This window comes from Aedes albopictus, chromosome 3 (genome assembly GCF_035046485.1).
Source record: "Aedes albopictus strain Foshan chromosome 3, AalbF5, whole genome shotgun sequence".
Lineage (NCBI taxonomy): Eukaryota > Metazoa > Arthropoda > Insecta > Diptera > Culicidae > Aedes > Aedes albopictus.
Window position 1 is genome coordinate 333,011,413 of NC_085138.1, and position 144,179 is coordinate 333,155,591.

Consider the following 144,179-nt stretch of genomic DNA (forward strand, 5'->3'; position numbering starts at 1 on the left):
CTGCCGTAAGTTTATATTCATTTTTTTTTTTAAATTGGCAACTTTGGGTTAAGTTTACATACAAATTTTTTTGAAAAAGTTTCTTTTAAACCATGTTCAAAGTTTCTTTGACTTATTATCTTTTGAATGAAACCTAAGGTTTTGAAATCGGACGCAAATTGGCGGAGATATGGGCCTAAAAAAATGACATGCTTTTGATGGGGTGACCCCAAACTTTTGAACGGGAGTGTACATTTATTTGCTCAAAATCACTTTTAAGACAAGACATAATCAACAATGTACGCTGCAATACTCGGTTTGTGGTTGCCGTTTTCCAACGTCGGTCACGCCCAACGCTCACCGGATCAGTAGCAAACACCAACTTTGCAGGGTTGCTACCCGGCATTCTTGCAACATGTCCTGCCCACCGTATCCTTACTACTTTGGCCACCTTCTGAATGCTGGGTTCGCCGTTTAATGCAGCGGTTCATCCTTCTCCGCCATACACCGTTCTCCTGCACACCGCCGAAGATCGTCCTTGGCACACGTCGCTCGAAAACTCCGAGTGCTTGTGGGTCCTACTCGAGCGTAGTCCATGTCTCGTGTCCGTACAGGAACCCCGGTCTTAATTGCGTTTTGTACATGGTGCATTTGGTGCGTGGGTGAATCTTTTTAAACCGAAGCTTCTTCTGGAGTCCGTAGAAGGCCCGACTTCCGCTTATGATGAGCTTTAGAATTGTACGACTCGCATTGTTGTCAGCCGTCAGTAAGAGTCCAAAGTAGACGAATTCCTCCTCCACCTCGTAGGTATCCCCGTCTATCGTAACATTAATGCTCAGACGAATCCGGTCGTGTTCGGTTCCGCTTACCATCATGTACTTTGTTTTTGAGGCATTCACCACCAGTCCGAGCTTTGTTGCTTCGTGTTTCATGCGGGTGTACAGTTCTTTCACCGTTCCAAATGTTCTGGCGAAAATGTCCATTGTCCATGTCGTCCGCAAAGGCACACACATTGACCGGATTTTGTGAAAATCGTTCCCCAGCTGTTGAGCCCGGCTCGTTGCATCACACCTTCCAGAGCAATATTGAAGAGTATGCATGAGAGTCCGTCACCTTGTTGCAGTCCCAGGCGAGATTCGAATAAACTGGATAGTTTACCCGAAACTCTTATGCAGTTTTGCACACCGTGCATCGTTGCTTTGATCAGTCTAGTCAGCTTCCCAGGAAAGCCGTTTTCGTCCATGATTCTCCATAGCTCTGTGCGGTCGATACTATCGTATGCCGCTTTGAAGTCGATGAACAGGTGATGGGACCTGGTATTCAGGGAATTTCTGGAGGGTTTGCCGTACTGTGAAGATTTGCTCCATTGTCGAGCGGCTGTCAACGAAGCCGGTTTGATAACTTCCTACAAACTCATTCATTTTAGTTGAAAGAAGTCGGAAGATGATCTTGGATAGCACTTTGTAGGCAGCATTCAAAAGAGTGATCGCACTGAAGTTCTCACATTCCAAATGATCGCCTTTCTTGTGAATGGAGCAGATTACCCCTTCCTTCCACTCCTCCGGTAGCTGTTTGGTTTCCCAGATCCTGACTATCAGCCGGTGCAGACAGGTGGCCAACTTTTCTGGGCCCATCTTGATGAGTTCAGCTGCGATACCATCCTTACCAGCTACTTTGTTGGTTTTGAGCTGATGGATGGCATCCTTAACTTCCCTCAGCGTGGAAATTTGTTCATTTCCGTCCTCCGCTGCACTGGCATCGTCGTTTCCTCCATTGTCGTGGGCTCCCGTGCCTACGTTCTCCACGCCATTCAGGTGTGATCAAAGTCCTGCTTCCACCTTTCAATCACCTCACTTCCGTCCGTCAAGAGGCCTCCGTCCTTATCCCTGCATATTTCGGCTCGCAGCACGAAGCCGTTGCGGGATGCGTTGAGCTTCTGATAGAACTTCCGTGTTTCTTGGGAACGGCACAGCAGTTCAATTTCTTCACACTCCGCTTCTTTCAGGCGGCGCTTTTTCTCCCGAAAGAGGCGGGTCTGCTGTTTCCGCTTCTGTTTGTAACGTTCCACTTTCTGTCGGGTCCCTTGCTGCAGCATTACCGCCCTCGCTGCGTTCTTCTCCTCCAAAACCGTTCTGCACTCTTCGTCGAACCATTCGTTACGTCGATTCCGTTCCACGTACCCGATGGTGCTCTCGGCTGCGTCGTTGATGGCTGCTTTCACTGTACTCCAGCAGTCCTCTAGAGGAGCCTCATCCAGCTCGCTCTCGTCTGGCAACGCGGCCTCGAGATTCTGCGCGTATGCTGAGGCGACATCTGGTTACTTCAGTTGCTCAAGGTTGTACCGTGGCGGTCGCCGGTACCGTACATTGTTGATGACGGAGAGTTTTGGGCGCAGTTTGACCATCACCAGATAGTGGTCGGAGGTGATATTGGCGCCACGATAGGTCCTGACGTCGATAATATCGGAGAAGTGCCGTCCGTCAATCAGAACGTGGTCGATTTGAGATTCCGTCTGCTGTGGTGATCTCCAGGTGTAACGATAAGGGAGGCTGTGTTGTAAAAAGGTGCTACGAATGGCCATATTTTTTGAGGCGGCGAAACCAATGAGTCGTAGGCCGTTTTCGTTCGTCTGCTGGTGGGCGCTGAATTTACCAATCGTCGGTCTGAATTCCTCCTCCTGGCCTACCTGAGCGTTCAAATCTCCTATGATGATCTTGACGTCGTGGCTTGGGCAGCGATCGTACTCGCGTTCCAGCTGCGCGTAAAATGCGTCCTTGTCATCATCAGTACTTCCGGAGTGTGGGCTGTGCACGTTTATTATGCTTAAGTTGAAGAATCGGCCCTTGATCCTCAACTTTCACATTCTTTCATCCATCGGCCACCAACTGATCACGCGCCTCTGCATATCACCCATCACTATGAAAGCTGTTCCCAGCTCGCGTGTGTTGCCGCAGCTCTGGTAGATGGTATGATTACCTTTAAACGTTCGCACCATGGATCCTGTCCAACACACCTCCTGCAGCGCTACGATGCCGAACCCGCGGTCCTTCAGTAGATCGGCGAGTATGTGGGTGCTCCCAATGAAGTTGAGAGATCTGCAGTTCCACGTACCGAGTTTCCAATCGCAAGTCCTTTTCGTTCGCTGGGGTCGTTGCCATTGGTCTCGGTTCGTATTATTCTGTTGCTGATTTTCCGTTACAATGGTTTTTTACGGCTGGCTCGTAGGGCCTGACACCAACCCCCTACTTTCCGGAGGACCATAGTGCACAGTTGAGCTTAGAGTCCTTCCCTGGCACTCGGACGTAGATCAGCCGCCCCTAACATGGGGATCAGACGCTATTGTGAGCCGCTCCTCCTGGAGAACAGACGCTCAGGTTTCCCACCGGGGTTGGTTACCCGATCTTCCCTAAGGTTGCTCATAGTTTCCGGCCGGTACCGCGAGGAGGTAGGGATAGGAGTTGCTGGGCAGTGGCTAGTGGATCACAATGGGATCTGAATTGCGCAGCATACCAAGCCTTTACCGTGCCGAGTAACCTATGTGCTTTCATAAAACCTGAAAATATTTAAAGTCAAAGATCATATCCCAAACCCAAAACAATTTGAGTCACGTTTCAACAAATGATACTGCTAGCCTTTCCTCTGAGACTGACGAAAGTGATGACTGCCCTCGACGTGGAGACTATGAATAATGGGATCCGTCATATGGACCTCTCACCTCCCGTCGTCATCATCATCATCATCATCGGTCACACACGGCTAGGTCAGTAGTCCGTACCGCCAGTGGTGTAGGCGTCTCAACGAAATCACCCGAGAATGGAATGAAGTCTGTCCCTGCTGGTCGAGCCCTTCCCCACGTGCGTGTGCTGTATTCGGTTCGAAAGCTTTCGTGATGGTCTGCCTCCCACACAAACGTGCGGCTCGAGTGAAAATTGTCGGTCGGCCCCAATCACGCCCGGTGGGGATAAAGAAGACCACTTTCATCCACCCCCAAAGTTGCCCGGTCATTGTTGCTCTCAAGAGGAAGGTTGTATCCATTTGTATCCAACCTGCTGCTGCTGGCAAAATATTTTCCTACGCAGCCGTGATTCAAGTGTGGGAGAAGAAGGATGGAACCTTTTCGTGCGTTGAAAAGCGGCATATAAAAAGGTGGAATAAAATGCCATAAATCTGTCAACCGACGTTTCACGAAACGAAACGGCATTAATCATGTAGACAGAGAAAGTAGTGTCAGGTCTTTAATCCTGTGACTAGTGTATGTATTCTTAAGAAAAAAAAATAAATTTTTAAAACCTCTGTAAGAATTCTGTATTAGATTGGGAAATTTTGAGCTTACAAAATCGATTTCAACAGCAATAATGTTTAGACCTGTAAATTCTACTACAGAAAGCCCAAATTTATTTAAAGCTACTGCATGCATGATGCATAAAAATCTGAACCGAAACATCCTGTAACGTCGCACGCTCCGGAGGCGCTTCATGATCCTGTAACAAGACAAGTACCTGCCGGGAAACGTGCCGCTACTGCGACAGCCGTTACGATGTTGAACACATCCTGTCAATTATCATATTTCCGTGGAAACACACGCCTCAAAGTCTCTCTCCCTAGAGTGGCCTGGCCACAGACCACGACTCGTGCACACCTTTCCGATGAATGGATGGATGGTTGGATGGATTCTAAATACTTGTGTAGGATGTTGCACACAGCCACATTCACCAGTCAAAGGAACGTGACAAAGAGTGCATAATTATAACTAACGCCATTCTCCGTTGTTCTCCTTTTCTACTCGACACCTTGATGTATCCCGGTACCGCACTAGGAACGCTCTAGCTTCGGTGTCCAACGACGGTCGTCGAAGCGAAAGCTTACCTGACAACTTCACTCTGACGTCCTCCCATCCGATGCATACTAATGGAGGAACAAGTGGCGCAAGCTGTTCCCGAAGAACAACTTCCGCTCCGGTGAAGATGAGAACTACGTACGTACACATGGCAGCGACGACCGAAGAAGACGGTGTGACATATATTCTATTTCATGGTTCTGCCATCCACAGTTTCAGAACAGAGAAATCAAATCATGTCAGCAACACTTGGTTCACCACTCAGAATCCGGAAGAAGTCTTTTGCGTCGATTATAAGACTTATAAGCATTAAAACCAACTGAGAAGTAATTCGAAATGATAGTGAAACATAAAGCATAAAGCATAAAGCATAAAGCATAAAGCATAAAGCATAAAACATAAAGCATAAAGCATAAAGCATAAAGCATAAAGCATAAAGCATAAAGCATAAAGCATAAAGCATAAAGCATAAAGCATAAAGCATAAAGCATAAAGCATAAAGCATAAAGCATAAAGCATAAAGCATAAAGCATAAAGCATAAAGCATAAAGCATAAAGCATAAAGCATAAAGCATAAAGCATAAAGCATAAAGCATAAAGCATAAAGCATAAAGCATAAAGCATAAAGCATAAAGCATAAAGCATAAAGCATAAAGCATAAAGCATAAAGCATAAAGCATAAAGCATAAAGCATAAAGCATAAAGCATAAAGCATAAAGCATAAAGCATAAAGCATAAAGCATAAAGCATACAGCATAAAGCATAAAGCATAAAGCATAAAGCATAAGGCATAAAGCATAAAGCATAAAGCATAAAGCATAAAGCATAAAGCATAAAGCATAAAGCATAAAGCATAAAGCATAAAGCATAAAGCATAAAGCATAAAGCATAAAGCATAAAGCATAAAGCATAAAGCATAAAGCATAAAGCATAAAGCATAAAGCATAAAGCATAAAGCATAAAGCATAAAGCATAAAGCATAAAGCATAAAGCATAAAGCATAAAGCATAAAGCATAAAGCATAAAGCATAAAGCATAAAGCATAAAGCATAAAGCATAAAGCATAAAGCATAAAGCATAAAGCATAAAGCATAAAGCATAAAGTATAAAGCATAAAGCATAAAGCATAAAGCATAAAGCATAAAGCATAAAGCATAAAGCATAAAGCATAAAGCATAAAGCATAAAGCATAAAGCATAAAGCATAAAGCATAAAGCATAAAGCATAAAGCATAAAGCATAAAGCATAAAGCATAAAGCATAAAGCATAAAGCATAAAGCATAAAGCATAAAGCATAAAGCATAAAGCATAAAGCATAAAGCATAAAGCATAAAGCATAAAGCATAAAGCATAAAGCATAAAGCATAAAGCATAAAGCATAAAGCATAAAACATAAAGCATAAAGCATAAAGCATAAAGCATAAAGCATAAAGCATAAAGCATAAAGCATAAAGCATAAAGCATAAAGCATAAAGCATAAAGCATAAAGCATAAAGCATAAAGCATAAAGCATAAAGCATAAAGCATAAAGCATAAAGCATAAAGCATAAAGCATAAAGCATAAAGCATAAAGCATAAAGCATAAAGCATAAAGCATAAAGCATAAAGCATAAAGCATAAGGCATAAAGCATAAAGCATAAAGCATAAGGCATAAAGCATAAAGCATAAATTGTAAAGCAAAAAGCATGAAATATGATGACAAAAAGTAATGAGGATTAGTTTTTTGCTGGAGAAAATCTAAAACTGATGTGTATGAAATCAGTTTCTTGTTCTGGGTTCTGAGTATTCTACGGGCAGATTGAATAAGCTGTCCGTAGCATACCCTCTCCAAATATTGATAAACTAGAATTGAAGAAACCGTTTTGTGCTGGAACAGCACAAAAAAAAACAAACGTATTTGTATTTATCATATATTCAACCCAAGAAAGCGGAACAATCTAGACCTGAAAATAATAATGAGATAGAAAAAATATACCCAACAAAACCGGCTATGTGGAAATATTAAAACCAACAGCAGAAATTCACAAACAATCATCCACAAGAAATAATAGCAAAAAAACACAACAGTGCTTCATGTGAGCACACATACCCAAAGCCATTCACGGTTCGTCTCAAAAGAAAAATCCGAGAGCAACGACGACGTGGTGCACAGAACCATGGAGAAAGGGTCTACAAAACGCGAAATCCGGAAGGCTCTCTTTTAGCGTATAGGTACCAGTACCTACCCAAAAAAGAACTGCTTGCTCTCGCTGCATGTTTGCATGCAGATATGTTTGTTTTATGAATAAATGATATCAAATTTCACGACAAGAAAAGCTGCTTTCATTTGCCGGGACTTAATTGAGTTGCTGGCTGGATGGCTGGTTGTGCCGCCGTACCATATTGAAGGCCATTGTTGTATTTCTTTCGGTTTCGATGGAGCGAAGAATCGACGGCGCGCTGCGGAAGGGCATTATAGTTTTTGTTTTGTTCGTCTTGGGATGATTATTTTTTACTCAACTTCCGCGCGCCGCCACCTGAAACCGGAGAAGCTACCAGAAAAGGGAGGACTGTTATCTTGGCGGAAGGCACTTCTTACTATCACCTGAAGGTTGATTTTCAATTCAATGCTTGCAGTATTTGCCGTACCGTGTTTTGTAGGGAGGAAAGCATCCAAATGTTTATTTATGCGCCTTTTCTTTGTGGTTTGGTGTCCACGATAGAACAGAGCCTGATATTTAGCAGTTCAGTGTTCCATAAGCGGGTCCACAGTTATTAGCTGAGGGCTTTCTTCGCCAATTGTCTGCGCCGCTACAAGTAATCAACGACCAAAGTAAACCATTCCTTATCATCTCGATATCTGCATAAACTTAAACAGACGCAGCAGACATAAGCCAAGATCGATTTGGAATCAGTTTTTGAGCGGTGGGTTCCAACCTTTAGGATAACCAATATGATTTTGACCCCATTTATTTTGGACCCCCCCCCCCCTGGGTCGTATTATCACAATTTTCATAGATTTGTTTAAGAGATGACGAAAGTTCTAGAATCATTCGCAATCTCGTCATCCGTGCGAGTGTCGCTCGCATCATGTTTACGAAAAGAGAATGTGGTGCTGAGGAAACTTGCAGATGTAAACATACCCAGTCAACCAGTGATCGTATAAGTTGTTGTATAATTAACATCGAAATGGAGGCATGCACGCATATGACCTCCACTTTATCATCTTATGCAACATCTTATACGATTACTGGTTGTCTGGGTCTAGCGGGTCTAGGCTCTAGCGCATTAGTTTTAATTTATCATTAAATTGCAGTTACTCCCTTACCTAAGAGACTTCAAATATTCAAATAAACATTTCAGAAAAGTGCTACTTCTTAGATGCCGGAAAACTGGAGGAGGCAAAACGCCTTTTTAGGTAAGACAAAACACCCGTTGGCATTTCTTGCTTTGACTTGCAGTGAACTATCAAGGGGCTCCATCGAACTCTTCCCAGCTGAAAATGAAGGAGTAGGAGGCACGTGGTAGTTTGATGAGTTGATTCCATATAACCAGCGCGCAATATCTTAATTTCTGGGAGCTGCAAATTAGGAAATCTTTCCAAATGTGGATAATCGTCGTTTTACACGCTTTTCAGCCATTATCGGGTTTACCTGCTTAATAATAATGAAATCGCCCGAAGACGTTTTTTGAGATACGTTATGGAATATGGTTGTGTTTTTTTTTTACTTGATAAAATTATGTTTATTTGTTATTGATCGCCTAAAAACTAGTTACATTGAAATTAGTTATAGTTCAACTCGCAAATAAAAATCTAATTCACTTACATCTACAGCATTATCACAATTCATGACAAAGGAGACATAATTTATGAACATTTTCAGAATGTTTACTTTGTGTGCATTTCTTATTCCGTCTAAGACTGGATGAATTAAATCATCGTAAGTGAGAGTTCTGCGGCTTTCGGTTATCGTAGACAATACACGCTGCAAATGCGACCATGCGGCAACCACACGCCGGCACTCACTCAATTTGTGTTTGAGTGTTTCCGTTGCTGTGTTGCAGTACACACACTGCTCACTATACACTCGTCGTATGGTGTGCCACAATTGCCTGTGCTCAAGCTTCCCATTGATGAGAAGGTACCAGCTGCTGCGCTGGGCTGACGTCATTCTTCTGCTCCCAATGTTTGTCCAGACTCTCTTCCAGTTCAAAGTTGGGTGATGTAGCTCAACCTTCGATCGATCGGTCTGATCGATATAGAATTTGTGGATCTGATCGGAGGACGGATGTTGTTGGATTTGTGGAGGCAAACGGTGGTGTGTTTGCAGGATTAATTTTAAACAAGAGAGATCTGCTGGAGGAGGGGAAGGATTTGCTTGGTGAAGGAAGGATTGGTAGTAGGGAATGGAGCCGATCTCCTGGAGGTGCCGATTAATTAGCAGCGCTTTTCCTTTGAAGACTAGGAGCTGGAGCTTCAAACCTCCCTGGTCCGTGGGCCTCGCCAGTTGCTGCATTGGGACCCGTGCTGGTTGTCGTCGCCACAAAAATGATCCCATAGTTGCGGTTATTTTCGCAGTGTGCACATTGTACTGGGGGAGTATCGATGACAGATACCAGACCTTTGAGGTAATAAACGTATTTAAGAGTATCACCTTTTGATGGAGTGTCAGGGTGCGCAAAGAATGCAACCAAAGCTGTTGCGATACTTTTCCCACTAAAGCATCCCAGTTAATAGAGATCATGCGCTGAATGGAGTTAGCAAACCTCACACCCAAAATCTTAATTTCGATCTCCGTTTTTAACCAGTCCACATAAATCGGATTTCCATTGATAAAACCGACATCTATGGACGTAGTTTTTCGTAGGTTCAAAACTGCTCCGGAGACTCGGCCGAAGCGAACGAACAAGTCACGCATCGCATGAATTTTCTGTGCCGATGTGGTGATAACGCTGATGTCATCAGCGTATGCCACGACCAAGTCACCACCAAATTCCCGCTTCATGGCCGCCAAAAGAGGGTGTAGATACAGCACAAACAGATGCATCGAGATCGGGTCGCCTTGCCGGACCGAACGCTGTATGGGGAACGCTGTCGTGAGATGCCCGTTAATCAACAGACGAGAGGAAGAGAGAGTCGAGATCCGAGAAAGCAGCTCCACTAGTTGAGGATTGAACCCGAGGGACCGCATGTTGTTGTATAGAAACGAGTGCCTTACCCGATCGAAAGCATGGTCAAAATCGTAGCTCACAAGCAGGATATATGTAAGACGGGTATACAGATAGCATGGTCGTGTGCGTGGCCGACGGCTGGTGAATTTTGCCGTTTTTCGGTGAATTTTCTGAGCTTCTTATTCTTTTTCTGTTCTTTCGGTTCACGATTGGAATTTGTTATGGAAACTTTTTGCACCATAAAACAGAAAATTTCTTCAAATGTGCAAATAAATTAGGAAATTGAAAGGCAATTACTAGCAAGCCCCCCCTGGGGGAAATTGCACACGAACGTTCACGTATGCGTGACAATTTTTTCGTTAGCAACGAAAAAAATTTACCCGAAGATACCCGAAGTTGAGCCGAAATTTCTTATGGCAAACCCGACCCGACCCGACCCGGTGAGTTTTCTGAAAGTGTCGAAACATCACAGAAAAGTAGCAAACACCATCGATATTTGCTACCAGATCGCATCATAGGGATGCTTGCTAGTAATTGCCTTTCAATTTCCTAATTTATTTGCACATTTGAAGAAATTTTCAGTTTTATGGTGCAAAAAGTTTCCATAACAAATTCCAATCGTGAACCGAAAGAACAGAAAAAGAATAAGAAGCTCAGAAAATTCACCGAAAAACTAGGAGTGTGTAATGTCTGAGACATAACCGCAATGTTGACGTAGGACAAAGACTGGAACGAGATTCCGACTTTTATATTTCCATAATACAATGTTTGTTGTTAGGATAATACAAATGGTGGACTGATGTGTTGAGTAAAGTTGTTGTGTGATCGCTTTCGCTGAACACATTTATAACCCAACAAATATTTTTGCTGTATAAGAGTAAAACAAATCACTCTTAAGCTAACTTTAGCTCAAGATGCTGTTATTCAGCTGGTTCGGTTACCTGGAAAGATGTTGACTAGTTCAAGAGAAATGGTCAAATTACTGTTCTACGAGAGAATTTTCATCGAGCGGATAAAATTATTAGATAATTGAACGGCATTAGATAGATCTTTTCAACTAAAGTTTAACGTGAAACTCTTTCGACAATAATGTTGTTTTCATCCAGGAAGAACATATTAGTGACCGACTTCACTATTGCTGAACTACCAAGCTTTCAGTCTATCGCTTTTGATTATCCGAATCATAACTCTTGAGGAATCATTTTCGCTGATCCTGGAAAAGACCGTTTATAAAACGGAAGATATTGGCAAGACAATTGCATTACCCATACTGAATGCGGCCGTTTGCTGTCGTGGATGAGATTCCTGGTGCTGCCACCACGATAGCCGAGAGTCATCGCTGAGTTTGTTTGCTGCTGCCTAGCTGGGAGGTGACATCTCCCTTCTCCTTGACTGATCCAAGGAAAATGACGAAAGATAACAGAGGAAACAGCTGTTATGCCCCTAGATTAGCAGATGAAGCTCCTCCCATTCGGCGGGCTTTCCAGTTTATTCCGTTTGCATGACGCGCCCACATTGTGTCAGACGCTTCAAACGACTAATCAACCGTTCTTTGAGACAATTTCTAATCGAACGGATAAACTAATTGAAGTATTGAATAGTTAAGATCATTTTAATTCGATAAATATTAGAATGAAACAATATTTCAGGCACAATTGTCCGAATAAGATAATGCGTTGCTAAATTTCGTGTAGAAAGATTGGTGATCGACTTTGCTGTTGCTGAGCCACCAAGCATTCAACCATTCACTTTTCGAATGCACTACACTTTTACCGATCGATGGAATATATCCGAAAATTATCCGATTTATAACTCTTAAGGAATAATTTTCTCTGGTCCTGAAAAGGTCCGTTCAAATAATGGTTGATTTTAGAAAGACAATTGAATATTATCCGCACTGAATGCGGGAAGCCTTCGAAAACTGCCGCCGCTTGCTGCCCTGAATGAGATTCCTGGTTCTATCAGATAGATAGCCGAGAGTCGTCGCTGGGTTGGTGCGCAGCTGCGGAGGTAACTTCCATTGCCGGCCTCACCGCAGCCGTGATCAGTGGATGAGATTTCTGGTGCTTGTTGACAGTTGAAAATTAAATTTTGTTGAAATTTTCAACACGTTACCAACATTATGTAATGGCTATTGTAGATTAATTTCAGTAAAAAGTGGCGTATTCTTCTTCTTGGCGTTGCGTTGCCACTGGGACAAAGTCTGCTTCTCAGCTTAGTCTTCTATGAGCACTTCCATAGTTATTAACTGAGAGCTTCCTCTGCTAATGACCATTTTGCATGTGTATATCGTGTGGCTGGCACGAACTATTGTCAGATCCTTTGTATACGAAACACCGGCGTGGCGTATTCCAAATGTTTAATGCTGCCTTGCTGTGTGTTAATGACGTACCGCGCTTGAGGAACGCCACAATTTTATTCTCCCATAAGAACCAGGTAAAAGGAGAAAAATCAGCGGCGCATCGTTCCCTCAAGCAATAGGCCGCGTGGGCATTTGGGCAAAAATATCAATATTCTATGCCCAAGAAAGCCAAGGAAATTTCATTTACGAAAAATTCCTGGGCTGGCCGGGAGTCGAACCCGTCACCCTCAGCATGGCCATGCTGGATATCCGCGCCTTAACAGCTTTAGCTATATAGGCCCCAAACAGCGGTGTATATTTACTATAAAATTTGAACTTTATCGATAAACTATAAAAAATTAGAATTAGTTGAATTTTTAGAAATAATTGAATAATACTCCAAATAACTCATTCGGAAGCTTTGGGGCCCTTAAAAGGACCGTTTTGGTATAATTCATTGCCACCCATGCCGCCACCACCGATTGATCCGAAAAGAATCGAGGCTTCATTGGACAGAGGGCGGTGCCACCCGCTTGCTCATCCGTTGAAGCGGATCTTTTTTGGGATCTTGCTGCCGCTCGGCGCTGTCCGTCCGCTGCTGTGTGTGCCGATGAAATGATCGAACTGAGTGTGTGCACCTCTTATATAAGTTTCGTCGTGTCGCCTCACAGAACTATGCTTGATTGGGATTGGTTGGGTAAGACTGACCTCGAGCTTTTACTAATTTTCAGCTCCAGCCTCAGTCAAGGCACATCGTTCAATTGGCCCCAGCTAGGAAGCATAAATTTGTGGTGTTGTAGGTTTAAAGCTTTTACCATAGTTGATGACGTCAAACCCGACATCAACCTATCATTCACCTATTTTGATTTTGGCCACCAAACCCAACATAGACCCGATAGTTGATCGATGTTGGTCCAACAGTGGCCCAACATTCGATAAAAATTGACCCGACTTTAACCCGACATTCGACATTTTTTCAGTCTGGCGGAATCCAGAAAGAAATCAGAGGGAACAGCTTTTATACCCCTAGATTAGCAGATGCAGCTCCTCCCATTCGGCTGGCTTTCCAGAATATTTCATTTGCATGGCCCGCCCCGCATGCTTCAGACGCTTCAAACGATTAATCAACCCAGAAATGAGAAATTTGTTCACTAAGCGTTAAAGTAAACAAAATATTGGAAGATTTAGATCATTTTAATTCGAAAATTGTTAAGAGTTAAACAATGTTTTACGGGAAATAGTTTTGATAGGGTAATGCGTTGCTGAATTCTGGGTGGAATCATTAGTGGCAGCAATTCAACCATTCATTTTTCGGGTGAACCACACTTTTCTCGATTGATGGAGTAAAATTATCTGATTTACAACTCTTGAAGAATAATTTTTTGGTGATCCTGATAAGGACCGTTGGATAAAGCAACGATTTCAGGAAGAAAATTGCATGAAACCGCCTTGCCACGCAATGCGTATTGGTTTTCTCCGTGCTTATCCTGCAGGATGCCACCGAAAATTGGTAGGCCGCCTTCTGCCGTGGATAAGATTCATGACGCTATCAGCACGATAGCCGAGAGTCGCCGCTGGGTACTGCTCAGGTGTGGTGGTGACATCCACCCTGCTTGACTGATCCAACGAAAATGACGAAAGAAATCAGAGGGAGCAGCTTTTATGCCCCTAGATTAGCAGATGAAGCTCCTCCCATTCGGCTGGCTTTTCAGTATATTTCATTTGCACGACCCGCCCCGCATGCAGCAGACGCTTGAAACAGTTAATCAACCGAGAAATGAGAAAATTTCCATTTAACGAATAAAGTAACCAAAATATTGTAATGTTAAGATCATTTTAATTCGAATAACGTTATAATTTATCGATGTTTCACGAAAAATGGTTCGGATAGGGTTGATAAATTCCGGATGGAACCATTAGTGGCCGGCATCATCATTCTTGCGGAGCCACCAAGCATTTAATCTTTCACTTTTCGGTTGCACCACACTTTTACCGATCAATGATGGAATGAAATAATTATCTGATTCACAACTCTTAATGAATAATTTTCTATGGTCCTGAAAAGAACCGTTTGAATATTGGACGATTTTAGACAAAAAATGACATTAATTTATCATGCCACGTAATGCGTGTTGGATTTGTCCGTGCTGAATGCTGCACGCCGTCGAAAATTGGCCCGCCGCTTGTTGCCCTGGATGTTCCTGATGCTATCATCATTGCGCCGCCGCCAATCAATCGGTGAAGGGCCGAGCCCCGAGGACAGCGACGCAACTCGCAAATTCGTCTGTCGCGGATCTTTCTGTGGATTTTGCTGCCTCTGCCACCACTGCCGAGCAATCGATGAAACGTATTCTTTCCTTCGTCTGCCGCTTTGGACGGTTAAAAGGCGAATGTGCAACAGCACCCTTGCCGACAACCACCGACGCCGAGCCAACACGGCCGTCAAAGAATAATGAGCGAAAACGGAAACGAAGAAAGTGGGCCGCTCTCGTTCGATGCGTTCACCTCGAGACGACAAAGACGAATGAGGGAAGATGCGAAGAAGCAGTAGCTTTTATATTCGACGGGAGCATCCAAAATGTGCTCGATCGTGATTGGCTGGAATAAACATGGGTTCACTTTTCCCAATTTTTCAATAGTTTGTTATTGAAAAACAGCAAATATTATTATTGGACATAATTGGTGTAAAGATTTGCAATCGATTGGTGCCAAAATTTTGAAAATTCAACAAGAAATGGCTGAGCTATTAACGCTCAAAATCTCCACTTTAAACGTAACGCGGCCGATTTCTGAAAATTTAGAATGACACCCGGTATAGAAAAGAGAGACGTAGTCCTACGTCAAAACGGTAAAATTCACCAGCCGTCGGCCACGCACACGACCATGCTATCTGTATACCCGTCTTACATATATCCTGGTCGTAGGCCCGTCGCAGCTGGTTGTGGAGGGCTTGTTTCGCGTGATGAAATTCATCAAAAGTTTGTTTTGATTGCCAGCGGAAAAAACTGGCGATTTCAGGCTTACCATGTTCCAGCCACCAGTCCATCCAGCTGCGGTAATTTCGCCTTTGCCGGGTCCAAACTGCCATCGTGTCTGAAGATCTTCTAGCGCTTCTTCGGTGAGGAGGTGCGGGCGCAGTGACCAGAATCCGCGGCCTGGTGCCGGTCCTAGATCGGGAAGACACAATCGTGACGTCACGGCCATGTGATCAGTGAATGAGCAAGCGTGCGTGTGTATGTTTCGCAGCTGCTGACACAGACCACCGGAGACGTAGATACGATCCAACCGAGAAGATGAGTTGGCGGTGATGAACGTGTGGCCTGGGTCTCTTGAGCGGAGTGTCAACCACACATCATGCAGCTGCAGCTGCTGAACGTCACATCGCATTGTCTCACCACGCTGTTGAAATCCCCAGCGAGGACTACGTTCTCGGTGGGATGACGAAGATAGAACGCCAGCGTATTATTGAAAAATCTCTTCCTTTGGGCGCGTAAGGCCGAGCCAGATGGAGCGTAGACACAACAGAGTGTAGTGTTTTGTACACGCACAGCTACGAGACGGCCATCCAAACTTTTCTCCACATGTGAAAACTGGATGTGTTCTTTCAATGCGATAGCCGTTCCTCTTCTAGAGTGGTCAACGTTGGCGATGACGTTGAAACCCGGCAGCGAAAGCTGCTCGTTTTCCACTTCTTGAATGAACAGAATATCCAAGTCCAAAGTTCGGATAAATGTTCGGAACGCATCGATTTTAGTCGTGTTCGTGATGGTGTTCACGTTTACCGTAGAGATATTGTAGCTGGTGAAGAGAACGGCTTAGGGGAGATGGTCGAGTGTGTTGTCGTCGTCACAGCGCATTTTTTTGGCTTGCTTGTGCGATCGTTTGCTAGAAGTGGACGAATCGGTTCCGTTGCCATCCGTTTTCTTCTGCATTCCCGATTTGCAGTGAGCCACTCTGGTCCTGAGACGAGACTCGCGAAGACGGTCTTCTTTTTCTACACTTTGTTATTGTTTTTCTTCTTCCTATCTGTGTTGACAGTATGTTTTGGGCTGGTGGTTCAAACACGTACGTGACCGCATCACCTCACATGCAGTGTGACTGAATCCCATTCACGCACAAAATCATGTTGAGGTGAAATTTTGCATCGCCAACAATCGCCAAGCAAATTGATCATTGGAATATTTTGTTTTCAATTTATGTTTCACAGTACAGGAGAAAAAAATGCTGCTCGGAGTGAATTTTGGCTTCAGAATTTATCTCGGATAGCAATACTTTCCTCGTTTTAGGTAACGTAATCAAACGGGCTACAACTGACAGCTCAGTTGGGCTGCACTTGACGTTGCTTTTTTTCCTCTTCGCGAGTCTCGTCTCAGCTCTGGTCCAGTCGTCACCTTCATGTTCGTCTTGCTTTTCGTGTGTTGATGCCGAGGGGTCGTTGACTCTTTCCGGCGGGGGCATTGATCCGCTCGTCGATGATACGACAGCGGTTTGTAGCGGTTGTGGTGACTGTCCACTCGATTTCGATGCAATGGTCTTCGGTGGGAACATTTGTTTGCCTGCGAGCGCTTTGGTACGAGTTGCTTGTGGGTTTTTTGTAACATCAGCGTACGAAGCGTTGTTTGCCGCTAGCTTTTGTACAAGCAGCTTTGCCGTTGTGTACAAACTCGCTTACCGACACGTCTGATGCTGGTCATAGTAAGCCAGATGGGTCGTTTCGGAATCGATCGTGACGTACGAGGCAATGTTTTTTTTTTGACGACCATTCGTACGACACGGACACCGGACGGCAGTCCGGCGAACAGATGCTTCTCGTCCCACACCTCCTCGCGGATTGAGAGCACCTCTCCGTACGAACCGAGGAATTTTATTTTTTTTTTTTTTTTTATCTGTATTAACGAGATTTTTAGCCCTGGGCTAGTTCATCTCGGGACCCACGCTTTACTTCCCTTCCGAAGGAAGAACTCGCATTTTGCGAGTATGTCGGGAGTGGGATTCGATCCCAGGTCCTCGGCGTGATAGTCAAGTGTTCCAACCATCACACCAGAGGAATTTTATGATTTTGTCGTTCGTCACGTCCTCCGAGAGGTTGAAGAGTTTCACCTCCACCACCCCGTCTTCCATCTTCAAGTGAAGCTTGTACGTCTTCCCGTCCACTGTCATTTCGTGTTTGTCATCGTTTTCGGCGACGATTTTCTGCGCTACCTCTAGGCAGATGGTCTTGACGAACGCAACGCCGAGGTTGCGGCTGTACTGGATCCGCAGCACTTCTCCGCGTTTCAGGCCCAGTGTTGCACCAACGAACTGGTGAACCTCCTCGGATGATGGCTTCTTCGGCACATTCGCATAGTCAATGCGAAATGTGTTTTCGCGCCGTTTTACCGCGGACATCACACACGGCCGCAAAAAAAAAAACGGATACGAAAAATACGCGATATTTCACTGTCGAAACACGCTTCCACGAGAGAGAAAAAAAAACTACTAAACGCCGGCGATTGGCTTCCGCAGACGATAACGAACGCGTCTAATCGGCTCGGAAGTTGAGCGCTAACTCACAGTTGTAATACTTAAGATTGGGCATTCGAAAGAATGAAACAGTGCGTGGAGTTGATGAGAGCATATTGGTTGAGTTTTATTGGGATTATTGAGCGTACTCCAAGAACATTCTTGGGCATAAGTCGACGGATCTACTTTCAAAACTTGTGTGTACTCAAAATTCATGCTTGTGCAGCCCTATGCAACTTTATACCATCAAGTGGTGAGTTTATTTGAGAAGCTCCAAGAACGCTTTAGAGTATAGGTCATCGGATCTACAAGCGTAACAAGCCTGGAACGTCTTGAGCTGCTTCTGAAACGACTATAAAACGTATTCACGTTCTTCAAAGTTCTTGAAGCAAAAACTCGTATTTGCGGTATGATAAGCTCAAGCTAAAATATAATTTTCTTACTGCATGGTACTTTCAGCGATTGTTGTTAACTCACAATTTAGCAACTGATAGCCTCCAAAACCCTCGAAAACAACCCTGTAACGCACCTGAAACACCCTAATATGCCTTGAAAAGCCATTGAACCTCTGCCACCCTTCCTGAAACTGCATCGAAAACCTTCTGAAGCACCGCCCATTCCGCTTCAAAATCTTCTAGCCTCTCCCTCTTCTTAACCTTCTTTGTAATCCATTTAATAATCTATTTGTTTAGGTTATCAATAAAAAAATCTATTCAGCCAGTCCCGTCTCATTACCTAACTTTCGTCTGTTGTCATCACGCTTTTCGTAGAATAATCAAAGCACGCCCACAAGCAATCTACTCTACAATCTAGAGCAAGAGCATCCACCAAATATTTTAGAAGGATTCCGTCGCTAAATATTCCTAAAAAAAAAAAAAAATCTGATATTCTTAGTCTTGTTATCAGAATTCCGATGAAACTTCCAAGTTTTAAATTTACGATTTCTCGTGAAGGTTATTTTCAGATTCTTTGAGTGATCCAACGAGTAGCTCCTTCTGTTCTGCCATGCGATTAATTATATTATACTGTGGTACCTGCCATGCGATATATTGAACATCGTAGCATTATAGAACAACGTTCCTGAAGACTATTTTACCCTTCCAGGACGCGCGCCATCAAGCAGCTGCACCGCACTCGCGCTGTATACGACGAAGGGTTAAGCATAATTGCAAATTATGCCACATTTGGCACATTATTGAATCTTCCGGGCAACACCAGGTGGCCTGGAAATTTTTCCAGGTGTTTCTTTTACTATTCTAACTGGTAGCAGTAGGTCGGCTCCAAAGGAATACCTTCATTGATATATTCTAGGATTTCTCATGAAGTGTCTTTTCAGATTGCTTGATGCACTCTGTGATCCCAAAAGTAGCTCCTTCTTCTGGAGCCATCTCTGAAATCTCAAAAAGAAACTCTGCAGCAAGGATGCCAGATATTTTTTTAAAAAATTGCTACGATATTTTTGGAAAATCTGCATTGCATACATACAAAATCTGTACCCCATACAAAATAAATAAATAAATCAACAAAACCGCTCGTTCAAAAATCTCCATTGCATACAAATCGCGATCCGTACGATTTTTCGGTAATCCGTAGATATTCAGAAACAATAAAAATCTGGGGGAATTTCATTAGGGATTTTTATTTAAAAAAAACTTCATTAGGAATGCCAGCAAAAAGTTTCGGAGAACCCCAGGAAGAAATCTTCAAGAAATCTCAAAAGAAACTTGAAGAATCTGAGAAGATTTTTCAATGATTGCAGAATCAGACTTATGGTAAAATTTCGAAAATCCAAAATAAAGATTGACATTGACAACGAGAACAAAAATCGTTTTGCCACAGATAAAATAAGTTAAAAATTTCTCTTTTTTCTATCGATTCACTGTCACGAAAACTTGCAAACGTTTAGTAAAACGTTGAATTTCTGGTGGAATTAGTTCTTTGGGGAAGAGATGAAATTGTGAAAATAGGAGCGTTAATGGTATGCGCTCGGAGTCAGTTTGACTTTCTATTCCACCGTTAGCTGTTCTGTGACTTATTTGGTTCAATCACCGGTCTAGCGAACACGGAGTCGTGGGTTAGAATCCCACCAGAACGCGATTTTTTTTACACAATTTTATCTCTAAATTTGCCAATTAATCTACATTCTGTGTCTTCCAATTTTCAAGTTTTTCTTGAAGAATCCAAAGGAAGATCACACAAAGGGCCAACTGAGGAAATTTTAGAAGAAAAATCCGAAGGAATCCCACAAGGAATTCATAAAAAATCTCAGCGTATTATCTAGGAGAAATTCCAGAACAAAATCCAGTAGAAATTGCAAAAGAAATTTTTTTAAGGAATTTCGAAAAAAAAACTGAGGGAATTCCGAAGGATGGCTGAAAAATACCAGAAGTCCTCCAGTAGTCTTGAAAAGTTTGACTACTGGAGGATTCGCAGAAGGAGTTCCTTCAGCAAACCCAAAATATCCAGATGAATCTCAGAAGCAATACACGTAAAAAAAATCCGTTCCGATATATGTGCACTTCCAATCACGGCAACGGGAACAAACGGGAGCTATGCACAGCACGTTAACAACAATAAGAAATGTACACCGTGAACTAGATTTCACGTTTTCTAGAACGCCCATATTGATAGCTGGAACTAGTTCCAGTTCACGGTGTATATTTGTTTGTTCTCATATTTGTGTTTGTTTGTTCACGTTTATCAGAACGGTTTTCTGAGCGTGTAATTTAAAAAATCCAAGAGCAAAATCTGGAAGAATTCTAAAATTGGCTATTGGAGGAATCCCAGATCGATCTCCAAGAGTAATCCATGAACGAACTTCTTGGGCGATGCCAGATGGAACTTGCTGAAGAAACAGAGATAGATCTTTTGCTGGAATTCCGAACACGTTCTCGAAACAAATCGTTAAAATGAAACACCATTCCATTTTCATGATATACTAGCTGTCCCGGCAAACGTCGTTCTGCCTGCCTACTGTGTTTTTTGACATGCAGCTCTGTGAAAAAATGCCCCGCAAAATGGAATTTCAAACTTTCTCGTTTTCGATGCGTTCCCGGTCGATTTTCCCAAATATTTTTTCGTACGAACACGTCGGAGCCCTGCACGAATGAAAGACTGAAAGAATGGTGTAGATCTGTTGAAACGTTCCCGAGCCTATTCGTGACATACAAACACCATTCCATTTTTATTTATATATAGATGAAAAATGATCCTGGATATTCCAGACAATTCAAGAGGTCCTTGAAGCAAGAAACCATAAGATATTTTCGTGTTTTTAAAGCTTTAGATACGTTTGTCCTTGGAGAATGCATGAAAACTTTGGTGTGAACTACGGAGACATGTATTTTCACAATTGATTGTTTATACTAAACGTTATAAGTTCTAGTTTTAAGTGCTTGTTAATCAAAAACGTCCTTAATTCCAACATTTTGAGTATATGGAGCATTGGTGTTTTCGGCAAAGTTTTTTGTAACAAAATAATCTACAACTCTTCTTAAGAAACTTAGTCTTGAATTTGAATTTTTACCAACATATTTTCGATCATATTATATCGATCTAATTTTATGGTGGATAAATCATTCAACTCATTATGGCCAAATATACGCGTTATCATATATAGCTATTAAGAAACTTCACCAAAGACACAATATCTAAAATTAATAGTGTTAAAGTTATTCAATATTGATCGCAATGTTATCATTTGGCAATTTGGCTTGTTGCAAGCTGGGATTTAAAACGATTGAAATCAAGCTTCTTTCTCTGGAAAGGTGAAAGGTGGCGAAGACTCAGATAGATAACCAATGTGGCCAATACTGCTAAAACTATCCGTCAAACACTTCGTTTTACAAATTTATTTTGCTTGACGTGTCACAAAGCTGTATGAATATTGATCAAAAATCGCCCGCTTTCCTGGTAGAACCAGGTTGCCGCATTGTTCCAGATAGCCACATGTGACACAAAATTATTAAAATTGTTTCGAAAACTCATAAAGTTTGATACTCTGGACTAATTTTGGAACTATGTGATAAATATTTTTGTTTGTCCTTTATATAAATACGTGGACCATTTCCGGTTATTGTGATTGAACAGTGTTGAAAATCGATTGAAAACAATAGTGATATGTTGTTTTCAGTTATTTTGTGACAGCTTAAACCTATCAAAGAACACAACTATTTAATTCTGTAGAAAATTATCCAATTTCGGTAAAATGTTATCATTTTCTGTTAAAATATAGCAAAGTTTATTTTGTTTTTTTTAAACTAATTTGATTTTTTCTGGTAAAAATATTCATCGGTTGAGATTTTGGTGAAATTTACCAAAGTCTTGAAGAAGTTAAGGATAAGAGTGAACATTCCTTGCCGAATAAATAATCTTTTTTTTGCTTTCCTTTATGATATTTCATTGTGACAGTTGCGAAGATTTCCTGCACCATGGTCAACTCAAAGATCATTATGGGAGTTTTTCGGCTTAAAGTCACGGAAAAAGCATTGATACTTCTATATCATTGTCAACGTTTCGATCCTTGGGTTGGGATCTTCCTCAGGGCTCGATCTTAATCAATTTGTGATAATCGTATTTTGCACACGATCGTTTGTCGGGTTTTTGTACTAAAAGATACTGCACTTTTCTCGTTCAGGCTGATCGTAGTGTGCCGCGCTTGTTGACGGAAGCAACAAATTTCGCTCCCGTCATTTTTTTTCTTTCGGTCGATTTTCTTATTTTTCAAAATTGATTTGATTAAGGTTTTGATGAAGGAAGCCAAATTGACTATCCTTCAGCGCAATAAATTCAACTATCAGCTGCGAACCGGTGAACCGCTTCCACCCCCAAAGGACCCCAAGCTTGAACAGGAATAGAGCAACTTTCTCGCGGTGACAATTGCTCGGAAGAATATCAAGAAGCGTTCGTCTTCAACGGTGCGTTCGACTTGGAGAAAGACTTACCGAAGGACGGAAAGGTACCGGTGGAAAAATCGGAGCTGAAACTGTAGGTGCGGATGGCGGGATGTAAGATATTTCCAGATAGTGGACGGAAACGGATGTTACGCCGTACGAGTGATACCAAGGTAAATTACACGGAAACGGATCGGGAAGCGGAATGTAAGTATTTTACGCCAATTTCAATGCCAATTTTTTTTCATTGTGATGTGTTATTCTATCTATTCTATCGAGTGAGTATTGGGTTGAATTTTCAGGGTGTTCTCTTCGTCATGGGATGTTTTCTAAAACCAGTTGGTCTCAAAATTGGCCTTGTAACGTTCCCCACAAATTGTCGTTTTATTTTCCTTCCAAAGTTTTTGAAATCGACAATCACACTTCTTTCCAAATTTGAATTTTTGAGTAGTTTATTGCATAAAACTGTACAGTCAATATGGTCGTCTGATACGAAAGTTGCAAATCTTAGTTGTGAATCAATAGTTTTATTATTATTTATAGTTTATTGAATGCTTATCAGTGGTTCCACTGTTGGAACGGGTTGTCATTATTTGGGATTGTCTGGTGAGGTCGCAGTCATGTTCTTGGAACTGTTGCATCATATTCATATAATTTCATTTGTTTTGAGTTCGAACTTGAGTGATAACTGCTAAGGTTAAAGGGGTATATGAATCCAGAGTAATGCAATCTAACAAATAAGAATTTATTCAATTTTTGAAACTTTATTACTAATACTTACAATTGAAGCGGTAATATTGGGTCAATTATTTTGACAGGACGTGTGGTGGTTTGGGTGGTTACGATATTGTTGGTGTGGAGATGCTGTGCGCGAGTTTTGTTTGGTCGAATCGGATGCGTCTTTTTTTTGTGATGTGACCACGTGACCACTATTGACCAATATGGATCCGATTATGAACATTGGGCCACGGGACGTTGTAGATTTCATTCCTCAAGCGGAACCACGACGGCGGTAATTTGGTGAGAACGTTTCATGCTAAATTTTCCATGCTTACATCTATTTACACAACATCTAATCCAGTCGCATACTTGATCATACTGAATTGCAGACCATTCCCGTACCAAAATCCTATCTCTTTCTATTTACGAGGGCGTCGGTGAGTCGCTGGCATCTCGATAAATAGATAGCATCCCTTCCCTATTATCCCCTCCCATCCGCATAACGTGTTTCTTCTCGTTTCAGAGAGCGAGCAATGGCGCTTAAGGGCGGACGGGACGGTCGAGGAAATATCCGCCATTGCTCTGTTGCTACTAAGATGGTAATCTCAGATTCTACTTCATATAATGAAACAAAAATCTATCATTGTGTATGCTCACTTGCAGTGCATATGCTGATTGTTTTTCAGCTTCATCTGTGCGATAGAAATCGAGATTACCATCTTCAAAATCGCGAGGCAAATTGTTAGAAAGAGAGGGAAGATAGGAAAAATAACACAGCGTCCCGATTCACCTTAAGCCTAGGCTTGTTAGCCAGGACACATGGTCCAAATGCCTGTGCCCCATCCCTGAAGTAAAACTGCCCATGGAGTGACACAATCTCTTAGCTACGTCACTCCCAACGTTGGTGTTTAATACTTAAACACTCACACTCACACCAACACATTTACAAGATCTACTCAAATACACTTACACAATCTGAATCTTGCAGCATCACTCGCTTATAGTGATTCCCCAATCATCCCATTCCAAATATCCAACTCCTTGACACTTATGGGGGCGTCGGTGAGTCGCTGACCTCACCTTAAGTAGGTGTCATATCATCACATCCTTTCCTATCCTCGTAACGGAGAAGATGGGCGTGGCCGGCAATGGAAGTTCTCATGTCTTTTTTACTTCAACCTCTGATTGGATAGCTGTTCCTTCCCAAATAGCATTCCATAAGCAATTAGAATAAGAGTATTAAAGATAAAACATGACAACTTTCAGTATGCAATCTACGAATTACTCCGTTACCACGCAACGCAACGCAACGCAACGCAAGATACTGCACTTTTCTCGTTCATCACCAGCACCCTAGTAGGATGTTGGGTGGGCGGTACGGAAGGGAGACATTCGAGACAACAAATCAGTGGAATAGGTACAACACTGCAGCTGTTATCAATCGCGGATTGGGGTTTACTTTACTTTACAATGAACATTCTCTGTTCGAAAAGAATCATGACATGAATGTCATTCGACTTAAACAACCCTTAGCATAGACCGTATTGTGGTTCCCGTTTAACAACAGCAGGAAACAATGAATTCCCACATTAAATTTTAATATGTGTACCAATAAAATAAAGATCAGGAAAAAAACTAAATTTAAAAACTAAACTTTGCCGACGGAGATTTGCCCAACCATCTGCGTTGAACAAATGTCTCACATCAACCTAACAGCCAGCACTTCCTAGAAATTAACCTTGACCGCCACCGTACCGTTCTGCTCATTTCATATTTCGATTTGAAACCCGTCACAAATGGAAAACCCCTGCAACTGCAGCCGCGTTCTTCCCACACCATACGGTCCATGTCACACATTTACTAAAGTTGTTCAATCTTTAGTCAGTGAAGCAAGAAGAAAGAAAAAAACTAGGAGTGGGTAATGTCTGAGACATAACCGCAATGTTGACGTAGGACAAAGGCTGGAACGAGATTCCGACTTTTATATTTCCATAATACAATGTTTGTTGTTATGATAATACAAATGGTGGACTGATGTGTTGAGTAAAGTTGTTGTGTGATCGCTTTCGCTGAACGCATTCACAACCCAACATACATTTTTGCTGTATAAGAGTAAAACAAATCACTCTTAAGCTAACTTTAGCTCAAGAAGCTGTTATTCAGCTGGTTCGGTTACTTGGAAAGATGTTGACTAGTTCAAGAGATATTTCGTTTTGAAGAGAAATGGTTAAATTACTGTTCTACGAGAGAATTTCCATCGAGCGGATAAAATTATTAGATAATAGAACGGCGTTAGATAGATCTTTTCAACGAAAGTTTCACGTGAAACTCTTTTGACAATACGTTGTTTTCATCCAGGAAGAACATATTAGTGGCCGACTTCACTATTACTGAACTACCAAGCTTTCAGTCTGTCACTATTAATTATCCGAATCATAACTCTTGAGGAACCATTTTCGCTGATCCTGGAAAAGACCATTTATAAAACGGAAGATTTTGGCAAGACATTGCATGAATTCATCTCGCTATGCGATTTTACCCATACTGAATGCGGCCGTTTGCTGTCGTGGGTGAGATTCCTGGTGCTGCCACCACGGTAGCCGAGAGTCATCGCTGAGTTGGTGTGCTGCTGCCTAGCTGGGAGGTGGCATCTCCACTGTCCTTGACTGATCCATGGAAAATGACGAATGATAACTAAGGAAACAGCTTTTATGCCCCTAGATTAGCAGATGAAGCTCCTCCTATTCGGCGGGTTTCCCAGTTTGTTCCGTTTGCATGACCCGCCCACATTGTGTCAGACGCTTCAAACGACTGCAACCGTTCTTTGAGACAATTTCTAATCGAACGGATAAACTAATTGAAGTATTGAATAGTTAAGATCATTTTAGTTCGATAAATATTAGAAAGAAACAATGTCTCAGGTACAATTGTACGAATAAGATAACGCGTTGCCAAATTTCGGGTAGAAAGATTAGTGACCGATTTTGCTGTTACTGAGCCACCAAGCATTCAACCATTCACTTTTCGAATGCACTACACTTTTACCGATCGTTGAAATATATCCGAAAATTATCCGATTCATAACTCTTAAGGAATAATTATCTCTGGTCCTGAAAAGGTCCGTTCAAATAACGGTTGATTTTAGAAAGACAATTGAAAATTATCCGCACTGAATGCGGGAAGCCATCGCAAACTGCCTCCGCCTGCTGCCGTGAATGAGATTCCTGGTTCTATCAGATAGATAGTCGAGAGTCGTCGCTGGGTTGGTGCGCAGCTACCCAGCTGCGGAGGTAGCTTCCATTGCCGGGCCCACCGCAGCCGTGATCAGTGGATGAGATTTCTGGTGCTATCACTCGTCGCAGTTGACGTGCTGCTGCGCAGCCGTGGACGTCATATCCACCTCCACCCTCCCTGACTGATCCAATGAAAATGACGAAAGAAAACAGAGAACACTGAGTTTATATCCCTAGATTAGCAGATGAAGCTCCTCCCATTCGGCTGGCTTTCCAGTTTATTTCGATTGCATGACCCGCCCCGCATGCTTCGGACGCTTCAAACGATTTTCAACCAAGAAATGAGAGAAATTTTCATTTAACAAATAAAGTAACCAAAATATAAAAAGATTTCGATCATTTTAATTCGAAAAATGCAAGAATTAAACAAGGGATCGTCCTTAAATTACGGCACACAAAAATTAGTCATTTTCAACCCCTCCTCATCCCTATGTCACACTTTTTGTATGGGACCTCTGAAATTTTTGTATGGGTTGTCACACTTTGCTGACCCTCCCCCCCCCCTTTAAACGTGACGTAATTTCTGGACGCTCCCCAATGTTTCACGAAAAATTGGTTCTGATAGGACAATGCGTTGCTAAATTCTGGGTGGAACGATTAGTGGCCGGAATTCAATTTTTCATTTTTCGATTGAACCACACTTTTCTCGATTAATGAAATGAAATTATCTGATTTACAACTCTTGAGGAATTATTTTCGGTGGCCCTGAAAAGGACCGTTTGATTAATTGACGATTTTAGGAACGAAAGTGCATGAAAACATCATGTCACGCATTGCGTGTTGGTTTTCTCCTTGCTAAATACAGGATGCCACCGAAAACTGGTACGCCGCTTTCTGCCATGGATGAGATTCCTGGTGCTATCCGCACGATAGCCGAGAGCTGCGGCTGGGTTGATGTGCCACTGCTCAGCTGTGAATGTGACATCTACCCTGCCTGACTGATCCAACGATAATGACGAAAGAAATCGAAGGGAACAGGTTTTATGCCCCTAGATTTGCAGATGAAGCTCCTCCCATTCGGCTGGCTTTTCAATTAATTTCGTTTGCATGACCCGCCCCTCATGCTCCAGACGCATCAAACGATTAATCAACCGAGAAATGAGAAAAGTTTCATTTAACGAATAAAGTAACCAAAATATTGGAAGATTTAGATTATTTTAATTCGAAAAATGGTTAAATTAAACAATGTTTCACGAAAAATGGTCTGGATATGATAAAACGTTGCTAAATTCCTGGTGGAATCATTAGTGGCCGGCATCATTATTGTTGCGAGGCCACCAAGCATACAATTTTTCACTTTTCGGTTGCACCACACTTCTACCGAGCGATGGAATGAAATAATTATCTGATTCACAACTCTTGAGGAATAATTTTCTATGGTCCTGAAAAGAACCGTTTGAATATTGGACGATTTTAGACAGAAAATTGACATGAATTTATCATGCCACGCAATGCGTGTTAGATTTCCCCGTGCTGAATGCTGAACGCCGTCGAAAATTGGCCCGCCGCTTGCTGCCGTGGATGAGATTAGTGATCGCCTTCACTGTTGCTGAACCACCACCAAGAATTCAATCTTTCACTATTTGTTTTGATCACACTTTTTCGGTCGATGGAGGAAATTTATCGAATTAACTCACTAGAAAGCATTTTCGATGGTCCTGCAAAGAACCGTTTGAACTATGGACGGTTTTAGGAAGAAACTGAAATCAATTCATCATGCCACGCAATGCGTGTTGGATTTCTCCGTGCTGTTCGCTGGAAGCCGTCGAAAATTGGCCCGCCGCTTGCTGCCGTGGGTGCGATTCCGGATTTTGCTGCTGCCTCTGCCACCACCGTCGATCAATCCGATGTTGAAACACTTCCTTGGTCTGCCGCGTTAGACGGTTAGAAGGTGAATGTGCAACAGCACCCTTGCCAACAACCACCGACACCGAACCGACACGGCCGTCAAAGAATAATGAGCGAAAACACAAACGAAGAAAGTGGGCAGCTCTCGTTCGATGCGTTCACCTCGAGACGACAAAGGCAAATGAGGGAAGATGCGAAGAAGCAGTAGCTTTTATATTCGACGGGAGCATCCAAAATGTGCTCGATCGTGATTGGCTGGAATAAACATGGGTTCACTTTTCCCAATTTTTCAATAGTTTGTTATTGAAAAACAGCAAATATTATTATTGGACATAATTGGTGTAAAGATTTCCAATCGATTGGAGCCAAAATTTTGAAAATTCAACGAGAAATGGCTGAGTTATTAACGCTCAAAATCTCCACTTCAAACGTAACGCGGCCGATTTCTGAAAATTTAGAATGACACCCGGTATAGAAAAGAGAGACGTAGTCCTACGTCAAAAAAAATCTTGCGTGACATCCCACAATCTGCCACCACAAGAATCGAAAATGTGAAAAAATATCACTTGTTCTGGCGACGAAGAAGAGGCGGGTACGCGCGTAACCCAAGCCATGGCCATAAAGAATTCCTCCCAACACCAAACCGAACAAATGTGTCGAGTGAAAGCCGAAACTCCGAGGCGTCACTTTTCACTGCCACTGGCCTGGTGTGCCGCATCATCAGGAAAACTGCCGCCACTAAAGTTATCTCATCTGCCTATTGGTTAGTGGCGGGTGCGTGCGTTTTGGCGTAGAGTGGCTCAAAATATCTACCAAATTTGGAATTTGGAACTTACACTGACTAGATGGAAGTTTAAGTGCCTATAATGACTTTAAAACACTAACTGTGTAAGAATTGGGATGCAATGTTAACTCAAAAGAGGAGAACCATCAGAAAGCACTTGGAAGGCAAGTTTACTTTTTTGCCATCTACACGTAAAATATTTCAATGATTATATTCATTACAATCGCCTTTTACAATCTATTATACCGACCCTTATAACAATCATGAGATTCCCTAATCTAATGTATTATGATACCACAATATTGTCATAAGCAAAACTTATACTTTTCATGTGTTTTGGTTAATGGTCAAAAAGTATTAGGATTAGCTTATACTTTGCATAAGATTGCAGTTTTGAAAATATTTCCCGCCAAGAGATAGCATCGTAAACAAGACGAGTGAATGGAAAACGTAAACTTTTTTCCCAGAAACATCCTAACTTTATCAGGTAATTTGCTTTTTTAATAATTCTCAACTAGAGAAGAATGATCAATAATTTCGAGAAGTTCCAGATCCCCATCGAAATCGGGCTCCCGGTTCGAGTAAGGTTCGAGAAGTCGCTGCCGTTTACGTTTTTCAGTCCAGACACAGCAGATGCCGCAGAAGCAGCTCAAGAAAACCGCTGCAGCCGATCCGGTTCCTGATAAAAATCTAGCAATCTTTAAGGATCGTTAGATGGTGCGATTTGGAGAAGGAAGTGGACAGCATCGAAAGACCCATGAAAACCGATCGCCAAGAGTAAAACCTGAAGTGGAATGCGTTCGAGGAAAAGAATCCGCAAGCACCAAGAGGCGGGTAAGATATTTCGAGATATTTGCTAGGATGAACTGTTAACAATGAATTTCTCATTTTTAGTTGCGACTTCTAAACGATCTCATGTTGGCGCACAAAACCGGAACTCGTCTCAAATGAAATCCCGAGCGGAGCGACATCGACTCGATCAAGGATAACGTCGCTGGTAGTTCGGCTGGGTCAACAATAAGTCGTTGGAATACCTAAAGCCTGCCGTAACCAAATACATTCGCTGAATCTCGATCCGAAGAGTTATCTCGATGTTATTCAATTCAGTGGTTTGAGTGATGAATAAATTATTTCCAAACATATATGTGTTTGTTCTTGATTATGCTAACTGAAGGAAGAAAAAGAAGGAGGACATTCAAAATCTATAGTAATAGGTTTTATTAGTTGCATCACATTCATAATATTAAAACTCTAATAGCAATCATTAGCGGTACTGATTGTCTGTATAAGGTTTACCTTATACTTTTTATTTCTGGTATCTTATATAATTCATTACATTCATTCATATGGTTCATTAGGTAAACGAAATGGCAAAAATTTATAACATTTTCTTATACATTCTATAATGATTTTTCTTTTCGTGTAGGCAACTATTTGTAAATTTGCCAGGATAATTGATTGGATTGTGTGCTACCAGTCTGTATAAGTTATTTGGATGTGATGCAAATATTTAATATTAAATAAAAAGCAGAAATTATTTGTATCACCTAGCTAAAGATGAAATGCGAGCAGTTTCCAATCTTCCCGTATACAAAATATGCGGAAATTTTTAGAGGACCTTCTTGGTCGCTAAAATACGAATTTTAGATCACGAGATTTGACATTTACGTGCTACGTTTTATACGAAAGCTTGGGCCACTCTAGTGCAGCAGCATCCATCTGAGTGAAAAAGTTTCAAATTACTTCTCTGTACCATAGCGCACAGCAATGCGGATGAAGTTAAAGAGTGAGTGCGTGCGAACGCCCATAACGGCAATCAAATGAAGAAGGATGCATCCTGCAATTCCAATAAGAGGGATGAAAAAAATGTTTCTTCGTTGAAATACTGTTTCCATGCTGTCACATTAAGAAGATGATACTCGACTGACTAGTGCGTTTTAACTACGATGTAATTATCTATGTTAACAAGGGTGTGTCAGAGAGCAGATTAATAAATCACTTATATTCGTTGAATGAACTGTTAATCCTTCGGGAACAGCGGTAATATTTTGTGACTTAGATCAGTTCAACGGTATCAGATGATAGCACATTTTCGATTGTCATCTCACTGTGCCTTTTTTTTTATAGAACACATGTTTCAATGTCTAACTGCTAAGTCCACACTTCCCCTATCCAATCAACTTTACGACAAGGCATTAGCCATTACAAAAATATTTCTGGGCGTGCAGTAATGGTTGCACATTACAGCATATCCGAGAACATACTTTTCCCGTCACATTTATGATTTTATTCGTTCATTTTTTCGCCCTTCCGATGTCACTCAAACACAAGTCCTGACTCGCTCATCAACGCCGTTGTAATCGTCGTCGTCGACGTCGCCGTTGTCGCTATCCCTCAGCGTCGTCATCATCATTTGTCACCCGAAGGATTACATGCCAACTGAAGATTTCCCACTTTCCCTCTGGAGTCAGAATGTTAAACGCCTCTTTAGGGCGGAATCCTCACATCGTTGCTGCTGCTGCTCATTTATGGCTTTGCTGTCGCTACATTATGGAAGGGATTATCCCAAAGGCTGTATTAGATCATGGCGCCTATGTAGCTGCGATTCCGAAGCGGCATACATTTAAGAATTATTGTCGAGATCGGGACTTCTATCGAGTAGACGCTTCCCACTTTACGTTCACCGTTATTACTTAGTTTGAGCTATGTCCTCCAAATACCTTGTCCTTAAAATCAATCAGCTATTTTTGATTGGAAGCTTAACTTTTTAAGGCCTTACAAAGCACAAAAAAATCAGCTGTACTCGTTGTAAGTAGGCAAAAGACAAATTGTGGTGGTTCATCTCAAAACAAATATATGGCAACACTGGCTGTCGTAGCAATTTCTTCCGATACAGTCGAACCTCCATGAGTCGATGTTCCTTGACTCGATATCGACTCATGGAGGTAAATTTTTCCATACTGAAAAATAATTTCTGGGTTACTATGATGGTCCCCCCAAAAAGCATCCCAAAGGATTTTTGTTCCACTACTCGATATTTCCTTGAGTCGATGGATGGTCCCTTCAATATCGACTCATGGAGGTTTTACTGTACCTTGGTTTTCCGTGCCCGAATTATTTATGTCACATAGATCTTGTACCGACTTTTCGAACCTTCTAAGCAGAATACCCTCTTCGAATGAGTGTAATCAGTAATTGTACCATTTAATTCCGTCCTCTTTTGCTAATTCTTTGACAGATACGCGTATTTCGACTCCCACTTGTAATCTTCCTCAGTGTAAGTTATCCAGTAAGAGTGGATAACTGACACTGACATACGCGCCAACTTGTGACGTAGTTGGGGGGGCGAGGCCTCTCAAAATCAACCAAATTCGTGATATTTCGACGCAGTTCATCTTGTTTAGGCATATTTACGTGAAAACTAGTGCATTGAGCTAAAAAAAGTTGAATTTTGTCCAATTTTGGAGAGCTTCGCCCCCCCAACTACGTCACAAGTTGGCGCCTATGGACACTGAGGAAGATTACAAGTGGTAATCGAAATCCGCGTATCTGTCAAAGGATTAGCAAAAGAGGGCGGAATTAAATGGTACAATTACTGATTACACTCATTCGAAGTCACATAGATGTTTGTCGCATTTCTGCTTCAGCCTTCCAACATCTCACGTACGTTGGGTACGGTCGAATTCTTGTACCGTCTTTTCTACACGTGATGATTCTGTTAGATGCCGTCAACTAGTTTACCGCTGTGTATTGTTCGCAACACTTAACGTTCGAAAACTCCAAAAGGCTCTCCGATCAACTTCCCTCTCAACGTCCACGATCCACGAGCATGTGCTTTGCCTATGTGATCTAGGGTTGCTTACTTTGCACTCAATGGCGCCGCATGATTCGAGTCAAACCATGGCATGCTTGTAAATTTCATGACCAATACCATGCCTTCCAAGGGCCCATATAGCCGAGGCGGTAAACGCACGGGTATTCAGCATGACCATGCTGAGGGTGACGGGTTCGATTCCCGGTCGGTCCAGGATCTTTTCGTAAAGGAAATTTCCTTGACTTCCTTGGGCATAGAGTATTTTCGTGCCTGCCACACGATATACGCATGCAAAATGGTCATTGGCAGAGGAAGCTCTCAGTTAATAACTGTGGAAGTGCTCATAGAAACTAAGCTGAGAAGCAGGCTTTGTCCCAATGAGGACGTTACGCCAAGAAGAGAGAGAGAGAGAGAGACCATGCCTTCCAACATCCTTATGGCGTGACCCACCCATCGTTGCCTCCCAATTTTCGCGGTGTGGACGATGGTTGGTTCTCTCAGCAGCTGATGCAGCTCGTGGTTCTTTCGCCTTTCCCATGTCCCGTCTTCCATTTGCACTCCGCCGTAGATGATACGCCTTCCTTTCGAAAACTTCAAGGGCGCGTTGGTCATCTGCATGTAGAGTCCATATTTCGTGCCCATAGAGGACTACCGGTCTAAACAGCGCTTTGTAGATAGCAGATCACTTCGTGTGCCGATGAACTTTGTTCGATCGTAGAGTTCTGCGAAGTCCAAAGTAAACTCGATTGTTCCGTTGGACAACTTAACAAAATCTGGTGTTTACAAAGTAACATGTAATCACTGTGACAAAATATACATAGGACAAACAAAACGCACACTCAACACACGATTCAAAGAACACATAACGGAAGTATCAAAAGCACACAAAGACACAGACAAGGGAATCATTCATCATTTTAAATCTAAAGTTGCTGAACATATTTTCAATGAAGGACATTTTTTGAATACTTCAAATATTAAACTCTTACGACACATTACAAACCCATGGAAACTTGATGTTGCAGAAAGTTTAGAAATTTACAAACAAAACAATAAAAAACTACTTAACAAGGATCAGGGCACTAACACACACAAAACATTACACAATACACAAAACACAAATTGACTACCTACCAAATCGGCAGGAAAAAATAACAAACACCAATTGACTACCTACCAAATCGGTAGGAATTTTCCTAGCTTTAGATATCTTATTGACACCCTGTTTTCTAACAGGTAGATACACCCCCTTTTTTACAAATCTGTACCTACAATTTTGTACCTACACTTTTACCCACACACGTACCTACACATACACTCCTAGTATAAATACCACAACGAATGCGAGGTTTTCTTCAGTCGAGCACTTGACACTGAAGAAGTCTGTAAGTCACAGACGAAATAGGCCTATCTGTCCGAAGATAAGCACAGTAGTAGAATTAAAAGGAATTTGCTCGTCCTTTCTAGTTTTTCTTTAAAAGAGTTATTCATTTTTTATTTTCTTTTGCAAAAGTGAAGTATTAGTGAAGTGTTTTTAAATTAAACTAGAGTCTGAAGTAACAAGTTCTACTAAAAGCTCGATTTCCTGCCATAATGCGCCTCTGAATTTCTCTGCTGGTGTCGTTGTCGACGGTCAACAGCTAGCCCAAATACACTAATTCTTCACCATCGATAGAGATTCGGGGTGGTTGGCGCGTTAATTCCTGCCGTCATAATGACTAATCCGTATCGCCTGGCTTCATTTTTAGTCGGATATGCGTTACCGCCATCGTCTAAAATTTGCGAGCTATAATATCAAAATCATCGGCGAAATCAAGCAGCTGAACGGATTTTGTGAAAGTCACGCCAATCGTATTAATCTCCGCTCTCCCTATTACACCCTCTAAAGCAATGTTGAACAGCAAATACGGAAGACCAATAGGGTTTCAAACTAATTGGGCACCCGCGCCAACTCCCGGCACCTCACAGCAAAACAATTCAAAATTCACTTGCCGCATATTTTCAAAACGCACTTCCGTAGGTTATGATTTCACGCAACATTTCCGCAACGGGATCTACAGTCAGTGAGCTACACGTTCACTATGAAGCCGCAAAAGTGCTCAAAACAATTATTACACGCAGAGTAGTGCACTTCGTCAGCACAAAGATGGGTGCCGAAATGATTTAAAATCGATTAATAAGTGATGTGTGGGCACGCTGTATTTGCGGCATTTCTGCCACACTGGCGGATGGCGAATGCCTGGTCTGTTGTAGCGCGTTCACTCATGCATTCAGCCTGATATTGCTTCACGAACTCTCTTGCAATCGTTGAGAGACAGTAGCATAAGATTTGAGAGAGTACCTTGTAGGCAGTGCTTAGTACATAATGTGATAGCGCGATAGTTCCCGCAATCTAACTTGGCACCATTTTTCTAGATGGGACGCACGATATTTTCTTTCTATTCCTCCGGTAATACTTCCTCTTCCCAAATCTTGGTAATGACCCAGTGTGTTCTCTCTCAGCAGTGTTTCTCCACCGTATTCTAGAAGCTCGTTTGATCATTAAGTGCTCTTGGAAACGCCTTAAGTCTCAGTATGCACCAACACAGAATAAATCTTGAAATGTACACCTGGCGTAAATATTAGAACGGTCTTGAAACGTACACCTTGCGTAAATATTAGAACGATTATGCACCCGTTTCATTGATTTAACTTTACGGGGAAGCACTTCTTGTAAGCAACATTGTTAGCAAGCTCCATGCCGCTGCCAACCTGTAATTTTACAATCCGATGGTGAACTGTGTTGTTGTGGGGGTGATTTTGTTACAGTGAACTCGATGTAACTATTTTTAGCTGTGTAAGAATCTTGTAAGGAATACCTCATTTTTCATTTTTATCGATTCTATAGGCGACCTGAATTCTTAAACGAAAAAATCGTTTCCTAACTTTTTAACTTCACAGCTCAGTATCAATCTAGCATGCCAGTTATGCAACCAGCAAACTGTGCCACACCTTCACAGTAATCTATCATCTTTCGTTTATTCAAAACGGCATCTACACACCATCATGATCCTTCTACCACACAGCCTACCCAAACAGTCTGACATCTCAGCATGAACTTGCGCAGACGCAATGGATTAAACGGTCTGCCGAGGGCAAGCGATGGCAATCATCACTTTTTTCCCACCCAAGAAAATATCAGAAAATTTTGTTGGTCCAGGATGCTTTTAACCCGTTTGACCCTAGGTAAAAAAAAGTTCAAAAAATCATTAACAGCCCATTTCTCAACAGATTCAACCAACACAAACTCGCATAACACTATAGTTTTACGGAAATTTACGGGATCAATATTTTCTTGGACTTCTGGACGGAGTGAGGCCGGTGGGTCACTGGGTCAAGTTGGGCAAAAAAAGGCCAAGTACGATTTGCACCTCTATAACTTTCTACATAACGAACTTTTTCAATGGGAGTTTGCACATTCCGTTGCCTAACGATAGTTGATGTTGCTACAGATTCGAATTTGAAATTTTCCGAAAGTTTTTTTTTTGAGCTCTTGAGATATTCAACATTTCTGAACTATCCAAATCTTCATTTACGTTTGTTGTTTTTAAATGAAATTAAACACGAGATAGTATTCCATTATTGACCCCATAGGTCATCGGAGACATCTTGAGAACATGTTGTCCATTCCCAATTTCCCACGAAATAGTTTTGAGAGACCTATTCATTGACACATTGTGGAATATAAGTTTATGAAGTGCTCAGAGATTCCACACAGGTAAAACATCTGATTACATTCAATCTACAGCTTCGATGTAGTATTGGTTTCTGAAGCTAACCATTGTTTTCCGCGTGCAAAAAAAAACTCTCATTGTTGTCCATCTATGGTTCTCTAAAGTCAAGGCATGACTTCGCTTAGGTCATCAAATTTTCCTAGGAATAGTTGTGCGAGATCTTTTTATTGGCACATGACAGAAAGAATATAAGTTTATGTAGTGCACAGAGGTTCGTTACAGGTAAAACATGTGATTACAATTTTTCTACAGCTCAATGAACTCAAGGCCTGACTTCAGCCAGGCCATCCCGGGTACTCAGGCAGAGATGGAATCCTCCTCAGAACAAAACAAGAGAACAAAAAATCTGCACCACGCTCCCGCATCCAATGCTAGAGCGGCTTCTCTCGGTTTCTTTCACCTTCCTGCTTGCAACTTGTGACACCGAAACATGTGCGGATTTGTTTGCATAAAAAAGTGCGTTTACTCAAAATTGAGGCACTTTGTGCACCGGGAGTTAAAATAAATTTGCTTATGTTAAAAAATCAATAATTAACAAGCGTACAAGTATTTATGTATGCAATTGGGTCATGCGATGCGAACGGAACGATCATACCGCGTAAAACGCCGATGTAATTGTCGATCAACTTTGCGGGAGCCTCAAAAAATGATGCACAAAAATGTTTCTCTTTGACCTGATTTTTTGTGGTTCGATGTTTCTCTTTGTTTTCGCATGCTTCCTCCTTGCGCTACGCTCCCGCACAAACGATAGCGGTGGGAGCGGACAAAGATAAAGAGAACAAAAACATGCATTTGAGGCACATTGCGGGAGCAAATAACAAGCCTGTACTCAGGAATCTAGTCGAGGTTTTTACTTACTCCTATTCGATGTAGTGATGGTTTCTGGAGCTAACCGTGGTTTTCCGCATGCAAATAGGTCTAGGGTGCCTGTACCAGTTATCGCACTACCTAAGGAAAACTACTTCTACAAAAATAAGAAGAAGACCGACGAATGTCGTCGATATGTCAAATGATAGATTTGTTTTCATACTTTACAGGAAAAATATAACATCTGAGCCAAACCCACTTTTACTATTTATTACGGCGTGTGCCAATGATAGGAACCCTGTACCAGTTATGGACATACTTTTTAATTTCGGTTCCACTTCGCACTATTTACATGCATTCCTTATGGGATTTGCCATAACTGGTACACTATGGCGAAATAGGGTGCAAGGAAGCCGAAATTTTAAGGAAAATGATTTATTTCTATCATAATTTCAGCAAAATGTGAACTTTTAATGAGTGCAATCATCTTTTATGAACGTGATCTATTGTTCACATATTTTTTCTTGATGATTTGCATCGTTAAAGATTGAAAATCAACTATGGCGAATTTGAGGTACTATAGCCATAACTGGTACACTGAGCCTAATTGTAGTCCATCTACGGTTCTCTGTAGTCAAGGCATGACTTTAATTAGATCGTCCAAAATTTCTACTGTTTGTTGATATAATAAAAATTATACAGATGTTCAAGTATTGGTGCAAATAAAAGTGATAAAAATAATTGAAAATAATCCTTGGTGATTATTTCGAGTGTACATGTTTTGTAAGGACGGATTCGGACAATCCATCGAGATATTCGGGAAATATTAATAGTACTACAAGGGCAAAACATGTTCTAAGATGTCTCCGATGACCTGTGGGGTTAGTAAGGGAATAATATCTCGTGTTTAATTTCATTTGAAAACAACAAACGCAAATGAAGACTTCGATGGCTCAGAAATGTTGAATATCTCAAGAACTTAAAAGAAACCTATCGGAAAATCTCAAATTCAAACCTGTAGCAACATCAACTATCGTTTTGCAACGGAAAGCAAACTCCCATTGAAAAACTTCGTTAAGAAGAAAGTTACGAGGGTGCAAATCGTACTTGGCCTTTTTTTGCCCGACTTGACCCAGTGACCCGCCGGCCTTACTCCGTCCAGAAGTCCAATAAAATGTTGATCCCGTAAATTTCCAAAACTTTGGTGTTGTGCGAGTTTGTGTTCAAAATCAAAAAGTGTCCGTGGTGTCGTATTCAAACATAGCCACTTTAAAACGGACACACATTATTTACTATTTCCCGACCGACTTGAAAATCGAACACGATGTCGACCGTTCATCACAACAGTAGTCACAAAACTGAAGCATGATTTCCAACTCAATGACATGTAGTCGTTCCATTTTCTATTGTGTTCCTCGAAAAGTCACAGCCCTAGCTGTCATGTGTACACTGTAATTCAAATTTACTCAAAGTCTGCACAACCCAACTCTATTCACTACACGTGGTAGTGTCGAAGTCAAGATTAACAATTTTTGAATTTATTTTTTTATTTTGACATTGCCTAATGTTGTAGACATTGACACACAAACAAAAGTTATAATAACTATTAATTCTGGAATTTGGTACGGATCGATAGTTTTTCGGAAATCGAAAAAAAAACGGAGGTTGCGTTCGGGCAAATTCAAAACTTTCTTATATGGCGCTACTCGTAGCTCCTGGATGCCATTGGTAATAATGTATGTTTTTTTTTCTATGGTCGAAGGATCATAAAGGCCACCGTAATTTTCCTTTTCGGTATGCCATGCCGTTAAGTCGCTGATTTCGCGTTTCTTTGCCATTTTTCTCATTGAGCGCATATAATTCACCCAAATCTTATTTTTGGTGGCAGCGACAGCTTTCTTAATTCATGTTAACCTTGGACGACCAGTGGGCACCTTCGGGAATAGTTGCCCTTGCTTTTTTTCGGTCTAAGACTGTTTTACGGTTCTCCTGAACACTCCTGAAATGTCTTATTTAACATTTGCGCGTGGACAAGTCCCGACTACCGCTGCTACCCCTTCATGGTGCAAATTTTAAACTTAAGAAATCGGATTTTTTTACCCGCAACCTACTGTGATATGAGTTAGAGCTTACGTGCATGCAATAAAAACCAAGACATTGTGTGTACAGGTGATATGGGTACCTTATTTGTACGATAGTGCAAACATTATCACGCATACGGTACTAGCAGAGTTGCTTTCTGTCACTATCAAAGGTGGGCAAATCGCCGATATTGATAGGCTAACTGCGATCCAAGTCAGTGTGCACTCAGTAAAGTCACTGATAAACCATCTTTAAAATTCGTTTTAAAACAAAATAAACACCAGCAATGATGATACATTAATATGTGGCATAAAATAACAAGTATTACATGTTGGTCTTTACAAATTTTGAGATTTGGTAAAAATCGCCAAAATGTCAGTTCAATTGCAATGATAGTGATCTGGAATGAGGGTCAGTATCAAGTCGTTGCCTGTCATTGTCGTCTTGATATTGACCGGCCTGCGGTGATAGTGACGGTAGTGCAACTGACATGACTGATATTATGCAGCTCTGAATACAAGCTGTTCAAACAGTAGAACAGAATACAATTATATTTTTTTTCAGGTAGTCGACACTCTGAAAGCAATGCCTCATTATCTGAATTATATGCAACTCTCAATCATAGTCAAATTTCTCGTTGAGAGTAACGACAATCATTAAAAAAATGCTATACGCGAGTAAAAAGTATTTGTAAACAAAAAATAGTTTCCAGTAATTTGATGTCGCAATAACCCTTCTCCCAGTGCATCGACAAATAAAGCCATTCAATGGGAATCAACATGGCCTTATTTTGATGCATTATCGTATTACCTAGTAGATTATGTATTTATGCGATGCATTTTCATTTCGGTTTCGGTTTCATCACCACTTACCCTTTTATCGAGGCACCCAGCCGAGCAATGCCAATCAGTGTTCATCACGCTTTTTCCAACAAAAAAAAGTTACAAAAATCAATCGTCCGCCTGCCCTGCCGTACATTTATCCTGTCCCTTTCACTTTTCCATTTCAACCGTTTACTGTGAACAGCAGTGGGTTAAGAGGGGTTGTAAAATCCCGGCATCCCAGCATTCAAAAGCCTCACCGGGGAAGGATAAGCGGGTGCCTAGCGGAGAATTCTATTACCACTGCTGCAAAACATACATATTCTCTTCTCGCATGCTACCGCGCACAACAGCATCACTGCCGTGTGCAGCATAGTTGTCCCATGTTGCAAGGGATTCCCACAGAACATGGGACAACTATGTTGCACACAACAGCATCACGGAACGGAACGATTTTCGGGGGTTGGATTTGTTGGTCACATGCTGCGCGAGAGAGTGCTTCTCCGGCAGCAGCATCTCACTATTTGTGGAGGGTTCATCTGCTGCGCTCGCTGATACGGATTTAGCTGATGCCAACCCTCTCGTCCTTCGCTTTTGGCGGTGGATCCTCGCTCGGCGTGATGATATTCTAAACACTTAGGCTAGGATATCCCGTTGCGCGAAATACGGGTGAGGAGAGTGGTCGGAGTCGCCGTCCGTCGCCATCAACCAGAAAACCATAAATGCAATGAATATTTGGTGAAAAATGTGTACCCATGGATGGCTTCATCGCACTTATGTTGATGTTGATTTTGTTTGGTCATAGGGTACAGTGGTGTCTTGTTTTTGGCAATTGTTTAGAAAATTAAATGTTTTGTAACCCCGTGAGGAGTTATGCTCGTGAAATCCTGCCAGAACTTCTGGCAGGATTGTTAGGAGGATTTTCCAAGAATTCTCACTTGCGTTTCATTCGATTCCCATTAAATAATTCGCTAAATAGGCTTCCATGGAATCTTTATCGAATCTCACCAGATAATCATGGCTTGCGCATTTAATTTTTCATTAAAGTTAATATTTAACATTTTTTTTAAGACACTTACATCGTCTTCGACCTTGCGGCCTCTACAGACTGAACAATACAAACATTTGACAACGGACAACACATATTACACCCACTGGCCCAGTGGAGAATTTTCCGTTTAACGGGAATCGAACCCACACTCCGAGGCTAACGAGATACCATAACGACTGGTGCCGCTAGACGCTCGGCCACGAAGCCCACAATAAATTGATCCTTCACTGTACGGCACCCCTAGCACCCCCAGCAGTATATCGGCATTTCGGGGACCGAAGCGAGTGTATTTGAAAGGCAACTCAAAATTATTGCACGCTGTGTGGCATCGAGAAGCCCGCAAAATTGCAGAGATTGAAATTTTACGATTTTTTCGGCTAACCGACCCCCGTGCTGCTGCTTCTGCCACTAGGCACTATGTGGACCACTACTGGTTGCAATAAACTGCTACTGCTGGTGGTAGCGCCGTCGATGACTTCGTTGGGTGCGCTACTGCTGGTAAGAGCAGGAATTTATGGTTTATTGAAATTGAAAATAGAATTAAGGACAAACTTCTTGAAATCCCGCTTTAACAGTGCATCAGAACTTTGAACGCACAAATATCAAGAAGCAAGTTTCAAACAACAGTGAATTTCATTATTCTGTTCTTGCTCACTTGTAATAAGCTTAAAATGAGAAGATCAGGTGCGCTGGTTTTGTTTACGAAGAGATTTGTGCGCTCGAAATCGTGAGTAGGTACCGAACTCGGCCATTGTGGCGGCCATTTTGGGATTCCAACAAGTCTGTCCTTAAGGCTTAGGTGGATGATTGTAAGTGTAGATGGTACTAGATGGTAGGCAAAGGGTTGACGAGATTTAGCGAGTGAGTATGAAGGGGTAATGAATCATCGATTAACTGTGGCATTTGTTAGTGATGATGATTGATATTTATTAGAGTGGGTCATCGTTTATATGGAAAATAGAAAAAAATCAATGGTATCCCATCAGATCAAAGCTTTTTTGATTCCATTTCAGGACCCAAAGAAGTGTACAAAATTTGGGCACGATCGGTTATGTGTACGTTTTGCGCATCGTGTTTGAAGTTTGTATGGGGTTTTACATGGGAAAACACACTTTTTTGCATTTCTCTCATAACAAGCTCAAATTTTTCTAAACCCGTGTATCCGATAAAGTGAAAACATAGCCTAGGGTGTCCTGAAAAACTTTGTCGAAGACCGCGAAGTGATCTGATGCTTATGAAGAAAGTTATAGCGTTGGCATTGCATGGCGAAACAGCATGATTTTGTTGCTATTGTTATTCCTTTACGTGTTAAAACATAAACACATGCATGCGGTTCGTTGGTTATAACTATTTTCACAAGCATCGAATCGCTTTGCGGTCTTCAACAAAGTTTTTCGGGACATCCTAGGCTATCATTTCTTCAGAAATTTCGCACAGATACTCAGGACCCGAAACGGAACCAAAAAAGCTTTGATCTGAGAAAACGGTTCCGATGACCCACACTAATATTCATATTTTCTGTTCGATTTGCTTAGAAGTAGTGGGTACTAGAATACGGTTTCGATAAGGCTTAGGCCGAGGTGGCCTCTGCTGTACAATGTACAGTGTACATAGTAGCCGCCTCCATTCTACTCGGTCCATGGCTGTTTGTCTCCAGTTCCGCACTCTGGGTAGGGTCTGCAGATCGTCTTCCACTTGGTCGACCCACCTAGATCGCTGCGCTCCACGCCTTCTTGTACCGGTCGGATGACTCTCGAGAACCATTTTTGTCGGGTTGCTATCCGACATCCTGATGACGTGACCCGCCCACCGTAGCCTCCAGATTTTCGCGGTAAGGACGATGGTTGGTTCTCTCAGCAGCTGATGCAGCTCGTGGTTCATTCGCCTTCTCCAAGTCCCGTCTTCCATATGCACTTCGCCGTAGATGGTACGCAACACCTTCCGTTCGAAAACTCCAAGAGCGCGTTGGTCCTCTGCACGTAGGGTCCATGTTTCGTGCCCATAGAGGACTGCCGGTTTAATCAACGTTTTGTAGATAGTTAACTTCGTGTTACGGCGAACTTTATTCGATCGTAGAGTTCTGCGGAGTCCAAAGTAGGCACGATTTCCTGCCACAATGCGCCTCTGAATTTCTCTGCTGGTGTCGTTGTCGTCGGTCACCAGTGAGCCCAAGTACACGAATTCTTCAACCGCCTCGATTTTATCACCGTCGATATGAATTCGGGGTGGCGGGCGCGGTGATTCCTCCCTGGAGCCCTTTGCCATCATGTACTTTGTCTTCGACACATTATTGACTAATCCGATTCGCCTGGCTTCACTCTTTTGTCGGATGTACGTTTCCGCCATCGTCTCAAATTTACGAGCAATAATATCAATATCATCAGCGAAACCAAGCAGCTGAAGGACTTCGTGAAAATCGTTCCACTTGTATTTATCCCCGCTCTCGTAATTACACCCTCCAAAGCAATGTTGAACAGCAACAACGAGAGAACATCACCTTGCCGTAACCCTCTACGAGATTCGAAGGGACTCGAGAGTGTCCCTGATACTCGAACTACGCACATCACTCGATTCATCGTCGCCTTGATCAACAGTGTCAGTTTATCCGGGAATCCGTATTCGTGCATAATCTGCCATAGCTGTTCGCGATCGATTTTATCATACGCCGATTTGAAATCGATGAACAAGTGATGTGCGGGCACGTTGTATTCGCGGCATTTCTGCAACACCTGGCGGATAGCGAACATCTGGTCCGTTGTAGCGCAGTCACCCATAAATCCTGCCCCATGAACTCTCTCGCAATCGGTGATAGACGGCGGCATAACATTTGAGTGAATATCTTGCAGGCAGCGCTCAGTAGTGTGATCGCTCGGTAGTTCCCGCAATCCAACTTGTCGCTCTTTTTGTAGATGGGACACACGATACCTTCCATCCATTTCTCCGGTAATACTTCCTCCTCCCAAATCTTGGCAATGACCCAGTGTAGTGCTCTCACCAGTGCTTCTCCACCGTATATTAGAAGCTCGCTTGGTAGTTGATCTGCTCCAGCGGCTTTGTTGTTTTTCAACCGGCCAACCTTCTCCTCGATCTCTTGGAGGTCAGAGGCCGTAAGCCTTTCGTCCTGTGCACATACTCCTAGATCTGTTACCACGCCACCTTCGGTACTTGCAACGTCGCCATTGAGGTGCTCATCGTAATGCTGCCGCCACCTCTCGACCACCTCACGCTTGCTCGTGAGAATATTCCCGTGATTATCCCGGCATATGTCGGCTTGTGGCACAAAGCCTCTGCGCGAGCGGTTCAGCTTCTCGTAGAACTTCCGTGTGTCCTTAACGCGGTACAGTTCTTCCATCGCTTCACGATCTCGTTCTTCCTGCTGGCGCTTTTTCATCCGGAAGACTGAGTTCTGCCTGTTCCGCGCCTGTCTGTAATGTGCCTCATTCGCTCTCGTACGGTGTTGCAGCATTCTCGCCCATGCAGCATTCTTCTCGTGTTTCAACTGTTCACATTCGCCGTCGTACCAGTCGTTTCTGTGATTCGGAGTCGCGAAGCCTAGTGCTGTAGCCGAGGTACTGCCTATGGCGGATCGGATGTCCCTCCAGCCATCTTCAAGTGTAGTTGCGCCAAGCTGCTCTTCCGTTGGTAGGGTCACTGCTAACTGCTGCGCGTGGTCTTGAGCCACTTCTACGTTACGCAGCTGCTCGATGTTGAGCCGCGGCATTCGACTTCGGCGCGTGGTGATAACTGTCGAAAATTTTGAGCGCATTCATACAGCGACTAAGTAGTGATCTGAATCTATATTCGCACTGCGGTATGTGCGGACATTGATTATATCCGAGACGAATTTACCGTCGATTAGAACGTGGTCGATTTGGTTTTCTGTTTGATGGTCGGGTGATCTCCAGGTGGCTTTGTGGATATCTTTGCGGGGGAAGAAGGTGCTTCGGACTACCATACCACGGGAGGCTGCAAAGTTTACGCATTTATCATTCGATACGGCGTGCAGGCTGTTTCGCCCGATTAGCGGTCTGTACATTTCCTTCCTTCCTACCTGCGCGTTCATGTCGCCGACAACGATTTTCACGTCACGCGGCGAGCAACCATCGTATGTTTGCTCAAACTACGCGTAGAACGCTTCTTTCTCGTCATCGGGTCTCCCTTCGTGTGGGCAGTGGACGTTGATGATGCTGTAGTTGAAGAAACGGCCCTTAACTCTCAACATGCACATCCTTGCGTTGATCGGCTGCCATCCGATCACACATTGTCGCATCTTGCTCCACACTATAAATCCTGTTCCCAGTTCATTAGTGGTGCCAACTGGGCTTGGAATTAGGATTGTTTGTTACCAAAACTGTACACTACGTCAGCGAGCTGCTGCAACGTGATACAAAAGGAAGGTTAATAAATATATTAATATTCAGACAATGAACCCTGCAAAATAAACTTATGGAAAAAATCGAATTGTTTTTTCCACCATCTTGGTTTTTAACATTTTTTTTGAAATTCACGAAAAAAATCATCATCATTGATTATTTTTTTTTATCAAGTATACCTTAGAGTTAGAGCTATTCCATCAATGCGCAAAGAATAAACTTCGCATTGGCCATGCCCTACACACATCAACTGACTTCTAGTTTAGAATTTAAATTCAATTACATAAATGTTCTATTAAAAGCTGTTCATATTCAAAATTCGCTTGAACCCTATAGACAGGTTTCGAACATATCTCATCAGAAGCTGTCAACTTAACATCACCATCGACCGTCACTGTTTAGGATCAACCCGAACAAAAAACCCTTCTTCCCTGTTGCACCACCGGGAACGACACCACCACGCCCGAACGCAAGAATATTATAATCCTGGCCACTCATTTGTATTAATTACGGTCTGGTAAAAATTGTAATTAAAGATTACAATCGCGGCTTCATGCGCCCCGTTACGGTGCTGTAGACATTCAACAGCCACGAACAAAAAAAAGCTGGGTGGTGGCGGTGGTAGCCATAGGAGAATTGAATATTTTTTGCCGCGGTTAGGTGCAGCAACGAAAAAGGACGATGCAAGACTGGCGAGGCGGCGATGACTGAAATGGTAGGGTGAATGTTGCGAAGCCTGTCTCTGTGGTTGGATTGGAGCGACAGCAACATCAAGGAACTGCTGCACGAGCGCACGCTTAAACCAACCGACCGGTAGTAATTCGCTTAGGATTTCACCAAGCGTGACGCCCACTTGAGTTCGGTAGGCAGACGATATTTATGAAAATTTGTCCCTCCGAACTCCGAAGCAACAATTTTCACATTTTGTTCGGCTTGAACATCCTTGGCTTGGAACGGCGCAGCCAGGGCGGAGGATTACGGACGAACGTCAAGCTGCCTATGATTACCAAAAATACCAGGAAAATTCCGCTGCAGTTAATAAGAGGAGAAGATGGATTAGCGGCAACAACGGAACTAAGCTAAGACCCGTTGCTGCTCGAGGTACCAGCGAAGTGCCCTTCAATTGGAATATTGCGTGCAATATTATGCTGAAAAGGAGGAATATTTTTGTTCAACGTTTGTATGTTGTCCCGAGGAACGAATGATTACTGAAATTATGTAGAGTTTATTTTTCTGTTTGGGTTGAGCTATATTTCAATGTGGTGTGTTTTTTTTCAACCCTTCAGCGAGCGCGCTGTTGTAAAAAGTACAACACTACAAAAAAAAGCTCGCTCGTCCTATGCAGCGTGAGCGCGGTGCAGTTTCGGTTGCTTGATGGCGCGCGTCCTGAAAGGTTAAGGCGAAACTGGATGCATTTCGTCATTTTTTAGTTCTTGAATGTTTATGAACCTTCGTCGTGCATTAGGGTCATTATGACCCAAAGCGCGATTTCAAGCATTAATATCTCATTTGTTAATTAACTTATCATAATGAAACTTCTTGACTTTAATAATTTTGCAGAAACGAAGAATTACAAAAAAAAAAAATGTTTTCTCAAGGTGAAACCAAAATGGCTCAACAAAAAAAGTTACGAATCATGCATTGGGGTCATTATGACCCAGAAATTCAAACTCTTATAGGATGATTATTTGTTCACCAATTCAAATGACCACTGTTTTATTTGATAAATTATTTCATCAAGAATTTGTTGAGTTGATATGTTGAAAAAGTGGTTTCGAGAACATTGGCCACCGGGAATCTGCTACACAGGGCACCATGTCGGACATGTGGGATTAGCCTGGGACACGGTTTATATGGGAAAACATAAAAAAAATGAAAAAAAAACTCTAGCTCCTGTATACTTTTTGAGTTACATTTTAGTCCCATATTCTTCTTCTTCTTCTTGGCGTAACGTCCTCATTGGGACAAAGCCTGCTTCTCAGCTGTTCTATGTTCTATGAGCACTTCCACAGTTATTAACTGAGAGCTTCCTCTGCCAATGACCATTTTGCATGCGTATATCGTGTGGCAGGCACGAAGATACTCTATGCCCAAGGAAGTCAAGGAAATTTCCTTTTCGAAAAGATCCTGGACCGACCGGGAATCGAACCCGTCACCCTCAGCATGGTCATGCTGAATACCCGTGCGTTTACCGCCTCGGCTATATGGGCCCTTTTAGTACCATAACAAATGTGCAAAATTTCAGATCGATCGGTAAACTATATTTTAGCGCCCGCCATTTTTAGTTTTTCGTACGATTTACTATGGGGAAAATTTACTTCTTTAAAAAAAATCGATTAAGGTCACCCCTTGATCCCTAAAAATATATCGATGAATGATTTCTTTAGAAAACTTCACGAGGAATCGGACCTCCGAAGACCGCAAATCGATGCGACGTTCGTGGAAAAAGTTATTAAGCCTTACCCGATCGATAAAATGACGAGATTTTATTATTTATTGTTATTCCTTACATGTTGAACAGCGTTGGCAAGCCGTTCGGTTTTCAGTCAATAACTTTTTCCACATGCCTTAGATCGCTTTCCAGTCTTCGGAAGGTTGGTTCCTCGTTAAATTTCCAACAGAAATTATCCATCGATTTATTTTTAGGGGTAACCTGTGGTGATTTTTTTTTTATTTTCGCCATAGCAAATCGCATGAAAAGCTTAAAACGGTTGGAGCTAAAATATAGTTTCTCCAATTGAACTGAAATTTTGCACAGTTGACATGGGGCCAAAATGGAACTCAAAAAGTGTACAGGAGTAAAATGTCTTCTTGTGTTCCACGCTAATGTGGGATAGCACTACATTTTTACAGTAGTTGTGGAATATCTCGCGTTCTGGACCACTTAGAAGGATACTGTCTCCGGCAAAGTTGCTCAGAAGACTAAGAACTTGCACATAGAAAACAATTTAGTTCGCAAATCACTCACTGCGAGGCGCTAGTGTTCTTAGAAGCTTCCAGTTCAGTCTGAACGTTGTATATCTTGTGTTCTGGACTACTTCATTCTTAGCGATCCAGATCGTGAGATCGTGCTATGCTGTCAGTTCGAACGATTGCCAACCATTCGAATACAAACACTACAAATCATGCATGTAAAATACACGAGCGAATAAAGAGTGAAGTTGTCTTGATTTGGAAGTTGAGCTGAAAACAACTGTGTTGTATAGTGAAACGGAAGAAATACCCTGACTCAACATTTTAAAGTGGTACGAGGATAAAATAGCTGAAGTTTAGCTGAAAGTTAGTGTAGAGTGTGATCTCAAGTGGTGAACATTGCTGGCAAAGCGGTCGGAAAGAGTGCCGGCGTTGGACGAGGCGTTTTGTGCGAGCTAGGTAAGACAAAAGAAAGTGTGCTTTCGGAAAGTTTTTGGTCACCATTGTGAATTTCGTTGGAGCAAGTCATCGGCAAGGTTTTGCGTGGCTTTACAAAAGCTCGCCATTGTGTAGTTGAACGCCATAGTGTAAAAGAAATCTTTTATGCGGAAATTGTATTGAAGTGTGGTGTTCTTTTTTTTCGATATGCCGGTCGTAAGTGACGCCAATATTCGTCATCTTGAGTGTGCGTTTGCGCTATTGTACCAGCGACGCGTGGTGTGAATTTCAATCGAAGTGATCAGAGGTGTCCATTTGTGCTAAAAAAAATCGGTTGAGGATCAGCAGCGGTTATTGTATTTCGGCGTGGTTTGGTGTAGCTATTCAGCAGCGGTTTTTGTCATTCCGGAACAACCTTCTGTCTGAAATCTGGTCCGGGCGCACTACTGGAGAACACGGTTAAGAGGGATTCCCAGATTACGACCAATTTTGTGACTACGGAAGGAAAGATCGCGATTTCATTAAATGTGATCTCGGCTCACAGGGGGCAGATCAAAGTAGTTAAGAATTCTGAACCGCGGCACAATGTGGCGCTTCAGGAAGTTGCAGCAAGGGCCCGAATATCATCTAAAAGGCGATTTGAAAGTTCGGATGAAGATGAGCCGTTCCAGAGCACCTCATCTCGACAGGTTCTGCTTCCTCCTACTCCTCCGCCAGCTAGAAGAGAAGTTCATCCTACTGTATTGCAATCCTACGATGAAACGCAAGCCACACACAACGATAAGCGAACACCGCGGATAATATCTCCCCAGAGTAGTGAAAAATTCGAAGTACGGCGATCAAAAAGGTTCAAGAAGAAGAAAATAGATTCAGATTTTGTTTATACTATGTAAGTATTATTGGAACAAATGTTCTATCTGAAATTAAGATAAAAGTGTTCGAATTTAATACTTTTTATTTAGTTATTGACGTTTTAAACTTAAGGAAAGAGGAATTGAAAGATTTGAAATCTGAATAGTTTATTTCAAGCGTGTGCTATGCTGTCAGTTCGAACGATTGCCAACTATTCGAATACAAACACTAAAAATCATGCATGTATGATACACGAGCGAATATAGAGTGAAGTTGTCTTGATTTGGAAGTTTTGTATATTGAAACGGAAGAAATACCCTGACTCAACATTTTAAACTAGCAACCCTGTGGACGACGGAAAAACACACTTCTGGCAGCCTTATTTGATGTTTTGTTTTGATTCTGCGTTCCGTTTCATCCCGTTCCATTAGCAGAATGACGTTTGAACCATTTTTAAGGGCCTGTCCATAAACTACGTAGACTATGATGGGGGGGGGGGGGGGGGGGGGGGTTCAGGCCAAAGTCTACGCTCCATACAAATTTCCAAATTTTTATATGACATAAAATCCGTGATCACGTCTTCCCTCGGATAGGAAGTAAAGCCGTAGGTCCCGGCCCATGTGTTGATGGGTTCGATATGTAGGGTCCTCAGGTGTGGTGGCTGTCTCCCTGGGGCGTCGGAATTTAAGGCTTAGCTCCTAGACCCAGCCGACGTAAAACACAACTGGCGCCGAACGGTGCTAGTTGGCCAGAAAGAGAAGAAGAAGAAGAATGTGAACGATGTGCAGATTAGAGGGGGTCAAATTAGAAAATAGTCAGATTAGATGCCGAAGACAGTATCCTTTTAAGTGGTCCAGAACAGGGATGGGAACACTCATTTGGAAAGAGTTACACTCACTTGCTATTTTCTCATCTCAGAAGCATGCTATCAAAAAACAGTGTATGGAGCACTTTTACCTTGTGGTTTTATCTCAAACTTCCCCGAATAAAGTAAGGGTCGAACACGCATACCAAAGTCGTGACAGAGCGTTGAAGGTAACTCTCCACGAGATGAGTGTAATTTGCATTCATCTCGTGGAGACTCATCTTCATAGCCCTCTCACAACTTTGGTATGCGTGTACGACGCTTGATGTGTTCGGCAAAGTTTTAGCTAACACCACAAGCTAAAAGTTCTCCATACACTGTTTTTTAATAGCATGCTTCTGAACTGAGAAAATACCAAGTGAGTGTAACTTTTTCCAAGTGAGTATTCCCATCCCTGGTCCAGAACGCGAGATATTCGACGTTTAGACTGATGCGCAAGCTCATAAGAACACTAGCATCACGCAGTGTGTGTTTCTTGAACTAAATTGTTTCCTATGTTATAGCTTTTTGTATTCTTAGAAAGTGTGCCAAAGACAGTATCCTTCTAAGTGGTCCAGAACGCGAGATATACGACGATTATTCTGAACTGGAGGCTCCCCACGCAGTTTTCTATGTGCAAGCTCTTAGTCTTCTGAGCAACTTTGCCGAATACTGTATCCTTCTAAGTGGTCCAGAACACGAGATATACGACGTTTCGAATGAACTGGAAGCTTCTAAGAACACTATCAGGTATCAGAAGGCCAGCTCCAGAGGCACGTTATCCTCCATTTGGGATATTTGTGCCATTGCCATATATATAAGCCCATCATTTTCCTGAGGGAGAATGGGACAAGGGATGGGTATTAGGAAAGGGAAAGGTGATGAAATAGAACGGGGTGCCCTAGAAGAGGGAAAGAACGCATAAGCGCAACTAGAGATCATAGCCCATACCACAACGGGTTTAATCAGTGCTCTGAAAAGAACACTGTAAAACGTGTAGTGTAAGTGTAATGAGAGCCTATAGCTCATTGGAGGTAGCTTGTGACGTAATGCGACTTTCAATATGACATTATAAAAGGCACGTCATCGAAAGCATCCTCAATATTCAAGAAATCTCCCAAGCAAAAACTGCGTTTGAGCGTGAGCTTTATTGAAAACGTATAGGCAGAGCCGTAGCGTGGTCCCACAGCGCCCTTGGCAAGCATCCAGATTGGCGCCCCACGACAATTAGACGTTATTATTTTGCTTATTTTTTTATTCAAAGTTATAATTACGTTTTCAAAGTTCTCAAAGAGTATAAGTACGAACACATTTTGCATTTCAAGAATCATACTAAGACCAGCACAATAGTTAAAAATGACATTTCAGACTCTTAACATGAATGATGCATACATTTGTTGAGGAAATCCTAGTTTTCTCGGATTTTTTTTAAATAATTTTGTTTTCAAAAACACTGAATTGAATTTCAGGAGCTTTCAAAAATCCTCAATCGTTTTTACTAATTTTTGGCTATAGCTTCAATTGATTTTACCAGAATTTTCTAATAACTTCATCAAAAGTTTCTTCTGAAGTTCAATCAAAATATTGCTTAGAAGATCTGTAAGAAAATCATCAGGAATCATTAGACAAACCATGGAAATAAAGGAACATCAGGAGAAATTCCTGAAGGAATCTCTATATGAGTTTTTGTTAAAATCTCTGGAAGAATTTTTGCTGGATTCATTGAATGAAATTATGAAAGAGATTGTGGAAGAAGTCCTGCATTTATTCGGAGGAATAAATGATTTAAATGTTCAAGAAATTAAGGTAAGCATTCTAAGTGGAATTCATCGAGTATTTTTTGCAGGATTTCATGGAGCAATTCGTGAAGAAATTTTGGATGAAGTAAATGTCAGATTTTCCAACGGAAAACCTGTAGAAATTTATGAATATGTTCCAAATTTATAATTTTATGGAGGAATTTATGAAGACATTTATGAAAAATTTTCTTGTGAAATTCTAGCAGAAATTTATGGATCAATCGCTAGTGAGCATGGTACAGCTTCAAAGAAGATTTTCTTTTAAAAATCCCTAGAAAAAATTCTGAAAGAATTCATTTTCAGAGGGACTTCTGAAGGAATCCCTGGAGTGATTTCTAATGGAATATCTGCAGGATTTTTTCATAGGAATCCATGGAGGAATTACTAAACATCTACTGAAAGGTTACTTAGTAATCCTTATAGACATTTTTTGCAGGAATCCATTGAAGGAAATTATTGAATATCCATGTAAAAATGTCGAGAGGGATCCTTTGACTCATTTCTGAATAAATTTCTAGATAACTTCCTGAAAACCTCCCTGAAGGCATTTCTAAAGGGATTCTTCGGGAATTTTTAGTAAGAATCTCCAGAAAATTTTTTTATTTGTTTTTTGTTTTAGTAATCTTTGGAGGAGATTTTGAGAGAATTTCAGGAGAAATTCTTTGAAAATTTTCCAAAGAAATCCCTTGAGGAATTTCTGAAATATTTTTTTGAAAGATTTTCTTAAAGAAACCCAGGAAAATCCGAAGAAAAACCTAGTGAAAATTATGAAGAAATTCCCGAAATATTTCATTTGTTTTGAGGGCATGAACATAAATAAAATCATTGGTTGTTTTGTTGGGTGAATACGACTTGAATGATTTTTGTTAGTTTTACAGGAGTTTAAGCCCAAAGAAACATTTATTGGTAATAACAATAAGACGATCAGAAAAACCATCGTCTAAATATTTTTTATTCAAGATACTTGTTGTAAACACTCTAAATTATGTCAATAAATAAGTTTTCAGAAATTTTCAGAGAAAAACTTTCACTAGAATTTCGAAAACTTATTGATTTTGCTTTGCTCGTTTAAAAAAGTAAACTAAACAACTAAAATAGCTTCTCAAAATAAAAAAAAAAAACAAGCTAAATTCCCAGGTAACATCATGATAAATAATCTAGAGTCCGAATTTTTGAGAATAACGTAATGTAAAAAACTGATCGAAATTAAGAAATTTTGAAGTCTTGGTAACATACAAGAAAACAATAGCATCATACTGTTCCTTCTAGCCTTAGACCTTTTCGGCGCCCCTTAGAGGCTGGCGCCCTTGGCGGGGGCCAACCTGGCCAACCCCACGCTACGGCTCTGCGTATAGGGGAACGGAGCCGAAAATTATTCCTGGATGGGATTTGATCATTACTAGAAGTGAATGGTATCAATATATGTTTGCATTAAACATTCTTCTAGAAGCTAGACCCCCAAACCCACGGAAAATCTTTTGATTTTCCAATGAAAATTGGCAACTTCCGGTTTTCCGTGCTTGCAATTAAGGCGAAACTGGAAGCATTTCCTCATTTTTTTGGTTTTTTATTTTCTATCTAATAAATAAAGCAATATTTTCAAAATCGGTTTTCGTACACATGTACAGTATGGATCAAGGTATCTTCTGATTTTTTTTGAGGTGGAAAATGGGGAAAAACATTTTCCATCACAAAAAAATCAGAAGATACCTTCATTCATACTCTTCATGTGTACGAAAACCGATTTTGAAAATATTGCATCGTTATTTAATAAAAAGTCAAAAACCAAAAAGTGAGGAAATGCTTCCAGTTTTGCCTTAAGAACAAACGTCTTGAAATCCCGCTTCAAAAGTGATGATGATGATGATGATGATGATGATGATGATTGTGTACCCACCATCAGCGCAAGGATTACCTATGGCTGCAGAATCATACCGGAAGAGAATGATCTACCTGATGGTTTGTTGTAGCAGGGTAAGCTAAATTCACTGGAGACCTTCGGAATACAACACGATGGTTGTTATCTCGTGACAAAGTCTGGCCACCCCACGAATATTTGTCCAGAAACCAGTTCATTTAGCTTCCTTAGGCTACCCCTCCCAATATCCCAAGTATCATGTAATTTGAATATATTTAATTATATAGTTGACCAATTACCTGATTTTACCTGAAACAATAAATATTATGATTATGATAAATAGAATGTTACATTACAATTACAACTTTATTTACCTGAACAGCGCTGAAACAAATCGTAATTTTATTAAAGTTAAAGTTAAAATCAAGCAAATAACACGGAAACAAATGGTATAATAGTAAAAAAAAAAAACAAAATAAAAAAATAAAACAAAACACAGAAAAATAAACCAAATTTTGATCTCATTATTTTCCTGCATTTAAACCAAGCTGGAAAAATACGAAATCAAAATTGGTTATGGTAGATCTTACACCGTAACGCACCATTATAAGGTGATCTACCCACGCTACGGGTATCTTGAAATCCCGCTTCAAAAGTGCATCAGAACTTCAAACGCACAAATCTCAAGAAGCGACCTTTAAACAACAGTGAATTTGATTATTCTGTTCTTGCTCACTTGTAATAAGCTTAAAATAAGAAGATCAGGTGTGCTGTTTTTGTTTACGAAGAGATTTGTGTGCTCGAAATCGTAAGTAGGTGCCAAAGTCGATCATTGTGGGATTCTAACAAGTCTGTCCTTAAGGTTTTCGGGTGATTTTATTACCAGCCATGTGTTTGCAAGGAGATTGAGGCACACATTGAGGCGCATGGTTGTTGATGTCTACGCTATCCATATTGAGGGTCATTAAAATATGACGACCATCGATTAACGGGAAGGAAGGTGACACTCCAAATATTGAGCATACGAAAAAAGCGGGACATAGGGGGAAAGAGAGTTGAAAATGCCCCAAAGCTGATGGACGCAATTTTTGAATGTTTTCATGAGGTGCATCATACCCCATGGCAAATGGCCTTTTTGCACCACTTCTGTTTTACGAACCAGTTTTAAAAATCGCTGTAAATCAATTAAAATGCAATAATTTAATGAATGTTTTTGCTGAAGTATCGAGCAAATTTTGTCTAGTTGCTGTTACCACGTTGAAAGCCTGACAAATGAAACTACCGTAAACTGGGGTGTAGTTGATCAGTGGGGTGAACCTGATCACTCAATTACCCGCGGATATCGACTTTCAAGGAAGCAAAAATTCTATTTTAACCATTCGTAATCTAATGACGTAACATTAGAATGGAATGATAACTTCCTTGAAAGTCGATATCCGTGAGTAATTGAGTGATCAGGTTCACCCCACTGATCAACTATACCCCAGTTTACGGTATTTGTCATTGAAAATTATGAAAGTTTGAAAAATGGCATCTTACCCCACTTTCCCCTACAACTTTGCGTAAAAGAACCACTGTGGACATTCCAAATTGGGAGGCACGTGAGTATACATGAATAGGCATGTTAGCCAGACGAACATCACAGGTGCGATAATCGACAATGCGTTTCAAGCATTTGAGAAATAATGAGGTAACCAGATAAATCTGGAACTCATTCCTTCTTCATACAACGCACACACCCTTTCGGGATAAAACTATGGAGTAATTTCACGCCATTTGATGTAAGCAGAGCTTTTTAGTGCCCACTTAATCGGTTCTATAGCTACAATCCTCGGGGCAAAATCTAGAGATTCGTAGCTATACAAAAGACTGGTTTATCCGAAGATATTTTGAACTTGATTAGATCAGAGGAAAAGGATGCAAATGCTTAGTGGGATTGAAAGGAACAGTACTTAACCCAATTTACTTTTTACTTACATATATTCCATTAACACGCTCAGGTTCATCATCTAGCATGTTTTATCTCAGTTGGGACGTTACGCCAAGAATAAAAAGATATATCTTATCAACTTTTCTTAATAGTTAGCTATATACATCACTGACGTGGTGATTGTCCCTCTAAGCATGTTACACTTTACTCACCTACAGATTGCATTGTTAAAACTCGACTCAGTAATGTTCAAAAATGTCTTTATTCCGATCTTCTGGGACGTAGACGTCCCCTTCCTGTGTCATATTCGTGAGTTGTTACAGTTCCGAGCACCCTAAAACGCTCGACCCCTAACCCTACTCAAAGCAGCTACACTCTAACCATTGCACCCGTAACGCATAAATCACACCGTCCCGAAACAAGACTGATGGAGTGGAGCTCTTAAAAACATGTTTCAAAAATAGATTAAGAGTTCTAGTATCAAACTCATAAATTCTCCGTTTCCTAGACAATTCTTCACATCAACTACCGGCGGGCTCCCACAGGCGGCCGACTCAAAGCATTTGCGGCGGCGGAACCATCCCGGTTGGTGGAGGGGTCCTCCTGTTGTCGCTTTTGTGGAAATGTGTTTTTTCTTTCGTTCTCAGGGGAAAACTTGATATGAATTACACTCTTGCTTTCATCTAACAACGTCTCAAGCGACGCCGACGACGACGTCGACACATTTGTTGCTGCCCTGTCTCGAGAGCGCCAATAACCGAAAGCGACGACCTCTCATCCCATTGCCGAACGCAGCGTTGCCGTCGGGCCTTACCAACCCGTGTTCTGGAAGGAAAAAGCCGGAAAACTTACGGCGGAGATGAAAAAAGGTTCTCCGGGTGCAAAAGCAATCCTCAAATGGATTTTCAATTTGCCCTATTCGGTGGGAAGTTGTGATCAATCTTAAATCTCCCACTACACGTCGTGTCGCGTCGTAGCGCCAAAGCAGCTTCAGCTATCCTGTGTGCCCGACAAGTGGAGGATGCATTGAGTTACACGAAACGCGAGACAGTCGGAAAATTGATGAATTTCGTCTTCAAAAACACTCCGAACAACAACGCTCAAATGAAAAGGAAATCGATTTTTATGCGTCTCTTGAGACTTCAGACGATGGTGGCCCGAGTAAATGGTGGATACTATGATGATCCAGCGTCATTGGGCCGAATGGCCATTAGGCAATCAAATTGTTACACTGGAGCTTCCATTTGGGTAAAATTAATTTAGGTAAAATCTATTTAGTTACCTCCATCAAGGTTACGTTACCTACTAGAAGTTTGCTTGTGTCGGAGTAATTATGAAGCTTACGGGAAAGAAGCAGCAAGCGGTGAGTGGTGAGAGAGATGAGGAGGGAGGGGGATTGCTATTGGAGCTTCCTTCAAGCCTTCATGAGCATGAATACTTAATTCGAGTGTTTGAATGAAATTCATGCTTGCACAGCCTCATTACACTCTATCAAAATTGGAACATTGTTACATTGGCGGTGATATACATACGTGCATTTCGGGACACTAATAACGTTATATGAATTGAAGCGTTATCTTGTGCGATTTACGGTGTGCACTAATGCGATGTAAGCATCTTATGTGACCTAATAAAAGACAGTAATTGTTACCTCAGTGTTGAACTAATGTCTTTTAAATTAAAGAATCACACTTTACACATAATATTAAATACTGTTTATGAAACAGGCTGCCTGACTATCATGACATTCTAGCTTACATTCATGTCTGTTGAAATGAGCCTGGTTTGTCTGCGCTGGAAAGCTATCTGAAGATAAAAACGACGTGCCGTGATTTTCCAAACGGTTTTCACTGCCCCTGCTATCGCCCAAAGTTAATTATCAGGGCATGAAAAAACAAAAAACCAACCAGTGTTACAAAAACCGAAGCCGTAAAATTCGAATTGCACAGAATACAGTCGATTCCCCCATCAACATTATGCTAACTTATTAACGTGTTAATGATGCTTGCGAGTGAGTTTGTATGTACACTTTTACGAGTTTGTTTGTACATTTACGTGACTTTGTTTCTACACTAACGCAAATTATACTGACATTTTTTTTATTCTTAATCACTTAACCTAGTTTACAGCTCTATTGTCCACTAGGGCACTACGTGAGCGACTTCAATTGACAGCTGCACCTACAGTATTGTACAGCGCCTAGATATATTCTATTTTACTTTATTGAACTGGCTGCCTTTCTGCTGCTTTCACTTTTCTACTACATGGTAGAATGATGAGCACAAGGATGATGGATGGCCGTTGTTCCTTTCCAGTCCGATTGGGGGTCCATTATGAGTAGCAGTTCGCCGATTTCCAGGTATCCCGGGTCCGTTTGAGCCATGGGGCTCAGAAGAGGGTCAGTGTCAGCCGCTCTCGGTGAAGAGCAACTGATGAAAAATTGCAAGTGCCGGGGCTGGGAATCAAACCCATGACCATCCGCATATGAAGCGAACGTGTGACCAACTACGCCACGGGCCCCGACTATACTGACATTATAAGATAAGTATCAAGCGAAGGTATGTGTATAACTATCGCGGTATGTGATTAAGCGAATTTATTGACACTGTGAGTTCGCGTGCAAATACGGATAAGTTATGTTTATCGCAATTAAACATTAGAATGTCGTTTCTTGTGATGTGGCCATGCCTTGAATAAGCTGATTTACTTTACGAGATACAACGTTACAAGTTCAAAAAATAATTAAAATAGTACTTTATAAGATGCATCTTTATGACTCCTGGTTATCTGGGCACTTCATCAAAACGCGGTATTTTTTCAACCTGCGAGAATTTACATCTGATTTCAAAAGTCTAGGTCTTATTCAGAATATATTGCTTATTTCATTGAAAATTTTCTTTGCCCTGCTGAGTTATATGACGTTTTCTCCAAGCGAAAGCTTACGCGATACAGCAAATCGCTATATTTCAAACTAACACATCAAAAAATCTGTCAACAATAACAAATGCACATGCATTTTCAGCGAAGTGCTCTATTTGCATGACAACAATCCACTCCCACAGCTAACGGATGACCGCCGTCAAATATCAGGATTGCCAACTGTCCGGCGACTGCTGTCAAATCTCTTTGTTGCCGAATCTGGCGCGGAAATCCAAAGGTGGGAATAAAATTTTGGGGTTTGCGTGCAATAATAAATTAAAAAAAAAAATACCAAGAAATGATCCAAGAATAATTAAAATTGAATGCAAGATCATGCATTTATCTTAAAATCACTTTCCTATGTTTTACGAAAGTGGACTCGAAACTATTGGTCAATGACTTCAAGAAATTATTTACTAAGTTTGTCAGGTCCGGATCAAGGGTTTTAGGGGCCCGGAGCCCGAGCGGATGCGGAGGCCCCTTGGTGATGGGCATAAAAAATGTCTTTGTTTTCAAACAGTATTTGAGCAATTATAACCAAAAAAGGTTTTTGTGGGGGCCCCTAAAATGTGCGGGCCTGGCTCCCCGTACATCCGGCCCTGAAGTTTGTACATACAAACATTCTTAGAAAAGTTTCGCCTGAGTCCAGATTTGAAAATACCAGGCAAAAATTCCCAAAGCATAGTAGTCTGCTAGTTTTAGCCTTAATGACTGTATTGGAACATGATTTAGCGCTCAATTTATTTTTAATGGCATTTTCATTTTTTGTCGATTCCTTCGAACAAAAACCGAACAAAATTGTTGTTTTTCATACAATTTGACTATACGTATATCATCATGGCGCTATTGTTTTGGCAGCTCTTGGCAGTTGCATTTTTCCATAACTGATTCTGCATACATAAACGATCATTTGAACGGAATATCCCCGCGGGGAGTAGCTGGGAGCGATTTGTAACACACTTTGAAGTCGAAGTGTAAGAATTTCTCGTACTCATGACATGTAATGTCAATTTTGAAGCCAAAAGTGTTATTTTGACCGTCCTCCACTTGGTCGACCCACCTAGCTCGCTGCGCTCCATGTCTTCTTGTAACGGTCGGATGACTCTCGAGAACCATTTTAGTCGGGTTGCTATCCGACATCCTGATGACGTGACCCGCCTACCGTAGCCTCCCGATTTTCGCGGTATGGACGATGATTGGTTCTCTCAGCAGCTGATGCAGCTCGTGGTTCATTCGCCTTCTCCAAGTCCCGTCTTCCATCTGCACTCCGCCATAGATGGTACGCCACACATTCCGTTCGAAAACTGCAAGGGCACGTTGGTCCTCTGCACGTAGAGTCCATGTTTCATGCCCATAGAGAACGACCTGATTAGATCGGTTTAGATAGTTAACTTCGTGTTACGGCGAACTTTATTCGATCGTAGAGTTCTGCGGAGTCCAAAGTAAGCACGATTTCCTGCCATAATGCTGTAGTATTCTTGAAATGTTTCATAATTCCTCCATGATCTTTGCTCCAGTTTTTTCCTCAACTCCACCGTCACCATGGTTACCGAAAATGTTGCCTTCAGAAGATTGAAAAATTCCAGCAAACTCATTGAAAATCGATTTTGATAGGACCTTAGCCATTTCTGGGCATTTCCTTGTAATTGCTTGAAAAATATCAACTTTATGACTTCTTCTTCAACGTTGAAAATTCTTCGCAAGTGTTCAACACTGTTAATAAAATCTTCCACGTTTTCTCCTTCATTTCCCGCAAAGTTTGGAACGAATACGCAGAGTTCTTCCAGATTCATGTGCAAACTTGATTTCCGGTTAGCAGCGAGACTGTTGCTATTCGTTGTTGAAATTAATTCTCCAATTGTGTTCCCGAAACGAGCATCCGTCGAACTACTTGACTGCAAACTCAGCAAACCGGATTGGTTTTCTCCATTTAGAGAAGGAAGACTTCTTCCGATATCCTCCAGCATGTTGAGATCCGACCGTTGAAGACTGTCCACGAATAGTTTGACGATAGTTCAGGAAAATTTCGACGACTTTTCAACAACAATGTTTTGACGACTTTTCAGGAACGTTTTGACTACTGTCCAGGAACGATTTTTTTGGCTGTATCCCACTTCTGATATATAGTGCGGAAGTAACAACACGTATCATCAGGTTGATGGTTTATTACAGAATGATCGTGATGATTCCTACGTCAGTCTACTCTCAGATGTCAATGACTACTATGTTAAGTATGTTGATGTGATGTGGGAGGTTTAGTGATATACTCTACTTAATTACTACAAATGCGCCACTAAATTTCTCTGCTGGTGTCGTTGTCGGCCGTCACCAGTGAGCCTAAATACATGAATTCTTCAACCGCCTCGATTTTATCACCGTCGATATAAATTCGGGTGGCGGGTGCGGTGATTCCTCCCTGGAGCACTTGGCCATCATGTACTTCGACATATTAATAACTAGTCCGATTCGCCTGGCTTAACTCTTTAGTCGGATGTACGTTTCCGCCATCGTCTCAAATTTACCAAGGAGCTGAACGGAAGTCGTGAAAATCATCCCACTCGTGTTTATCCCTGTTCTCCTTATTACACCTTCTAACATAATGTTGAACAGCAAGCACGAAAGACCATTGCCGTACCCCCCTGCGAGATTCGAAGGAACTCGAGAGTGTCCCTGATACTCGAACTACTCACATCACTCGATCCATCCTCGCCTATCAATCGTATCAGTTTATCCGGGAATCTGTGTTCGTGCATAATCTGCCATAGCTGTTCTTAGATGTGTGGTAATGAGATGAATTTTTATAGTGAGAAGGTAAATTCTTCGTTTCCGCAATGGAATTATGGAAAAGGAGTGGGTATTATGATTCCTTGCCTAATTTAAACAGCATTGTTAGAGCAAAACTTTGGAAAATATTAGGAGGATTCACTTAACAGCGTAAACTGATTAAACCTAGGATTAAACTGATTAAACGTCGCGACCACCAAGGCAATCTTTGATTATTTCAATCGCAAAATCATGAAACATTTCAAATAAGCAGAAAATCATGGCTTACGCAGCATTTTAATCTGTTTAGTGAATACCCCTATTGTTGTTCAAGTTGCAAAAAATTGAGAAATGGAGAAAACGATGACACAGTCACCCACAGTTTTGCTCAAACAGTAATAAATCAGGCAATGAATCATGATAGCCACGCTTTTTGTGTCATTCCATTGTAGAAATGAAGAATTTACCTTCTCGCTATACACAAATTCAGCGCTTTACTACAATCTAGTACTATGTTTTTAGCAGAACGAAATCTCTCAAGCAATATAATATGTTAGGATACCGTTCTGGTAATTCCAGAGCTGTATGGAGATTAATTCTTTTTAAATTCTTATAGAGATTCCAGCAAAAATATGTTTAATGATTACTTAGAAACTCTTCAATAGATTTCTCCAGTAATTCCTCCATGGATTATTTTAGAAAATTTAGCAGAGATTTCTTTAGAAGTCCCTCCAGGGATTGCTGCAGAAATGCCTCTAAGAATTCCTTCAAAAATTCTTCCAGATATTTTTTTGATGAATCGTTTATAGATTTCTTAAGAAATTTGACCAACGTTTCCTTCGGAAAGTCTTATATAGATCCCTTTAGTAGAAGAAACTTCTCATATCGCTTAGAACATCTTCTATTGAATCCTTAAGATTTTTTCCAAGTTCACAAGAGATTGATCTCTAAATTTCTGCTAAAATTCCCTGGAAAACCTGTTATGAATTTTCTCATAAATCGTAAATTTGGAATTTCTTCCGAAATTTCTCTAGGTATTCCGCTGAAAACATAAACTCATTCACCTTCTATAAAAAATTTCACACTTGTTCGCTACCTAGCGAATTCTATCATATCTATCATTTCATTATCCACTTTGATCTCTACTCCCTTATACTATGAGTAGAAAGAGACCGATATAGCCACAAAATCATCAAGTTATTAATAGAATACGGTCGATAAATCAGCATATGATATGAAAAGTTTGGCTCAAAAAGAAAAGTGTTCTATCCTATAAGATCGAAAAAGCTAATAGGAAGAACACGCCGCGATATAGGCATACCCCTATGAACGGAGTGCGAATTCCGAAAAAGCTACCGATCGATAGAATTTGTGATGAAAACAGAACAATACATTAGGCAGTCGGGTGCCTGAAACTTTTGCCAGTCTTGGTAAGGTGGTATGAAAACTACCAACCAAGCCGATCTGTTTAAAAGCACAGGTCGCACGGCAGAAGTTTCACGCATTCGATGTATTCGTTCAATACATGGCCTACTTGCCTAATTTCACCTTCTATAAAAAATTTCACACTTGTTCGCTACCTAGCGAATTCTATCATATCTATCATTTCATTATCCACTTTGATCTCTACTCCCTTATACTATGAGTAGAAAGAGACCGATATAGCCACAAAATCATCAAGTTATTAATAGAATACGGTCGATAAATCAGCATATGATAATTTTCCAAATATTCTTCCAGAAATTCTTCCAGTGGTTCTCCACAAATTCTTACAAGCATTCTATCAGGCATTTGTTTACGAACTACACCAGGAATTTGTACAAGAGTAACTCCAAGAATTTAATTGGAAATTATTGCTGAAATGTCTCCCGAATCTTCATATGTACCAGAGATTTCTGAATAATTTCGTTCAGTAGTTCCAACAGGAACTCTTCCAGGGGTTCCAACATAAACTCATGAAGAAATTGCTGCATGAACTCTACCTGGTATTTATCCAGGATTACAGATCTCCGTAAATGTTTGATCAAACTGCAGAAGAGACTTTGGGAAAGGAATTGAAAAATTTTGGTGAAACCAATTGAACTAATCACCAAAAATTGGTCAAATGGAACGTTTGAGGATTCCTGAAAACCCCTGAAGCTCAAATATTTTTGAAAACATAATTGGCTAAAATATTAAGGACACATATGAAAGTGGTCATTCTCTATAAATATTTCCCAGTGAAAAAACAGGGGCGTTAGCAGTAATAAATAACAAAATATCCATAAACAAATAAAAAAAATGCATAAACAAATCAAATGTTTCCATAAATAATTGATTTTTGAGCAATTAAAAACGTCAAAAATGCAATAAATAAAACAACTGTTGCAATAAAAAAAGCCATTTTCCCACCAAAAAACTTCGAATTTTCCATAAATAAATCCAATTTTTCCATAATAAATTAGAAAATTCACAATAAAAAATATCTAAAAATCAATAAGTAATTCAAAAAGTGCAATAAACGAAAAAATAAATTATCAATAAACGTCAAAAAACGAGCAATAAATGTAAATGCATTTTGAGCCAAAAAATTACATTGACCATGCGGCGAAGCCGCATAGAGGATTGAGGAACAGAGGCGGCTGAAGACCGCCGAAGTTTCCGATATCCGATGCACCGCAACTGCATCGTTTCGGTTTTAGGCAAACCACAGATCCAAAAATTTGCCCGGTATAATGCAAACATACAGGGGATAGACAAAATGATCGGGATAGGCGAAATTTTCACTTTTCAAAAAATGTACAACTAGCTGTAACTTTTCGAAAAGTGCATCAAATATTCTCTAATGTTCACTGTAAGTTCATCAACTAGTTGTGTATCAGTGGTCCAAATTTGGAAAAGATCGGGCCATTCTTCATAAAGTTATGAAGATTCTTGAAAAAGGTAAAATTATCCGATAGCCAACTTTGAGTTGTTATATCTCCGGATTCAATTAATCGAATGTAATGAAATTTTGACCATTTATGACTTATATAATTAGCTATGAAAAACCGTTGACTTAACTTAAAATTTTTAACACCGAAGAAAATTATAACGATTAGATTATTTTTCTAATAAAACACCAAATTATCCAAAACATCAACATCGTTTCAAAATTCAAAATGTAAATTATAGTTCATATAATTTACGTCCGATTGACTTATATTTAAATATGTTCGAAGCAAAGTAACAACATAGCTGCCAATAAATTGAAAAAGTAATGGAATGCATATTAAAAATAGACCAACTTACTAAAAAATCGTAAAAAACATAAAATCGCTATAACTTTTTCTCTTGTTAAAAAATTTATGTTAGGTCAGATGTTTTCTAGAGTTCATTATAAAGGTTATGAATGGTCAAAATTTCATTGCAATCGGTTCATTGAGTCCGGAGATATAACAGCTCAAAGTTGGTTATCGAATAATTTTACTTTTTTCAAGAATATTTATAACTTCGTAAAGAATGGCCCGATCTTTTCCAAATTTGGGCCACTAATGTACAACCTGTTGATGAACTTACAGTTAAAATTTGAAAATATTTGATGCACTTTTCGAAAAGTTACAGCTAGTTGAACATTTTTTGAAAAGTGAAAATTTTGCCTGTCCCGATCATTTTGTCTATACCCTGTAGATGTTATCCCTTTTTCAGGTCCGACGAGCGACAGCGAGTTTGGACAGCAAGCGATTGCTCGGTAAATTGCAATCCTTATTACGCAGGCTTTTCAGTCGTTTCAGTCATATAAGTGCGATTCAGCATTTCACTGTCTCATACTTTCCTGCATTTGTTTTTCATGGGTAATTTCGTTATTTTTATTGCATTTTTTGAATTTTTTTATTGCTTTTTCGATATTTTTTTTTATTGTGAATTTTCTAATTTATTATGGAAAAATCGGATTTATTTATGGAAAATTCGAAATTATTTGGTGGGAAATATGAATTTTTTTGCAACAGTTGATTTATTCATTGCATTTTTGACGTTTTTAATTGGTCAAAAATCAATTATTTATGGAAACTTTTGATTTATTTATGCATTTTTTTTATTTGTTTATGGAATCTTTGTTATTTATTGCTGCTTACACCCCTGTTTCTTCACTGGGACTTTTCGAATTATTAATGGGAAATTTTGTATTTATTATGTAACGTTTAATTGTCTTAAATTTTTGAATTATCTTCCAACCCATTAGTCTGCACAGTGGGCCTGGCCATTTTAATATTTGTGTCACGTCTCTGACATGCTGCAAATATTAATGCTGACAAGAAAATATCGAAAGAAATTTCGATATTTCCAGGATGCTTTTCAATACTGGCTGTGCAAGCACTAGAATAGAATAGAATATTATGTAACGTTTAATTGTCTGCCAAACATAATTCAGTTTAACAAAAAATCTAGAAATAATAAAATACTGTAAGATTATTGTAAAAAAAATATGCATCATTCATGTTAAGAATCTGAAATGTCATTTCTAATTATTATGCTGGCCTATACGAGATTCTTGAAATTCAAAATGTGTTCGTACTTATTCATTCTCATACAAGATAAATAAATTTTAGATTTTTTTGGGCAACTCCCATTAAAATTCCTAAAAAAACACGAATGAAAAACACTATAATAAAATAAGTAAATCGGGGATGGGATTTTATTCTTCAAAACACCATAATCCAATTAAAAAAAAACAAAAAAAAAGATAATCACAAACTTTTGCAAATTAACAATGTCCAATTGTCGTGGGCGCCAATTTGGATGCTTACCAAGGGCGCCATGGGACCACGCTACGGCTCTGGGTGCAATTAGACTGTTTGCTATGATGACAAATATTTAACCAAACAAGCCCAACGAATGACCAACCACGATGGCAACGTTGGATAAATGTCGAACTACAATGCAAACATATTTGCCCATCTAATGAACTCTTAAGGTATACAGATTATTTGGTTTGTAATATATAACGTATCAAAATTTCTTTATGTATGCGTGTTACCCCGAAATTTAATACCTAAGTAATATTTATATGCTACCTATAGGTACACATTTCAATACCCCTGTGTGTCATATTTAAACTCAAAGAAGTGATCAAAGCACTATCAGTTGTTTCCTGAACGTCTAGGAATAGTTCATACAATCAATCCCAAAATGGATAGCTCGTCGGACCTTCAATCGAGTTACTCGACCCATAGCAGTTCTATGTCATCAACGGATTCGCATGAAGACTTGAACTGGAGTATACCACAGGGAAGCTTTGCAGCCGAATTGCAAAGTCAGCCGACTTCATTCATTGTTAGCGTGCTGGACGAGATGTGTTTTAATCCGGATCTTGAACTAGTTCAGCGACAATTGTTGTCCAATCCATTCAATGTTTGTAAAATTCTCCGATACATACCCGGTGCCAGGATGAAGCTTACAATCTATTTCCAGTGGCTGGACAAGTTAACCAAAAACTTTGTTTGGACGGTGGTAGACAACATACGCGATTACACCTGCCAGCGCAGACGCTTGCCGAACGGACACCTTCTTGGTTTCCGCTCTTTACTGAATCTGGGAACACTTTTAATGGAATCAGGATGGTATGCTGAGGCAGTCATACTACTCAACATCGCGAAAGGTCAAGCCAAAGGACGCCCGTTGAAGATACTGCAGGCATTGAAGGTTAAGGTTCTAGCCTTAGCGCTGTCCAATCGCGATGAAGCGGCCTCTCTCGCCATAACGGAAATCTACACTCTTATAGGATCGACAAAATCTATCCCAAAAGGTTTAACTGCAGAAATACATTATACTCTAGCAGTGAGTTATTTCGAAACATGTGAGTTCAACGCAAGCTACCAACAAGGATTAATGGCACTACGATTGTTGGTAGATGGATTTTGCTCTCACGAGATGATCATCAGAACGTTCCGTCAACTAGGCAAAAGCTGCTTGGCAATGCGAAAACCGTACCATGCAAAGCTACTGATCACCCAAGCACTTAGTTGGGCATGGAACACCTTTGGATCAACGAGCAACATGCACGCAGAGACGCTAGAAGACTACGCATTTTATCTCCTGATGCTTAACGCTTACGAGAACGCAGTGCAAGTAACCACTGAAGCGAAGAACATATACTACAACCTGTACGGCCGTTTGGGATTACAACCGGAGGTGGCACAAGGGAATCTGCCTTTTAGGTTGTTCCTGGAAAGTCACGCATTCAACAAACTGGAGCCAATCGATGGATATATTGATTTCTTAGGTGACTCTGTCCGGAAGTTGGAAATAACCGAATCGGATGATCGACAGCTGGTGGCCTTTGAAAGAATACGACCAATGATGGCAGTACGAGACATCTGTCGAGGTATGAGTAATGATCTACCGTTTGATGTTATCATTGAGACAGTGCAACCGCAATGCTCAGTGAATGATGTTAAAAATTTGTTTTTCAATGATTTAATGTAAATAAATGTTAAACTGTTAAGTTGCACAATGTTCTAAAAGCATGTTTTTTCATTCATTTGACGTAAGCTAATAGCTTGAACTAACATTTAGTAAAATATTTTCGTAAATATAGGCATGGTAAAGCTGTTTAACACGAAATACAGCCCCCATTGAGGTAATTAGTCTCTTTCTAGCGCTACGAGCAATCGAGAAACTTTGGCCGTAGGCTGACAGGGAAGAAAGGTTTGTTTCTGCAAGCATGAACGTCTGTTTTCCAGGAGGAGCAGCAGATAGGGAATTGAGATAGATCAATGGAAACGGCCCCAGCGTACTAACTAGATTTGCGATTAGATGTTCGGTACGTGGAAGAGGAATTGCCAATCTCCCAACGCAACATCATTGTATAAACTTGGAACAGCTTTCATCGTGATGGGAGATATCCAGAGGTGCATGATCGGTTGGCGACTGATCAACGAAAGACTGTACAGGTTGAGGATCAAGGTCCGATTTTTCAATTTGAGCATAACCAGCGTGCAAAGCCATCACTTAGGCTTGAAAAAGGCCCATACACTGCCTATCATCGCATATTAGTCCCATATTTGCTGGGTTTCCTATTCATATGGGACAGTTATGCGATCATAGGTAGTATAGCCGATGCAGTAAGCGCACATGTGTTCGGCAAGTCCATGTTGAGGGTGACGTGATTTATTTCCACGTGTTGCAGGAAATGTTGGTAATGAATATTTCCGTGACTCCCTTCAGCAAAGAGTATCTTCGTGCCTGCCATACGATATATACATGCAAAAAAGTCATGTTGGCAGAGAACCCAGTCATCGTATAAGATGTTGAAAAGATGTTCAAGTGGAGGCGATATACGTACATTTAACATGCGCCTAAATGGAGGCATGTACGCATATGGCCTCCACTTTATCATCTTATGCAACACCTTGTTCGATTATGATGGGCTAGATTGTCTAGTGACTACCGCTTCTGATTCGTATGTAAAAGGTCATGGGTTCAATCCATAGTCCGTCCCTTTCCTCCTACTTTGTTTCTTTCTTTCAACATTCTCTTTTTCTTCTCTCCTTTACAACTCATGTATATTCATGAACTATTCGTTTCCCTTCTTTCCAACTTCCGCAGCACAGTATATAACGTCTACAAGTTATGCAACCAAAGCGAACTGTACCGCTTAACCCTCTAATACCCAATCCCGCCTTTAGACGGGGTAGAGTTTGAGCGTTTTTGTAATTTTTGTTTTGTGGGAAATCAATTTTTTTATATTTTTGGCTGATATTTAGGACTGTTCTGTATATCTCAAAATGGTTTTTGGTGTATTTTAAAGCGTATTTACATTTTTTAAAAATCATTGAAAAATTGATATTTTAGTCACCTTTTAGAAGTCATTGTTTATTTTGTATTGAATCGCTACAATTAACATATTTTAAATTTTTCCCAGATCATTCTATCCTTGTTTAGTAGTTTAAGGGAATCGAATACACTCTAAAATTATTTTCCTTAAATTTACACGGAAAATAAAATTTTCTCTGAAAATAAATTATAATAATAATATTTCAACAATAATCATAAAATCTCAAAATGTTTTCATCTCAAAAAATCCGTTCCCCAAATTGGCTTCCAGGAAAAATATAAAAGTGTGGGGATGTTCGAAAATAAAAATTAGAAAAATCAAAAACGGAAACTCACGAAATCGAGAATTAAAAAGAATCATCTTCCAAAACATGTTTAAATCGATTTTAGATGACGAAAAATGATATTTAGATCAAAGTCAAAAATTTGGGTATTAGAGGGTTAAGTATTAAGTATTAAGTATTCACCACACAATCTATCACCTTTCAAACATTATAAATAACTCCTATCCATGGATCGCATCACCGGCCCAACGGGGACGCCCAGATCTCCCATCCTTCCCGCCTAACAAATACCCCAGTCCGTGCAGGTTGTGAGGACGCAGAAGTGCTCTCGGTCTTTGGTAGCAAAAACCAGTACACTCAGACATTCCTTGCTCTTTGCAGCTTACTATAAGGGCTTGGCCGCCCAGACAACCAGGAATCGCATAAGGATGCACGTTGTACATCGTATAAAGTACTATTTTAAGTCACTATCGCATATATGTACGGCTGAGGGACAATTTTCATCCCATATGATGTTATTTTTTGAACTTACTGCGATGTAGCTGATAAAATCATATAAGAGTGCAAATTAACTTTTATAATGTATGACTACATCGTAGTAGACGATATTCCGATGTTTTGTTGCGACGAACTTTGCTTATTCGCAAAAGCGTTCGAGTGAACTCGCAAAGTGTCAATTTAATTCACATAATTGCGTACTGCGATGATTATACGACTTCGCTTAGTGCTTTTCTAATTATGTCAGTTTAACTCGCATTGGTGTACAAACTAAATCGCATAAAAGTGAAAATAAACTCGTTCAAATGTATATACAAACTCGCATAAGCTAGAATCATTAACGTTGTCATATTGCGATGTGATATGTCATAACAATGAAAGAGGTGCTGTTGAAGTGCCAAAAAGCTAAAATAAAGTGAAAAGTCATCATTATGGATACGAAACAAGTTACAAAGTCATCATTTTTGTTTTGTTGACCTTATAATTAACAATGGGTGGTGCTAGCAAGAGAGGAGTAGTGGTAACTGTGCGGGAAATCATGCTACATCATTTTGATTTCCAAAGAGCCTGCCGAACACGTACAGCGCACGGAAACCAAGTACATTCCAACAAGCACTGAGGTGAGTTAGAATGTCATGACATTTAACCAGTGTGTTTCATAAGTAGTGTTTGGTGCTAAGTGTGAAGTGCGGCTCGATAATCCAAAGGTTATTAGTTCGATACTTAGGTGACAAGATTTTTTTATTTCGAATATTTTAAGTCGCATAAGGTGCTATATTACGTCGTAATAGTGCATACCGTACATCGCATAAGATATCGCTTCAAGTCATATAGCGTCATTATTTTCCCTTCAATGCACGTATAGCGCCTCCACTTTTGTACGCATAAGACACTTTTACTGCATCTTATACGATGTAACTTTACCGTATAAAAGTACGTATAACATGAACATAAACTTCATTATGCGTGCCAATTGGTTGTCTGGGCGGTGCCGTTATTGTTAAAAAAAAAACATGAGCTGATACAATTGCACTATGAGAATAAGTGGAATGTCCCAGTCCTTGATTCAGTAGGATCTCAGTGCAATTGGTAACCAGTTCAGATCAATCACGGAGGAGCAACCATTGACATGTATAGTCAGAATTGATCGTTGGTCGTTATGCAACATCTTGTACGATTACTGATTATCTGGGAAATGTCTCAATTAACCCTAGTAGAATGTTGGGGTAAATATGATCCAGACAGGCTCGCTGAATGTATTCTACACGGAGAAACAAAAGTACCCAAAAGTGAGTTCAATCCACCCAACTTCGAGGTTGCGTGCGGGAAGCCAATTTTGAGTTGATGGAGTTGATGTTGAGGTAGGTAGTTTGCATTTAGGCGTATTCGGCCAAGCACAACAAGCAAACTATAGTATTACGGCGAAATCGATGAAATTACAGGAGAAAATCGGTGAAATCTAAGACATCACCGAAGAACCGGTGAAATCAGACATTTACAGGAGATCTGTGAATATTTTACCGAACAGATCGGTGATGGGACTATTTTACCGTACTACTGTAAAATGCATTTGACAGCTACGCCGGCAGCTTTGAGCATCAGTTCTATTAGATTAGCGCATCATCTTCAAGCAAGACTCTTATGTAGAGTGGTAGCAAGTGTCTTCCTGAACAGATGGTCGTGTGTTCACTCACATGAACGACTTTTTTTTACGAAAATAGAGGTTTTTTTTTGTGCTCGCATAAAATCGCCGTAAATTTGTGAAAAACTACCGTACGGTCGGTAATATTTACGGATCATTTGTAAAATTGACAGTTCATTCGTAAACAAACATGCTGAGCGTTCTGCGATTTTTACGGCAAATTTGTGAAAAGTACCGAACGTTCCGGTAATTTTGACAAAAGCATTTTTCTGAGATTCACAGTACGTTCGGTGATTTGGAAAATCACCGAACTTTTTACCGTACGTTCAGCTGTTGAGATTACGGTAAAATATTACCGTAATCCGTCATTTTTTCTAAGTGTGTAGCCTTACATCTTAGGAGAGTTAATAACTGTTTGTCCCATTGAGGATGTTACGCCAATAACAAGAAGAAGACATTTTAACTCAACTTAAGCTTAGCTTAGCATTCAATAGTCAAATTATGAATTTTTAATTAACGTTTACTCTAAGTGATGAAGCACACAGAGTACAATAAACGTCTACAATTATACAGTAAAATTATCTCAATACATCATGTTATCGTACAATGAACATTATTTGAATTTTCTCAATAACATAATATCGAAGAATAAGCTCTACCATCATCACCGGCTGGTTGTCTGTCTCTAAACGTTAGCCTTTGAACAAAGCACAAATCCGAAAATTAAACAAAAGACCTACTAATAAGGCACTGATTCAAACTTCTTCCACCACGCACGAATCTTTGAATCGCCGCTTACATATTTCCAAAAGGTGGGTTTCAAAACTGACGCAAAACGCGGAACAATTAGAAGAAAATGAGAATTTCCAACTTCTCCGTTCCCTTCAAATAAAACAATTGTTTCGGATAAAAATTAGGGTAGGTAATCAAAATTTGAACCAAATTGCGGCTTTCTGAAGCAGTGCAAATTTTAAGTGATTTTTTCTCCCACATGGAAATAATTTACTACGGCATAATTTTATGTACATGAATGCCACGGGTATAAGCTTTCTATTCAATGGTATAAAGTTTGTATTTGCACCGAATTTCATTGAAATATGCTATTTTTCATCAACAATGATTTTAATCTTAATTTGAACCATCGTAATCAAAATTTGAACCAATTTTAATCTTAATTTGAACTACTGGCGGCAGCAGCTTGAGCAACTCACAAAACAGCCAATTCCATGCTAAACAATTTAAAATCACATGAATCTGCTAATTCTCATATCTATTTATCATAAGGCAGTGGAATCTCAACTCAGAATGTTCGAAATTCTTCAGGAATTTGAAAACTAAATTTGGAATTTTTCATCCTCCAAGAGTAAACAAAGCAACCACTAGCGCAGTCTGCAGGTCAACACTAGAAGCTCGCCCCTGTTTACTAGTTCAAATTTAGATTACAAATGGTTCAACTTAAGATAACATTCTTCAAGTAAGAATCACTTAAATTTGATAATTTTAAGATAAACAATGCGGAATATTATTCGATTAGTCGATTCTACGATAAATAAGCTTTCGTTTGACGTATTCACTTATTGCGTGTGATGCCATGCTGGAGCTGTATGGGTGCACCGAAAATGTGCTTTCTCTGGGGGGAAATAGGTGAAAATCACAGTGATTTTCCAATTGCTTATTTTCAATGACAAAAACGCGTTTTTCAATGCTTTTAAAATTTATGTTTTCAGATTATGTTATAGAAAGCTGTTTAACATCTTTTTCGGGACAATATTTACCCAAAAAGTACGTCATTCCAATGAATTTAAAAATAGTTCAAAGATTACATTTTGACTAGTTCAAATTTTAATTTCTTACCCTAGGTTGGAATGAATAACCCCCACGAAACGCTGAACAATTTTTCGGAATAACCAATTTTAGGATGCCTCTAGCCCAGGCACTTCGATTGGTGCTAAAAACAACGGGTGCACCAATCGTGGTCAGCGTCTCGGAGTTTGCTGGTTTTAGGCAGGAGATCTTGAACTCCATAAGGTGAATCAAGGTTTCTTTCCAAATTGCCAGGAAAATAGACGGCCATGTATTGCCGGAAACCCTGAACGATCGGAATCTTCTGCCTGATGAGATAAAAAATGAACTTAACTTATTTCCTAGATTCATTTCAGTCCAAGTAATAAAAAATTAAAAGCCCGCTAATTCACAGCAGGGTATCGCTCAAGACTGTTGAGAATGCTTTGATAACCATGTGCACAACAGAAACATATGCTCGATGCAGAAATTGAGATTTTAAATATGAAAAGAAATCCACGTACTCTGGTGAGACTCGAACTCACGATTCCTAATTCGCTAGAGTCCGACGGCACACAATAACAATAACAACAAGTGTTTGGGAGACAGTACCCGAAGCTCACGACATTAAACAATAATTTACTCTCCCGCTTTGACATAGGTACCTACATGTGCACAACAGTATATGTGTTAGATGTTCATCTAAAGAGATTTAGATTGTGAAAAGAAGCAAAACCATGTGCGGCTGTGGAATTGAGTTGAGATCTACTCCTACTGGCGACAGAGATTTTTTTCTGTTCGGATGAGCCACTGTGACCAGTATTTAGATCTTTTGTGGCAATACCCGTATCCTGAGTATTTAGTGCATGTTGCACTACTCCATTGTCATTGAGAGGCAACTCGGAACTCTAGCCCTTCCATGTCTTGCTTATAGTTTATTCCCAGGGCAACATAGAAAACCCGGGTCCTGAGGCTAGTTGCAAAACGTTGTTAAATTAGAGAATATGCTCGGTAATAAGATTTCGCGGGAGTCCTTGTATCACCAGTACTTATCAGTCCTTAGTAGATTATTACGCAATTATATACGCAAAGCGCAGAGAAAATTGGGAGAGGATAGGACAAGATCGAGCGATACGTCGAGAAGGAGTTCTGATGGACTGGATGCATCGAACACAAGTGAGAGTCGTGATTCGACTGCATCCACTGCTCCAGGACTAACAGCGGATATACAACGACAGCAACTACGAGACGAACTAGCGCTCCACATGGCCACAGCAGTCACGCAGTTCCGTGGGACAGACTCCATGTCCCGACATCGAATACTAAAGCTGTGGAATTCCTATCGGTGCAGTAAGCATCCTAAACCAGGCTTTTTTGCCACAGTACTTGGAGGCCGTACAGAACTTCGAGGATCTGCAGTTTACTTTGTATTCAGCGGCGGTGGCTGTTGTCAAGATGCTGGGATTACGGACGCGCCCGCAAGGAGACGATGAAGGTCGAACAGGGCCCAGCACACAAAAACCCCCGTGGATGCAACGTTTGGAGAACCGCGGATCACTACATTGTTGACCAAGATTGGTCGATTAACACAGTACAAGCAGAGGGAAATCGATCAACGAGGCTAGTTCATTATGTTGCTGAAATTGCGAAGCCCACAGAACTCCAAGATCTCCCAGAAGTCAACTTTACGGAGATCCTCGACACCCACGTACAGTGGTTGAGTGCGATTGCGGCGTTATGGAGAATGTTCGAATCGAAGCGGAAAGTACAAAACCGGATGTTCAACAATAACGAAAGGGAGTTCTACAACTGCATCCGAAAAAACAAGCCTGATTACACTAGTTTACAGCATTTTTGAACTCGGTAAGCTGATGATCATTTTTGGTGTAGATTCATGCCCTGAGTTCGAAAACGTGAAGGAAAAAAATTACAGTAGAGCGGATTTTTTTTCGACTTTCCATACAAGGTTGATGATTTGAAATCGATTTTTGTTCTATTTTCAAGCAAAGTCACTCAATTCCCACATCTCATTCTCCGTAATCAATGCCCCAATTGAGCTGAATTTTTTACTGTAACTCGCCCACATATGATATGTCAAATAAACGTTGAGAAAGAATTTTTAGATTGTTTTTTCTTATTGGAAAAAATACATTTGTTCAAATATTTTTGGAAATTTTGCTAAAATTTAAGGAGATCGTCCCAAAAACTCGTCAATATCTTGAATTTCATCAATCTGATGCAAAACCTGCATTCAGATGATCGAATGGTATTGTATTCAGCTTTAAATTTATGGAAAAAGATTTGAAATTGAATGAATAAAACGCAAGATATTTGAATTTTAGTAAATACCATATTTTTAAAAATTGTGAAACTCGATATTGAGCTAAAACTCAAAAACTGCTCTACTTAAAATTTTTTGAAGCGCGGTTTCGAAATCAGCGCTAAATTGTGCTTCAAAAATTTTGGTCGTTGACAGAAGTTTACGACTTTCATTTTATTTTGTAAACTAGTGTTATGGACAAGACCTTCCGGAGATTGGCGACGTCACGCAGTTCTGTCCAGTGTCCAGACTCCAGAGCGACAGTGTAATGCAGTTTGAGGCATGACCGCGGTCGTAGTTACCGCCCAGGATATACGTGAGGCTACCCGGTATACCAGAAATTGGACTGCACCAGGACCCGATTTCGTGCACAATTTTTGGTATAAAAAACTCACGACGATTCACGGGCGGATGGCGGCATGCTTCAACATGGTGCTAGAAGACCCCACGCAGCTACCAGAGTTTATTACCACTTATCTTCTGCCGAAGGATCAAAACACAACCGATCCAGCAAATTACAGACTAATAACGTGCCTTCGAGTCTGTACATATTATTGTCGTCGGTAATAGCAATGAGGATACAAGCTCACTGCGATGCCAACAACGTGATGATCGAGGAACAAAAAGAGTGTCGCAAGAACACGCAAGGTTGCAAAGATCAGGTGATCATAGATGCAGTCATTGGATCAACCCACCGAAAAGCAGAGGAACCTGAGCATGGCGTACATCGACTTCAAATTCTTTGGCTTCCTGCAACTTAGAGGTATTCGCCAAACAGCGATCAAGAAGGAATTGCAGGACAAGTTCTTGCATCGTGTCAACTGTGTTTTGAGGAGCTTTCTGTCAGCCGGCAACAAGGTGAAGGCGACCAGCACGCTTACGGTGCCCCTGTTGACCTACAGCTTTGGGGGTGGTAAAATGGTTCCAGACTGACCTCGAGGCGTTAGAACGAGCAGTACGAGTGGTGTTCACCAAGCAAGGCATGCGTCATCCATAGTCGTCTGTCGAGAGTGTCACCTTGCCATGCGCAGTAGGAGGAAGAGGCGTCACCAATATCCAGGCACTATGTGTCTCCCAGATCCAGCGGTTGCGGGCATATTTCGTAGAAAGCCACAGCCGTCATGAAATGTACCGCACTGTTTGTGAAGCTGACTACGTTTTCATCTTGGATGACCGCTGAAACTCGCATTGTTACGATCCGCTCGATACTGTCGTGATTGGACTACCATGGAATACAAATGCCCACTTTGAAATTTTGTTACAATCTCATTCTGTATAGTGCGTGTATATTTAATGCTACTGAACAACCAACCGGTTGGTACAAGAAGGCGTGGAGCGCAGATCGCACGATGGGTGGACCAATTGGAGCGTAATTTGGCGAGCGTAGGGCGTGATTGACGTTGGAGAGCTGCAGCTGCAAATCGAGTTCTATGGCGGCAAATTATTGATTCACTGTTATCATGAATTTAATGTTGAACTAAATAAATGAAATGAAAATCATGGAGCCTCAGTGCATAACTGTAATGGCTGTGGTTTGTTTATGGAATTACTCAGGAATTGTGGCATTCAAGATCTACAGTAAGGTGGCCCACACTTATATGAAAAACAAAAAATTCGAAAAATGTCAAGTCTTACCTCCTAAATCAGTTGTTTTGGACTCCCAGAAGCTACGTTCAAAATTTGAGCAAAATCAATTAAGCCTAAGGGGGCGCTCAAAACGCTTGAAGTTTGTATGGGAAAACTTGGTCAAATATATGCAGAAATTTTGAGTTGTCGAATTTTTCCGCTAGGTGGCGCTGTAAGCGTTCAATAATCAAACCCATTGGTATTATTGTAGGTGACTATATGCCAAACAACTTTGTCGAAGACCGCAAAGTGATCCAACGTCTGTGAAAAAAGTTAAACCCTAGGTAAAGTGAGGATAAACTTTATTGTTGTTTTTCCAATACATGTAAAGGAATAATATCAATAATGAAATCTCAATACTTTGCCTCACTTTGTCTAGGGTATAACTTTTTTCACAGCCGTCGGATCACTTCGCGGTCTTCGACAAAGTTCTCTGGCATATAGTCACCTACAATAATACCAAAGGGTTCGATTATTGAACGCTTACAGCGCCACCTAGCGGCAAAATTCGAAAACTTAAGATTTCTGCATACATTTGGCCAAGTTTTCCCATACAAACTTCAAGCGTTTTGAGCGCCCCCTTAGGCTCAACCGATTTTGCTCAAATTTTGAACGTAGCTTCTGGGAGTCCAAAACAACTGATTCAGGAGGTAAGACTTGGCATTTTTCGAAATTTTTGTTTTTCATATCAGTGTGGGCCACCCTAATCTAAAGGTTATACTCCTGTTCCTCTTTAGTCTATTGGTGTAATTCTTTCTCGATTGTCTCTGTAGTTAGAACCTCACATTAATACGAGTTTTTCTTTGTGTTTTGGATGTCCTCTGTATGGAAATGAACTCAAATGTATTTTGAAGTATGGGTCGCAATCAACTGCTTGTAAAATACATTCTACGCTACTTTCAGAGCCTCTGATAAATCTTTATACCGAGATTGTCTAGAAAATCATATCTCAATTGGTAGTAGGATTCCTTGTTTTATGAAGAAACCGAACGACTAAGCTTTCTTGAAACATCGATAATAATTTTAATCTGTACCCTGAAAGGGAGAGATTGTTAGTGTTTCAAAACTTGCGGCTATTCAGAAAGTTCAGTTAAAGAGAACAAGCAGATTGTTAAGCAAAAAAAAAAATACACCTTCGGCACTTTCTGATTATCTCCAATCCGAGCGAAATGTGTGAAGAAAAGGTGGTACCAGCTTTGCACGCAAGCAACTCAAATTTAAGTCCTTCCCCGAAGACACACCGATTACATGTTCAAATACTTCCTTCGTCTCAGTCCATCTGTGTACATACCGCCATTTCCAAAAGAAAACACAATCGATCGCTTTGGGGATCGAATCCGAAAATAATTATGACAAACGATGGTTGCGTGAGGAATTTCTGCCTATCGCTTCCGGTTGCGACAAGTCGGTATTCCATTGCAATGGCATTTGCACAGTCCGACTTAATTCCCGTGTAAACATCAACCACAATGCCAAGGGGCAAGTTCTACCACGAAAAATCCGATATCTCACGGTGTGTAAGCTGCCAGCCAGCGGAGATGACAAATTGTCCCGGGTGCGTTTGAATAGAATTCCAAAACGGACGACCAGAGATCCGATACCCGTCCGTCCGCCCGCTCGCCACCGGTCGGTCTAACCTTCTTACAGAATTAAGACAATTTAGTGCCATTTAATCGTTATTGAACACCATTTCCGTTCCCCGTGGGCCAATGCATCGCAGACGGAGCAACATTGTTAGGGGTGACACCGAAGGAATAATAGAGGAGCGATATAAAACGATTACCTCGGGGAAGATGTGTGAAATGATAGTCTCTGAAGCGCAGCAGAGCAACTGAAGGAACCGGGAGAAAAAAAGTTGAGTTATGAATGGAACAGACAGACAAGCAGTAGTGAGAAGAATCGGATGTGGACATAATGCACCTTTTCATTCGGTCACAGGATTCAGGTTCATAAATTTGATTCTTCCGACTATTGCACCTTTTCGGGTGGTTGGGATTCGAGTTGTTCGGTAGGGATGTCACTTTTTCTTCACAAGTCACGGACATACTTCTCGAAGAAGTTTCGGAAATAGTAAATACTTCCCAATAAAAAAAACTTTATCGACGTACCGGTCTTTCAGGACTTTCTTCAAGAGTTCAATCACAAAATGAATTTTGAAGATGAGTATATATTAGCCTTCCAACTAAACGGCTCACGGTACACTTGTTCAGAGTATTTGGTATGTAAAAGGTAAGAATTAATACGAAAACAGATCATCTCTCTAGCACAAGTCCAGGTACCCGTCAATTGCAGCGTCGTCGAAACCGCTTCGTGTTCTGCTTCCAGCATCCGAGCAAGCAGCATCCCCAGAGTTTTGTCGCGCTCTTCCTCCTATTGTCGAAATCCGGTAGAAACCCATAAATCAAACCGACGACACACAGGAACAATGTGGAATAAAAATTTTCCTCTCGTGTTCTGTCGATGTTCCGATATTCGACCAGATATCCACGGTTTCTACCCTTCAAAAGTTAGCGGTTTAGTATGTTTTCAGTGAGTGCCGACTAGCGAAAGTTTCCTCTATTTTTCATCCTTTTTTCTGAATGCATCTTTCAATTTGAATCGTATTTATTATTGTATGTATTTTGCTAGGCAGTTAAAAGTTGAAATCAATCGGTATAGAGGGATGAAATTGGAAAGTCTGTTTAGAGAAACCCTAATTGGGCGCGAATGAATAAAAATAAATCAGATTTGGTTGAAAAGCTTGCTTCTATAATAGAAAATAAATTTCCAGAGGCTACGCGTCAATGAGTTTTTAGAAACAAAATGCAGTAGACTATTTCCGTTAGACCTTGTTATGCACTGCATGAAAGTTATTGTGCGAAAGCGATAACAGATATGACCGGTTGCATTTGTTCGTTTCAGACTCTTCTGCGCGATTAATTCCTCACATATTATAGATGACACAGACATGTTATGATGTACTAGAGACCAAGCCCGTGCACAAGGGGGGGGGGGGGTGGACTGCTAAACCCCCCATTACCGACGCTTCATACACTAGGCGCCCCTCCGCCTTTTGCCGAAATTGGCAAAAACCTCACCCTTGGCGCCACTTCTGTGCAGGGGTCTGGTATAGACTCATATAGCCTATGCGTCAATCACACGCATGTAAGCTTCGAGCTTTTCCTTTAGGGGCGGACTGACTAGCCTTTATGGTGCTTTTGGGGTGAGATTTACTAACCTCGCCCGAACCGGAGGCTTCCTCAGATTTCTCTTAGGTCGGCCTTCCAGTAAGCCGAACCTTGCCCGAACAGGAGGCCTCCTCAGATTGCTCTTGGGTCGTCCTTCCAGTCGGATTGGCGGTATCGGCAGTCGGTTGATCTATAATCTTCCTTAGTTGGATTTCAACAAATCGGTAGTTGAGGGTGTATTTGGACTTCTTCAACTTTTCTATCGACGCACCCTCTACTGTGAAGATCCATTTCATTCATTTATTTAGTTAACATCAAATTCATGATAGTACTGAATCAACAATTTGCCGCCATAATACTCGATTTGCAGCTGCAGCTCTCCAACGTCGGTCACGCCCAACACTCGCCAGATCACGCTCCACCTGGTCCGCCCATCGTGCCCTCTGCGCTCCACGCCTTCTTGTACCAACCGGATGGTTAGCAAACACCAGCTTTGCAGGGTTGTTGTCCGGCATTCTTGCAACATGCCCTGCCCATCGTATCCTTCCGGCTTTGGCCACCTTCTGGATGCTGGGTTCGCCGTAAAGTGCAGCGAGCTCGTGGTTCATTCTTCTCCGCCACACACCGTTCTCCTGTACACCGCCGAAGATCGTCCTTAGCACCCGTCGCTCGAAAACTCCGAGTGCTTGCAGGTCCTCCTCGAGCATGGTCCATGTCTCGTGTCCGTAGAGAACCACCGGTCTTATTAACGTCTTGTACATGCAGGCCCGGATTAAGGATTGTGGGGGCCCGGGGCCCGAGCGGATGTGGAGGCCCCTCGGAGAGATGACCATAAATGTCTTTCTTTATTTTTGAACAGTACTTGAGCAATATGAAAAATAATACTAATGCTAGCAACCAAAAAAGGTTTTTGTGGGGCCCCTAAAATGTGGGGGCCCGGGGCCCGGGCCCCCCCGGCCCCCCCTTAGATCCGGCCCTGTGTACATGGTACATTTGGTGCGGGGGTGAATCTTTTTTGACCGCAGTTTCTTCTGGAGCCCATAGTAGGCACGACTTCCACTGATGATGCGCCTTCGTATTTCACGGCTCACGTTATTGTCAGCCGTTAGCAAGGAACCGAGGTAGACGAATTCTTCTACCACCTCGAAAGTATCCCCGTCTATCGTAACATTGCTGCCAAGGCTTGTCCTGTCTCGCTCAGTCCCACCTACCAGCATGTACTTTGTCTTAGCCGCATTCACCACCAGTCCGACCTTTGCTGCTTCACGTTTCAGGCGGGTGTACTGTTCTGCCACCGTTCCAAATGTTCTGGCAATAATATCCATGTCATCCGCAAAACAGACAAATTGGCTGGATTTCGTGAAGATCGTACCCCGGCTGTTGAGCCTGGCTCGTCGCATAACACCTTCCAGGGCGATGTTGAATAGTAGGCAGGAAAGTCCATCACCTTGTCGTAGTCCCCGTCGGGATTCAAAAGAACTGGATAGCTCACCCGAAATCCTTACGCTGTTCTGCACACCGTCCATCGTTGCTCTTATCAGTCTAGTCAGCTTCCCGGGAAAGCTGTTCTCGTCCATAATTTTCCATAGCTCTGTGCGGTCGATACTGTCGTATGCCGCTTTGAAGTCGATGAACAGGTGATGCGTTGGGACCTGGTATTCACGGCATTTCTGGAGGATTTGCCGTACGGTGAAGATCTGGTCCGTTGTCGACCGGCCGTCGATGAAACCGGGTTGGTAACTTCCCACGAACTCATTTACTTTAGGTGAAAGACGACGGAAGATGATCTGGGATAGCACTTTATAGGCGGCATTCAAAACGGTGATCGCTCGAAAGTTCTCACACATTAACTTGTCGCCTTTCTTGTGGATGGGACAGCTTATCCCTTCCTTCCACTCCTCCGGTAGCTGTTCGGTTTCCCAGATCTTGACTACTAACTGGTGCAGACAGGTGGCCAACTTTTCCGGGCCCATCTTGATGAGTTCTGCTGCGATACCGTCCTTACCAGCCGCTTTGTTGTTTTTGAGCTGGTGGATGGCATCCTTAACTTCCCTCAGCGTGGGAGTTGGTTCGTTCCCGTCCTCTGCTGCACCAACATAGTCATTTCCTCCGCTGCCTTGGTCCTCCGTGCCTACATTCTCTTCGCCGTTCAGGTGCTCGTCGAAGTGCTGCTTCCACCTTTCGATCACCTCACGTTTGTCCGTCAGGAGGCTCCCTTCCCTATCCCTGCATATTTCGGCTTGCGGCACGTAGCCTTTGCAGGATGCGTTGAGCTTCTGGTAGAACTTGCGTGTTTCCTGTGAACGGCACAGCAGTTCCATTTCCTCGCACTCCGCTTCTTCCAGGCGGCGCTTTTGCTCCCGGAAGAGACGGGTCTGCTGCTTCCGCTTCTGTCTGTATCGCTCCACATTCTGTCGGGTTCCATGCTGCAGCATTACCGCCCGCGCTGCATCCTTCTCCTCCAGAACCGTTCTGCACTCCTCGTCGAACCAATCGTTTCGTCGACTCCGTTCTACGTACCCGATAGTGCTCTCGGCTGCGTTGTTGATGGCTGCTTTCACTGTACTCCAGCAGTCCTCTAGAGGGGTTCGCATTCTTCTCTTGTTGATTTTCCGGTGCTAGTCTTCTTTACGGCTGGCTCGCAGGGCCTGACACCAACCCACTAACCCAGGGAGCTGGGCTTACCTTCCCGGAAGCTACGGGTTCCGCATTGGCATTTCCTCCAACTACAGTGCAAAATAGCTAGGCTCGAGCGCCAGTCTTCGCCGGGGGTGGTGTTTTTAATGGGCGCCCAGGAGATAATATTTTACCTGAGCTTCCACCCCCAACCCAGCCAACCACATATTGTAAATAATTGTGTGGAAAAAATCGTATATTTTCATATATTGAATCAGAATTGTATAATAATATGTATATATATTGACAATGATTGCGTAAAATTGCATTTCATGCCAAATTAAATTTTATTTGCGATTTTATTTCATATAGTCGTCTCCGATCATAAAAGGTGCGAAATACTATCGGTAGGATCGCACAGAATCGGATAGAATCGTGAAAAAAACATACATTCTTAGTGTCAAGCTGCTAGTTCGCTAGCATCGTATATATGATTTCTTCGAATCGTGGAAATCGAGCTTGCTACCTAAAGGTATGATGAAAATCGGTGAAATCGTATACAACTATAACAATGTTGTATATTGATCGTTTACGTCACACTTGCGTCGTATACGTAGTGAATGAAATCGTTGAAATCGTATATTCATTTTTACAGTTGCATATGATTGTTACTGCACTTTTAATAGTCGAACCTTAATCTCGGAAATCGTAAATGGTTTTGTTTACATATTTGTATGATGGAGAAGAAGGAAAAATGGTACTCATCACAAATTTGTATTTTTGCTGTTGTTGACACATTCCAACCATGGTAGCAATAATTTCAACCAAATATATAGGTCTTCATACTAGCAGATGGCTTACAATAAGTGATATATAGATTCCAACAACGATGTGAATTCCAGGCCTCTTGCACGGCACCACTTTTGGTGCCGCTCAATGCACAACAACAACGCTCCCAACACAAGTCTCGCACCGTACCATGCTTATTTGTATTCGTTTCATGCCATTCACTTTGAACTCTCTATTTTCAACTTGGCAATATAGCCAATAGTGATAACGCACAGTTCTCAATCAAAGGACCTAAGTTCGATTCCCACTGATCACCAATTGTTTTTTTTATTTGAAAATCTTGAGTCGTATATTGGTACTCTCAATCGTAATAAGATCATACATAGTCGTATATTTAGACGGATAAAATCGGCGAAATCGTAGGAATTTTTCGAGAAATCGTAAATTATGTTGGATGGAATCGCAGTAATCGTATACATGTTTGGATATGGCCTCCACTTCAGTGTGTATATGCCTGTTTCGTGCATTGAATATGATTTCTTTGGTGCTATATATGTGTGACTATTTCAGTTGCAATTTCGATATAGCAACCAAATTGCTGGCTGGGAAGGCCTTATTCCGGTCTTTTCCCTTCTCCCGGAGAGTCCTAAGCTGCTTCCCCTGCGAGCGTGTGAGTGTGGGGAATTTCTTACTCGGAGCCCCCTTGGCTTCCGTAGAACCCTTGTTATCTTCGGATCCTTTGCTACTTGCTAAAGATTCTAGGGGGTTGATACCATCATCTTCGTTATCTTCCATGTCCAGCAGGTTGGAGTCGGTCGATGAGGGGGGTTGTAGATCTGGATCAGCTTTGTCGAAACATGTGCTGCTCCGGGAGGTAGGCGTTGAGGGGCTGAGTAGCTGGTCTTCGGTAAGGCCAAACTGACTCAGAGTATTCTCCACTTCGCTCTCACAAGACTGAGAGAAGCAGTCGTCACCTTGAAGGTTGTTTGTAGAATTTGTACTCATTTTTGGTCCCACGAGTAGCTAGGGAAATAAATGTCCGCTGCACCAGTGCCCCGCCGTAGTGCAGTAAGGGCTGCTTACTGGGATGTTCGCCCTGGTGCACCCCAGGCTCCGTTCGCGGTTGAGCATGTTTAGAACCCCCTCAACCATTCAGCCCTCGGCACGGGTCGCATGACACCTTGGCATTGGGATATATTCATTTTTGCTTTACACGATGGCCATGAATAACAGCCATCGCAACCTTCCTCTTTTACCAGGGCTTAGGACCTGTAGCTCAAGTTCTCAATAGTTTCACGATCTTTTGGACATGCAACTACGGAGAACCATCATTTCTAGCGGAGTTTTACACATTCGATGCATTTATTTTGGCCTTCATTCACCTTCTATAAACTTTCACACTTGTTCGCAACCTAGTGAATACAATTTATCTATTGTTTCATTATCTACCTCGATCTCTACTCCATTTCACTCTGTGTAGAAAATGACCGATAAAGCCATAATATAATTAATTCAAAATTAGAAATATTACCCACTCCACTGCCGGAGGGTATATAATTTGCTCGCAGGTTGGTGCGATGGTTAACTACCTCCGGCGAATAGGTACGAGTGGTATGAAAATTATTCAACCGCCCAATACTAATCATGCCGTGTCTGGGCAAGCCACCTCTAGATGGCGATAGAGAGCAAACGGCAAACAGAAGCAAAAACGATGCCAGCGCCGCGACTGGTCTATTCACCAACTACCAAATATGCCTCCACCATTCGTCCATTTGAAATTTCTGGTATCTTTTTTCACCGCACAATTATCCTTGGCGTGAGAAGAACCTCCACAAATCATGCATTTAGCTTCCATGTGGCAATGTTTTGTTCCATGCCCCCAGCCCTGGCACTTGCGGCCAGTGCTGGGAAAACTCACTTGCTACAATCTCAGATTGGGAGCATGCTATCAAAAACGGTGTTTGAAGCGCATTTGCATTGTTGTGTTACCTAAAAGTTTGCGGAATAAAGCAATCATCGCACACGCACACCGAAATCGTTGCAGAGCTGTGAGCACGAGGTGAGTAAAAGTTATACTCCTTCTATTCATCTCGTGCTCACGGCTTTCTTACGACTTTGGTACACGCATGCGTCTCTTGCTTTATTCGACAAACTTTTAGGTAACACTTCGATGCAATTATCCTTTATTCATCGTTTTTTCATAGCATGCTTCTGAACTGAGATAGAAGCAAGTAAGTATAACTCTTGTAGGTGAGTATTCTCAACACTGCTTACGGCACTTAGTAGGGTTCCGGAAATTCCCCCAGGCTTCTTCTAGTTTTTCGGCTACGCAGTCTTTATAAAACTAACGACGTTTAATGTTATCCCAAAGTTTCGACGCTAGTTGGGCGCCTTTCTCAGGGGGTAAATACAAGGGTAAATACTTGTGTCGTTTTTGTCTAACTCCAACTGTCGGGTATGATGATTTTTGGTACATGGCTTTACAATCTTCTAACTCCAACTCCAACTGTCGGGTATGATGATTTTTGGTACATGGCTTTACAATCTTTCGTATCGGTGCGGTAGTTCGGCAGCAGCAAAGCTTCGCGCGCTTGCTTTGTTAGATTTTTGCGATATTTTCTTCTCTGCGGGGCTCTGACGACGACGACGGGATGCCAAGCAGTCAGTAGTGTGCGGTAGTTCGGCAGCAGCAAAGCTTCGCGCGCTTGCTTTGTTAGATTTTTGCGATATTTTCTTCTTTGCGGGGCTCCGACGACGACGACGGGATGCCAAGCAGTCAGTAGTGTGCGGTAGTTCGGCAGCAGCAAAGCTTCGCGCGCTTGCTTTGTTAGATTTTTGGGGGCCATCCATTAAGTACGTCACGGTCCTAGGGGGGAGGGGGGGTTTGTGAAAGTGTGACAAGCAATGTATTAAGTATAGGAAAAACCCGTACGAAGGGGGGAGGGGGGGTCGAAAATTCCCGATTTTAGCGTGACGTACTTAATGGATGCTCCCTTGCGATATTTTCTTCTTTGCGGGGCTCCGACGACGGGACGAAGTGTGCGGTGGACGCGTCGTGGCTCGAGTCGGTTCCGAATTTTTCGCTCTCCGTCGGCGCTACTTCCCAATACACTTTTAGTGGATAATAAATATTTTTTTTGTATTAACACAAAAGAGTGGAAAATGATAGTTAGGGCTCGCCGGTCGAGAAAAAAATCCGGGCGCCGACAAGTGAGTCGCGTTCAGTGTATTTCTGTGTGGAATAGACTAAAGGTCTCTGCTCCATAGTGGAGTGGAGACGCGCGATATAATTTTCCTTTTGGCTAGTTTTTGCGTCGAAAAGTGGTCGGTTGTTAACGGCGGTTTGTGTATATTGATCCATTGTCAAATCATATCACCAACCATAGGTGACTCCCGGACTGACAATGTACCTTACCCTACTAACAAAAATTCCTTCCTGAGACAAACGTGGAGATGCAGCGATTCGCGGTCTTTTTAACAACGTTTGTCTTACTAACATTCCCTCCCATCCTCGATGACCGTAAGGACGTGGCCGGCGCCGTTATTGACCTTATTAAAGTTGAGAGCTCTCGAACTGTGTACATTGAGAATAGTAAGCTAGTCCCAAGCCCTATTCATTGGTTCCTTGTGCAATTTCGATTGCTCTGGTCAATCACGGAGTAGCAACTACGAATTGTGCGGTCATCTATGCTCATGCTCATGCTCATGCTCATGCTCATGCTCATGCTCATGGCTTTACAATCTTTCGTATCGTCAAGCGTTACGATCCATATAAAAATTCCGGGGTTTAGAGGCATTTCAGGACGTTTCAAAGCCTCTTTGGTGAGCCTCAGAGGCGTTACTTAAGCGTTACGAGGAGTTTTTTGGGGTTTCGTAGCCTCTCAGGTGCGTTACATGGGGCCCGAGGGAATTTAAGGGGGATTTTGGAGGCATTTCAGGAAGTTTCAAAAGATTTTAGAGACCCCATCACAATTTCTTTTGAAATGTCCCTGAAACACACTTTGATTTACAGATTGCCTTGAAACCCCCTGATACGACCCTGACTTAAATGCCTTGAAACGCCCCTGAAACCTCCGTAATCCCATTGAAACACCCTTGAAACCATCATAATCAATTTCAAATGCCTCTGAAACCACTTTGGACGCCTTTAATAAGGTCCATAAACCCTCTGAAACGAACCTGCAAACCCCTTGAAATACCCCTGAAATGTCATCAAACGCCCCTAAAACCTCTAGGAACGCCCTTAAAATGTTCCTAAAACACCCTGAAACTCTCATAAATGACTCTGAAAATACTCTGAAATACCTTAAAACGCCCCTCAAACTTCTTGCAGCGCCCTTTAAAGGCTCCTGAGATCCCTTGAATTGCCACTAAAACCCCTTGGAATGCCCCTGAAACCCACTTAATGCTATTGAAATACCCCTGAGTTCCCCGTAATCCCATGAAAACACCAAAAAATCCTGACAGAACACCCTTAAAAGGCTTCTCAAATCCCCCGTAACAACCCCTGAAAAACGCCCCTGAAGCCCCTTGAAACCCCCTTTTTGGGCTCTCCGGGAACATTCTGGAAACCCCCTTAGCCCCACCTCAACTGCCCAGGAGTAAGACCTGTTCTCGCCAACTAGATTCCCTAATTAAAGCCCAAACTTAATCTATGCATGATTTTCCCTCTTTTTATGCTTTTTTTTAAATTTATGCACATTTTAAATTTATGCAGTCCCAGCCAAATGCATAAAAGTTATTTATGTAACGAGTTGCAAAAAGTTGATTTTTTCAGCACGAGTCGTACATTTATCCAACGAGGCTTGCCGAGTTGGATAAATACGAAGAGTGCTGAAAAAATCGAGTTTTGCAACGAGTTCCGTACAAAATTTTGCAACTATTTTTCATAATGCAATTCATTTCAGTTGCATAATGAACCAGTGTGGAAAATTAGCCAATATGATACCGAAATTAGTTCTATAAAACGAAAATTATGATACCGAATTGCATAAAAAAAGGTTAGTGTAGTAGAATTAGAATAGAATACATTTAGGCGCTGTACAAAGTGTAAGTGCAGCCGTTAATTGGATTCGCTCATGCAGTGCCCTAGAGGACAAAAAAATGTAAAATTAGGTTAAGTGATTGAAGAATAAAAAAAGCCTGGTTGAGGGAAAATATTCTAAACTCAATGAGAGATGCTCTTTGTCAGATATATACCACGCACATAGTATTCGTTTTGTAATTATTTCTTCTTGGACTCGTTCAATGATTTCTCCAGGAGTTCTTTCTGGGATTTCTGTAGGAGTTATTTTTGGTATTTGGAAGATCTTCGATTGTTAATTCGTCTAAGAGCTTTTCCCGGATTCTTTCTAATCGTCATTAGCATTTCTGCAGAATTCCTTGCTGTATTTCTTCCGAGATTTTCTTCTCCAACCGCGAAACTTCCAGCAGCTGCTTCTGATTTTTTTTTTTAAGTTCTACAGGAGTTTTTTTCTGAGTATTTTTTTAACCGCTATCTGAGAATGCTCCAAGGAGTTCGTTCTGAAAATCCTTACAGAAGTTAACTTCTGCAAGCTTTCCTTTTATTCCATTTAAAATCTTTCAGGAAATATTTCTTGGAATCTTTCAGATGTCCCTTCTGAAAATGTGCGAATCCTTCTTAAGTTCCTGCTGAAAATCCTGCAGAAGTTCTTTCTAGAAATCCTCTACAAGTTCCTTGTTCGAGATCCTCTAGGTCCTTTTGCTAGAATTCCTTCGGAAGTGTCTTTTGCACAACAAATAATTTTGTAATATCCAGGTGCGTAATTTCTGGCGATGTATCAGTTTTCGGATGTTATTTCATTTGTTTACATAGTTTCCCAACAATTATCACTACCCAGACAAACAGGAATCGCATAAGGATGCACTCTGTACATCGTATAAAGTACTATTTTAAGTACTTTTTCATCGCATATGATGTTATTTTTTAAACTTACTGCGATGCATCTGGAAAAAATCATATAAGAGTGCAAATTAACTTTTATAATGCATGACTACATCGTAGTAGACGACATTCCGATGTTTTGTTGCGACGAACTTTGCTTATTCGCAAAAGCGTTCGAGTGAACTCGCAAAGTGTCAATTGAATTCGCATAATTGCGTACTGCGATGATTATACGACTCCGCTTGGTGCTTTTCTAATTATGTCAGTTTAACTCGCATTGGTGTACAAACTAAATCACATAAAAGTGAAAATAAACTCGTTCAAATGTACATACAAACTCGCATAAGCTAGAATCGTTAACGTTGGCATATTGCGATGTGATATGTGATATGTGATAACAATGAAAGAGGTGCTGTTGGAGTGCCAAAAAGTTAAAAGAAAGTGAAAAGTCATTATTATGGTTACAAAACAAGTTACAAAGTCATCATTTTTGTTTTGTCGACCTAATAATTAACAATGGGTGGTGCTAGCAAGAGAGGAGTAGTGGTAACTGTGCGGGAAATCATGCTACATCATTTTGATTTGCAAAGAGCCTGCCCAACACGTACAGCGCACGGAAACCAAGTGCATTCCATCCAACAAGCACTGAGGTAAGTTAGAATGTCATGACATTTAATCAGTGTGTTTCATAAGTAGTGTTTGGTGCTAAGTGTGAAGTGCGGCTCGATAATTCAAAGGTTATTAGTTCGATACTAGGTGACAAGATTTTTTATTTCAGATATTTTAAGTCGCATAAGGTGCTATATTACGTCGCAATAGTGTATACCGTACATCGCATAAGATATTGCTTCAAGTCATATAGCGTCATTATTTTCCCGTCAATGAACGTATAGTGCCTCCACTTTTGTACGCATAAGGCACTTTTACTGCATCTTATGCGATGTAACTTTACCGTATAAAAGTACGTATAACATGAACATAAACTTTATTATACGTGCACATTGGTTGTCTGGGTATTCACAGCATTCCAGCAGATACCTATAAGATGTACCATATTTTTCATCCACTTACTTACTCGGTGAAATAGTCGAGAAGAAACAGATATGCCTCACAATCAACGAATCCGTGCCAATATTTTACTTTTATATGACTTGTTTGTCGATTCGGTTCTGTCGATTGCTAGACCCACTTTCAAGCAGCGGCGTTTAATTTGCTGCGTGGAAAGGATGTAATTTGTGCCATCGCTATTGCGACGTAACTAATGTGCAGTGAAAATTATGTAATATCACAAGATTTTTTTTTTTTCGCTCTGTGGATTCGTGCGTTGATATGAAAATGCTCTATAATAACACAAAATATTACCCTAGTAATGTTTCTGTAAATCCGGTCACTTGTCCGATCCATATTGCTATAGATTTTTCAGCTTAGCTTTTCAACGTTAAAACAGCCCTAAGTCAAATTTAGCTCTTAGTGTTTCTGACTGAACGTTCTCACAGCTTTCCATGTTATCCAAAAAAAAACCTCCATTGTTCCAGCTGGACCAGGATTTCCGAGTTGTTTGTCGTGGGCAAACATACAGAAAAAAGGAACGAGAAAAAAAGCATCCCCACAAGAATGACAATCGTTCCGACCAGGTCTGGGTTCGAACAATACCACAACCAAGGGAGCAAAAGATTTGCGATACACTCACTCACTGGCAAACCCGTCGTATCCTACCAACTGTCCGTCCTGCCGTGTGCGAAGGAGCCGACGACTCGGGGGATGAAAAAGAAATAAGGGACGATACAGCACGGATGGCGATGGTGATTCTGGTTCGTCCCAATGCGGCTCGACAATGGAAATTATTTCCTCCATTCACCTCCAAACAAATTAATAATTTATCACTCTAGATTTATCTATCCGGTTTCGGTGTTGGCCCTGGTGGGACATCGGAGATTCCCGCTACGGTTGGTCACTACACGGGTCTGCTGCTGGGCGACAGAACGCAGAGTAAATTTTCTACGCCGATCACATCTCCTCTTGGGCGACGGGTGTGTTCGTGTTTGGGTACGCTTGGTTCGACCCATATCTCTGAACGTGTCTGGGGCAGCGAAAACGGATGCACTTGTCGAAGATGTGGGACTTGTACCACGTGTTACACAAACGCATGGCAAGTGTAATTACACTATTATACAGTGTGCTGCGAGTCAGCAGAGTGGTGAAGTGTCCGTTTGATATTTTGCGGTGGCACTCCAGAGAGACCGACGACTGTGTGGTATCTATGACACGATGTTGCGTCAACGTGTGAAGTTCAGCCAAAGGTTTTATGGCCGTTGTTACCACATTGCAGTTGACATGCGGGCTGAAATGGTTAATAATTAATTTCGGAGGGTGTGTTTGGCGGCCGTTGCGAATTAAAAACCAGTCGAACAATAGTTGGACTTGTGGATTATAGTGGGCACGATGAATAGGGGTGACCAGCTTTGAGTCACACGATGTACTTTAAGTTTTGTACTACTGCGTTGTTTATGGACGTAGACAAAAGGTAAACAGAAGGGGGTGCCGAGCCGAAAACAATGTCAACGATCTCATAGACGAAATAGGACTTGCGATTGGAAGCTGGGTAAAGAGCACCTGTCAAGATCATCATAATAGGAGGTCGCTCATGTAAGCCAGGACGAGAAATTATGACCGACTATGGACAAGTTCAGCGCCCATTAGTTGACAATTTTTTTGCTGTAGGGGTCTCATGAGTTCAGGGGTATTTCATAGGAATGACGGAAATTTCTGGAGTGATTCCACAATTTTCAGCGCCCTGGAGATCCATGGAATACCACTGAATTACTGTGAGACGTCCTGAAATCCGTTGAGACCATTTGGGACGTCCCTGACTCCCCTTAAAGAGCCTCTGAGACACCCTGGAGTGCCCCTTATACTCCCTGGAACAACCCAGCAGTCTCCCAAGACCCCTTTAAACGCTCCTATGACATCCACCCTAGTAACACACTTGTCACAGAAGAGTCACGGCGGCGCAGGTTTTTGTTGCGCAGAAGTTACTATGGCACAATAGGGCCCATATAGCCGAGGCGGTAAACGCACGGGTATTCAGCATGACCATGCTGAGGGTGACGGGTTCGATTCCCGGTCGGTCCAGGATCTTTTCGTAAAGGAAATTTCCTTGACTTCCTTGGGCATAGAGTATCTTCGTGCCTGCCACACGATGTACACATGCAAAATGGTCATTGGCAGAGGAAGCTCTCAGTTAAAAACTGTGGAAGTGCTCATAGAACACTAAGCTGAGAAGCAGGCTTTGTCCCAGTGAGGACGTTACGCCAAGAAGAGGAGAGGAAGTTACTATGACTTACTTCTAGCAAGTAAGTGTTTATTTGTTAGAAGTAAGTCACAGTGACTACTGCGCAACAAAAACCTGCGCCGCCGTGACTCTTCTGTGACAAGTGTGTTACTTGGGCCAGGCACCCTCGGAAGCCCCCTGGGACTCCCTATGACAACTCCAAAGATTTTGTATGGGCCGTAACACTTGGCCGTACCCCCTCCTCCTAGAGCGTTACATGATTTGTCGATGGTGCTTAAAACGCCCCTGAGACCTCCTGGTACCCCCTGGACCCTCTTTTAAATACCTCTGAAACCCCCTTGGAACCCTTTAAGACCCCCTGAAACCTACCCTTGCACTCACCTATAAAAGCCACCTACGGCAACGGTGGTTACCGTATTCATGATAATTTTCACAATATTGGCTCTGAATAGTTCTCTCTCTCCATCTTTTTTACGCAGGGCACAAAAAAAGTGCATAAATTAAAAGTGCATAAAAATACGCTGGATAAAAAAAGGTTTTAGTGTACCACCATATATGAGGGTTCTTGATATATGTAAATGATGGTGCAGTCATTGTGGAATCAGAGCAAGTTAGTCAAGGTCCCTCAATTCCAGCGCCCTTTCATTGATACATTCCCATGGATGAACCAGGGATTGGCGGCATGCACCGTGCGGTGCTTCACACAATCTCAAGTGCTTGTCTCCCATTTTGCCGAGAGACAGAGACGTATGAGTGAGAGCTTTCGTAATTGTGCGAGAGACAAATCGCAGCACTAGCTCTAAAGCACGGTGCTTGGGACTGTGCTTGTCACGAAACAGAAAAAATCACTTAATAAATTAATTGAAGAGTTTGTGTTTTTGGCAAAGTTGTTAAGCTTGTCAAGGGTTGACAAGTGATGGGTCATTTGATCCGAAATTTTCCCAATCATGCGTAATATCAAGCCAAGTGCAAAACACGGAGACAAGCACACAAGCACACAAGCACACAAGTGTATACGACAGAGCGTGAGAGACAGGAGAGCTCCAGCGCGCGGCAAAGTAAGTGAGCAACACACAATCGATTGCACGTACTCGTCTCCTTCTGGTTTGTTGTGTTGTCTCGTAGCAGCGTGTGCGGCTAGCAAGTAGTTTTGAGTCGCACCCTATCACTGGGATGAACTCCTGGAGAAATCTCTGAAGAATCCGTTCGAGCAATTCCTGAAGGAACTGCTTCAACATCTTCTAAAAATATCTATGGAACAAACTTTGAAGAAATCCGTGCTGAGATTTTTGAAGTATTTATAGAAATATTGAAGAAGTCTCTAACGATATTTCCAAAAGTATCACTGAAGAAACTTCAGTAGGAATAAAAAAAATCTAAAGAAGATTCTAAATGAATTCCTGAAAGAATTGCTGAAAAAAAAAACAACAGAAATATATACGCTGGTGAAATACTTGAGATATTTTTGAAAAAAACATTTTAGGGAATTCCTCTAATGAACATCCGTAACATTTTTTTAAGAATTCCTGGAGGTAACCATAGAGAAATTCCTAGAGATACGCTTGGAGAAAATACATTGTGATATACGCGGCGGAATTTTCGATGAAATCCCTGTGTGAATTTCTGCAAGAATGCTTTTTCGTAAGAATCCTTATAAGAAACTCTGAAAGAGTCAGTAGCAAAATTTCTGAAAGAATCCTTGGAGAATATTCAAAGACTTTCTTACGCAATCCTTGAAGTAATTCCTGGAAGAGAAATGTCTTGCATGAATATCTATAAAAATGTGAAGAAATTTTGAGAATTTTCTTAAAAATCTCTTGTAGAATTTCTAAAGCAATCCTTGGAGTAAATTCCTTGGCAAGCTTCTGAGGAAATTTTGAAGGAGTTCTGAATTTCTGATGCCTAATGTATCCATGAAGTATTTTTGAGAAAGTTTATGGAATGGTTTTTAGATGAATGCTTTGAAAATTTCTGGAGAAAACCTACCAAACCTACCCTTGCACTCACCTATAAAAGCCACCTACGGCAACGGTGGTTACCGTATTCATGATAATTTTCACAATATTGGCTCTGAATAGTTCTCTCTCTCCATCTTTTTTACGCAGGGCACAAAAAAAGTGCATAAATTAAAAGTGCATAAAAATACGCTGGATAAAAAAAGGTTTTAGTGTACCACCATATATGAGGGTTCTTGATATATGTAAATGATGGTGCAGTCATTGTGGAATCAGAGCAAGTTAGTCAAGGTCCCTCAATTCCAGCGCCCTTTCATTGATACATTCCCATGGATGAACCAGGGATTGGCGGCATGCACCGTGCGGTGCTTCACACAATCTCAAGTGCTTGTCTCCCATTTTGCCGAGAGACAGAGACGTATGAGTGAGAGCTTTCGTAATTGTGCGAGAGACAAATCGCAGCACTAGCTCTAAAGCACGGTGCTTGGGACTGTGCTTGTCACGAAACAGAAAAAATCACTTAATAAATTAATTGAAGAGTTTGTGTTTTTGGCAAAGTTGTTAAGCTTGTCAAGGGTTGACAAGTGATGGGTCATTTGATCCGAAATTTTCCCAATCATGCGTAATATCAAGCCAAGTGCAAAACACGGAGACAAGCACACAAGCACACAAGCACACAAGTGTATACGACAGAGCGTGAGAGACAGGAGAGCTCCAGCGCGCGGCAAAGTAAGTGAGCAACACACAATCGATTGCACGTACTCGTCTCCTTCTGGTTTGTTGTGTTGTCTCGTAGCAGCGTGTGCGGCTAGCAAGTAGTTTTGAGTCGCACCCTATCACTGGGATGAACTCCTGGAGAAATCTCTGAAGAATCCGTTCGAGCAATTCCTGAAGGAACTGCTTCAACATCTTCTAAAAATATCTATGGAACAAACTTTGAAGAAATCCGTGCTGAGATTTTTGAAGTATTTATAGAAATATTGAAGAAGTCTCTAACGATATTTCCAAAAGTATCACTGAAGAAACTTCAGTAGGAATAAAAAAAATCTAAAGAAGATTCTAAATGAATTCCTGAAAGAATTGCTGAAAAAAAAAACAACAGAAATATATACGCTGGTGAAATACTTGAGATATTTTTGAAAAAAACATTTTAGGGAATTCCTCTAATGAACATCCGTAACATTTTTTTAAGAATTCCTGGAGGTAACCATAGAGAAATTCCTAGAGATACGCTTGGAGAAAATACATTGTGATATACGCGGCGGAATTTTCGATGAAATCCCTGTGTGAATTTCTGCAAGAATGCTTTTTCGTAAGAATCCTTATAAGAAACTCTGAAAGAGTCAGTAGCAAAATTTCTGAAAGAATCCTTGGAGAATATTCAAAGACTTTCTTACGCAATCCTTGAAGCAATTCCTGGAAGAGAAATGTCTTGCATGAATATCTATAAAAATGTGAAGAAATTTTGAGAATTTTCTTAAAAATCTCTTGTAGAATTTCTAAAGCAATCCTTGGAGTAAATTCCTTGGCAAGCTTCTGAGGAAATTTTGAAGGAGTTCTGAATTTCTGATGCCTAATGTATCCATGAAGTATTTTTGAGAAAGTTTATGGAATGGTTTTTAGATGAATGCTTTGAAAATTTCTGGAGAAAAAAATATAGAAAAAAAAAATCTAAAGAAAATCGTAGATGAACTTTTTGAATAATTTATTATTATTATTGGCTCTTTATTATGGGGATTTTCAGCCCGAGGCTGGTTCATCCCCCGTTTGAATAATTTCTGTAAGACTTTTTAAAGGAATTCTTTGAGTATTTTCTAAAGGGGTCCATATAATATTTTTGGAAGATATCCGGGCAAGATTTTTCTAAGGAGTTCTTAGAAAAAAAATCTAGAGGACATTCTAATGTCCAAAGGAATCCTAAATATTTTGTGTAAGAATTTCTAAATATTTTGTGTAAGAATTTCTGACTGAATGTCTTTAGGATTTCCTGGATTTTTTTAAAAGTAAATCTACCAGGAGTTTCCAAAAGAGTCTCTGAAGGAATTTCTTTAAGAATCCCTGGGAGATTTTCCAGAAGTTTGTGGAAGATTTTTTAAATGAATCCTAGGATGGATTTCAGATGGGTCCATGATAGAGTTATCGAAGAATCAGTGGAAGTTTTTTTTTGAATAATTCTTGGGGAAATTTTTAAAGAAATCTCCTAAAGATAATCTGGAGATATTTCTGATGACATTATATGAATTATTTATAAATATATTCTAAAAGTCATGGGACATTGCCTGAAAGCATCTTTCGAAAAATTTGTGAAGTTAAAAAATATATGGCAGGAAATCATAGTTTAAAAAATCTCTTAAGCAAACCCCGGAAATTTTTTTGGAATAAATCCTTGGAAGATCGTTTAAAAGAATGCTTCAAAGAATTTCCAAAGATTTTCCGGGTAAAACAATCTAGAAAAGTCCCGAAAAAATAGGGTGAATTTCTGAAGGATTTTCCACAGAAGTCCCAGGAGGATTTTTTACCGAAATTCATACACAACTTTCTTATGAATTCTTATGACTTATTTTATGCTGTGAAAATTTCTAGTGAAATCATAAGAAGAATCTCCATAGCAACCCGATACAAAAAATAAAGGAACTTTTTATACATTTTCTGAAAAAAAAACTCTGGAATTGTTTGGCATCACTGAACGTTTTGTTAAAGGAATCTGTGGCGAAATTTCTGAATAAATGTCTAAGATATTTCTAAACGAATCTCTGAACAGTTTTTTTTTTTGAAAAAAATCCGTGGAGGAATTTCTGCTCAAATTCATTTCAGAAGGGATCCATGAAGTAATTTCTGAAGCAATTCGTAGAGAAAAGTTTTGGAAGCAATTCGTAAAGAAATTCCAAGGAAAATCCTCGGAGACATTTTCAAAGGAATTCCTGAATGAATTTCTGAACGTTTTGATTTTAATGGACATTTATGTAAATAACGTAAGTTGTGTATGTCTCGCAAGGCCGTAGGTTGTGAGAAGGTTAAAACTTCTCTGAAAATACCTCTGAAACCTCCGTAAAATCCGTAAGACTGCTACTGAAGCTTCCTGAAACCTCCTGACATCTAATGAGAAATCGTCTGAAATGTATTGACACGCCTTGAAGTCCCTGAACTCTCCGAAAATTTCTCTGAGCCCCCGTTGAAGTCTCAAAAAATCGACCGAATAGATTTTTTACATTCGATTTTTCTTTCGATTCAAAAATATTAAATTTTTAGTTTTCTTCAGAATTTTACTAGAGATTATTCAAAAATTAATACAGGAATTTCTTTAAAAAATCCATTAGGAGTCCATCCAAGTATTTCTTCAAGTATTCGTCTAGAAATTACTGCAGAAATTAATTTCTTCAAATTTTATCCAGGGATTCCTACAGAAATTCTTCCAGAAATTCGCTAAGAAACCTTAAGGAATTCCTCATGGGATTGCTTCCGGGATTCATCATGGGGTTTCCTCACAAATTTCTGTGATTCTTTCAGGATCAACTTCCAGGATTATTCTTAAAATGCCTCCGAGAACTCTTCCAGGAATTCCTTCAGAAATTCCTCCTTGAATTCTTCCAGAAACTCCTTCAGGAATGAATTTAAGACTTTTTCCAGGAACTGTTTTGAGATTCCTTGGGAATTCCTCTTGGGATTGCTTTCAAGCTTCATTATGGGGTTTCTTCAGGAACTCCCCCAGGGATTCTTTCAGGAACTGCTACAGGTATTGCTCCAAAAGTTCCTCTATGTACTCTTTTTAGGATTCCTTCAGGATTTCCTCTGGAATTTCAGCGATTTCTTCAGTACTTCCTCCTGGAATTTCTTCAGAAATTCCTCCTGGAATTCCCTCAGAAATTGGTCCTTTGGTTTCTTTAGGAATTCTTTCTGTGATTCCTCCAAGAATTCCTCAAGAAATTCCTCCAGAAATTCCTCTAGGGTTCCTCTGGGAATTCCTACATGGATTCCTCTAAAAATTCTTACAGAGGTTTATCCGGGAATTCATCTAGCAATTTCTCTAGATATTCCTCTAGGAACTCCTCCAGAGGTTCCTACAGGAATTCCTCCTGAAAGTGCTCCAGTAGTTCTTCAAGAAAATTCTCGTGAATTCCTACTGGGACTTCTCTTAGGATTTCTCCAGAGATTCCCCATGGAACGTATAAATAAATTGCTCCAGAAATCCTACTAGAGATTTCTCAAAGAATTTCTCTAGAGATTCCTCCAGGAATTTCTCCAGTGATTCCTCCAGGCATTCCTCAGGAATTCCTCTTGGGATTGCTCTAAGCATTCCTCCAGGAATGCCTTAAGGAATACTCCCAAAATTCATCCTCTAGGGATTCCTTCAGAAATTTCTCCAGCGATTCTTGCATGATTTCTTCAGGAATCCTCCAGGAAATCCTCCATGGATTTAGAATTTCTTTCAGGAATACCTCCGGAATTTCTTCCAGGTTTTCCTCCAGGAATTCTTCTGGGAACTCTTCTAGGAAATTCTTCAGAAATTTCTCCAGGAATTTCTCTGAGGACTTTTCCAGAGATTCCTCCAAAACTTTCTTTGACAATTTCTCCAGAAATAGTTCCCTGGGAATTTTTCTAGGAATTTCTTCACAAATTTCTGCAGGGATTCCTCCCAGAATTCCTCTAGAAATTCCTCCATGAGTTCCTTCTGCGATTCCGCCAGGAATTTGTCCTGAAGATCCTCAAGGCATTCCTCCTGAGGTTCCTCCAAAAATTGCTTGAAGGATTCCATTCCTCTAGCGATTTTTCCAAAATCCCTCCAGGAGTTCTTCCAAGAATTTCTCGAGAAATTTCTATAAGGATTCCATACCTGGAGGATGTTTCTTCTAGGGAATCCCTCAGAAGTTCATTCAGGGATGCCTTCAAGAATATGCTTCAGGAATTCATCCAAGAATTTCTCCAGGAAACTCTCCTGGAATTCCTCCAGCAGGGATTCCTCCAGAGTTTCCTTCAGGAGTTCCTCCACGGATTCATCCACGAATTCCTCCAGAGATAGTTCGATGTACAATCTCAATTTTTGATATTATATAGACAAATAAATCATCCCATGAACGTGTCTCCATGCTGCAAACGGACCATTTTATGGTTTTGCAACATTTTATAATACCGAATCGATGTGAAAAAAACGAAGCATTCGATTAAATCGGTGAATCGATTCACAAAAATCGATGTCTTAGCCAAACTTGCCCAATGCTAGATGAATCGCTTGAACCCTTATTGAAAACCCACCATAAGGCCCGTATACTTCTCTAAAATATCCTGAAACCACCTGAAAACTCATGAAAGTTTTAAGGTTAAAATCTTGACCCTCCATTAAAATTACCGGGAACCCCAGGCCTCTCGAAAGTCTCAGACATGCCTTTAAACTCGTCTTAAACACTCAGAGACATCCAGAAACTTCTCTTAAAACTCAGGAAAACTCTTTTAAAACCCTTCAAAGACCCCAAATCCCCATAAAACCTTCTGAAACCCTCTAAAACGCCTCAAAACCCCTCTGAAATCCCTCCGAAGATATCCTAATGCTCTCAGAATCTTCCTGAGATCTAAACCCCTGAAACTCAGTGCCTTGACACCTCTCTGAGATCCCTATAAAAGTTCCTTAAAACTTGTTTGTACCTCCTGAAACCCCCCTGAAGCCCAATGACACCACCTTATATGCTTTGAAACGCCTTGCAACCTGTATTAAATCCCCCAAGGAGACTTCCAAAAACTTCTCGTAAGCTCCCGGAAACCATATTTATTCCATGGAACACCTATGAAACCCTGGAAACTCTTTTGAAACTGCCAGAAATCCCATGAAACCTTCTGAAACTCTCTGAAACCCTTTTGAATTCACTGAATGCCCCTCTAAACCTTCTTTCACGGTAAGGTTCTTAGAAATTAAAAATTTCAAAATCTGAAAATTGTGAAAAATATATTCTTCTTTAATTTTGAACAGATCTTTCCATTACTAGAACAACTCATAATGTGTATAAATTGGTAACCCGAACAATTTTGTAATATAAGCAAATGGGCGGTCCCGAAAATGTGTTCCACTCCCATCGTTTATTGCACACCATGTCCAGGAGCGTTCCATTCGCACGAACATATCTTAGATTGAAGCGATAATTACTCATAAAAGTGTCACCTAATCAATTTGATAAATTGCACCCTTTGCATTTCGGTCAATCGGAACGGAACGAAGTCGGCGTTCGTCACGCACCTACCCACCACCACACGGTTCACACGTACGTATTTATTCATGTACTGTGCTCCCCCCTCATGTATTCGGAATTTTCTGCTAGCAAAACTCCCGGTCGAGCATATCGTTCAAGCACAAACTCATTTACAGACCACTTACTGGGAAGAAATCCGATGAAAAATCATGGTTCTCGGGAATAGACTTTTTCATAAAGTACTAGCACATTTTCCTTTATTTTAATCATGATTTTTTTAGCGTATTCATCAGGGGCACCCCTCGTCATGTCAACATTATTTGCGTCTCTTTCTTTCACACGTGAAAATGAGACGTCAAGAAACGAAACACTGATATAAATAACGTGTTCACTTTCAATAAATGTATCAGACAAAACGTAACTATTGCCATTATTTGCCTTAAAACGGTGAATTCTTATATGCTTTCAATGAAATTATATTATGTTTAGTTGATTTATTTTGAATAAGTTGTTTTATTTTTACCAAACATCTTGAAAAGTATATTTATTTTATGGCTTGAAAACACATTTTGAAGCAGGCCGCTTTTTCTATCCGGTGCATGCCTAGAACTTCATCGAAGTGTCAAATCCGAACGAGCAAAACATTCGCGTGTTTCGCGCGATTCGTGTCAAGAAGATCAACCTCACGGCAAAAAGATCACATCTGCATTAACATGTCTAAAGGGTCTAACTCGTTTTGTAAACAAACATTGTTTCTGTCGCTGTAGGGCTCATCTCGATCCACCCACGCATCTGGGGGCCGTTATCAGAAAGAGCGAAGATAGATCTTTCTGATAACGGCCCCCAGATGCGTGGGTGGATCGAGATAGACCCTACAGCGACAGAAACAATGTTTGTTTACAAAACGAGTTAGACCCTTTAGACATGTTAATGCTGACATAATGTCCTGCATATTGTAAGTATTATAAAATTTATATATCTATATTGTGTATATTGTACACCATGATCTATTAAATAAATCCCCAGCAGCAGCAGCGGCGACAGTGAAAGCAGCGACCGCCGCAGACGCATCCAGCAAACACGCCAATAAAATCGACATGGGAGCGGCGAAAAACTTCCGAAAATCCCTCGACCTCGGAATTCACTCGACAACGCACAGGAACACCCATGCCGAAGAAATCATCAGCACTTCAAATGCCACGGCCAGTGTAAAACCTCCTAGGAATGAAATCCTGGAGGACCTGTTCCGACCTGGCCTGCCAGGTCCCTCCCTCGGTTGGAAGTCCATCCAAGGACAACGATTTATACCCGCGAGGAGACGATTCCACCGCGACCGGCTCTGAGTTTGGCGATTTCGAATCAGCGTTCGGTAAATAAACCTGTGCCAAAAGTGCCAACCACTGACGGTGATGATTTCGCAGATTTTGCGGCGTTCGGAACGGCGTCGCCGTCGGCAGCACCTGCCCCCGCCGCATCGAGTGACTTATTCTTTGGACTGGAACAGGAGTGCACCGTCGCTGTGTCGATCCCGGCAGCCGGAGTGAGTTTGATCGGGATGTCGCTTCAGCAGCCACAGATGCAGCAACAAACAGCGACCAACGATTTACTTTCTGATTTGAGTGTATGAGGTCTGGGAAGCACGAATGGTGAGTGATTTTAATATTTCTAATATTCTTTTCGTTCGGCTTTCCCTGGCCTGGTCATAGGGCTTGTCGAAACTTAAGTGCAAATGCATTACTTTTTCTATCTTTATTATCGAGATTTTCAGCCTATGGCTGGTTCATCTCCTGGAGGGTTTGGAAAGGGCTTCGCAGTGAGAGGCCCACCTGACGATGATTACTACAGAGTATTAAATTGGACACTAAATTACTACAATACAATACACTGCCGGTGGAAGCATAATTGTCCCATGTGCATTTTTGGCAATATTGAGATTTTGCAGCCCATGACCATGTATCATGGGGTACTATCATATGGGGAAATAAAAATTGGTAGTTTGTTCCGAAAATTGTTGAAAAAATGCAAGGCCGATTTGTAACATTCTTAAAAGTGGACGCATAAGCGTCACGTTCCATTGGAAATCCTATGGAACTATAAAATCGCTCTAAAACAAAAATTAGTGCTCAAATTCAAAATTGGTTGATGTTAGAACACGATTCAGCACTTATACTACATATTTGAGACCATTTACTTTTTTCGAACTTTGGACGCGATTTTCTCGATTGTCTGTTTTTGCACATGGGACATTTATGCGTCCACCGGCAGTACAGATACAATACAAAGTACACACAAAGTACAATAGAAAGTAAATCCGAATTTGTAGTTAGGAAGGTTGGCACGGTAAAGGCTGGGTATGCTGCGCAATTCAGATCCCATTGTGATCCACTAGCCTCTGCCCAGCAACTCCTATCCCTACCTCCACGCGGTACCGGCCGGAAACTATGAGCAACCTTAGGGAAGATCGGGTAACCAACCCCGGTGGGACCTTTGGTCGTAGGCTGACAGGGAAGGGGGGGTTTGCTTCGGCAAACCTGAGCGTCTGTTCTCCAGGAGGAGCGGCTCACAACAGCGTCTGATCCCCATGTTAGGGGCGGCTGATCTACGTCCGAGTGCCAGGGAAGGACTCTAAGCTCAACTGTGCACTATGGTCCTCCGGAAAGTAGGGGGTTGGTGTCAGGCCCTACGAGCCAGCCGTAAAAACCCATTGTAACGGAAAATCAGCAACAGAATAATACGAACCGAGACCAACGGCAACGACCCCAGCGAACAAAAAGGACTTGCGATTGGAAACTCGGTACGTGGAACTGCCGATCTCTCAACTTCATTGGGAGCACCCGCATACTCGCCGATCTACTGAAGGACCGCGGGTTCGGCATCGTAGCGCTGCAGGAGGTGTGTTGGACAGGATCCATGGTGCGAACGTTTAGAGGTAATCATACCATCTACCAGAGCTGCGGCAACACACGCGAGCTGGGAACAGCTTTCATCGTGATGGGTGATATGCAGAGGCGCGTGATCGGTTGGTGGCCGATCGACGAAAGAATGTGCAGGTTGAGGATCAAGGGCCGATTCTTCAACTTCAGCATAATAAACGTGCACAGCCCACACTCCGGAAGTACTGATGATGACAAGGACGCATTTTACGCGCAGCTCGAACGCGAGTACGACCGCTGCCCAAGCCACGACGTCAAGGTCATCATAGGAGATTTGAACGCTCAGGTAGGCCAGGAGGAGGAATTCAGACCGACGATTGGTAAGTTTAGCGCCCACCAGCAAACGAACGAAAACGGCCTACGACTCATTGATTTCGTCGCCTCCAAAAATATGGCCATACGTAGCACCTTTTTCCAACACAGCCTCCCTTATCGTTACACCTGGAGATCACCACAGCAGACGGAATCTCAAATCGACCACGTTCTGATTGACGGACGGCACTTCTCCGACATTATCGACGTCAGGACCTATCGTGGCGCCAACATCGACTCCGACCACTATCTGGTGATGGTCAAACTGCGCCCAAAACTCTCCGTCATCAACAATGTACGGTACCGGCGACCGCCACGGTACAACCTAGAGCGACTGAAGCAACCGGATGTCGCCTCAGCATACGCGCAGAATCTCGAAGCCGCGTTGCCAGACGAGGGCGAGCTCGATGAGGCCCCTCTAGAGGACTGCTGGAGTACAGTGAAAGCAGCCATCAACGACGCAGCCGAGAGCACTATCGGGTACGTGGAACGGAATCGACGAAACGAATGGTTCGACGAAGAGTGCAGAACGGTTTTGGAGGAGAAGAACGCAGCGAGGGCGGTAATGCTGCAGCAGGGGACTCGACAGAACGTGGAACGTTACAAACAGAAGCGGAAACAGCAGACCCGCCTCTTTCGGGAGAAAAAGCGCCGCCTGGAAGAAGCGGAGTGTGAAGAAATGGAACTGCTGTGCCGTTCCCAAGAAACACGGAAGTTCTATCAGAAGCTCAATGCATCCCGCAACGGCTTCGTGCCGCGAGCCGAAATATGCAGGGATAAAGACGGAGGCCTCTTGACGGACGGACGTGAGGTGATCGAAAGGTGGAAGCAGCACTTTGATCAGCACCTGAACGGCGTGGAGAACGTAGGCACGGGAGCCCACGGCAACGGAAGGAACGACGACGCCAGTGCAGCGGAGGACGGAAATGAACCAACTCCCACGCTGAGGGAAGTTAAGGATGCCATTCACCAGCTCAAAACCAACAAAGCAGCTGGTAAGGATGGAATCGCAGCTGAACTCATCAAGATGGGCCCAGAAAAGTTGGCCACCTGTCTGCATCGGCTGATAGTCAGGATCTGGGAAACCGAACAGCTACCGGAGGAGTGGAAGGAAGGGGTAATCTGCCCCATTCACAAGAAAGGCGACCATTTGGAATGTGAGAACTTCAGGGCGATCACTATTTTGAATGCTGCCTACAAAGTGCTATCCCAGATCATCTTCCGTCGTCTGTCACCTAAAACAAATGAGTTCGTGGGAAGTTACCAAGCCGGCTTCATCGACGGCCGGTCGACAACGGACCAGATCTTTACCGTACGGCAAATCCTCCAGAAATGCCGTGAATACCAGGTCCCAACGCACCACCTGTTCATCGACTTCAAAGCGGCATACGATAGTATCGACCGCGCAGAGCTATGGAGAATCATGGACGAATACGGCTTTCCTGGGAAGCTGACTAGACTGATTAAAGCAACGATGGACGGTGTGCAAAACTGCGTAAGGGTTTCGGGTGAACTATCCAGTTCATTCGTATCTCGCCGGGGACTGCGACAAGGTGACGGACTCTCATGTCTACTCTTCAACATCGCGCTGGAAGGTGTGATGCGACGAGCCGGGCTCAACAGCCGGGGAACGATTTTCACAAAATCCGGTCAATTTGTGTGCTTTGCGGACGACATGGACATTATCGCTAGAACATTTGGAACGGTGGCAGAACTGTACACCCGCCTGAAACGCGAAGCAGCAAAGGTCGGACTGGTGGTGAATGCCTCAAAAACAAAGTACATGCTGGTAGGCGGAGCCGAACACGACCGGATCCGTCTGGGTAGTAATGTTACGATAGACGGGGATACTTTCGAGGTGGTGGAAGAATTCGTCTACCTCGGATCCTTACTGACGGCTGACAACAACGTGAGCCGTGAAATTCGGAGGCGCATCATCAGCGGTAGTCGGACCTACTACGGGCTCCAGAAGAAACTGCGGTCGAAAAAGATTCACCCACGCACCAAATGCACCATGTACAAAACGTTAATAAGACCGGTAATCCTCTACGGGCACGAGACATGGACCATGCTCGAGGAGGACCTACAAGCACTCGGAGTTTTCGAGCGACGCGTGCTAAGAACGATCTTCGGCGGTGTACAGGAGAACGGTGTGTGGCGGAGAAGGATGAACCACGAGCTCGCTGCACTTTACGGCGAACCCAGCATCCAGAAGGTGGCCAAAGCCGGAAGGATACGGTGGGCAGGGCATGTTGCAAGAATGCCGGACAACAACCCTGCAAAGCTGGTGTTTGCAACGGATCCGGTCGGCACAAGAAGGCGTGGAGCGCAGAGAGCACGATGGGCGGACCAGGTGGAGCGTGACTTGGCGAGCATTGGGCGTGACCGAGGATGGAGAGCGGCAGCCACAAACCGAGTATTGTGGCGTACTATTGTTGATTATGTCTTGTCTTAATGATGTGGAACAAATAAATGTATGTATGTAGTTAGGAAGGTTCACCAAGTCTTCCCAAGTTGCTGAGTGAAGCACAATTCGTCCTTTTTAAAAAAGTCATTCCTCCTTCGAATTGCTTTAGTATTCCATGAGATATTACAGAAAGTAAATCCGAATTTAGGAAGGTTCACCAAGTCTTCCCAAGTTGCTGGGTGAATCACAATTCGTCCTCTTTAAAAAAGTCATTTCTCCTTCGAATTGCTTTAGAATTCCATGAGATATTGGGCCTGATTACGAGTGTCACTCCACGGTGAAAATAGAAAAATGACACCGGTAATAAGGACGATGAAAGTGATTCCCATTTGATTAACCCACACCTTTTTCACCGTGGATTCGCAATGTGTCACCGTGATCGGTTTTCACCGTGAAGTGACACTCATAATAAGGGCCATTATAGAAAGTAAATCCGAATTTGTAGTTAGGAAGGTTCACCAAGTCCTCCCAAGTCGCTTAGTGAAGCACAGTTCGTCCTCTTTAAAAAAAGTAATTTCTCGTTCGAATAGCTTTAGTATTCCATGAGATATTATAGAAAGTAAATCAGAATTTGTAGTTAGAAAGGTTCACCAAGTCTCCCCAAGTTGCTGAGTGAAGCACAATTCGTCCTCTTTAAAAAAGTCATTTCTCCTTCGAATTGCTTTAGAATTCCATGAGAAATTATAGAAAGTAAATCCGAATTTGTAGTTAGGAAGGTTCACCAAGTCCTCCCAAGCGGCTTAGTGAAGCACAATTCGTCCTCTTTAAAATAAATCATTCCTCCTTGGAATTGCTTTAGTATTCCATGAGATATTACAGAAAGTAAATCCGAATTTGTAGTTAGGAAGGTTCACCAAGTCTTCCCAAGTTGCTGGGTGAAGCACAATTCGTCCTCTTTAAAAAAAGTCATTTCTCCTTCGAATTGCTTTAGAATTCCATGAAATATTATAGAAAGTAAATCAGAATTTGTAGTTAGGAAGGTTCACCAAGTCCTCCCAAGCGGCTTAGTGAAGCACAATTCGTCCTCTTTAAAATCAATCATTCCTCCTTGGAATTGCTTTAGTATTCCATGAGATATTACAGAAAGTAAATCCGAATTTGTAGTTAGGAAGGTTCACCAAGTCCTCCCAAGTCGCTTAGTGAAGCACAATTCGTCGTATTTAAAATAAGTCATTTCTCCTTCGAATTGCTTTAGTATTCCATGAAATATTATAGAAAGTAAATCAGAATTTGTAGTTAGGAAGGTTCATCAAGTATTCCCAAGTTGCTGAGTGAAGCACAATTCGTCCTCTTTAAAAAAGTCATTTCTCCTTCGAATTGCTTTAGTATTCCATGAGATATTATAGAGAATTTGTAGTTAGGAAGGTTCACCAAGTCCTCCCAAGCGGCTTAGGGACAAAGTATTTGGAGTACATTGCTCACAATTTTTAGAGCACCGTTTTTTAGAACCGTTGAACGAATTTGGATTAAAATGCATCACGCTGTTGACAACCACGAAGCAATTAGCGTGATGCATTTTCATCCAAATCCGTTCAACGGTTCTAAAAAACGGTGCTCTAGAAATTTTGAGCAATGTACTCCAAATACCTTGTCCTTAGTGAAGCACAATTCGTCCTCTTTAAAATAAGTCATTCCTCCTTCGAATTCCTTTAGTATTCCATGAGATATTATAGAAAGTAAATTCGAATTTGTAGTTAGGAAGGTTCACCAGGTCTTCCCAAGTTGCTTAAAGGAGCACTATACTTCTACTTCAAAATTAAACCTTTTTCTTATAAAATATTCTAGTAGTGTACATGATATTGTTCAATGTACTGTTACAGTAGGTGAGTGAAGTTTTTGAATCAGTTTCTTGGGAGTTTTCTTTAAAAATCTTTGGAGCAATTCTCAAACCTCCCAAAAAGTCTGTGCAGAGAGGAACGAAGAAATCAACAGAAAATTTCTTTAAGAAATCTGGACTTTCCGAAACAATTGGTGAAGGAAAACTCGAAGGAATTTATTGAAATAATGAAATTACTTAAAAAGGAATTAAAATATACATTGAATTTAGAATACATATTCATTGTTGAAATATTTACGGTCATTCTACGAATGAAATGATGTGGCGCAGTTCAACTCGTGTATCGAGGCGAAACATCTCGAATCGGATGAGATGACTAGCCGTGAAAATCCGATCCACCTACACTCGAGCACTCGGAGCTTTTCGGTTGTCATAAAGTTGGTGTTAGAGGAACCGCTGGAAGATGACGATAACTATTTCGACGGCATCCCAGATACGAACAATTCCATCGAAGCCGGCAACACAAAATTACGGCTTTTGGAACTGTAAAAGAGCTGGTTACTCCGGAGATCCTGCAGTTTCGTCAGCTGGAAACCAGGGGCGAGATCGATGACCCAGGAGCGATTTTTTTCGCCTGGAAGAAAGAATATCAATTGCAATTTGTATCAAATGGGTTTTAAGGTGAGGTTTTACCAGCTTCCGAGATATGTTCCATCCGGACTGAAGCACACTGGCTAGTCAGCTGCCAACAGACGGTGAGTATCTGGAACTTTTCGCTGGTATCGACTAATTTCGCACGATAAATGAGGGCTAACTGGCGCCGCGGATTAATTTTTGCGAAGATGGAAAAAAAATATGGTAAATAAATAAAATCAAACAAAACAAAACAGCACTGGCACGGACAAATGTCATATATGACAACAAATCAGGTACACCACTATTCCTTGTTCTGATACTGCAAATTTTAAGTATCACCCCTCGGTACACTGTGAATAGTCGTTAAGAAGTGAGCCATGGAAAAATCGCCAGTGTCCCGTCTGTAAATAAGTTTGTGGTTCAAGTGCACCATCGGTCCTTCGGCGCGGCAAAGTGGTGGAATACTTTCCGAGCTACGAGCCGGACCATTTCTTCCCGAGCCCGACACGTCAGGCGATAATTTTTCATTCATTCCATTAGTGTCAGAAATTCGTATGATTACGATACCGCAAAAACCATATAAACTCATAAACAATTCCATCATACCGCGCTTTGTGCTAATCTTACTACGCTGCGCTGCGGTGTTCTTCGATGTACGATATGAATGTCCGACAGGGGGAAACCGAACTAGGAAGTGCAAATCCTCCAAAGGGATTTGCTTATAGCGTACCTACTTTCGAGGCAATCCACCCCCTCGTAGTGGCAGTCTTTCCAAAATTACAATTTTATTTTCGTGATAAATAGCGTGCGGGTAGTCAGATCGCAGGGGAGCTGTATTGCACACGTGCACAATAAGCATGTCCCAACAACATAAGAAGTACTTTACGGGGGTTTTCCGGGCGGAGTGTGGGCACAGATGTGAAGTTGTTTAGTACTCTTGTCCTTTTTTATGTGAGTAATATGATGGATGTATTGTTTTGAATTAAATAATTTCTTTAAGAATTACTTCAATCATTCTACAAACTCTTCTAAGAATTCCATTCAGGATTTTTTCGAAACCTCTTCATTATTTGCTCAATTTTTTAAAAATTTGCTCATTTTTTTTCCAAATTTCCACCATGAATTTCTTCGGTAATTCCCTCAGGCATTTCTCCAACAATTTTTCCATATGGCAACAATATATCTTACAGAGATGTCACTGAAGACTTTTCAAGAATTTCTACAACAATTCCTCCAGGAATCCAACCAACTATTCTTAAAAAAAAATCATGGGTCATTTTCAAGGCTTTTTCCAAGACTTATTTCAAGTATTTATCCAAAGATCACTTTAAAAATACAGACAGATATTCATCTAAGAATTCCTCAATCGGTTCTTTTAGATTTCCCCCGTTAATGGGGTTTTTAAATTAAGAAAAATGTATTGATTTTTTGATTTTATACGAAAGAGCACCTTTTTCTGAACTACCATGATTTTTTTCAGATTTTTAGAATATTATTTTGGTACGTAAAATCGATTTCGAAGAGATTTTTTGAAATCACCTTTTGACAACTTGCCAACTGCTGTACAAAATGCGACGAGGGGTAATTCGACAAATCGCTCCCATACAAACTTGAAAATTTGGATTTCGGCTCAGTTTTGCATGCAAATTCTGAATATGGACTTATCTCAACACCGCTAAAGAAGCCAATTTCTCCAAAGATTCGTCTCGGAAATATTCACTGATCTCTTTGATAACTGCTTCACAGATTCATCCTATGAATTGGTCCATAGATTCCTCCAGGTTATATTTCTATTACTTCAGGTATTTCTTCATGGTTTATCCTTTTCTTTATCTGTTCTTCTTCTTCTTTACGGCTCTACGTCCCCACTGGGACTTGGCCTGCCTCATTTCAACTTAGTGTTCTTTGAGCACTTCCACAGTTTTTAATTGAAGGGCTTTCTTTGTCTGCCATTGCATGAATTTGTATATTGTGAGGCAAGGACAATGATGCACTATGCCCAGGGAGTCGGATTTTCTCGACTGGAACGGGAATCGAACCCGCCGTCTCCGGATTGGCGATCCATAGCCTTAACGACTAGGCTAACTGGAGACCCCTTTCTTTATCTGTATTAACAAGATTTTTAGCCCTAGGCTAGTTCATCTCGGGATTCACGCTTTACGTCCCTTCTCATTTTGTGAGTTTGTCGGGAATGAGATTCGATCCCTGGTCCTCGGCGTGATTTAACCATCACACCAGGGCCGCTCCACAGGTTGGTCTATCCTTAATACTTTTCCAAACGATTCTTTCTTCAAAGATTTCTGCAGGAATTCGTTTGAGTATTTTAAGAATACTGTTTATGAAATCTTAAGAAATTCATCTAGAAATATTTCTAACGATTACCCAGACATGTTTCCAAGTAACTCTATAGTTTCATCCACAAAGATTGTATAAGAATTCTCAAGAATTTCTCCATAGATTCCTCCAGTAAAAATCTTTCAAGAAATTTTCGCAAAACTTCTGCTAAAAAATTACATCAAGGATTTTTTTAAACAATTATCAAAAAATACTTCAGGAATCTATCATAGTTTTTTAAATTATTTTTTTCAAAGGATTTCTTCATACATTTCAGGAGTTTTTACCCATAGATCGCTATAAGAATACTTCCACACACTCCTCTAAAATTCGTCCTAAATCATCTAAATCGTCCAATGATTTATTTCGAAAATTTCCCACTGACCCCCCTTCGATAATTTCTTCACAGATTCCTCCAGGATTCCGTTATAGATTCCTGCTGCGATAAACAGGGATTTTTTCACGGCGTGTCTCAAATATTTTTCCAAAAATAAATCCCATCAAATTTTGTTCAGACGTTTCTCCCAAAAAATCTTCCATAGATTTCTGCAGGCCTTCCTTTAAGAAGTATTTCAAGAATTCTTTTTAAGATATCTTCAAAAATGCATCCAGGAACTTCCATAAGGATTTCCCAGACATGTTTTCAAGTTTTCTGTAGGATCTCTTCCAAAGATTGTATAAGAATTCTTGAGAAATTCTTCAAAAGATTCACCCAGAGAAAACATATTCAAGAAATTTTGACAAAAATTATTCAAGTTTTTTTTTTAAATTAGGTTAAGAATTCTGCAAGAAGAGATTTCTTCATGGTTTATTTGTTATACATTTCCAAAAAAATCCTTTAAAAACCTCTGAAAAGTACTTCAAGAATTATGTTTAAGACATCTTCAGAAATGCATCGAGGAATTTCCCCAAGTGTTTTAAGCGGGTGTTCACAAAGATTGTATGGGCTCTTCAAGAATTTCTCAAAGGATTCCCCCAGCAAAAAGTGTTCAACAATAGGACAGATCGGTGAAGTGCTAGATTTGTAGTAATGAGCTGAATTTTAGTATGGTGAGAAGGTCAATTCACCGTTTCTGCAATGACATGGTGTAAAAAGCGTGGGTATTATGATTCCTTGCCTAATTTGATGCTGTTTGAGCAAAACTTTGAGCAACAGTGTTGCTGTTTTCTCCATTTCTTGCAACATAAACAACATAGTTATCCAAAGTTTTGCTCAAACAGCATCAAATTAGGCAAGGAATCATGTGGTCGTAAATTGTTATCCCTTTGGGAATAATCGGGTACTTTAATGTTTTGTTGTGTAAGTGTGAATTCGTGCTGTTATATTTTATAATGCATTTGTAATGTTCTATTTATTTTTCCGTAATTTAGAGCATTTATAGGGTCTCATTATTATTTGTTCGTAATGTGACCCTAACGTGGTTCATAAATCGTTCTATTTTTTTTATTTGTTACCATGGCTCCCAACGGGGGGTGAGCAGGAATTATTTTATTTTTTACCAGCTACATTTCACACTAATCAAACTTATTTAATTTAACTGTTGTGTAGCGGACAACCCTGTTGTTCAAGCGAGCTTGCGTATGTTTGCCGATGCGAAATCGTGTGCGAAATTCGGCTGTGATAATAATGAATTAAGGCCGAGTCTTAATGGGTACAAATGTTGCAATTTTATCAAGCATTTCTTTAGAAATTAATTTGGGGATTCTTCTTGGGCTTTCTTAAAAATATATCCAATTTTTTATATTCTCACTATATAACAGGGATTTCACCAACGTTTTTTATTCAGGAATGCGCAATCCTTCTAAACACTTCAGAGATTTAAAGAGATTCAAGGCTTATTCAAGAAAAAATATCCAAAGATCACAATAATCCTTCCTTTTATTCTTCTAAGAATTTTTTAAGCAGTTTTTCTGCATTACTTGAAAAATTTCTAAAAAAAATCGTCTTGGAAATTTTCGACGCATCCTTTCAATAACCTTTAAGTTTTTTTGGAAAATTGTCCATAGATTCCTCCATGTTATCTTTCAGGCATTTCTCCTTGGTTTCTCCCCAATTCTCAAAAATTGCCGTCACCTACTTTGCAGGCGAATATTCTAAAATGTTTTTCAATGATTTTTGCCGAAATTCCTTTATAATGTATGTATTTCAAGAGTTCTGTTTACGAGATCTCCAGAAGTTGAACCAGGAATTTGTCCAAAGATTTCTCCGGAAATGTTTTTAAATACTTCTACTGGATGTCCTTGAAAGCTTGCTAGAAAGATTATTTAGTAACTCCTCCAAAGATTCCTCCAACAAAATGCGTTCAATAATTTCTTTTGCATGAATTCTTCAAAGGATTATTTTAGAAAGTTTGACATGGGTTTCTCTAGGTTCTCTAGATTCTAAATTAATTTCTCCAGAGCTTTATCGACAAGTTTTACCATATTTTCACAAAATATATTCTAGGAATTCCATTTGGAAGTTTTTTTTCAGTAATTCCTACAATAATTCCATCGAGAATTCATTACAAATTCAATGCTTTTTCCTATAGTTTATTCTGGAATCAACCCAAAGATAACTATAGGAATCCTACCCCGTACTGCTCTTGGTATTCTTCGTAATGTTTTTCTAGGTTTCTGCAGATATTTTTTTCACAACCTCTGCTTAAAAGTGTTCCACAGATCCTTGCAATATTTTTCCAGTGTTTATTGCAGTGTTTTCTTTTTTTTTAGAAATTTGTTCATTTATTCCTCCAGGTCTATTCTATTCTATTGTTGTTGACGAGGGACTCGTCAGCGTCAAGCCAAAGATCATTCATCCCTACCCTAACCCCATCAGGCTTCCTTCTAGGTATTTCTCTAGGGATTATTCTTGTGATTGAAACGACTATAACGATAGAACCGCCACTGCAGTATTATTTGAGTTATTCCTCCAAGGGTTGACCCAAACAATATTTTAGGTATTGCTCCAGGATTTAAAAAAAACCGTCAACTGCTTTACAGGCTATTACTCTAGAAAATTTCTCCAAAGGTTTCCGCTGAAATTCCTCTACCGAGTACTTCAAGAATTCTGTTTCAAATATCTCCAGAAAATCATCCAGGAATTTACCCAAGGATTTCCCCTAGAAATGTTTCCATGTATTTCTTCAGCATGTCCTCCAAAGATTGCTATATGGATTCTTCAGGAATTCTTCTAACGATTCCTCCAACAAAATTCTTTCAAGAATTCTTCCAGGATTTCCTCAAATATTTTTGTAGGAATTCTTCTGAGGATTATTTAATACATTATTTCAAAGATTTCTCTAGAAATTCTGTAAGGATTTCGTATTCAAAAATTTATTCAAGTATTACTATTATTTTTTCAAAGCTTTTCTCTACGGATTTTTTAAATAACTCTTTAGAAAACGCACCAAAACTTTCGTTAGAGTTTGTCCAAAGTCATTCAAGGTGTACCGGGAGACGTTACAACCGTTATTGCCGCTACGAAAAAGTTCCATAGGGATGCAGGAGATCTGACAGATCGTTTGTCACCTAGCGGTTTTGACAGGGTAAAGAAAGAGATTGACAGGGAAAAGGAAAAAAGCTATTGAAAAACTGTGAAGCATGAGGCGGAAAATTTGTGACTGAGCTAGAACTAGATTATATGCTAATAATATTGATATATTTTCTTAAACTACCATAAAACAAGTTAATGAACTCGAGTAATTATTGATAGTGAGTTATACATGCAGAATTATATGCCTATGTGTCGATTTTGAACTCATTCCCAACTGTTACGGTTTCAGGTTAGAAGTTATGAACTGTTTACCCTACCCAATCATTAAATGATGAATTATTAGAACTGAATTTAAACTTAAACTACCTCTTAAAACGCAACAGTGAGTAAACTTATATACTAATGTTTGACTTAAAACTAAGACCCTTAAAACTGACTCAATAGGTTATACGGAATCGACCAACGGACGGTAACAAGGACGACGTAGGCAGCTAGACTAGAGTCACTGAAATGTGAGTACAATAAGAGAAAACATCAAGAAATGTAAACTTAAACACTATATTTTAGCTTTAAAGCGTTTTTGCCAAATAAACAATGCATTCCGCTACTGAGACTGTGACCCGTTGTCCCCGCGTCTTACACCGATCCAACACAAGGATTCCTTTATTTTTTTCAGAGATGGGTTTCTTCGGGCCTTTGAACATAGAATGTCCCATGAATTCGTTCAAGTTGTGTTTCAGACATTTTTGAGGGATTCTCCAGGAAATTTTTCTATTTCTCCATTGGGTTTCCCATGGGTTCTCTCAAGAATCCAAAAAAAAATATACACAAAATCCTGCATAAGCAGCGAAAAGAATTCCTTCAGGAATTACACAAAAGATTGTTATTATTGTTATCTTTATTAACGTGATTATCAGTCCAAGGTTGATGTATCTTGGTACTCACAAGACGCTTCCAAGAATTATCCCAAGGATTACTCAAGTCTAGTACATATGATAATGTCGTTCATTTGCATTTTTTCAGGTTTTAGCCAAGAAAGTGCTTCAATCATTCTTCCAGGGATGCCTGTATGGAATTTTCCAATGACTCTTGTGAAGGACTTTCTTTATGGATTCATTTTAGGATTTATCCTGAGAATCGTTAATTTGGAGGAATCGTTAAAAGAACTTTCGGAGGAATTCCTGAATACAAACTTGAACGAACTCGTGAAAGAATTCTTACAAGAAATTCTGGGGAAACCTTTTGAAGATACCTTGGATGAATACTTGAGAGAATTTTTGGAGTAATCCTTCGAGAAATTCCTGTTCTGATCTAAGAATTATTCAAATACGTAATTAAAACGAAACCCTGGAGGAGAGCTTGGTAGAACTCTTCTGTATTTCTTGGATAACTCAAAGAGAAATAATAGGAAAAATTATTGTAAAAATCTTTAGGGAAATGCTCGCTTAAATCATCGCTGAAAAAATGACAGCAATCAATGTAGGAATCTAATATTGCTCTCGAAAAATCTAAACTGTTTACTTAAAATTTAAGGCTATTTTATTTTGTTCAGCATTTAAAACGTCATTACAATCCTAAATCCATTTCGAAAACCCCCACTCCTCCATTTAAAAGCCGTGTAAATTGTGTATTCGACCCTGTCAAGCACCGCTAGCTGCTAAAAGGCTATCCTCCTGCCCCAATCGCAACGTACCAACCAACCATCATCGCAGTTGGTAATTCATACAGTACACCCAGCGGACGTGTGCACACCCCGAAAAGGGGGTTGAAATATTGCTCACTTTTCCGTTATCCGGCCGGCATTACAACTCCTTTTCGGTCGTCGGGTTGAGGATCGACCCCGCCGCGCCACCCGACCTGTATAGCTATAGTGTTGGCAGTAATTCGCTAAAAATAACTCCCTCTGCAATTGCCGTTGCCTGTCTGTATGCCGAGCCGTGCCGTTGTTGAAACCGAACCGGTAAAATATGGCAATTGGTGTCTACGAAAAGCGAATGTTGCGCGCGCGACCACCGCTGCCGCCGCCGCGCCGTCCTCTGAATGTAAAATGCACAGCACACTGACTGCAGGAACGTGGTGTAAGCCTTAAAGTTGCCGACTCTTTTGCACACGTGTTTCACGCGTTTGAGCTGAAAACATAAACGTGTTCCGCTGGAGCACGTTCCCCGAGCAGGAAAAGCAGGGAAGCAAGAACATCGACCAGCACGCGGTGATATATGCTTTTTCGTGTTCTTCGGATCCTTCTGGTTGTTATCGGTTATTGGGATCTGTGTGGCAGTGGTTCTCAATAGTGAGTTGGTCGTATTGGTTTCGATCATAGCAAAGTCCTACTAACATTGCTAATATGTAGGTATGTGATTGTAGAAAAAAAAAACCAAAAGCATAAAAAAACAAGTCTCCATCCTGAACCCGATGTTGTGGAACGCGATGTACGACGATTTGCTGGAGTTAAGTGGGTTTTGTGGCCGTGTGGTTAGAGACTGCAGCCGTATGACCATTTCAAACGTAAGCGCTGGAGTCTGGATTCGATTCCACCCGGTGAAAAACTATCGTCAAACGTTAAATTCTCCACACTTTCGTGTGTTGTCCGTTGTCTCATGTTAGTGATTTTTCAGTCTATGCAACTTACTGGTTGAAGACGGTGTAGTGTTTTTTTTTGTAAATTTTCCAAAAGAAGTTCATAGTTGGGTTTGCAGACGACGACGTCGGGCTCATTGTACTCGGAGAGTCGCTGAATGAAGTGGAAATAAGGGCCACGCTACCGGTAGAAATAGTTGAGACCTGCATGTGCGAGAATAAGCTTCCAAAGCGTTCTGCCTAGTCACGCTCCACCTGATCATCGTGCTCTCTGCGTTCCACGCCTTCTTGTGCCAACCGGATCTCTCGCGAACACCAACTTTGCAGGATTGTTGTCCGGCATTCTTGCAACATGCCCTGCCCATCGTATCTTTCCGGCTTTGGCCACCTTTTGGATGCTAGGTTCGCCGTAAAGTGCAGCGAGCTCGTGGTTCATCCTTCTCCGCCACACACCGTTCTCTTGCACACCGCCGAAGATCGTTCTTAGCACGCGTCACTCGAAAACTCCGAGTGCTTGCAGGTCCTCCTCGAGCATGGTCCATGACTCGTGCCCGTAGAGGATCTTCTCAGCGTTTGTGCATGGTGCATTTGGTGCGTGGGTGAATCTTTTTCGACCGCAGTTTCTTCTAGAGCCCGTAGTAGGCCCGACTTCCGCTGATGATGCGCCTCCGAATTTCACGACTCACATTGTTGTCAGCCGTCAGTAAGGATCCGAGGTAGTCGAATTTCTCTACCACCTCGAAGGTATCTCCGTCTATCGTAACATTACATGCTACCCAGACGGATCCGGTCGTGTTCAGTTCTGCCTATCATCATGTACTTTGTTTGTGACACATTCGTCACTAGTCCGACCTTTGCTGCTTCGCGTTTCAGGCGAATGTACAGCTCTGCCACCGTTCCAAATGTTCTGGCGATAATGTCCATGTCGTTCGCAAAGCACACAAATTGACCGGATTTTGTGAAAATCGTTCCCCGGCTGTTTAGCCCGGTTCGTCGCATTACACCTTCCAGAGTGATGTTGAAGAGTAGGCATGAGAATCCATCACCTTGTCGCAGTTCCCGACAAGATTCGAAAGAACTGGATAGTTCACCCGAAACTCTTACGCAGTTTTGCACACCGTCCATCGTTGCTATTATCAGTCTAGTCACCTTCCCAAGAAAGCCATTTTCGTCCATGATTCTCCATAGCTCTGTGCGGTCGATTATGTCGTATGCTGCTTTGAGGTCGATGAACAGTTGATGCGTTGGGACCTGGAATTCACGGCATGTCTGGAAGATTTGCCGTACGGTGAAGATCTAGTCCGTTGTCGACTGGCTGTCGATGAAACCGGCTTGATAACTTCCCACGAACTCATTCGTTTTAGGTAGCAGACGACGGAAGATGATCTGGGATAGCAATTTGTAGGCAGCATTCACAATAGTGATCGCTCTGAAGTTCTCACATTCCAATTGGTCACCTTTCTTTTGAATGGGGCAAATTACTCCTTCCTTCCACTCCTCCGGTAGCTGTTCGGTTTCCCAGATCCTGACTATCAGCCGGTACAGACAGGTGGCCAACTTTTCTGGGCCCATCTAAATGAGTTCAGCTGCAAACCATCTTTACCGGATGCTTTATTTGTTTTGAGCTGATGAATGACATCCTTAACATCCCTCAGCGTGGGAGCTGGATCATTTCCGTCCTCTGCTGCACTGGCGTCGTCGTTTCCTTCGTTACCGTGGTCTCCCGTACCTTCGTTCGCCACGCCATTCAGGTGCTGATCGAAGTGCTGCTTCCACCATTCGATCACCTCACGTCCGTCCGTCAAGAGGCCTCCGTCCTTATCCCTACATATTTCGGCTCGCGGCACAAAGACGTTGCGGGATGCGTTGAGCTTCTGATAGAACTCCCGTGTTTTTTGGGAACGGCACAGCAGTTCCATTTGTTCGCACTCCCCTTTTTCCTTGCGATGCTTTACTTCCGGAAGAGACGGAACTGCTGTGTCCGCTTCTTTTTGTATCGTTCCAGGTTCTATCGAGTCCCTCGCTGCAGCATTTCCGCCCGCGCTGCGTTATTCTCCTCTAAAACCGTTCAGCACTCTTCGTCGAACCATTCGTTCCGTCGGTTCCGTTCCACGTACCCGATGGTGCTCTCGGCTGCATCGTTGATGGCTGCTTTCACTGTACTCCAGTACCCTAGAGGGGCCGCGTATGCTGAGGCGACATCCGGTTGTTTTAGTCGCTCTAGGTTGTACCGTGGCGGTCACCTGTACCGTACATTGTTGGTAACGGAGAGCTTTCGGCGTAATTTGACCATCACCAGATAGTGGTAAGTGTCGATGTTTAAGTCCTGACGTCGATAATGCCGGAGAAGAGGAAAAGTAAAGAATCGGCCTTCACATTCTTTCAAAGATTGACCACTTATCAATCAGGTGCCTTTGTATATCACTCTTGTAGATGGTATGCTTACCTCTAAACATTTGCACCTTGGATGTCCAACACTCCTTCTGCAGTAACGAATCCGCGGTGCTTCAGTTGATCGACGGCCGGGCAGCTGGGACGAAAGTCCTGGGGCCTGACGCAACCCCCCGCTTGCGAGTCAGCTGCGTAGTCGCCGGCTAAGAATAGGAATACTAACCCCAATTCAAGGTGTCAAGCGACCCGTGCTGAGGAATGAGTGATCGAGGGGGTGAAAAAGATGCTCGATCTTTAACGGAGCCTTTGGGGTACCTGGGCACCCCCCACAGTAAGCTGTCCCTTACCGCGTTAATGCAGGGCTCTGGCGTGGTGGACATTCTTTCCCGTGCTACTCGTGGGATTTAATCATGAAGTCAAATAAACAAAATCAATATCTAGGTGGAAATGGTGGTGGAATCAACCCCTTCGCAAGAGGCGGGTTGATGAGATCTCCGACAAGGAGAAGTGAGGCGCTGGGAGTTGCGTACGCAGCTCAAGCGTGGGTGCTCCAGTCCACTTCCCGGCAAGCCAGCTGGTGGAGGTTATGGACGGAGCGTGGTTGTTGAGGGCCGTCAACCGAGGATCCAAAGGACGGTCCGCAATAGAGGTGGCTGAGCAGCAGCTTGGCAAAATCATCGACTTTGCGTCCACTAAGTCGAACATCAGCAAGGACCTCAAAACGGCCTTGCTTCGACTTAGGGCGTCGATCGACGATGCCAAGCAGGAGCACGCGACACTCGCGTTGCTGACTGCAGCAGCGGAGCCTGCAATTGAGAAAGTGCCGAAGTTTACCCAAACGGAGGCCTTCGCCTTCGCAGAAAGTCCGAATAAGGTGGAAGCGACTGCTCGTGACAAACGGGGCAAGCAATCGCAGAAGCGGGCGAGGCAACCGCCAGGTGAGGAGCTGTCTGGCGGTGCCCGCAAGGCCAGGCGAATCATTACCCCGAAAGTCGGAAATAACGCCTGAAGGTCGGACCCTAGCCAGGGTTCTCGGAAAGCTGGGAAGGGTGAGTCTGAAAAGGCTGGCCCGTCCCGGAACGATGGGAACAAGGAGTTGCGACCGCTGGTGGGCCATCAACAGCCACAGAGCAGGGCGATCCAAGGGGAGGACCCCCCCTTGGCCGAAGGTAGAGCGGAAGAGGAAGAAGATGGTGAATCCGCGGGTAGTAGCGCAGGACGCCAAGCCAAGGCGTAGGAGGGCAGGTGCCAAGCGCGAGAAAGGCGACGCGATCGTCATCAAGACGGAACGTCCAAGTACTCGGACGTCTTGAAGATGATGCGAAGCGACGCCAAGCTTGAGGGTCTTGGAGCCGACGTACGCAGTATTAGACGTACTCGTACGGGCGAGATAATCCTGGAGCTGAAGCGCCAGAAGGAGCACTAGAGCGCCGCCTATAAGAGGCTGGCAGAAGAGGTCGCCAAAGTAAACGGGGTCTTCTTCTGTAGCTGTTATGCGCCTCCGCGGTGGCCGATCGAGCAGTTCACGCAAATGCTGGACCGCTTAGCGACCGTGCTAACAGGGCGAAGGCCGGTGATAATAGCGGGTGACTTTAATGCCTGGGCCGTGGAATGGGGAAGCCGTTTCACGAACCAGCGGGGTCAGATCCTGCTAGAAACACTGGCCATCTTAGGGGCCGTCCATATACCACGTGGACAGAAAATTCATGTTTTTTTACCCCCTCCCCGTGGACAAGCGTGGACTTTTCATTGACCCCTACCCCCCTCCCCCAATGTCCACGTGAACATCCGAAAAAAAGTTTTTTTTTCATATTTCTAAAATAAATGAAAAAAGTTTTTTTTAAATAGATATTGTTTTTTTTTCTTCGTAAACAGTGTCTTAAATATAATTGAAAACTTTATAAAATACAAATATTCTATAGCTTTACATACATATAATACAAACAAGTATACAACTATAGTTGTTTTTTCTCCAAACAGCATATTGGTTTGGTTTTACTGCCAAATTAGTTGAATCGAACTAATATTCTGGTTTGTTACAGAATTGCTTAGACTTCTCCCGAGCTTTAGTAAAATTAAACGGATGATTTGGTTTGGAATAACAAATCTTTCGTTTAGAACCACGGTTCCCTACCTTGGCTCTCGCGACCCCCCAGTCTGTCGTCACCACGCCTATTGTAAAACAATCGAAGCATGCCTACAAGCAGTTGGGGGGTCGTGAAATGAAGGTTGGGAAGCTATGGTTTAGAACAACCGGCAATGTTAGTTGTTATGCAGTAACTTTTGGTAGTAGAAACAACAAACCAGCTTGTTTATCTCAAACCGTAATTTCTGGTTTGATGCAATAAAAGTTTAGTTCGGAACTACTAATTATTTGTCGTAAAATTGAACAAACCGGTTTGTTGTTTCAAACTACTCTGATTTTTCTCCGTGTAGCACAAAATATTTACCTAAAAGTTTACAACATTGTTTTTAATTCAGCTTGATATATATGTTTGTGAAAGTGTGGGTTCGATTCTTGCTCCAGTTGGTGAAAAATTGAAGAACGGTGTTTGTTCAATGTATGTTTGTCTGATTGTTTAATTTTAAATTTAATTTATTTTAAATTTTAAATTTTAGATTTTCGTTGAGACAAGATTATATTTCTAAGATTCTTACAAAAACAAGATTTACAGCAACTAAATTGTATTGCTTAGGTTCAGACTTTAATATCCATAAGAAACATCTTAAATTTAAAGGAACCTACCAAAAAAGTTATTGAGATAAGCCTGCAAATCACTACATGTATTTTGAAACTTTGAAGTAGTTCAAAAATTTGATATGAAACTTCGAAAAATCCATACAGAACTTCAATGAAAATTACTATTTAAAAGACAATGTACAATAAAATAAAATGAATGAAAGAACTGTTGAAGAGAATCTCATCAATAATGCGACATAATTTGTTTCGTTTGTTGATTCTTGTTTCCTAAATTATATGTCAATGTTGTCCACGTGGACATTTGACGAACCCCCACCCCCCTCTCCGTGGACACGCGTGGACTTTTCGCTAACCCCCTCCCCCCTCCAAGCTGTCCACGTGGTATATGGACGGCCCCTAAGATGTCGACTTGGCTAATGTCGGTACCAAGAGTACCTTTATTATTGACGTGACCTTTTGTAGTCCTGGCCTAACAAGCAGTTCGAACTGGAGAGTAGATGATGGCTACACTCACAGCGACCACCTGGCGGTTCGCTACAGTATTGACTACAACAACAGCAGACAGCGGATAGAAGAAGAAGCGGCTAGGCCAAGGCCAAGCCCTCGCAGGTGGAAGACATCATACTTCGACGAAGGGGTATTTAGGGAGGCGCTCCGCCGTGAGCGAAACTTAATCGGTTTTGACGGCGACTAGCTGGTAGCGGTGCTCTCACGTGCATGTGATGCGACCATGCCTAGGCGAGTTCACCCTAGAAATGGGAGGCCACCAGCTTACTGGTGGACCGACGCGATTGCGGAGAGCAAGCAAAAAGGCCTGCATTGAAGGTCTCTGTCAGAGTGCCAATACGAACCCGTGGGGTGACGCCTACAGGATCGTTATGGCCAAGACGACAGGTGTGATGGCTCCTACAGAGCAATCTCCAGAGATGTTGGAGGGGATCATTGGAGGACTTTTTCCGCGTCATGATCCTAGTCCTTGGCCTCCTTTCGTAGGACAGCCGGGGACTGGGGCTGGCGATGAGGAGAGGGTCACCGATGTGGAACTGGCGGGGATAGCTAAGTCCCTTAGCGTAGGTAAGGCCCCAGGTTCGGACGGAGTTCCGAACCTGGCCTTAAAAGTAGCTATTGCAGAGGCTCCCGAGATGTTCAGGTCTGCTATGCAGAAATGCCTGGACGAGGGAGTCTTCCCAGAAGCTTGGAAGAGGCAGAGCCTGGTACTATTGCCAAAGGCGGGGAAACCACCCGGAGACCCGTCGGTATATAGACCAATGTGTTTAATTGACACGGCGGGGAAGGTGCTCGAAAAGATCATCCTCAATAGAATGTTGAGGTTCACCGAGCGCGAAAATGGTCTTTCGAGCAACCAGTACGGCTTCCGGAAGGGGAGGTCCACCGTAGACGCTATCTTGTCGGTTACAAAAACCGCCGAGAAAACACTCGAGCCTAAGAGGAGGGGAATTCGCTTTTGCGCGGTAGTGACTCTGGATGTAAGGAATGCGTTTAATAGCGCCAGCAGGTCTACTATTGCCGATGCGCTCTTGCATCTGGGAATACCGGAGTACCTGTACAAGATTCTCTGAAGTTACTTCCAGAATCGTGTACTAGTCTACGACACCGAGGTGGGTCGGACGTGCTTTCACATAACCTCAGGAGTCCCGCAAGGTTCCATCCTGGGTCTGGTGTTATGGAATGTCATGTACGACGAGGTGTTGAGGTTAGAGTACCCAGTGGGAGTGGAGATTGTCGGATTTGCCTACGACATTACGCTCGAAGTCTACGGTGAAACGATCGAGGAGGTGAAGTTGACTACCGACCACTCGATCAAGGTTGTGGAGGCGTGGATGCGATCCAGGAAACTGGAGCTGCACACTTAGAAATTCTGAAATTTGCACGAAACGGAATCACCAAAGAATGTAAACGTTTTCAAGACTGAATCACAAATTGGACTCAATTTTACGCGCATCATGTAAGTGCTGGTTGGTTGCGTTAGATGTCAACAAATTCGTTTCACCAGAAATGTAGAATCAGTATCACGTTCATCAGCCACACTCTAACTCGGTGAAATAGCCGAGAGGTAAGAGATGTGGCTCACGATCAGAAGATCCGGTGTTCGAATCCCATGCATGGCGTTATTTTACTTTTCTATGTTTTGTCTGTCAAATCGTTTCTAGCGATTGCTAGACGCTAAAAAAAGTTTTATTTTGGGGTGTCTTGAAAGACGTAAATTTACGTGTTTCAACCTTTATGTTCGTGTTCTTGAAGATGCTCGTATATGTCAGGTTCAGGATACTTAAAATTACATGATATTTTCTTGGTGTGTGGCTCACCACAAGACAGAGGTGACGGTTGTTAACAACCGGAAGTCGGAGCAGCAGACGGAGATCAGTGTAGGGGAGTGCACAATCCTGTCAAAGCGCTCCGTCAAACACTTGGGCGTGATGATCGACGATAAGCTTACCTTCGGTAGCCACGTCGATTATGCCTGTAAAAGAGCCTCCACAGCTATTGCGGCATTGTCCCGGATGATGTCCAATAGCTCTGCGGTGTAAGCCAGCGCAAGCTTCTGGCTAGTGTTGCTACGTCCATACTTAGGTATGGCGGCCCGGCGTGGGGCACCGCCCCACCAGTACCAAAATGCTACCGACGGAAGCTGGAAAGTACTTACAGGCTTATGTGCCTGAGGGTTGCGAGCGCGTACCGTACCGTATCTTCACCGTTTCGGGCATGCGGATTCTCCCAAATGCCCAGTGTGCAATGGTTTAGAGGAAACGGGGGAACACGTTTTGTTCGTGTGCCCGCGTTTTCGCACAATGCGTGACCGCATGCTTGCCACATGCGGGGAGGACACAAACCCGGACAACTTGGTCCAGAGGATGTGTAGGGATGAGTTTGGCTGGAACGCCGTTTCAACGGCTATCGCCCATATCGTCTGGGAGCTACAGAGGAGGTGGCGCGTGGACTCGGAGAGTGGCTAGTCCAGATGCAGTACAAGAGGTGGTCCAGGAGTTCGAAGTCGGCTTCGTAGGTCATACCGGTGCCCTGCGGTCGAGATCGACCCTTACAGCGATTAAGTGGCCGCGGAGAGGAAGTCCCGGTAGCGGTGCTGTCGTGGCGTCGCACAGTGGGAAAAATCGACCCAAAAAACGGATCTTTTAACGCCGCTGGTTTCGGTACGTGAAGTTGACCATTTCTGACGTAAAAAAATACGAGAAATCGATTGGTGCTGAATTCATTCACCGCACGGCACGGGAAGTGGTCCATTTTGCCCCATTTTGCCCTTTTTTCTAACAAAAAGAGAACCAAAATGTACTTTCAAACAACTAACACGACTGTAAATCGTTGAAAATAAGTGCAGGTGTAATTAGAGGTCAATGGAAATCATAAACATACATGAAAGTTCTTTTTCAAAGCTTATTTTGCCCCATATGCCCCAACAACTGGTGGATATTCACATTTTTTCCTAATTATGAATGGATTTTAAATGTTACTGATTTGAAGTGATTTGTTTGGCATAAACAAAAAGCGCCAGATCTATTATCACCAGAATCATTTTCGGGAGTTGTCCGATTTGCCCCATTTTGCCCTATTTTCATGAAAAAAATAGATTTCAAATGTAGTTATGAAAAACAAATACTGCTATATATTATTGCTATATATACGTTCTATAGAACGTTGAAACTAGCTTTAGGTGATATTGGAAGCTAACAGATATCATGCGTATATATGAAAGATATTTTCCTTATTTAACCCTACATTCCCCTAAAACTGCTGGATAATAACATATTTTGTATGGTTTTGTTGAATGCAAAACATGAAGTCCTGGATCATTTTTGATATATACAAATGCGGGTTATCGATTAATACTAGGATCATTCTCGGAATGGTATGAATAGTTGTCCATCTTACCCCAATTTGCCCTGTTTTTTTTATCATGTAATGAATAAATTAATTTGCCCTGATTTTGTATCATGTTATGAATACATTAATTTCCCGCATTAGCAATGGTACTGTTATCAAAAAGACATATATATGACTTTTTCAATAAATTCAGTTTTTGATGGGGAATTAAGGGCATAATAAGCATTTTATAACATATGTCAAATATGCGCTAAACTGATTAAATAGGGCGTCTTAATGCGCCAAATTATATATTTATACTTAAGGAGCCTAATTGAATTAATTGTGTGTGTATTTGCCACCAATTTAGATTAAGATTATTGCTTATTATACCCTGAATTTCCCACCAGTCATACTCTTAACTGTCCTTTTGATTACATTGGTTTTAGTACCAAAAGTCCATCAATTCGGACATAAGCAAATGTGGGAAATCAATTCATTGATTCAATTCAATTTAAGATTAAGATTATTGCTTATTATACCCTGAATTCCCCACCAGTCATACTTTTAACTGTCCTTTTGATTACATTGGTTTCAGTACCAAAAGTCCATCAATTCGGACATAATGCCTGGTTTAGACAGTGCAAGTGACTTGATTCAAGTCAATGGAAAATGCCCAATTGAATATGAATTGAACGTGTAAACACCACCATTCATCTCACATGAGCAACTCACTTGACTTGAACGAAAGTTGAACATGTTGAACTTTTTCATTCAAGTCAAACGAAATCGTCTCACTTGCCCCGTCTGAACCCGCGATTCATGTGAGCTGAATTCAAGTCATCTGTCAGTGAGATGAATTCAATTCAGTTTGCTTACGCTCCGCACGAGTTGAACAATGTAAACACTTGCTTCAACTGAGATGCATTCAAGAGCATGCAAGTGGACACTCAAGTCATTTGCTCAGTCTAAACACGTCGTTCCATTGGATTGAACATGTTTTAGAAGTTTGCAACTCAGATGCTCGTTTCATTTGAACAGTCTAAACCAGGCATAAGCAAATGTGGGAAATCAATTCATTCATGATGCGACGACATATCAGGGTGAATGGGGGAAAATGGACAGTTTTTTGTACCCTCCCGTGAATGATTCTAAACCTTATGGATAAATCGTATTTGTAAAAAAAAGGATCCAGGACTTCATGTATTGCAACCAGTGACATTACAAAACAATACAAAAAATGTTATCATCCAGCAGTTTTAGGGGAATGTAGGGTAAAATAGGGAAAATCTATTTAATATATGCGCATGATAACTGCTAGCTTCCAATTCCAACTAGAACTTATGTCATCTTTCCATAGCAGTATCTGTTTCTTATAAATATATTTTAAATTTAATTTTTCTATGATAATAGGGCAAAATGGGGCAAATGGGACAACTTCTGAAGATGATTCTGGTGATAACAGATCTAGTGCTTTTTGTTTATGCAAAAAAAAAAAACAAATTCAAATCAGTAACATTAAAAATCCATTCATATTTATGTAAAATTCACAATTGACAGCAGTTGTAGGGGCATATGGGGCAAAATAAGCTTTGAAAAGGATCTTTCATGTGTGTTTATGATTTCTATTGACCTCTAATTACACATGCAGCTATTTTCAACGATCTACAGTCGTGCTAGTTGTTTGAAAGTACATTTTGATTCTATTTTTGTATGAGAAAAGGGTAAAATGGGGTAAAATGGACCACTTGCCGTGCCGTGCGGTGAATGAATTTAGCACCAATCGATTTTTCGTATTTTTTTACGTCAGAAATGGTCAACTTCACGTACCGAAACCAGCGGCGTTAAAAGGTCCGTTTTTAGGTCGATTTTTCCCACTGTGCGTCGGTCTACTGGGTTGGATCCGAGCCCGCGGTTGGAAAGGAGTCCCCGGCAAGGGTCGGGGCAGGTGGAGACCCTTCTGTCAGCAACCTTCTGGTGCAACTGATAGGGCCTGAAGGGTAGTGATACCCTTGCCTTCAGCAGGTCAGATCGGGTTGCACGAGGGCATCAGTTCTTGATGTCTGCAAAGCAGTTGGGCGCGAGCGGGGTTGACCCTGCCCGCCTTCTGAGGACAAAGGGAGTGGCGAGGACCACTCGGGAAACTGGCTAAGCGCCAGCATGTTACCGTGATGGACTCTCCAGAGCGAGTCATCGATGTTCGTTGCTGCTAGGCTACGCAGCTAACCTTGAGGGTGCGATGTGCACTAGCCCCTCTCTGAAGCAATACCTTCTTGGTGGTTCCGGAGAGACGTAGGGTTTGGCGACCATAGGAATGGTTTAGTGGGTACGAGGAGAGAGTAGTCCTGGCTTTTACTTTTGTTGTAGAAGACGGCCTCAGACCAACACTACCCTAACCTTCTGTTAGGGTGCCTGTTGAGCAGATTATCCCCCTATGGTTTAGAAGAAAAGTTGATCGACGGGTATGCGGGTGCTCCCAATGAAGTTGAGAGATCGGCAGTTCCAAGTACCGAGTTTCCAATCGCCAGTTCTGTTTGTCCACTGGGGTCGTTATCGTTGGTCTCGGTTAGTAATATTTTGTGATTGATTTCACATTGCAATGCTTTTTACGGCTTTTTCACATGTCCATTTTAACGCACTAGTGTACCATATTTTCCTAGGGAGTCTGTAGGGAGATAAACTGAAGAACCAAGATATTATCATTCTTCTTGAAAAATCATCATAACTTGGCTCAACATTGTGTACATCAGCAATATGCTACGCATCCTTACATTATTTTCTCTGGTTTGTTGATCAATCCCTATTTGAAAATCACTGCTGCAAGCCTTGGTGGACTGCATTGAGAAATGGAAGTTTCCGCCGGCGCCTTATTATTAAGCCCTTCCTTACTACGCAGCATAGGATTGCTTCATTTTTATGGCGCTCGATACAACCAAGCTATGCACCCCGTTGCTTCTACAGAACGCAGGAATGAGGTTTGCTCTGTCTCTACCTAATGTGAGGGTGAACGAAAGAGCAAGGATTATGTAGACGGACATAGAATGTTCACGGGGCAGAGGAAAAATATTAATTAATAAATCATTGGCACGCTGCGTTTGTGGTCGGCCCATTGAGGACACTTTGGGTGTTGGCTTTGAACAGTATTTTCCAGGATATTTTTGGATCCGGAATGGGAAATGGAATTTGCTTTTATGGATAATAGATTTTGAATCAAATTTTTGAGAGGCAAGGACTAGGCTTTTCTGGCACATTTCCCTTATAATACAACAAAAGAGATGCACATCCTACAGAATGGAGGTATTTATTCCGCATTTATGATCATGTGGAAACACACGTAATGCCGCTATTTTTAGGTTCCGTTGGCGTTTGCCTCCGTTTTGTTCCGTAAACCGTTCCACCGCACTAGCAGACTAAACGTTTGTTTACCTTACACCTCGAGAGATAAATGTTTCACAACGTCGTCGTCTCGCCGGATGGGCCATTGCGGAGCTACGACTATTCCTTCGTATCTTGTGAGGATCTGTACCGCCGTAGAGGAGCATGTCGGGAACTATCTCCACATATCCTGGCGGCTCGGTTGTTGAGATGGTTGGAATATGATGATGACGGTTGGCACACGAACGCATGCATACATATGTAAACAACCAGCAAACGGTGCCAAGGAAAAAGCATAGGATTGCGTTGCATCCAGTCGCATTATGGGTCTATTTATGAGGGTAAGATATATTTATATGTCGGAAGGTAGTTAAAGGACCCACTACGGAAGGCACTCTGGCTTCCACCAGTTTGGGTGAAGCTGGGTGTGCGTTCGGCATATTATTGCATGCTGGGATATTTTTATATGCTGGAAATTGGTACCGTCTGCTTCTGTTTGTATGGCCTACATTGGCTGGGTTGAAGGATGGCTTTATACGACAGACTACTAAAAAGCAAGATCATGATATACTCGACTCTTATCTCTGCCGAGTCATACCACTATAGTGCACTTTTGCAAACGTTTTTGCGAATTTAAAGTTTTCACTTCGTTTATTTTGGTGTGGTGTTTAAGTCAATTTAAGCATTTGTGTGAGTAACGAGTGATTCTCACTGAGACCGGCCCACTATCTACACCTTTCTTTTAAAAATGTGTTCGGAGGTAATGAGCATGAGCATCAGCATGAGCACAGATGACCGTACAATGGGTAGTTACCAGAATTCGTGATTGGCCAGAACAGTCGAAATTGCACGAAAAAGCAAAAAAGAAACAGAGCATATAAGTGGCTAGTAGAACCCAAATGGAGGAGAACGTACCTCTGGAGCCGATTTACTGATGGAAATAGCTAAACCAGTCTCTGTTTGCATATTCGAAAATTTCAATTTTTATTAAGTCAATAATGGCGCCGGTCAAATCCTAACAGTCATCGAGGAAGAGAAGGAATGCTACTAGAGACCGAAATCACTTCTGCTTCTCTACGACTGTCACGGGAAGGACTTTTCGTAGAAAAATGTGAAATAAATTAGCAAATTTTCAGTTTTTTTTTAACATTCTTGAATATCGTACCAACAGATGATGAGATTTTATCCAAATGAGTTTTCTTGGTTGTAAGTCGCAATCTTGTTCGAAAAATGAAAGATCCACATAGAAAACGTTCGAAATTCGTTCACTAAGTGGTATTATTGTTCTTATGGATAACTACTTTAGCTATACTATATGAAATTCCTTAGGAAAAATCTTAAGGGTTTCTTTTGGCAATTTTCCTTGAGAATTATTCTAGCATTTTTAATTTCTTATTTTTTAGGCAAACCCTTGCTTGATTTGTTAAGTTAGCTAAACATAAAGCTGAAGCTTATCTTACACCTTAGATTTCTCTGCAGTTTCTTTGGAAATCCATTCAGAAATTATTTAGTGAATTTATTTGGAATTACTTTTAGGATTTTTCTGTAATTTCATTGGGAAATCCGTTACCAATCACTTTGTGATTTTCTTCTGCAATGCCTTTGCCATATTCATTGGAAATTTCTCTGGTTATGTCTTGTAAATGGCTTCGACAATTTGGTTGGTAATTCCTTTGTGATTTCCCTGCCAGGTTATTCATTCGGCATATTCGTTGATATTTCACCGGAAATATCTTCGGATTTTTTTTCCGTAATTACATTGGGAATTCTTCAGCATTTTTTTTTGAAATTATTCTGGGAATGGTTTGGAAATTGATCCTGCAATTCCTTTAACAATTCCTTCTGCTGTTTTTGGGGTTTCCTGGAGCAATAACATTGTGATTTCTTTCGGTAATTACTTTGACTGCTCTTTCTTTGAAATTTGTTTTTCAATTGTTTTTGGAAATAACATTAAGGCCAATTCATCAGCTAGAAACAAAGCAGATTCTTTGGGAATTCCCCTCGGTAATTCTTTTGGTAATACCTTCGAGATTTTATGTATATTTGTTTATGTCAACTCTATTCGAAACTTCTTCTGCCATTCCGTTGGGAATTGGTTAGGCGCTTACTTTTCCATTTCCTTCAATTATTCATTGGAAATAACTCCAGCAATGACTCTGGGGATAGCTTTAATGAAACGGTCTAACGAAATGTGATAGTCTAACGAATAATAGCATCATTAACATCAACAAAAACAGCTCGAAAACGTACTCTTCGTTCTATCGTCGATGATGGGACAGAAAGCAGTGCTTCAGTATCCACAATATGTATATTAGTAAGGAAATAGGTAAATCTTTACACTTCATTAACATGATCTTTTCTCATGCAGTGGTCAACAATTCTGAAGGTAAATGAGGATGTAGGGCATTGGTTCCCTTCTTAAGCATGTGGCTCCCATTTTCATCCTACGATTGAAGCGCTGTTTGTTTTGTTTGTTATTTTTGTATTTTTTGTTAGAAGTGAGCACCCATGAAAACAAAAAGAACGGAATCAATCGGTGCCGTAATCGCTTACTTTCGAATAGAATGAATATGGGACCGTGAGATTAATGATGGAACACACCCTATTAATAAAGAGAAAACATCTCTTGAAACAATTATTCAGCTATGTCTTTCGGAATATTCGCAGCAAGTCTTTGAGATTTTTCGACGAAGGCTTTCAAAACTTCATCGGTTGTTTCTTTGTAAATTTGTTCGACAATTCTTAAAAAAAAAAACCAAATTAATCCACCTAGAGGTGAAAGTGCCTTTCTCGTCGTATATGTTCTCACGATCTTTCCGTTGACGTAAGTCAAAGTGTTCCTGAATCCTGATATTTTTTAGGAAAAGCGAGCATTTTATCAAAGCCATCATTGAATTAACTTAAAACTTATTGATGACACATAGTCCGACGTTGTGTTCAGCGTATAAGCAGAGCTGAATAATATCAGATTTCTCAGTTGACTGCTTGAATACCTTCACTAACACTGGGAGCTGATCAATATCAAGACGATACTAACAAGCTTATACACATTCACAGATCACTTTGCGGTCTTCAATAAAGATTTTTCTGCACATTCTAGGTTATATTTGATTGAAAACAAGAACGTAGCGAGTATAGCGAGATAACTGTTTGTATGTGGGTTTAATATGTCAAGATTTGTTCTCTTACACATATTTACACATACTCATCACTCTTTAATACGACACTTTTTAATTTGGACCCCGCTCATTCGAAATTTGTTGAATTAAAAAATGATCAAATGTCACAGTGTAATACACTGTAAATAGGAATGATTCGATATTGTGATGTTACTCACATCCGCAGCGGCTCCTCGTGTAGCTGCTACAGTCATAGCACAATCATGGGTCACCCACAATTATGGGTCAATCACATTTGAATTACATGGTGAGCTGACTGACTAATGATTGTGACTGAGTGACCCATAATTGTGCAATGACTTCCGAAAGTTCTAATGTTGTGCTTTCCGACATCTGATCCGTTTAGTGATCAACCGCAGTGAACCTCGGAAGCCAACAATCGTAAAATGAACAAGCTATCAATTCGTACCACCACAATATTGTAGGTTGCTTTCATAACAAAACGCGCTGCCAACTTCCAGTCGCATTTCTGAATCATCGCAACGAATCAAGCACCACCTCTGCTGCTGTTTGTGTTAGTGAAATCGGAGAAACGTCAGACTCCCACCTGCTGATTGGCTGCGACGATTCTGGCGACGGTTTCATCCGCGACGGATTCAAATCGTCGCGTTCGATAAGGGGGGAAACCGTCAATATCTGTAAGATTTATGTTCAAAAAAAATCATACAATCTAAACAAAACTAAAATAGTTAGTTTATCGAATTAAAAGTTTACCCAGGTAATTTGACAGCCATCATTGTCGAAGCGTGGTTTTATGGTACGACACGTATGGGTTTGGTCCAATTTCACATTTACCACTTTCGGTTCACATTTTACCACTTACCGATTGTCCCTGATGTGGTTTTAGACTAGTTTCATGCAAATTATTAATCAGTTTTCCTAAAAAGTCGCAAATTGATGTAATGCATGTATGGATTTGGTTCATTTGTGCATTTCGCCAGTTCCGGCGAGGCACTCGAATCTGGTTCCTGAACACTACTGGCCTGATACTATTTTCTAGCTGACCATTCTTCGCGTTATCGAAGAAGCTGTTATTTAATGTGCTGCGTGTATGCGTTTGGTACTTTTCTACATTTGACCACTTCCGTCGGGGCACCTGGAACCGGTTTCGGTTTTCCAAAGTATGGTCTATAATTTTATTTTTCTTGTTAACCGTTTATCAGCTTACCTCTAAAAAGTCATTTAATGTGTCGAATTTATGGATTTGGTTCTCCTTTTCATTTGACCACTTCCGAAGGGGCAACCGTAATCAGTTACGGAACACTACTGGTTGTCCCCAATAATGCCGGAAACTTTTTTTTACCAAATCAAGATGCCCAAAAATCCGCGATTTGATGTGTCGCTTGCATGGGTTTGGTTCAATTTTATTTTTAGCCATTTCCAGCGGGACACCCGGAACCGATTAAGATATGTTCTGAAAATATTTTCCTGCTTACTGTTCATCAGGATATCAAAAAAGGCACTATTTGATATGCCGCTTGCATGGGTTTAATTTACTTTTATACTTTGCTACCTCCGGTGGGACATCTGGAACCGGTTCTGATATGGTTTGAGAATGCTTTCCTGCTTTCTGTTCATCAGGTTATCGAAAAAGCTGCGGTTTGATATGTCGCATGCATGGTTTTAGTTCAATTTTATATTTGGCCACTTCCAACGGGACACCCGGAACCGGTTGCGGGACACAACCGGTTCAGATAGGGTCTGAGAATATTATCCTGCTTACTGTTCATCAGGATATCAAAAAAGCCACTATTTGATGTGTCGCATGCATAAGTTTGGTTAACTTTTATACTTGGCCACTTCCGGCGGGACATTTTCAACCGGTTCCGGAACACTACCGGTTCCGATATGGTCGGAGAATGTTTTCCTGCTTACTGTTCATCACGTTATCGAAAAAGCTGCGGTTAGATATGTCGCATGCATGGGTTTAGTTCACTTTTATGTTTGGCTACTTCCGCCGGAACACCCGGAACCGGTTCCGGGTCATCACCGGTTCAGATATGGTCTGAGACTATTTTGGTGCTTACCATTCATCAAGTTATCAAAAATGCCGTAGTTTGATTTGCCGCATGCATGGTTTTGTAGCGTTTTCATATCTGGCCCCTTCCAGGGGTACCGGTCCGGAACACCTAAATGGCCATAACTCCGGAACGGCTGGACCGATCTGAACCATTTTCAATAGGAAACAATGGGACCAGATTCCGCGTCGAATGAACCGTCGGTCATTAAAATCGGTTGAGGTTTACTGCCAAAAAGTGATGTGAGTTTTTTTGTACTCATACACACATACACACATACACACACACACACACACATCACCTCAATTCGTCGAGCTGAGTCGATTGGTATATAAGACTTGACCCCTCCGGAGGCTCTATCAAATTTTCGTTTTTGGAGTGAACATATAGCCTTTAGGTACACCTTGGTGCACGAGAAAGGCAAAAACAGCTATCCCTTTGACAAATTGTTCGGAAACTTCATAAGAATTTTCATCGTTATTACTTTCAGGAAACGCCCTCGTTAACTGCTTTGAAAGCTCCTTCGGTAATGATACGGGAATCGATACAGTATTTCCTCTTGGATTAATTCATAAAAAAAAATGGGATATTGAAAATAAATATTGTCAAAGGATGCAAATTCTTAGTGGAATTCAAAGGAACCGTACTTAACCCGATTTTCTTTTTATTTACAGATATTCCCCTAACAAGCCCAGGTTAATCATCATGGGATATTGGTTACTTTAATAATTTGCAACAGTCATGCATTTGATCAGTTCTTCGGTGACTTTTTTTGTAATGTCCTTCCTTTCGGCAATTCGTTTGGAAACTAATTCGTAAATGTTGTTGAAAATGCCTGTTTTTTTTTTTTAATTTTTAATTTTTTTCATAATTTTTCTGTCTTCGGTAACTCTATTGGAACCATGATTGGAGCTTTTCCAGCATTTTTTTTGGAATTGGTTGGGCAAAAATTGAAATTCTTTCAACTATTTTGCTGAAAATTTAATTGGAAACTCAGCAATTTGGGTAAGGCAACCCAAGTAACCATTAAGCCGTAAAAATGGTATTAAGTCGGCTCTATAGTCGAATGTAGAACCTGACTAACAGAGCTAATTGGTTCTATATCATCTTATAGAGTTGCTCAAAAGCCACTTTTGGCGAATTATTCGGCTGATATACGGGTAACTTCAATATATCCTACCAAGTCTCTGGAGCGAAAGTTGTCAAAAATGAGGCAAAGAAAAAAGAAAAAAAAAATTGTTTATCTCCTGTTCTTTTCTAACTTCTTTCGCTTCCATTGAAGTTGCTTTTTTGCTACTTCATCCAGATTCTAGCTGTTGTCCTCCGGGTTCCTGATCAAAAGTCCAAGTCCGTTGCCTTTCCCATCTGCTCCACCAATGCACCATTGGAATGGTGTGATCAAACTAGTATTTAAACCATGAAAAAGAAAATAGTTTGGGCATTTCGATGGTTCAAAATGATATGGGATGAGGATGATTCAGTGGTAAGCTTTGTGGTGACGAATGCAGGAACTTATGCAGGAGAAGCAATATTTATATAAATGGTCGGAAAACGTTTCAGAAGAGGAGGGAAATGAGCAGGAATTCGTCTTAATTGCAAAAATGGAAAAAATTAGAACCAGATTCCATTATCTATTTAACAACACCATTCCGAGCAGCATTCCATCAACAAAAATGATCCCGTTCCGCCAATCCCGTCCGACATGGATGTTTAATATGTATTGATCATGACCGACTTGAGTCTGTTTTGGTCGAAATCTATTTTGATTGATATAAACGTCATGTGCTCCAGGCCCTGTGACAGCACAGACAAACTTCTTTGCAGCTTGTAGGCTTTGTATAGGCTTATTATAGTTCTTACTGGTTATAGGGCCTATAGGCATTAGGAATGCTTATATAGAGCTTTTTAGCACTTAAAAACTGTTTAATGACCGTTTTAATGCTCAGAACAGTGCTTAGTGGTTACCTGGGAGGTTTTTGGGGTGCATTCGGAAATTTCTTCATGTATTCTTTCTGAAATAATTTCTAAAAATTCCTCGGATTCATTGCATTTGGAAATTTAGCCGTTTATGTCTCAATAGTTCATAAATGAATTGAATTTAAAAGTGATTGCCAAAGAGATTTCCAAATAAATTTACGGAAAAATTATGTACATAAAAACAATTGCTGAAGAAATTTTATGAAGAAATATTTATACTTGACATTGAGGTCAAACTAAAAACCACTAAGAATAAAAGCAACGCATCTAAATAAAAAGATATCTTAAGAAGTTTGTAGAACAATTTCAAGAGCAGCTATTCAGAGAATACAATAGGGGTATTTACTAAACAGATTAAAGCCATGATTATCTGATTATTGAAATGTTGCATGAAATTGTGAAAGAAATAATCAAAAATTGCCTTGGTAATTGCGACGTTCAATCTGTTTAATCAGTTTACGCTGTTTAGTGAATCCCCTGAATGATACATATTGCCCTTTACTGGCAGTTTACCAGATTTGCTGGTATGTCTGAAACATACTGGAAAAACGTGTTATTAGAAGGCATGAAATGTTGCAAATTTGTGAAAAATTCGCGTTCTGGTGGGGTTTTAACCCACGATTCCGTAATCGCTAGACCGGTGCTTTAAACAACTAAGCCACAGAACAGGTAAAGATTCAGCGGAATAGATAGCCAAACTGCCTCCGAAGCCACACCGTGAATACTCCTTTTTCACAAACCCATCTCTCTTTCGACTTAAATGCCAATCCACAACACACTCGCGTTTGTGTCCACAAACTCCAAGTGAGTGCGAATTGTTTTTATGAAGCCGAGACTTACTCTCGCACTCCGCATACCTAGCTACCAAGCAGTTTGTTTTGCTGCAATCTAATTAATATGCGTCGGGCAAATCTAATAAAATGCCAGTAAAGAGCAATTATTTATTACATCAACGAACCTAACCTCAAAATGACTGACAACTCTCAGGCCATTTTGACGGATATAACATGAGCTTGCATGTGTGTGGTCTGTTAAAATGACCTGAGAAATGTCAAACATTTTCATGACTAAATTTGTTGGTGTAATGAAGAATGTGTATCATTGTACCCTTGCTTGCGTCGCATGGTGCAGTTGGTCTCAGAGCGGGCGACCATGCCGAGCTCTCGACGCATACTAATTAGACACCAGCAATAAAAACTGCTTCGTGGCTAGGTATGCAGAGTGCGAGATTAAGTCTCGGCTTCATAAAAACAATTCGTTCTCACTTGTAGTTATTGGGCACAAATGCGTGTGTGTTCTGGATTGGCCTCTGAGCCGAAAGAGAAATAGGTTTGTGAAAAAGGAGTGTTCACGGTGTGGCTTCGGAGTCAGTTTGGCTTTCTGTTCCGGAGAATCATTACCTGTTCTGTGGTTTAGTGGGTTAAAGTGCCGGTCTAGCGAATACGGAGTGCTGGGTTCTAAGCCCATTAGAACGCGATATTTTTTCATAAATTTCCTCTCTCCATTTGTCAATTATCAACATTTCGTGCCTTCCAATTACAAGTTTTCCAGTATATTCAAAAAATTACTGCAGAACTCCTTTGACTAGTGACTGAAGGTTTTCTTGGAAATATCTTTGATCGAAGTGTTGCAGCAATCCTAGAGAGACTCCTGGTGGAGTTGACGAAGTAATCCTAAAGGGAAGTAGAGAGCAATGGTAGAAGAATTGGTGGAACAATATCTAAGTGAACATCCTGAAAAAATGCCTGGAATCCTTGAAGGAATATAATGGACATTCTCAGTAGAATTTTTATAGTATACTTCTTTGATTTTTTTCAGGATATAAGTGGACATAATAGATGAAATTCCTGAAAAAAAACCCTTGGAGCAATTCCTCGGGAAACTTGTAGATAACGTACAAAAAATTCTAGATAATTACTTAGTGAAATATTTGGAGCTGAGATATGGATGATATGTAGGGACAATGGAAATTCGCGTCAAAATTTATCAAATTTCACGTGCTTCTATTGTGAATTTCGCGGTTTCATAATTTTGCATGCCAAAGGAAACATTTTCTTCGATTCTGTAAGGCGTTATCATAAATTCATCTAAAAAGTAAGAAATTTAAAAAAATCTGAAAACGAGTGCTAAAAGAATGCAATAAACTTTTATTATGCAGATAGAGGATTTGTTAATTACTTTACACAGTAAAAAGTTATCCTCCAATATGTGATAAAGATGATAAAAATTTGAAATGGATAGAAATTTGTAGGACATTTTCTCAATTTTATCAGATAGTGCGGCAATTCGCGGGATTTCTTAAATATCGCTACCATAGCTCAATTTCTCGATTAGCTCGAATTTCAATTGTCCATAGTGATATGCATTACACAGTGAAACAAAAATTAACTATTGGTTTGTCTCAAGAGCAAACCTATGTGTCTCTGACAGATTTTGTGCCGCTGAATCCGAATCCGGGCTTAGATTTGCTTCAGCACGTCACAATTTTGAGCTATACCTCTATTTACAGGGTAAAATATACGATTTTGGGCTTTGTTGACTGCAACCCATTAAGCATGGATTTTTTTAACAATTAAAGAGCAAATTGGTCAATTAACATGTACATTATACGTTATAATGACACATGCCAAATATTTCGTTTTAAAATTGAATTTGATAGTTTTGCTTTCGAGACAAAAAAATGTTGCGTTGATTTATTTACGAAATATTGTTCTTCTCCCTAATCCTCGTTATGGCGTGTGCGTCCGAACTAAAGTATTACCACCATTTCCCATGATATGATAAATACTAAAGACGATAGCAACCATTCCTATTTTTACTTTCAATAAAAAAGTCACCCAAGTAATTGTTCAAACAGTTTACAGAGCCGAACAAATCGATGGTACCGAAATTCAATAGCAGCCGGAAGTCCATTCAGGGCCATTGTTGGAAAGTTGAAGTACGGAACAATGCTGCGCTGCACTTCATTCATCGAAAAAGTGACTGAACTAGCCAAGGTCGGCCCGAGCTATAAAAAAAACACGAGAAAAAACACAACCCAAAACAGCCCATTATCGTCCACAGCATCATCATCATCGCCATCACCATCGGATGCAGGATATTTTCACCTTGCCAATCGATATTATTTTTTTCCTTGTTTTTTTTTTGTCAATGGCTAGGATAACCGATCAAGTTTCCATGGCCTCTGCGGTCGGTTCATGGAAGAAAAGAAAATATAAAAAATAAAAAAACAACATGATTTTTTTCTCCGCATGTCGCGTCGCAAGAGCGGATGTTTTTCCTATTTTTATATTTTGCAGAGGGATTTCTTTTGAACATTTCACTTACCGCTGGGCTGCTGGGCCGGGCTGACTGGCTGGCTTCGACAGCCAGTGTGGTGTTTGACCGAATGCTTTTCCGGTCAGTGTTGGGCAGAGAAACAGGGAAAAAAATGAAACAGCATCCGGACAAGGTGCAATGAAGGAGGAAGTACTTTATTGAACTGGTTTCGGTTTTTGCAGCCTTCACCTGTGGTTTGATTTATGAGGTTGAAAGTTTTTCTCCATCGGTGATTTATTGGTGACTGCAGTGTGTGTGTGCGGGGAATTTACCGGAGACACACTCAATATGTTCGACAGAATCTGGTGGAGTTTTTTGACTGCTAGAATTGGTTCTGCAACACGGTTGGAAATTGAGCCGGATTCGATTGGATTTCGTGGGAATTTGGGAAAATCTGAAAAAGGCTCAATAAAGTGTTTGGAAGATATATTTATCCTATTAAGCTTGAATTAAAAAAAAACAAAGAGACCAAGACTGAGAGACCAATATCTAGAGATCAACACCGAGAGACCAAGATCAAGAGACATATACCAAGAAGCCAAAACCAAGAGACCAAAACCAAGAGACCAAGAGACCAAGACCAAGAGACCAAGACCAAGAGACCAAGACCAAGAGACCAAGACCAAGAGACCAAGAGACCAAGACCAAGAGACCAAGACCAAGAGACCAAGACCAAGAGACCAAGACCCAGAGACCAACACCAATACCCAGAGACTAACACACTAAGATAAGCTCGGTATTTTCCCCATCTTTTTACCGAGCTCTCAACAGCAGAGAACTTGGTACGATCGGTTATCCCTGTTGCTGAATACCGTGTAAATGAGTTAACGCATTCTGCAAATGATTAAAGATGAACGATAAATATCATCAATGGTGAATGGTAAATATTAACTACCGAGTGTACCGAGTTGAATCTGCTGCTAAGAACTCAATAAAAAGATAAAAAAAACTAAACTCGGTGAAAAATTTACTGAGCTGAAAAATTATAATCTTAGTGTCAAAACCAAGAGACCAAAACTGAGAGACCAAAACAAAGACCAATTAAAAATTAGATGGTAGCAGTAGTGGACACTTTAAACTTTTCGTTAGCAGCAGGTTCCCTGGGACTCTGTTAAGAAGCGCAGAGAGTAGGGAACTCTTTTTCTTTCCAGGTTTGTTGATGAAGGCCATTAATAAGAACAGAGATGGGCTTCAGGCAAGGGAGATGGCTGCGCAGTAGCTTAACTCCATAATTTTCCTTTGTGTTCAAGAAGTGGAAATTAACAGAGACCTACAGCAGCCCTTGCTGTGACTTCGTAAGTCGACGATGGTGGCCAAGCAGGACCATCATAAGCTCATCGCCCTGCGGCGGTAGTAGAGCCCGTAAAGCTGAAGGCTTGGATGAAAACCCAGAATGAAGTAGACCAAAGGGTACGCCAAACGTGATTGCTTACGACAAGAAATTGCAGAAGCACGCGAAGCAGCCGTGATGGGAAAAGCTACAAGATGGCGCTCACAAGACCAAGAGTTTGTTAACCCAGAGAGTACAGGTACTTGTACACTTGTACATTAATGTCGGACCCGTTCAGGTGTTCCGAAAGCTGGGAAGGGTGGATCTGAAAATGCCTGCCCATCCCAGATTGAAGGAAGCAGGGAGTTGCGTGTCAGGGTGAGGACGCTTTCTGAATCCAAGTGAACAGGCAAAAGAAAAAGAAAAGAATATTACCAACAGGAACAAGGACAAGGGCAAGCTCTACGTTCCCACTTGAACTTGGTGTTCTATTATCATTTCCAATGAAATAAAAGAAATAATAAATGAATACCATTTGGTGATTCTTTCACCCCTGAGCTATAATTTTGCTGAAGAAAGTTACGACATAAGTCTTTTCAATTTTGAGTTACAAAATTTACAGAAACAGGAACAGGAGAACAGGAGAACAGGAGAACAGGAGAACATGAGAGCAGGAGAACAGGAGACCAGGAGAACAGGAGAGCAGGAGAATAAAAGAGGAACAGGAGAACGGGAAAATAGGAGAACACGAGAACAGAAGAACAGGAGAACAGGAGAACACGCGAACAGGAGATCACGAGAACACGATAACACGAGAACACGAGAACACGAGAACAGGAGAGCAATTGTACAGGAGAACAGGAGAGCAGGTGAACAGGAGAGCAGAAACAGGAACAGGAACAGAAGAACATGAGAACAGGAGAATAGAAGAGGAACAGGAAAACGGGAAAATAGTAGAACAGGAGAACAGGAGAACAGGAAAACAGGAGAACTGGAGAACAGGAGAACAGGAGAGCAGAACAGGAGAACAGAACAGGAGAACAGAACAGGAGAACAGAACAGGAGAACAGAACAGGAGAACAGGAGACCAGAACAGGAGAAACAGGAGAACAGGAGAACAGGAGTACAGAGAAACAGGAGAACAGGAGAACAGGAGAACAGGAGAGCAGGTGAACAGAACAGGAGATCAGAACAGGAGAACAAGAGTACTGGAGAACAGGAGGACATGAAAGCAGGAAGAGAAACAGAAAGAGGAGAAATATAGAACAGGTGAACAGGAGAATAGAACAGGAGAACAAGAGAACAGGAGAACAGAACAGGAGAACATGAGCACAAGAGAACAGGAGAACATGAGAACAGGAACGGACAGAG